Below are 144,179 nucleotides of genomic sequence, written 5' to 3'. Positions count from 1 at the left end.
GTCCAGATGAAGGAGTGAGTGATCTGACCATGACAAGGGTTTCATGTCTTTATCCCCTATAACAAGACCACTCAACCACTGGCCAGAGACAAAAATCAAGTCCAGTGTGTGTCCCCCCCTATGAGTGGGGCCATGAACTAACTGGGTCAGGTCCATGGCCATCATGGAAGCCATGAACTCCCAAGCCACCTCCAACGTTTCACCAACGGACGGCAAGTTGAAATCACCCATGACCATAAGCCTGGGTGTATCAACTGCCACCGTGGCTATCACATCGAGTAGCTCAGGCAGGGCCGTTGCCACGCGGCAGGGAGCCAGGTACGTTAGCAACAAGCCCATCTGAACCCCATGACCCCATCTCACAAAGAGGGACTCACCTATCATATCAAAGGGAGTGAGGCAAGGATGCCCTCTGTCCCCATTATTGTTTATAATATCCCTTGAAATCTTATTAAATGAAATTAGGAAAGACAAAGAAATAAAAGGTCTGAGAATAAAAAAAGAGGAGTATAAATTGCAAGCCTTCGCTGATGATGTGGTGTTTATCATGGAACAACCAGAAACAACAGGAACTAAACTGTTAGGGAAAATAGAGGAATATGGAAGAGTGGCAGGTCTCAAAATCAATAAACAAAAAACAAAAGCATTAACAAAGAACTTGACAAATGCACAGGAGAAAGTATTAGAGGATAAATTAGGAATACAAATAGTAAAGAAAGTAAAGTATTTGGGAATTTGGCTCACCAATAAAGCAACATCAATTAGAGAGGATAACTATACTAAATTAACAAAACAGATTAAAAAAGATTTAGAAACATGGAGCAAACTACAATTGTCATTCTTAGGGAAAATTGCATCCATTAAAATTAATATACTACCCAGACTGCTATACTTCTTCCAAGTAACTCTGATTTGGCCAGGAAAGGATTTTTTCAAAGACTTCGATAAAATGATAGCAAAGTATATTTGGCAGGGGAAGGCCAGAATTAAAATAAAATGATTGCAAGACACCTGGGAGAAAGGAGGATTAGGGTTACTGGACTGGGAACTGTACTATATGTACATCATTAAACTGGATAAGAGACTGGATAGATCTGAAAAATAAGAGAACTCTACTGCTAGAGGGATTTGACCTACAACGAGGCTGGCACACATTTTTGTGGGAGGGAAGAGATAAACATCACGGATATTTCCAACAACACATTATTAGAGGATCACTACATAGAACATGGTAAAAGATCAGAAAAATACATTATAATAAAATTCTGAGATGGTTATCGACTATGGAGGCGCTGATTTATCCTAACGCTATGGACACGGAGAAAATGAGAAACTACAAAGAACTATTGAACAATAGAGGAGAATTACAATTGAGACAAGAATTGAAAGAACAGGGTATAGACATTGACTGGTGGCCATATTTACAAATAGAATCAAGGTATAAAACAGATCGGGTACAATTTGGATTCCAAAATGAACCAAATGAATTGGATAAAATTTTACAAGGAATGGATGAGAAAATGATAACCAAAATATATAATTACTTATTAAAATATAAAGTAGAGGAAGAAGTGGTTAAAGAAAACATGATAACTTGGGCAAAAAAATTTGGGTATAGTAGCGAATTGGACAAATGGGAAAAATTATGGACTGTAAATTATAAACTGACAATCTCTATACCCTACAAGGAAAATCTGTTCAAAATGTTCTATCGATGGCACCTCCCACTGGCGCACCTAGCAAAAATGTTTCCAAACACCTCTCCAATTTGCTGGAAATGTAACGCACAAAAAGGAACATGCTATCATCTATGGTGGTCATGCAGAAAGGCGAAACAATATTGGCAGGAAATAAGAAAAATGATAGAAGAAATTACAAATCAGAAGTTGGAAATGAAGCTGGAAACCTTTCTACTCGGAATAATCACAACACAGTATGAGAAAGAGATAAAATACTTAATTATCCACATCCTAACTGCAGCCCACATACTCTTTGCCCAAAACTGGAAACGTGAATACATACCGACAGAAAACAAAATAATCACTAAAATCACAGATTGCGCAGAAATGGATAAACTTACAAAAGAGCTACAAGAGAAAGATGACACAGAGTACTACTTAGCATGGCAAAAATGGTATAACTGGTTGGAGAAAAAGTTAGAAATACATTCATAGGGACATTAAAGAATAAGGTCAATTTTTGAGACAAAATTTTGAGTACCAATTAAGGAGTGTAACAATTTAAAGATGGAACGTATATTAATGCTTCACATGTAAATATGTAAATATATAGATATATACAGTAGATAAATACGGGAAAAACAGTCTACCGATGTGACAACTTTAAGAGCAAGTCGTAAGACTTGATTGATGTTTGTTTGTTTTGTATGTTGTATCGTCGTATTTATGCTTGTTTGTACTTTTTAACTAATAAAATCTATTTAAAAAAAAGAGAAACAAAGTGAAAGGCAAACAACATCTGGAAGGCCGTCTTTTTGTTTTCCCTTTTCTATCTACTTGTTTTCTGGCAGCTTAGGAGCAATGAGTGAGCCTTTTGAAACCTCTCAAAGTAGTGTGGACTTGCCCTTGAAACAGGACACCTGATTCTGTAAATTAATGAGACATGGCGAAATTTGGTGGGTCATTCTGGAATACAAATACTATTTGATAGAATATTACAAATACTATTTGATAGAATATTTTACGAAGCAAAAGAAGAAAAATTAAACAAGACCTACAAATTTGAATAATTCAGAGGGAGCAAAATGGCAGACTTTGATGAATACAAACAGTGGATTTTGAAGAACAGTTCAGGGACTGAGCAAATTCTTCTAATATTGGCTTTTTGATGTTTTTGGACACTTGGGACATTGGGACTTGGATGGATTACTGAATAACTTGTAGCCCACTAAAATAAAATAAAATATTACAACAAGGAAAAACAAATATATCCCAAATACTATTAATGCTTCAAGGTATCCAGGAAACTATGACAAGAAACCATAGGGAGATGATGGAACTGATGCACGATACAGATGTGAGACCAGGAAATCTCCAGCAAATGATAATGGAAAATGAACAAAAAATTCAGACAATATCTCTATTCAGAAGTAGAGGAAAGAATAGAGGAGATAAATCAACAAATGACACAAGTAGATAAAGATACAGAAGAGATAGTAACAATTCTTGAAATAGAGCAGGTAGATTATTTCTCAGGAGTCCAAAATGTAGAAGAGAGCAAAGAGAAAGACCCCTTAGAAAGGACCAAAGAGTTACGGATGGGTATTTTAGAGAGTAGACAATGAGAGGCAGATGTGGAGGCAGAGGAGATATTTAGACTAATCATGAGTAATGTAGAGGGATACGAGATCCCAAGAGAGGAGCATGGGAGATTGATCAAAAATTCAATAAGAGTTGAAATACTAAAAACGGCAAGAGATGATGGGAAGATACAGAATACATCTTAATATGGGATTTGTTTTACTAAAGATTAGAAAATTCTAGAATGCTAGAGCTAGAAACTAGAAATTGGGAAAATGTTATTGTGCATACTGTTACATGATATAAGTTACCATAACTACTATGTATATGAAAATGTTAGAAGTTGAAAGACTACTACTATGTAGCTTAAATATTAAAGAGTAAGAGATGATGGATAGATATATAATATTTTTTAATATGGGAATGGTTGTATTAGGGGTTAGAAATAAGAGGTAGAAAATGGGAAAACGTTACTATGTACACTTACAAAATATAATACATTACAATTACAATGTATATGTTAATCTTGGAAGTTAAAAGATTATTATTATGTGTATCTAAACAGTATTATTATTGTTACTAGTATTCTGTATAAAGTAAATTGACCCAGACAATGTACTATTCACTAAATACTTATATATGTTAAAGAAAAAAACATAAATAAAATTATAAAAAACAAAACAAAAACATGTTGGATAATTTCTCTGGTGTCATATACCAATGGTACATCATTTTATAAAAGTTCTCTCTTAAATTATAACTCAATGTGAATTTCAGTCCATATTTTTTCCTATTGAGTCATCTGTATATTTTAACCAAAATTATTAGCTCATTTTATCATGCACGCTAATTCTTTTTCTTCCTTTTCAAATTTCAACAAATGCTAATATAAGTTGTCATGTGTACAAAATTCAGTTTCAAATTCCAATTACCTTATCATCTATAGTAAACTTCCTTTTAATTGTGCATACAATAACTATTATCAGCAAACATTTTATTGAATTATAAGATAAAATAAGATACAAAATGCAAAAGTAAATAGGAAAGCAGTGAGGGAAAGGGGAAGAGAAGTGAGGAAGGGTTTGGAAAAAGAAAAAGTAGCATTGACTTCCAACTCCCTCTATTGCAGTAAAATAAAGCATTAACATAAAACCACAACTTTTTGTTTTTTTCATAGTAATATAAACTAGCCATTTTTATAATCAATCTAATCAGTAAAACTCAATCTAATCAATCTAATCAGTAAAACTCAAAATCAAAGTTTCATTCTTTCCCACTTCAAGCACAAAGTTCAGAAGCAGTCTCAATGTGGAAACAAAAGCATTTATATACTTTTCTTTAATCAAAATAGTCAATTTTGCCATTTCAGGCAACTCCATCAGCTTCTTCAGCCATTCATCCACAGTGGGAATTGAAATGTCCTTCCACTTTTGTGCATATAATAATCTTGCTGCTGTCAACATTTATAGCATCAAAGTTCCTAATTTTTTCTCCAAATCTTTTTCCATTAGACCCAAAAGGAAAGTTTCTGGTTTCATCTTTATTTTCATTTTCAGAATTTTCTATATTAAAATATGAATCATCCTCCAGGATTTTTTTTGCTTTATCACATGTCCACCATAAATGATGGAAAGTCCCTTCTTTAATTTTACACTTCCAACATTCATTTGACTTACCTTTATACATCTTAGATAGCTTATCTGGTGTTAAATACCAGTGATACATCATCTTATAAAAAGTTATTGTAAATTATAATTTAGTGCAAATTTTAAACCCTTTGTTGACATATTTTCCATTATTCAAGCATCACATTATATCCAAAATTCCTTGCCCATTAAATCATACAATGTTTTACATGTTCATTTTCCAAATTCAGTTTCAATAGCATTTTATAAATCTTAGCAATAAAATGTTCATCACTTCCACACAATAAAATTTCCAATTCATTTTTAACAAAATCAAACCCATAACTCTTTTTATCCAACTTAAATCTTTCTTTCAGTTGTTGGTAAGTAGGCCAATGGCAAACATAACCTTCTGATTCAAGTTTTTCCCTCAGCTTTAGTATTGGTTCACCAGAGTTGAAAGATAAAATTTTGCCATACGTCAACCAGTCTGGCTTTGCCACCATTTCTTTTCTAAAAAACGCTTCCTGGGGTCACACCCAAAGAGGCAACTTTGTCAAAAGCCTTGTTTTATAGTTATTTCAAACTCTTAGTGTGGCATGTCTAACAAAGTGATTATTAAAATCAACATTAATTTTAATTTTATCATACCATAGATAGCTTTTTCCATCCAAATCTTAATTCATGGCCCTCTAATTCAAGTAACCTCTTGTTTTGGAGCTCCACCCATGCTTTTGACCAGGCCAGACAGCATGCATCAAAATACAGTTTCAGGTCTGATAGTCTCAACCCACTATTTCCTTAGTATCTTGCAGTGGCTTATATCTAATTCTTGATTTTTTCCCTTGCCATATAAATTTAGAAATATCCTTCTCCCATTGTTTAAATGGACTAACGGTTGCAAGTATTGGTAATGTCTGGAATAAATCTTTGCTAAATATATTCATCTTAATTACAGAGATTTTACCCAATAGAGATACAGTAGGTGCAATTTGTCCCAGCTTTGTAAGTCCTGCTTAATATCCCTCCAAAGAGGGAGGTAATTATTTTGAAACAGTTTTATATTTATATTTATTAACATAATCCCTAAATATTTTACCTTTTTCTTAACCCTAAAATCCGACTTTTTGATCAATATACCACTGTCCTGAGAAGACATATTCTTAATCAACATTGTTGTTTTCTGTTTGTTTATTTTGAAACCTGCCAAAGCCCCAATCTCATTTAATTTTCTCATCAAATATTCTATATTACTTTTGGGTCCTGTAAAAATATGACGAGATCATCAGCAAATGCCCTCAATTTATAAACTTCTTCCTTAATATTTATACCCTTTATTTTATCATATTGATACCTCTATTCAGAACTATTGGAAACTATGCTATTGAAATTCTTGGACAACCATCTGGAATGGTATAAGGCAATGATGGCAAACATCACTTGGGGGGGGCGAACCAATAAATAAATAAATAAATAATAAACAAACAAACAAACAAACAAACAAACCTTTTTGCTGTCATGTGTCAAATGCGAGGGGAGTGCGGGGAACCTCCAGGAAGGCAAAAAATAGCCTCCCCCAGCCGTCCGGAGGCCGGAAACGGCCCGTTTCTGGACATCCAGCAAGCCCATTTTTCGCCCTCCCAGAATCTCTGTGCGAGCCCTGTATTTACCTGGCATCCAAAACGGCCATGTGGAGACTCCTGGGAGGGGAGGGGTGGCATGGGTATGCGCGCATGTCTCCTGCATGTACAGCAGAGACCTGAAAATCAGCTGGCCGGCGAGAGGCTCGCACGCAGAAATGCCCATAGGTTCGCTATCACGGATATAAGGTGTCCTGCTTGAGCAAGGAATTGGATTAGAAGATGTCCAAGTTCCCTTCCAATTCTGTTGTTCTAGGTTTTAACTCCCACTCTTGTCAACAGAAGACCTTTAGCTACTGCTTTTCAAAAGCACTTGGAAGTTGTAACTGGTCTAGAATGTTATGAGTTATGCTAAATGTTATACCCAGCAGACAGTTATGGGTACACCTTTGTAACTCTGCTACTCTGCAAAGAGTTTATATAGATGCCCACCCATCTCACTAAAAGCAAATAATAAATAGAACAGTCAATTAAAAAACAAATAAAAACCTAAAGCATCACAGTAATAAATATCATAAAAAAATACTAACCATAGGTGAAGGGGGGATAAAAATAGCCCCTTTAGTATTATAACTCATAAAGTAGTAAGTTCTTCTACTTCTATTAATACTTTTGTTTTCCAATTTTAAGTATATTTATAATTAGTTTTATCAACTGTGACTTGTTAAGTTTTAAACTGTCAGAAACATAGTAACTTTTTTATTTACAAAGTTACAAGAAACTATCAGCTCCATGTTGACAGATGAGAAATCAATTGTATGAGTCTAGGGCTGCTGGCATTTTGCTGGCATCTGCTTGCACAAGGTGAGGGTTATTCAAGGCAGGTAGAAAGCTACCATGTCCAGTGTAGTAGCAGACAGAAGACTCTGAATAAGTGCTTGGTTTGGATTCAGTTGTTTGGAGAGGAGTCCAGTCTAGGTCATTCATATGTGACAATTATGATAAGTAAAATGGAAAAAGTTCACAAATTGTACTGCGAAGAAAATGTGGTTTGACTCAGCTAGTTCAGGGATGCAGATCTTTCTTTACTCTACTTTGTGAAATGTTCTTAAAATAGGGGAAAATTTTTTTTGAGAATAAAATAGTATGTTTTGAATTTCCACTTTAGGAGGTTGTATCTTTGAATTTTACAGCTTTTTAGAAAGAGCCTGGTTTGGAAGAAAGGTTTATTTTCTGCCTTAAAAATGATTATGTATGACAACTTAATATCTGAATTATTGCTCTGTTCTTGTTTTCTTATAGAAATGGCAGTGCCAAAATGGTATCAAGTGTTATTATAGATAAAGAAGAAGAAGAGGATGACCAGTTTATAGTGAAAGCAGAACAGCAGCTACCTGAAATAGCAGAACTGAAAATGGTTAGTTTATGTGCTTTCTTATTTAAATATGAAAATGTTAATGTGTTAACTGTTTTGCTCTCATTTTCTTTGTGGGATTTCAATAGGTTGCTTTCCACTTTATGCCTGGCTGTTGAAAGTTCAAAACTAGACTACAGGTGGAGACATTTTCCAATCTTAGTTAATCTAAGAAGATTTGCAATTATCTTTAGAATGATAAATATACAAAATCTTAAGCACTCAATGCAGAAAAATGTGGATGTTACATTATGTTATGTCCCCATGTACAACGGAACCCATTAACACCCTAATAGGTTTGAACCTGATCCATTTTGTATATTTGAAGAGTTCTAAATAGGACAAAACTGGTCATATACTTCCTCCTGTGATCAATATAAGTAAAATTTTTCACTTCTTTTTCTTGACAAATGTAAGAAAAATATTAGGCTGGTTTGTCCTCAGAATTTGATGGATATCTGAAGTCAGTGGAAGATCTTCCTGACACGTCTGTATTTATTTCTCTGTGAATATGATCTGTTCTCCCCATAAGTACTAAAACTAGATAAAGAGAAGCCAAAATGAGTCAAAACATTATACTTGTTCAATTATTTATTGAGGAAAATGATCCAAAGTTGTGATTTGTATGTGACAAAAGTATATGAATATCTAAGATTATCACTTTATTGGAAGGGGAAAATAAAGTCATCAATATTTCATCAATGAGATGATACTCAAGTGTGAGTATGACAATTTTTAAAAACCATTACCTGGAGAAATATCTTTTTCATACACTGTGTGTATAATTATTAGACAAGTATTTTGACCATATCATCATTTTTATGCCTATTTCCATCTCCAAGCTGCATAAACGTGAATGCTCATGTACTGTTTTCCTTCACCTTAAATCTCCTGTTTAAGAAGGGCCCACAAGTTCTCAATAGTTCTCAATACTTATTTTCTGCAATTATATAATTTTGAGTTTTACCTGTTGAATGAACTCATTGAACCTTTAACAATTTGGATGCCTCTTAAGAGGCTAAAACTTGAATAATTCCTTCAAATCTTGTTAGAATAAATGGATGTTTATTATGTTCTTAGGGTTCTTAGGGATATTTCCAAGTATTATTCCTTCTGAAGTATCAAGTATTAAAACACTGCAATCTGTTGATCACAATAATAGTAACCTTCTTTCTGTAATTCAGAAACATTTCTGTTTATTTAATTTAGGAGGCAACGGTAGAGCTTGAAGGAGATGAGAAACATGGTAAGTTTTATTCAATAATATTTTCCCCTGCTTTTATGTGTTCATTTTTATTAATCCATCATATAGCTAAATTTCAGAAAACAGAACTGACTTAGTTGAAAGTCATATTTTCTTTAGCTCTGCCTTTTCCTACTTTTGATAAAGATCCTTAGAGACTTAGTTTTTGTTCACCTCTTTCCATTATTTAACTACTTGATCCAAATTTTGCTTCTTTATTTGTTAACAATTTCCTTTCATTGCAGCCTAGTAAAAATAATTATTTTCATGGTTTCTATGGATAACATTTCATATTTGCATCTGTACAGAATATATTTTAGCTAAACTAAAAGGTAGTAACTCTCTTCCATCTTCCTACATAATTGTAATCCAGTTTCTTTTTCTCTCCCACTCTGGTAACCTTGCAAGAAGCTTTCTCCAGAATGTGCTTCTTTTATTGCTTTACTTGTTTTCTTTAAAAAAAAAAAGATTTCTGCTATTTTCCTTCCTTATCCCTTTTTAATATCACTATTGTGAGAATAAAGTATTTTATCTTGAAGATCCTACATCAGATCCTGTTATATAAATAATTTAGTATATGATATTAAATGGTATGGTAACATATGGTATTATTCCTATTTCACACGTAGATAATTACAAAAACGTCATACCACAGATGTGCAGAAACCACTGCTTTCTCTTGCTCTTTGGGAACAAGCTTGAAAAACCATTTGGGGTGCACCAACAATTAATGTTCGTAAGGCTCCATTCCCTGCCCATTTGCTCAATCTTTGCCAAAGAAAAGTTTAATATACATAAACATTAGAGGTAAATGATTTCCCACTTATGCCATTCCATCTAGCCCAATAATCAACCAGTAATGTCTAAAGGCTCATTTAACAAGGTGATGGTAGGAAAGAATACAAATAGACAGAAAACAGAGCTTTCCTTCCATTTTCTAGAATATAAGAGGATCCTATCTTTTTCTGCCTTTCTATGATAAGGCAAGAATAGGTGCATTGAGCTGAATATGTATAGGTAATCCTTGATTTAAAACCACAATTGAGTCCAAAATTTAAATTGCTAAGCAAGGCAGTTGTTAAGTGAGTTTTTTCCCACTTTACAACCTTTCATGCCACAGTTGTTAAGTGAATCACCATGATTATTTAGTAACACAGTTGTTAAGTGAATCTGGTTTCCCCATTGACTTTACTTGTCAAAAGGTTGTAAAAGGTGATCACACAACACCTACTGGGATACTGCAGCCATCATAAATACATGCCAGTTGCCAAGCATTCAAATTTTGATCACATGCAGATGCTGCAGCAGTCATAAGTAAAAAAAAATAGACATAGGTCACTTTTTTCAGTACTGTTGTAAACTTGAACAGTCACTAAACAACTGGTTGTAAATTGAGGACAACCTGTAATCTGTAGAAAAGCTCAGGATAGGTAGTTTCCTAATGTTACATAGAATGTTACTTCTACAGCCCCTAATTAGAGGTGAAGCAACGGTGTTCTTAGACTTATTTGTAATATTGCTGTATTGGTTCAAAGCAAATCAGACTAAATTTACACCTGGAGGAATCATCAAACTCTCATCAAGAAATCCAGGGCAATGGCTGACTCATGTGAAAGAGGATAGAAAAATTTATTTCAAGAAACCAATATATCAATAAAGGTGATAAAAGGACTTCCAGGAACTGTATAATGAAAGAACAATACATAATTAAGGGAGTCAAGCAAATGGTCAAAAGCTGCTTCAGTTCTAAAGAAAGATAGAGCCTATTTCAGACATAGAAGTTCTTGGGGTGATCTTTCTTGGTCAACCAGTCTGAGAAGGGGAATGATGGCGTTACATTTTCTTCATTTGTATATTATCTGATGAATATAGATCAGTACAAGAAAGAGTCATTGCAATACACTTTCCAGCTTTGCGAGCATTGACAGGTTCAAATAACTCTTTTTTGATTGAGGCAATCCTGTGTTGTATTATAGCAGACACTAGTTGTTTCAATCAACATGTACTGAAGGGAGAGCCCTTCAGTCACACCTTTTTGTCATCTCATTAATTAGAACATCTAACTCATTCCTTTAAGAGGCTGATTATCTTAGGGATTTTATGTACTTTTTCTAACAAAGACAGTAAAAGTTGGTTCACTGTGTTAAATGAAATTATGATAGAAGGTTTGCTCAAGGGGTCCCATCATGAAAGGTGAAAGAAATTGACCAGAAGGTAGCTCTTGACTGTAATTCACCCAACATTATAGAATGCACAGTCCCCAGGGATAAGATTGCCCCTTTGGCTATCTGAAAAGCCCCCCAAAAACATGCCTTAAATAGGTATTAGACTGAGTCGCCATTTTTCATTATTTTATACTGTTAATGATGTTTAATTTCTTTTATGGATTTTCAATTTTAATGTTTTATTGTTAACAACCTAGAGCTGATTGAGATGGTATAAAATTATATAAATGAATGAAAAAGACTCCAAATGAATATTCTACTTTAAGTGTGATTGAGAGAAATATGAGGGGTTCTGGGTGCTCTCTAAGCTTGGTTGTCTTCTTGCAGGTGTTTCATTACCCAAATTAGGTAACATCATTAGTGCTGATGATGTTACCTAGACTGGGTAATGAAAGGACCTCTCATTTCAATCATGAGCTACAAATATTCCATCACAGCTGGATGGAAAATGGAAGGAAAATGGACAAAAAAAAATGATACAGCTCATGATCACAGTTTAATCACCTTAGATTAAACTAATATCAACATACCATAACAAACCTCAAGGAACATTACATCAGGGCACATGGAGAAGCTGGACACCATCCTCATGAGTATTTCCTAGAGATATGCCAGAAAATGGAAAAATAAACTTCAAAAGAAACTGCTCAAACTAAACCCCAAAATCAAAGAGACACCAGAGCCCAAATGTGTAGTCAACATGTCCAGCCATCCACTATCCATGGCAGAACACAATATTCTACAGAAAGGCCTCAGCTATAACACAGATGATGCCAATCAATTGGAATTCTTTGCAGCCTTAGAAGGAACATTTGAAACTGGTAGACTACCCGTAAGAGATCTATCACAGAAACCATCATACCACAGACCAGAAAAAAGCAAGAACAAAGTCAACTTACAGCAAAGCACAGAGCAGCCCTTACAAGCCTAAAAAAAGACCAGACTATAATCTTGCCACCAGAAGACAAAAGCCACAGTTATTAAGGTCAGATCACAATATATACAAAAAGTGAAACTTACATCCCAGTGAAACTTACCAACCCAATAGACAATCAGATCAAGAGAATTCTCAGTGACTTACCAAGAAAGCCAAATTACCAAAGAGGAACAGTGGCGAATGAGAAGCAATGGACCTGTCTCTCATGCTTCTATGGATGCCCCAAAATACACAAGCCTGACATACCTCTCCCTCCAATTGCTACCATTACCAGAGACCCCTACCTACAAGATCACAAAAGAAGTAACAAAAACACTTGGGCACCTTACAAGGAGAAACATACACCATCACTCTCTACTACAATGGCTTAAAAAAAAATCAAAGATTGGGGCAATAGATGAGGTCAAAATCATGGTCTCATTTGATATCACAGCCATTTTCAAGTCCATAGACCTGGAATTAGCTGAGAATCTCTGGCAACATTACTCCACAGCACACTTGACTTAACCAAATGCACAAAGTGTCAGTTTTGGAAGCCATATTAGGCCGGAAGCTTCAATGCTGCCACGTCCTCATGTGTGGGAAAGTAGGAGGGGGGATTTAGGAGAGGGGGTTAGTAGACATACAGGTGAAACTCAAAAAATTAGAATATAGTGCAAAAGTTCCATTTATTTCAGTAATGCAACTTAAAAGGTGAAACTAATATATGAGATAGACTCATTACATGCAAAACGAGATAGTTCAAGCCTTGATTTGTCATACTTTTGATGATTATGGCTTACAGCTCATGAAAACCCCAAATTCACAATCTCAGAAAATTAGAATATTACATGAAATCAATAAGACAAGGATTGTACATAGAACAATATCGGACCTCTGAAAAGTATAAGCATGCATACTCAGTACTTGGTTTGGGCCCCTTTTGCATCAATTACTGCCTCAATGCGGCATGGCATGGATGCTATCAGCCTGTGGCACTGCTGAGGTGTTATGGAAGACCAGGATGCTTCAATAGTGGCCTTCAGCTCTTCTGCATTGTTCGGTCTCTTCTCTTAGCAATGCCCCATAGATTCCCTATGGCAGTGATGGCTAACCTTTTTGCCATCGCGTGCCAGGAGAGGGGGGGCAGGGGAGGGTCGCGCACACACGTGCCCATGTGCATGCGCACGCAACCCCACCCACCCCCGCTCCTGGCACGCGATGGCCTCGTAGGCCCGTTTTTCTTTCTTACCTGGTTCCAGATCCTCTCTATGCATCTGGGAAGGGAGAAAACAGCCTTTCCCACTCCCTTGGAGGCCCTACGGAGGCTGAAAGGGCCCATTTCTCAACTCTCGGTGGGACGGGAAGTGACATTTTTTGCTTTCCCCAACCTCCAGAACCTCTCTAGGAGTCTCTAGGAGCCTCTCTAGGAGTCTCTAGGATCCTCTCTAGGAGTCTCTCGAGACTGGGGACAGGAAAAAAGTCACTCCCTGTCCCACCGGAAGTCGGGAAATGGGCCCTTTCAGCCTCCATACGGCCTCCAAGGGAGTGGGAAAGGCTGTTTTCGCTCTTCCCAGATGCATAGAAAGGATCTGGAGCCAGGTAAGAAAGAAAAACGGGCCTTCCCCACCCACCCCCAGGCCCTCCAGAGGCAGGAAACAGCCTGTTTCCCTACTTCTGGTGGGCCCAGAAGGCCCGAAAATCAGCTGGCCGGCGCGCGCATGCGCCACAGAGCTGAGCTGGCGTGCCCACTAATATGGCTCTGCGTGCCACCTGTGGCACGCGTGCCATAGGTTCGCCATCACGGCTCTATGGGGTTCAGGTCAGGCGAGTTTGCTGGCCAATCAAGCACAGTAATCCCATGGTCATTGAACCAGGTTTTGGTACTTTTGGCAGTGTGGGCAGGTGCCAAGTCCTGCTGGAAAATGAAGTCAGCATCCCCATAAAGCTCATCTGCGGAAGGAAGCATGAAGTACTCCAAAATCTCCTGGTAGACGGCTGCATTGCCCCTGACTTAATGAAGCACAGTGGACCAACACCAGCAGATGACATGGCTCCCCAAATCAACACAGACTGTGGAAACTTCACAATGGACTTCAAGCATCTTGCAGTGTGTGCCTCTCCATTCTTCCTCCAGACTCTGGGTCCTTGGTTTCCAAATGAGATGCAAAAGTTGCTCTCATCAGAAAAGAGGACTTTGGACCACTGAGCAACAGACCAGGTTTTTTTGTCTTTAGCCCAGGTAAGACGCTTCTGATGTTGTTTGTTGTTCAGGAGCGGCTTAACAAGAGGAATACGACATTTGAAGCCCATGTCCAGGATCCGTCTGTGTGTGGTGGCTCTTGATGCACTGACTCCAGCCTCAGTCCACTCCTTGTGAAAGTCCCCAACACTTTTGAATGGCCTTTTCCTGACAATCCTCTCCAGGCCGCGGTCATCCCTGCTGCTTGTGCACCTTTTTCTTCCACACTTTTCCCTTCCACATAACTTTCTATTAATGTGCTTTGATACAGCACTTTGGGAACATCCAACATTGCAATTACCTTTTGAGGCTTTCTGCACAACTGTCAGGTCAGCAGTCTTTCCCATGATTGTGATTCCTACTGAACCAGACTGAGAGACCGTTTAAAGGCTCAGGAACCCTTTGCAGGTGTTATGGCTTATTTAGCTGATTAAAGTGGGAAACTTTGAGCCTAGAATATTGAACCTTTTCACAATATTCTAATTTTCTGAGATTGTGAATTTGGGGTTTTCATGAGCTGTAAGCCATAATCATCAAAAGTACGACAAATCAAGGCTTGAACTATCTCGCTTTGCATGTAATGAGTCTATCTCATATATTAGTTTCACCTTTTAAGTTGCATTACCAAAATAAATGAACTTCTGCACGATATTCTAATTTTTCGAGTTTCACCTGTAATAGCATTCTTCCTGTCGGTCAAGGTCAGGGCATCCAGCATCTGGAGAAGGAGTGGTCGGGGGGGGCTGGGTCGAGGTGGAATGGACGTTGATTGGAGCATGTGATCGATTGGGGAGAAAGGGGATTGTTTTGGGAGCTTTGACTTACTGAAGGAAAACCCTGGCTTTTCAGATTCGGGATTTCCCAGATGTGCCAGTTTGCCTATTCTAGTAAAGTGGACTTTGGAAAATGCTTGCTTCCATGTCTTTACTTGGAGTTGGGGTTTTTCTGGAACACTGACACAAAGATTGAAATACCCAGGATCATGGATATTATCAACTTCTGTCTAATCATATACCGGTTGTTAACTTTGTGTGCAGTTTGGCGAACTGGCTGAATCACCATGTCCGGCCCCGCCTCGCAGCTTGCCACTCCTCACCCGGCCTCTCCTGAGGCCATTTCGGCATCTCGGCACTCCTCTAACCGGCCCCCTGCCCCCTCCCAGCAAGCAACAGCGCAGGCAAAACCCCTAGGCAGCTCAAGACACCCAGAGGGAAGGTTTGGAGCTACTAAACAGGTGGCCAAGCTAAGTGCCTTAAGGACCCCATCTATCACTGGGAGTCCAGGCGCCTTAGTGGGCAGCGAGTGAGGCCTCAGCTGGGCTCCTTGGCAGACAAGGGCTTCACAGGGGGGCCAATCTAATGCCTGGAGCCAGCTCTGCCTTAAGGAGGCCAGGGGTTGTTGGGGCTCCTGTGAAGAGGGGCTCAGGCCCGGTCCCCGTGCGGCGCCATGATCCACAAGCTGCTACTGGTGCTGCACAGCTACCCAAGTGGCCTCTTTGTGGGCAGTGGCCTCTAAGTGGGTGCGGAGATGGGGTGAGGGGGATGGCCCACCCTCCCTCTGTGGGCCCAGCCCAGCACCCTCCCTTCTCTTCCTCCCCCGCAGGTGTCTCCAGAGCTGCCGTCGTTCCTGCACCTGAGTGAGGCTGCCATCCTGGCCTGCATCTGCCACCTGGGCGTGCTCTACATCTGCCTGCACAAGTTCATCAAGCAGTTCGCCGAGCATACCCAGCTGCTGCTTCCACCACAGATGCGCCCTTTCTGGCCTGCATGGTAGACTGTGGCACCGGGTGAGCCCAGAGACACAGAGAGGGGTGGGGGTGAATAGGTAACTGGGCGTGTGGCTGACAGTTGGCTTCCAGCACAGGAGAGGGTGGGAAAGGGAAGTGGCCGGGCTGCTGCTGGCTTTCTTTTCTTTCTTTTTTTGTATATGTTTTATTTGCAGTTTTTCTTTAACAACCAACAATTTTGTGGACAGTGTAATGACTGGGTTAAGGTATTTTTCACACAATGCTCACAATGCTCTGTAATTACATATACAGAACTTTTACCTTCCAACTTCAATATATTCTTCTATGTTTCAATCTATATTATACTTTATTTTTCCCATTTGTTGGGGTTCTTATCTCATTATCTTTAACAATACTATTCTCTCTTTATGATTTTTTATCATTTTTTCCAAAAGTATATGTAAACATCAATAACATTTCTTTATACAGTATACTTATTAACCCCTAATATTTTAATATTAGAAATATCACTCAGTGTTCCACAACATTTTCAATACCTCAATTTTCTATAAACACCAATAAAACCAGTTATCAATAAGATTTAATCAGTCCCAAGATTATATCTCTTAAATCCCCTGAATTTATAGTCCTTGAAATCAATATTTTCCAATATATTGTTACATCCTGTTAATCATAATAATACCTTTAGATAGACCGTATTTTTCAGAGTATAAGACGCACCTTCCCCCCCCCAAAAGAGGGTGAAAATTTAAGTGTGTCTTATACACCGAATGTAGCCCCACCCACCCACTGGCCCACTGGAATAAATTATGAGGTGCAATCCATCCCTTGCCAAGAGCATTTCATGTAGGTACTGCAAACCATGGTCTTGGAAACCAAAGATCTCTTGACAACACCAGTTTTTAAGCCAGTGGTTTGTTTCTTAAATCATTTGCTCCTCATTGGATGTTGACCTTTTGTTGGAAGTATAGATGAAAAAACTACTTATGCTCCTAATTCTTTAACTTTCTTCCCTAGCTGTTTGTCATCTCTTATTATGGTTTTCAGATTCATTATTGTATCATTAGTCCCCACAAGAAAAGCTGTATAAGAACTCTTATTCAGATGAACACAAACACACTGCAACAATCTTGAACAGTAGAAAAAGAAAACAGATCATCAGCATCTTCCAACAAAACAGATATGCATGCAACTTCATCAAAAAGTGCTTGAGCACTCAATCCAATATAGCACAATCAACACAAGCTGTATAAAAAATAACATTGTCATACATCAGAAATATTTCAGAAACCACTAACAGACTATTACAATTACATGGAATCAGCATAACCCCAAAACATCCTAAGCAAACCAAAAGACCCAGCAGCCCCAGAAAAAAAAAAGACATTTACCTACAATATACAATGTAAAGATTGCAACAACCACTATGTGGGACAAACAGGCAGAAGACTAGCTGAACATGAATACTGACTAGCAATCAGAAAACATGATGAAGATTCTTTAATTTGGGCAGACTTAACCATAGTTTCTTCTGCCAACCTAGCAGTTCGAAAGCACGTAAAAATGCAAGTAGAAAAATAGGGACCACCTTTGGTGGGAAGGTAACATGCAACTTTGATGTTTAGTCATGCAGGCCACATGATCACGAGATGTCTTTGGACAACACTGGCTCTTTGGCATTGAAATGGAGATGAGCACCACCCTCTAGAGTCGGGAGCGACTAACACATATGTGCGAGGGAAACCTTTACCTTTATCTTTTAACCATAGTTTCAAATGGGAAATTGTGACCATCCTAGACCAAGTGAAGTCCAAAAACACTAGAGAATTCCTGGAACCTGGCACTCTTGACAAATTGGCCATCAATAGACACATAGACATGATAATCAACTAGTTAAAAGGGAACAAAAAGTCCAAAATATGTCTCCCCCAGCAATTAACACCCAGCTAAACTTAGATTAATACCAAGAGTAATTTCTGACTAACAATTGAGAAATAAACAATGCCCCACTCAAGGAACTGCCAAACAAACTAACACTAAACAGCCCAACCAAAGAACCTGCAAGGTCACCTCCACCAACACTGTCCACCAAGTGTCCACCAAGTGTCAAGCCTGAAGCTGACCTAGCTGCGGCCATTTTCTTTTCTATGGGACTTTGTTTCTATTGCCATTTCTTTTCACATGGCTTCAGGTTGACACAGCCTGGAATTGAAGGGGGTAGAGTTAGATGGGTTTTTGTAGCCAAAACAAAATAACTCTCATGAGTCAGAGACATTCCAACGGCTGGCTGGCCAGTGGAGAGGAGTCACTAAGCAAACAGCCAGCATCCAGATTGGACAATGTGATTTATTGTTTTGAGAAAACAGGAAACTTCTACTTTTTTTTTTGAAAAATTTTATTTTTTATTTTTGAACAAACATACATAAAAACATAAAAACATCTTCAATTACACACAGCGTGTCAGTTGATTACAAGTCTTTTGTGCGTCTTCACCATATTCATAGCTTACAGTTTACCTAAATTCTTATATATCTATGTATTATTATCCTCATTAATCATTTATTTGACTATAGCTATTCTTCCCTCATTTTGTACAAAATATTCTAAGATTTGAGTTAATTTATATTATAACATTCATTTCATCATCCGAAATCGATCCAATAATAATACATCTGTTATATTTTATATAGTTCTATAATTCTTATATTATAAAAATCTCTATCATATTTCATTTCCATATTTTTTAATCTAACCATTAATAAAATAAATCCCATATCTTATAATATTGTTTATCTTCTTGTTCTCTAATTTCAAATGTCATTATTAAGTTAATAACTTAATTATAAAGTTATTAAGAAAATAATGGAATGTGCTGAAATGGTTTTTATTCTTGAAGATCCATTAGAAACAGCAATTAAATTGATAGACAAGATAGGAGAATATGGAAAAGTAGCAGGTTTGAAAATAAATAAAGACAAAACGAAGATTTTGACAAAAACATGTTAACAAAACAAAAAGAAGAACTGGCAGAAGTATTGAAGATACAGGTCACAAATAAGGTGAATGCTTGCAATTTGTATTCTTCCTTTTGAATTTTCATTCCTTTTATATCTTTTTCTTCTCTAATATTTCTGTTTAGCACTTCTAATGTTAACACAAACAACAGAGGTGACAGTGGACAACCTTGTCTCGTTTCTTTTTTTATTTCAATACACTCTGTCAATTCTCCATTTATCATTACCTTTGCTGTTTGTTTGTGATATATGGCTTCTATGGCTTGAATAAATTTTCTACCAAATCCCATCTGCTCCAGCTGTAATAACATAAATTGCCAATTCACATTATCGAAGGCTTTCTGTGCATCTAGAAATATCAAAGCCATTTGTTTTTCAGGATGTGCCTCATAATATTCCAAAGCAGTGGTGAAATCTAAAATTTGTTACTACTGGTTCTGTGGGCGTGGCTTCAGCGAAGAGGATGTAAAAAAATGCTTTCAAAAGGCTCTGACGATCCCAGCTGAGTTGCCTGATCGGCAGAGGCTTTTTTTCTTTTAAATGCCTCTGATGATCAGGCAACTCAGCTTGGATCGTCAGAGGCTTTTGAAAGTATTTTTTCTACAACTTCTGAAGAGATTGTAGAAAAAATGCTTTTAAAAGCCTTTGGCGATCCCAGCTGAGCCGCATGATAATCAGAGGCTTTTTTTAATACTTTTAAAAGCATTTTTTTCGGCCAAAGAGAAAAAATGTAGAAAAAATGCTTTTAAAAGTAAAAAAAAAAGCCTCTGATGATTGTGCGGCTCAGCTGGGTATGGGGAGGGAGGGCAGGAATTTTTGCTACCGATTCTCCGAACCACCTGCCTCCATCACTACCCGGATCAGGCGATCCGATCTGAACCGGGAGCATTTCACCCCTGTTCCAAAATGTCCAGAATTACCCTTATATTATCTTTAATCTGTCTTTTTGGCAGAAACCCATTTTGATCAGAATGTATGAAATTGTTTAGATATCTTTTAAGTCTTTCTGCCAGTATTGAAGTGAAGATTTTATAGTCTGAATTTAGCAGGGATATAGGCCTATAATTCTTGATTTGTTGTGGGTCGGTATCCTCCTTTGGAACAAGTATAATATATGCTTCTGACCATGACTTGGGTAGTTTCATCTTTGACATGGCTTCATTCATAACTTCTAACAACGGGAGACTCAACGATTCCTGTAGTGTCTTGTAATATTCCGCTGGCAATCCATCCGGGCCTGGTGCCTTCCCATTCTTTTGTTTTTTAAGTGCTTCAGTTAATTCCATCACCATTATATTTTCTTCTAACATCATTTCGGTATCTTTAGAAATCTAGGGTAGATTCGCTTTCTGCAGGTATTGTTTAACACTTTCCTCCACAATATTCTCTTGCTCATATAGTTTTCTATAATAATCTTACATAATTTTTTTCTTCTCTTTATACCCATATCTGATTTGCCCTTGATCATCTACTAGTTGTGTTATTTTTCTTGATTCTCTCTCTTTTTTCAGTTTATATGCTAACCATCTACTTGGTTTATTTGCATCTTCAAAATAGTTCTGTTTGACACTTCTAATTTTTTATGCTAAATCCTCTTTTTCTATTAATCCCATTTTATGTTTAATTGTGTCCATTTTTATTTTGGTGTCCTTTTTTTGTGGAAATTTCTGTAATTCTTTTTCAAGTTTCTTGTAGTCATCCTCTACTGTTTTATAAGCTTGTCTTTTCTTGGTGTTTCTTTTCCTTGTATAGTCTATTATCAAACCTCTAGCATAGGCCTTCATTGTATCCCAAAGATTTTGCATTGATGTGTCCTCCTTTCTATTTTCTTTAAAAAAGAAAACCAATTCTTTCTCAATTTTCTGTGCAAATTCCTTTTCTTTTAATACTGTATTATTTAAGGTCCATCTAGATCTTCTCCTTTGTCCTTTCCATTTCATTGTCATTGGGTTATGATCTGCCCAGGTGTTTACTTCTATGTCAATTTCTTCTATGTTAGAAGTCAATTCCATTGTTGTCCATATCATGTCTATTCTAGACCATGAGGAGTGTCTGTTTGAATAAAAAGTATGTTGTCTATTTTTTGCATTTCTTTCTCTCCATGCATCTTTTAAGTTTATTTCCTCTATCATTTTAAAGAATGATTTCGGAAGAATCTTTCTACTTTGCTTTGTTGTTTTCTGTGTATTGTAGTCTAATTTCTCATCTACTATACCATTGAAGTCTCCCATCATGCAAACATTATTATAGTCCAATTCAATTATTTTCGTATGTAATTTTCTATAAAATTCTTCTTGATTATCATTTGGAGCGTATATTGCTATTTTTAATAGCAATATACTATTTTTATATTATTGTCTATTATTATATTATTGTGTATTATTTCCACCATCAAAATTCTTCCATCATCATCTGAATAAATTTGCTCCACTGGAATTGTATCTCTAATATACAAAACAACTCCTCTTTTCTTACATTGTGGCAATGAAGTGAATGTTTTCCCTAATTTTGGCTGTATCAATATTTGTTCATGCTGCTTTTTAATGTGTACTTCTTGTAAACAAATTATATCAAACTTTAATTTCTTTAATTTATGAAATGTCTTTCTTCTTTTAATGGCTAAATTAAGTCCATTTATGTTTATTGTAATCAATTTTTTTCTCTTTCATATTTATATTTTATGAGAAGGATTTATTGCTCTAGTAGATCTCGGTTCACGTTGTTCTCTATATTCCACGTTGCCACCCACTGCACCTTCTTCTTATTCAGGCGTTGCAAGGTACTCCTCGTGTAGTTCAGTCAATGTATCTTCTCTTCTTGTCTCCTCTTCTTTCTATCTAAAGTATTCTGCATGGAATATTTCTGCTTTGTCGATTGAATCTATTCTATATTTTTGGTGGGGAGGCGGAGCTGGTATTGTGATGGTACGGTGGGCGATCTTGAAGTTCCAAGATGACCGTCGATATCTTTGCCGCTGGACAGTCCGTTTTGGACCTCACTGTCCCGTAGAGATGGTGATAGTGGAGGGCACATCCTGCTGATCACAGGGACACAGCAAAGTCCTTGGTTGATCCAGGAGAAGCCCTTTTTTCTATAGACAATATAAATATATTGTCTATAGACAATATAAATATATTATCCGAGAGAACACTCTGAGGTTAAAAGGAAATTAAAATTGAAGACAGAAGAGGTTAAGCGGCGGAATTAAGCCTGAGTCTAATGTAGCTTTTCCTATTTTTTAACATATTTTTACTTGTGGATGTTTATGGACGCTTTTACTTTGGACTGGACTGGATTGGATTGAAGTTTTCTGTTTTATCTACTTAACGACTAAATTCTTAGTGCCTTTTTGTGTAAATTTTCTATTGTTCTACTTTTTTTGTTTACCTTTTTTTTGTCTCTTTGTTTTATTGTGTATTGAATATAAGAAGGGAAGGGAAAGCGAAGGTAATAAGTAACACTGCCATCTAGTGGACTGGAAATATTGTTTCTTTTTTCTCTCTCTGGATTAAGAAAGTAACAACTGTGTTACTGTGTTACATTTCAAGGACTCTGAGCCTATTTATAGATAAGATAGTGGGAAGAGCATCAAAGACTGTTTACATGATTGTTTATTCAGGTGTTCTTCTGGCAAACTATCAGTGGCAGGCGTCTGAGATTGAAAAGAAGAAGATTGCAGTGACTCTGGAAAGAGAGCTGTAAATAATTATTTGAAATTTAACAAAAGAGTTTTTTCTGAAGATTTTCTATTTGTTTGAATTATTTCCAACCACTACATAGAAATGAGTAGAAAGGCAACAGCTATTGGTTCTTCTACATCGACCCCTTCCTCTTCACCATCTGGAGGACAACGATCAATACAGACGATGTTGCAACAGGAAAAGGAGAAGGATCGAGAGAAGGAAAAGGAAGTGACATTGCAGATGATTTGGCAAGGAATTCAAAAAATACAATCAAGAGTAGAGAATATTGAACAAAGAACAGAAAAAATTGAACAAAGAACAGAAAAAACAGATGAAAAAGTGGAGAACATACACCAAATGATGAAGAAGTATGAGGATAGGCTCCAAAAAATTGAAGAAAAGGAAGAACAAAGGGACAAAAAAAATCAGAGATATTGACAGTAGATTGGATGAGGTTGAATGAGATAAGAGTAGAATACTGGGATGGGAGATGGACAGATCAGAATTTCACCTCAGATTTCAAAATATAGAAGAAGAAAAGGGAGAAAACTTGGCAGAAAAAATGTTAGCAATTTTAGCGGAAGCACTAGAAATTACCAAAGAAAAGATGATGGATGGCATAGACAAAGTATTTCGAGTCTATACAAGATACGCAATGAGAAACAAGCTACCAAGAGAAGTCCACATAAGATTTACTAAGAAATCAATTAAAACGCAAATACTACAGATCACAAGAGAGAAAACATTGAAATATAAAGATAAGGATATTGTGGTTCTGAAACAAATACCAAGAAGAGTGAGGGAGATGAGAAGAGAATATCATTTTCTGACCAAAATATTACTTAAGAAAGGTGTGAATTACAGATGGCTGATACCAGAAGGCCTTGCGTTTACATGGCAACAACAAAAATATAGGTAACGTTTACTTTTAATGTGGTGGAAAGAGTGGGAACCTTCAGAGTTGGCTTTCCATAGTTTGTGCCAAGATGATATCTCCTAATAAAACTGTTCTTTGAGGAACCAACTTACCTCAGAGTCCTTTTTGCAATGAGTGTATTACTTGGAACCCTGACAGCAAGCTACTAGAATATAAATTGAGAGCAAACCTCACTCCCTTGAAGCACTGATGACTTTACCCTGGTTTGGGTAATGAAAAATCTGCAAGAAAACAGCCAAGCTCAAAGTGCCAAGGACCCTTCATACAAATATTTTCTTCATGAAACAAATATAGATGTTGATAGGCATACTGCTTTTCATTGAAATAAAATATCAGATTAAAAACTAAACAAAATAAATTTAGGGATCAAATCTAAATAAACTTCAAAAAAATAATTAAGTCTGTCTACTGTTTGTAAATCCTTTTTGGGAAATGTAAGGGAAACAGATATTCAGAGTTTGCATTCACAATGATGTGTCCAAATGAAAAATTGTTAATATAGCTAGTAAATGATGAGTAGTTTTGAATATTTACCCTTTTTATAAGATTTTACAAAACACTCTTTTACATTAATTTTTTAATCAAAGTATTTCCCTACATTTTAAATGCCCCTTGGAAACTGCATTTTAATGTATCAGTATTATCAGATTACAAACATAATTATTAACATGGGAATTGAATAAATTTTTATATTGCATCAATATAATTTCTATACAACAGGTATAAAATTTTATATATTTAAAATCAATAGCAGGAATAATTGAATGAGTGGTGGAAATCAACCAATAGTATCCTCAAAAACTTGACAAAAGAATTGACCGTGAATTGCCATCTTACCATCACAGCCGAGAAAAGATAAAAATTTATGTTGTGTCATTGTAGAGGAATAGTATACCATCTATAAATTATTTTCATGGTATTTCTACAGGACGTACTGAAATAATTTTAGGACAAAATATCTTAATTCAGTGAAAGAAAATTAAATTAAAGATCCAATTTGCTTTTTTTTTTATAGAATACCTTTGTAGTTACTATATTAATGGTGCTCATTTTCAATAGGTAGCCTTGTCCAAAGAATATTGGAAACAAAGAAGGATTATGAATTGTCACAGTTGCAAAAATCTGCTGAAAAGGTAACTCGCAAATAAACTTCAAAGAATTGATTATGGGAAATTTTTACCTTTTACTCTTCATTGGTATCTCCAATCTAATCATCTCTTAACCGATTTTAATATTAAAGCAGTGATTATTATAGAGATATAAACAAAGAAAATATTGTTTCAACAGCATTTATTTTAATACTTTGGTGTATGCTACCCAAAATCCCTCTCCAAGGGAACTAAGTGGTTCAAAAATGTGATAAACAAATGGAAGGAAGGAAGGTTTAATGGTTTAATAGTTTAATGGTTTAAATGTTGTCTGTAATTCTTCTCTAAAGAGAAAATCCATTGACTTGACCTGGCTAGAGTTTGAGGCCCTTTTGAATCTTGTGGAGTTGAATTAAGTTGAATCAAAGATGGAGGTTAGCAGGAGGTTATAGGCACTCTGACTGACGATATGTTTTTTCAGTATTTGATTGGTCAATTGTAAATGCCTTATAGTTTTTGTAAATAATTTTAATATCCATGGCACATCTGTGGCAAGATTTTCAAAAATATAGGAGTTGGTAATTTTTCTCTTTCCCTACCTTCCAGTCATGATTGATGCTGATTAAAGGGGACTGTCAGCCTCAGCTTTGCCTGCTTCAGCTGCCATAAGAAACGGGGGGAGAGACTTAGTAAAGGGGGCGAAGGGGGGGAAGGGAGCAGGAGGTGTTTTTCCATTGTAGGAGGTGTCTTCCCAAGAAACGAAAGTGAATCTCCAAAGGGGCTGGCTGACCAACTGCCATACATTCCTGATGAATGACGCTGCCAGACGTGATGCCACCTGACCTTTGGGAGACCTTTGGATTGGATGATGGTCAATGGACACGGGGGCGGCGGGAGAAGCTTAGTAGATGCTATTTCGCACGTTTTGCTCACTTCCAGCTTTACCTGGGTTGCGATCATTTCATATTCAGTAAAAGTACTAATCTCTTTAAAATGATTGAGTTTGGGTTTTCCTTTCCTGGATATTGAAGGAAGCATACCTGACAGGGACTCAATCAATAGCAATAGTTTACAGAGTCAGCATATTGCCGCCAACAATCTGGGTCCTCATTTTACCAACCTCAGAAGGATGGAAAGCTGAGTCAACCTTGAGCCAGTGAGAATCAAACTGCTGGCAGCCGACAGTCAACAGAATTAGCCCGCAGTACTGCATTCTAACCACTGTGCCACCATGGCTCAATTAACTTTAATATCTATAACTTCTTCATATTTGTTTTCTTATTTTGTAGCATTTTCATATTCTATCATTCTCTGGCTCCTCCTCAAAAGAGAGTTACTGTTCAGAACTTTCCACAATCTTCTATATGTTGATCAGCTGAAAATTTGAGAACTCTTTATTTTGTTTTTTAATTTTTTTATATAGAAAAGCATGGGAAGCCAATCAGGGTAAATTATTCAGCAAATGATACAATAGAAATGTTTGACTCCCCTATGCAGAGTGTTATTGCTCCTCTAATAGGAAGAATTATACAGTTTGTCTACCTTGACCCCAGGGAAGCTGGAGCTTCTGGAAACGAGAATGAAGATATATAGAAATCAAAGTAAATGGGGACATGTTGACTTCTTCATATCACCTATGTTTTCTATTATTAATTCAAGGGGCTGCTCTTGAAGACAATAGACGCTTCAACTGGACCACAATGCAGGGTGTGAGCAGTGATGGGCATGCTTCAGTATGCCCATTTAATACCTCTGCTTTATGAGCTGCACTGGCTCTGGTGGATTCAATCTGGTAGAGTTAGCATGCTACAGGTTTGTTCAAGTATGCAGTTTCCATAGAACCTCTTGGTTTACAGCAGGTATTCATGAAATGAAATGACATAAGAGTATTTAGAGCACAAGTGGAGGAAGATGAGGAATGAAGCAAATAAAACACAGGTACAAGTCTTTATTAAGACTTATTTTTGTTGTGGTAAGAGTGGCGAACCATACGTAAGTCTCCGTTCTTATTGCATTACCAGATGGCTGGCCAGCAGTTCTATTTTGGATGACCAGTTCCCCCTCCTGGGTAAGGGGTGTAGAATTAGTCCTTCCAGAATCACAGTGAGGATTATTCTAGGCATCTATTGGATAAAGTCACTTGACTTTGGAGTTGGGCTCTAGATGAGAAGATCTAGAGAATCCAGAGTCCAAGACCTACAGTATAATCTGGATCCATTTAAGTCAGGGGTTGGCAACTATGGCCCTTTTATGACTTGTGGACTTCAACTCCCAGAATTCCTGAGCCAGCCATCTTAGCTTAGGAATTCTGGGAATTGAAGTTCACAAGTCATAAAAGGGCCATAGTTGCCCACCTCTGATTTAAGTGATGGCATGTTGGATCCAAGTGATGGTATATGCCATCTTACAGGAGGGGATAGTTCCACTGGCCTTGAAAGAGGCAGTGGATCACTCCTACCCAGAAGGCCATCCTTGAACTGTACAGTCTTAGATAACTTTCACTGTTTAGGGAAGGTTGTTGAGAGTAGTGAGCTCCCAGCTACAGAGACCCTTGGATGAAGCGACAGTGGGGATGGAGACTTGCTTCATATTCCAGAATGGGAGGGAAGCGCCCTTGTACTTGCCTCTCATCTCACGGGCACTTCTTCCAGTGCTTCTTGGTGCTGTGCACACCTCTGTCGCTTGGGGAGATGTGCCACTTGATCTCTGCCCTGAGACACTGGTCCGGCCTGTCTGCAGCCAATGCTCCATATCGTAATGGGCTCCAGGAGGAGGAGGGGATGCCATCTCCCCCATTGTAAAGTGCGCTAAATTTAAGAGCAGCGATGTCAGCTGCAGCCGGGCCAAGCCAGTGTCTAGGGGCAGAGATCAAGTTGCACGTCTCTCTGAGCAACCGAGGTGCATGGAGCTGCTGTGGCCCCATCTACAGGTGGGTTTCCTTTCTCCTGTGCTCTCGTGGTCACTTGGGCCGCCAGCTGCTGCCATGGGAGCATCAGTTTGACTATTTCTACTTTACAGCTATTGTACTGAGGCATTCTTGACAAAGCATGAGCCAGGAAATTCTTCCCTCCGGGTAAATAGTGCAAAGTAAAGTTGTACCACCTAAAGTATTGGACCCTTTGTGCCTGTTTAGTTTTCTAGGAATTTTCAGGGCTTCCAGGTTTTTGTGATCAATCCAAAAAGGAATTCCAGAAAGGAATTTTGCTTTCTTGCAAGAAATACCTCCAGGAAAGGAATACCCATCTAACCGCATAGGCTTCCTTTTCCCATACAGCCCAGTGTTGTTCAGTCTCAGTTAATTTTTTAGATGTGGACAAGGCTGTAACTGCCTATGCCCATTCTCGCCATTAACATTTTTGTTGAGTTATTAGATTAAGATGCAAAATACAAAAGAAAATAGGAAAACAATGGGGAGATGAGGGGAAGAAAAGTGAGGAAGGATTAAGAGAAAGAAGAGCCGGTGAGACCCGAACTGCCAAACTGCTGGCCACATCTTTCCCCTCAATTCCCAAGCAGTTACAGCAAAGCAAAAGCATGCAAGCCATTCTACCCACAGTGTATCCCTCCCCTCTTCAGAATGGCAGCGTTCCGATAGGGACCTGACAGTGTTCTTAAAACCTTCACTAATGGAGCACCCACATCTTCTGAAAGAAACGGTTCCACTGGTTAATTGTTTTCACTGTCAGGAAATCTCTTCTTAGTCCTAGGTTGCTTCTCTCTTTGATTAGTTTCCATACATTGCTTCTTGTCCTGCCTTCTGGTGTTTTGGAAAATACGTTGACCCCCTCTTCTTTGTGGCAGCCCTTCAAATATTGGAACACCGCTATCATGTCACCTAATCCTTTTTTTCACTAGACTAGTTATACCTAATTCCTGCAACTATTCTTCATATGTTTTAGCCTCCAGCCCCTTAATTATCTTTGTTGCATTTCTCTGCACGCTTTCCACAGTCTCAACATCTTTTTTATATTGTGGTGACCAAAACTGGATGCAGGATTCCAAGTGTGGTCTTACCAAGGTATTATAAAGCATGTTCTTGACTTTATCTCTCTGTTAATGTGCAACCTAGGATTTTATTGTCTTTTTGGTGGCTGCATCACACTACTAGCTCATATTTAAGTGTTTGTCCACTAGGACTCCAAGATCCCTCTCACAGTTACTGCTATTGAGCCAGGTGCCACCTATTTTATACATTTAGTTTTTCTTATCTTAATGTAAAACTTTACTTTTCTCACCATTGGATTTCATTTTGTTAGGTAGGGTCCAATGTTCAAGTCTGTCAAGATCCTTCTGAATCTTGAGCCTATCTTCTGGAGTGATGGCTGTTCCTGCCAGCTTGGTTTTGTCTGCAGATTTGATGAGTTTCATTTAAATTGTTTATGAAGATATTGAACAGTACTGGGCCTAAGACAGAATCCTGGGCTACTCACTGCTTACTTCCCTCCATGTAGAAGTTCTTTAATTAAGACTACACATTGCGGTTTGTCAGCAAGTTACGAATCCATCTGGTGGTGATGTTGTTTATGCCACATTTTTTAACTTACTAAATAGTTGGTTGTGGTTTATTTTGTCAAATGCCTTACTGAAAACCAAGTATCCTATGTCCAGTGCTTTTTGCTGGTCACTAACTTACTGTATTTTTCAGACTATAAGACACACCAGACTATAAAACGCACCTTAATTTTTGGGGAGGAAAACAAGAAAAAAAATCTCTGCCTCTGCCCACCAGCATCAGCGTCTTCACTTCCACTCGGATTTTGATAATGAGCAGCACAGATCTTTTTATCCATTTAAAACAAACCCTATCACTCTACACGCATTTAACTGGGTGGGGTGGAGTATGATTTTCATGGGGGCAGAAGAGGGTCTTGGCACCGAAGGCTCCACTTTTAAGACCCCCCTGTCTTCCTACAGCCGTAGGCGTTGAAAGCCTGGCTTTCTCGCAGCAAGGCCCGATAGAGACGCAGCACTTCAGTCCTCCTGGACACTGCCATCTCGTAAACATGGTGCTGGGCTTCCCGGCAAGCCCCCTGCACCTTTGCTGCCTCGGTCGGAGCCTGATTCCAGAAGCAGCCCGGGGAAGCACGGAGGTCAGGACTCGGTTGGCGAAGCGGGCGCTGCACAGAGGGCATAAGGCAAGGCGTTGCCGCCCAAAAACACTGTTGCCGCCTGGAACAGCCCAAAAATGCAATACCCTCACACGCCCCACTTTTGGAATCAGGGAGGAAAAAGAGCATCACATTTTTGGGCGTTACGCAGGAGGTGTAAGGCAAGGCACTGCCACCTGAAAACACTGTTGCTGCGATCTCTGCTGCCTCGAACTGCCCAAAAACATGATGCTCTTTTTTTGCCTCTGCACGCCACGTTTTTGGAATTGGGGAAGAAAGTGTTTTGGGCTGCAGAGCCTGCCACACACCCCATTTTTGGAATCTGGGAGGAAAGTGTTTTCAGGTGGCAGCGCCTTGCCTTATGCTCCCTGCGCTGCCACCCGAAAACACTTTCCTCCCTGATTCCAAAAGCAGGGCGTGTAGCAGGCGCTGCCGCCCCAAAAGTCTTTCCTCCCCAATTCCAAAAACTGTGTGTGTGGCAGGTGTTGCCGCCCGAAAACACTTTCCTCCCAGCATCATGTTTACGAGATGGCAGCGTCCAGGAGGATTGAAGTGCTGCGTCTCTTATCGGGCCTTGCTGTGAGAAGGCCAGGCTTTCAGTGCCTATAGCTATAGGTAGGAAGACGGAGGCGTCTTGAGAGTGAAGCCTTTGGTGCCAAGTCCGTCTTCTGTCCCCATGAAAATCATACCCCACCCCACCCCACCCACTCCAGTTAAATGTGTGTTGGGTGATAGGGTTTGTTTTAAACAGATAAAAAGATCTGTGCTGCTCGTTATCAAAATCTGAGTGGAAGTGAGGATCCCCGCAGCCTGGAACCGCTGGAAAATGCGACGCATAGAGGCCAACAACCTCCAAAGGATGGGGGCTGGCAGATGGGTGGGGCTACATTTGGTGTATAAATGCACCCAAATTTTCACCCTCTTTTTTTTGGAGGGGGGGAGTGTGTCTTATACTCCGAAAAATATGGTAGTCACTTTGTCAACGATTGAAATAAGATTTGTTTGGCATGATATATTTTTGACAAACTCATGTTGGCTTCTGATGATAATTTTACTTGATTCTATGTGTTTGCAGATATGTTGCTTGATTCTCTTTTTCAGGATCTTCCCAGGTATTGATGTCACACTGATTGGTCTATAGTTTCCTGGATCTCTTTTTTCCCCTTTTTTGATGATGCGAACCATGTCAGTTCTTTTCCAGTCCTCTGATAGTTCCCCGGTACTCCAGGAACTTTGAAAAAAATAGTTCAATGGTTCCAAGATCACATCTGCCAGCTGCTTTAGAATTCTGGGATGTAAACCATCAGGTCCTGGGGATTTGAACTCATGTAGAGTGGACAGGTTTTTTCTTACCATTTTCTTGCCTATTTTAATTTGAATTCCTAGTTTGTCTTTTATGGCTTTTGATAGGTTGGGCTATTTTTTCTTTTTGTGTGAAGATGATCTGTCCCCGTACACACACACACACAAACACAGCCAGCCGAGGGTTAAGGAAACACTTTGGCACACACCCAGGTCTTTATCTCCAACTTGGCAGCGATTTACACACCGTCTGCCAAGTGCATTTATTTCCACAAAACAGAAAGATAAGATACTTAGCGTACAAAAGTCCAATCAGAATAATATTCCTCTCAGCAGTTTCCGGACGAGGCTTTAGTGACTATAGGCTTTAGGTTTACTTTTGTTCGTCACAGGGATCGCTGGCCACCACCCTCTATTATATAGTCTCTGGGGTGTGGTCCAGTGACTCAGTTCTAATCCCTAGCACGCCTCCTGAGCTGCTGCAATCGTTTATCATGCCTTCGGAGGCGTGCGTCCAGGAATGATGTCTCTCCCTCACTCTCATCCGAGCCACCTGTCTCCCTGCTAATCTCCTCTCCCTCGGCCGGCACCTGAGACAGTGCCAGAGGGGAGGGGTCTGGAGAGGGAGGCCTGGCTGACTCCTCTTCCTCATGCTCGGAGCTTTCTTCCTCCGATGGGACAGGCTCAGAGGGCGGGGCCACAACAGAAGATAAGATTCAAAGAAAGAATTACATAGCTTTTTTTTCTCCCAGCTGCCCATTCACTTCCTTGCCATTAGTGCACCAATTGTTTCTTTGGCTTTTTTCTTGTTTTTTACATGTTGAAGGAAACTTCTTTATTGTTTTTGTCATTTATTGCAAGTCTTTGTTCATTCTGAGCCATAGCTTTCCTGACTTCATCTTTGCAAGTTCGGGTACATGCTGCAAGTTCGGGTACATTTCATACCAATGAAAATATGTCACTCATAGAAGAAAACAACAACCAAGAGCATTGTCCCTGTTGACTAGTGATGCCCAGTTCAGTGCAGCCCCAATGGAACTGATTGATTCCTATCCTCCCTCTGGGAGAAAGCATTCAGACACCTGGAAAAGGGACAACATCAAGTGATCATCAAGTGACAGGAAGAAAAAGTAGCCCAGACTTTCCCAGATTCATTTCTTCTGATAGTTGTTTCTGTATTGTGTTCAGTTTGGATACAGTTTTCTTCCTTTGGTTGGAATTTCTTGTTTTGTAGGTTGAGCCTCAGAGTGGCTAGAGTTGCTTCTACATCTTTTACTTTTTCTTCAAGTAGTTCATTTAGTTTACATTAGATACTTGTGTAATTTGGGTCTTCTATGAGCATGAGTGCCTACATGGAACGTATTTTGCAAATGACAATAACATCAGTCTCTTTTTCCATGACTATATTTCTTTTTATGACTAATTCATTTAAAAATTAAAAATTTCCAAAGTTTTCAAAATGGACCTGGGGGTTCAGATACTGATCTTTTGCATACAATTGGCCATGAAAAAAGTCTGGAAAATTAAAGAAGATGAATTGTTGACTAAGGAAGTCATGTTGACATGAAATACTTGATTTGCTTTCCAAATAAATGATGGCTAATTGGGCTGTACCTCATAAGGACTGGGGGAATATATTTTTAAAAATTGATTATTGTATTATCCAATAACATAACTTTTGCTAAAGTAAGCATATCATTTTATTTCTCTGCATTTGATATTATTTACTTGATTTATATTCCTTGTCTCCTCGTGAAATGAGCACTATTTTATTGATGCTTCTAAAACACATTCTTTCAGTCCTGTTACTTTATTTTTCCCATTGATTGATATCTGAACTTTTTAAAAACTCTTAGGAGAAGCCACTTTTGTCAGAAGCAGCAAAGAGAAAAGAAAAAGATTTAGTAACTAAAGAAATAGAGAAATTTTGTGGCTCTATTCAGGCCCTTTGTCGGAGTGCTCTCCCTCTTGGTAAAATAATGGACTATATTCAAGAAGATGTAGATGCCATGAAAAATGAGCTTCAGACATGGCAGAATGAAAATAAAGAACTTGAAGAGACCCTGCAGAAGGAACAAGGGTAAGAATCTTTTAAAAACAATTGCAATAAAAGACTAGATTAATCCAAAGATTCATAGGGTTTTATCTACAAGACAAATCTGAATTGGATCTGTTTCTTTGACTGGATGTGCAAAACTGAGAAAGAGGGTAGACTAGAAGAGATCTAAGACTTTTGTAGAAAAAAAAATTGCATGGGTATGTGGGAAAGAATATTCTCTCAAGCTACCAGATCTATCTATAGAAGTAAACACAAGCATGTGGGTTCTTCTGTTTCTAGGAAGAAAGCACAGTGCCTTGTTGAACATAAGTAAACTGCTTGCCTCTCACAATTCAACTTTGCAGCAGGCAAAGATTAATAAATGCAGTACCTGCATTTAGAGTAAGTGCTCAACCATCCCAGGCCTACCTGCAGTTTGAGCCAGATAGCCTTATCTGCAATTTCCACTTAAAGTTGAAGACTCTACAATATTCCTGTTACTTTATTATTAATGAAAGATGTAGTTGTTTTCTTGTGGCAAAATGTTAGTGATTAATTCTGTAACTACTATAGGAAGGGATGATAAAATAAGTACTACATTTAAGTATTGATAGTCTATGATCCAACATACTGTTGAATTAACTTTAATCTAGCACTAACTACTTTTTTTTTAAAAAAAATGATTTATATGCCGCCCTTCTCCGGAGACTCAGGGCGGCTTACAATGCGTTAAGCAATAGCCTTCATACTTTTGTATATTTATACAAAGTCAGCTTATTGCCCCCACAATCTGGGTCCTCATTTTACCTACCTTAGAAAGGATGGAAGGCTGAGTCAACCTTGAGCCTGGTGAGAGCCAGTTTTCTGTAGTGGATAAAGGTACCAGGCCAGATACCAGGATATGTTGAGTTCTAGTCCTGCCTTAGGCATGATGCTAGCTGAATTATGCCAGTCACTCACTCTCAGCCAATGGTGCCAAGAAAACTAAGTGGATTTGTCCAGGCAGACTCCCGAAATCAAGCATACATATGTGCGTATGTCCATATGTGCATGCACACGCACACACACCTAATTATCATACAAACTATTTGATACTGAGAATTAACTGAAAAGAATTAAACATGTGAAGCATGAAGAATACCTGGGTTGTTCTTTATTATATTGTTACTTGTTGCTGACTTTTGTTATGACACAAATAGTATAAGACAAAACATTATTGATGCATTTGTCCATCAGCTTTGTAAGATGAATCTTCTTCATTTTACAGTCTAGTGGAAACTTAAGAATACTTGCTTAAACTCTTGTTTTAGTTCAGTCTGGATGGCTTTCTTTTCTCCTTTTCTTCCCAGCTCAATAAAATCTCAAGATAACTTTATTACAGTTAATTCTCATCTTACAATCACAATTGCGCCTAGAATTTTGGTTGTAAGTCATGGTCATTAAATGAGACACCCATGCTGCCTTACTCAATGATCACAATCATTGCAGTTGTTAAACAACTGTACATGGTGCTTTGGAGGTGGGAGAGAAGTCTTGGGAGCCCCAGTGTCCACTGGCATGCAGAAATCGGACATGGACAGAAGCACTTGGCCAGCTAGGCCCAGCACTGCCTTCTCCCTTCCCAACCACCCATTCTTGTTCCTAGCCAGCCTTTAAAAAGATTGCCTCTCTAGCCTTAAGAAAATTCCCTTCACTAGCTCTCTAACTCAGCCTTGCATCAGTCTTGTGAGCAGCTGCAAGGGAAGGAAAAGGTATGTGGACCTTGGATGTTTTGGGGCAAAGTAGGTGGGGTGGGAGGCCAGGCTTCTTGGGAGTGGTGAGGGGATGGCAGGAGAAGCTAGCTAGCTGAGGCCCTTTGGGAGGGGGAGAGATGAAGTCTTCTTGGAATTGGAGGGAGGCAGAAGGATTTCACTGATTGAGGCATTCCAGGAGTGGGAGGGGGCAGAACAAGTTTCCTAGGAGTAAGGGGAGGTACAGCCCATGCACTGCTGGGCAGAGCCAGCAAGGTGTCCTGGTGTGTGGAAGCTTTCCATGTGCCAGAGCCTAGTTGTTCAAAGCCTCATGGTCCACAGAGGGGGAGTTGCAGCACTCCTGCAGTCATAAGGATAGATGAACTGCCACGCACCTGAATTTTGATCACATGACCACAGGGGCATTGTTACAATCAGAACTTTGGGCAGAGGTCATCACTCCGCTTCTTCAATGCCTTTGTAATTTTGAACAGTCCTCAAACAGTTGTAAGTTGAGGACTACCTGTATATACTGTTGTGAGCTCATTTTCTTACCATTTTTTAGTTTTTAATGGTTATTAATTGTTTAGTTTTAATTTGTTAATGGGTTTTAATTCGCACTGTTTTAATTCGGGCCAAAGTATATAATTCTTTTAATTAATTTTAAATTTTGTATTGTTATGTATTTTAGTTTTGGCTGTGCACTGCCCTGAGTCCACTAGGAGAAGGGCGGTATATAAATTGAATAAATAAATAAATAAATAAATAAATAAATTTCCTTGAATTAAATGCAACAAATTTAATTTTATCCAGAACAGATTTACATTAGTTTTACAATGTATAGTTTGCTGTTTTTATCTTTTCAGAATCACAGATGGTGTTGTGGAACCCTTAAAAATAGAACTTACTGAGTTGGATCAATTGATCAAAGATGAAGAAGACAAGATTTATACTAAGAGAGCTAATGTTTTAAGAAACAATGAAAAAATTCAGAAGATGGTTCATATTATCAACTCAAGAAGGTGAACAGTGGAAGGCTGGAACCTATTACATTGTTTGCAAATAAAATTACAATACAATAGCTTATACAATTTCAAGTATTTGAACAATTGTGAATGGTTTTTTTTGGAAAATACTGGTTGTAGTTTTTAAAGTGCAAAATATTTACTGTATTTAATCTGTTGTGGTTGGTTTTTCTGCTACTATCAATACCCCTAATTTGTGGCTTTCTGTTCTGTAAGACATTATTTTTCTTTATACAGAGTATGGAATTTGAGAGGGTTGCAGTTGTGATTATCTTAGAATCCTTGGAAAATTTGTATTGGAATTCTTGCAAGTTCAGGAAAAACACTGTATACCTTTGTGGTATCGTAAGGAACAAAAAGTAAGACGTTGACCCCATAAGAAAATTTGTAATGAAATTCTTACAGCTCAAGATAAAAATGCAGTTTATCTTTGTTTATTTAAGACATCTTGTAACATAGAGAAAACAAGATATTGATCTGAACATATTGGTTACATTTGCAATGTACATTTACATCCTACTTCTCTCTCTTTCGCTCTCTCATTCTCTTTCTCTCATATTCTCATATTAAATCATTCCAAAAGAATTAGAATATGGAAATTGCATACATTTATGCTTGGGAGTGTGGATTTTGCTGTTCCTATATAGTTTTAAAATGTCTTTGCGGTATTTAATTTATGGGAGTCACAAATAATGGAAAACTTGCTGGCCAACCAAATTATATGGTTTCTAGGACACTAACTTCATTTAATGTCATCTTAGATTTTGGAAGGAATGTGTGTGCACAAATCTTTAAAAAAAATACAGCACTTCAATCTAGCATGGTAATGCTTGTTCTAAGAATACTTTCTAAGATCCTCAACCTTGTGAAGTCCTGTAAATTTATAATTACCATTTAAAAATAGCACAACCCAAAAGTAAGGATTTCCCTTTCCACAACTCAGTTTCACATTTGAAAGATACCCGAGACAACCTATCTTGAAGGGAGTTTGACATCTGTCTTCTGTCTCTCTGATGAATTGATGAATATAAATATAAACTGAATGTTTTTTGTTTTTTGAAACTATATTTGTTAATGAATTGATTTAAGAAAATTCATTTTTCCATTTGGAAATCTATCATTTCTTTGCTGGGTTAAGTATACTTTACTAGATGTGGAGCAGAAAGGTAATTTAATATGTGCATATTGAAGGGGAGGGGTTGATTAATAAATATAGAAGACAGTCCTAATGGTTAGGGAAAGTATTCTTGTTGCAATATTTAAATTTCTACCATACATTGTCCTACATTTTATCCATATGATTCTCTAAATTTTGATTGGAAATAAGTTTTAAATAACTGAAATAATCATTACTGCAAAATCAGTAAGCACTGTCTTGATTTAAACACTTGTTTTTTTGAGTGTAATGTTGTCTATTATTTTATGTTATATTAATTAAATTGTCCTTAATTAAGATGCATTCCAAATTTCCAACTATTTCCAACCATTTGTTTAAATATATATCTCAAATTAAATATTATCAAAGTAGAATACATGTTCACTTTCCTTAAACTATAAATCTGTAGTTTTAGAAAACGGATAGTTAAAAAAAATTGGATCAAATATATTATCATAGATGTTTTTATGCTAAAGTTGCCATTCTTTATAAACTACATATTATTACAAGACATTTGAAGCTTAATATATCTCAAATTTCCTTTTATTTTCGACATAGATCTCTGTAGGATTATATATCACATTGTTACAAGAGTCCAATTTTATCTGTCAGTAAAATGTACAGCATAAAATATCATTTGTATTTTATTTTTTTCTATAAATTTAATAAATTGTCTATTTTTGTATGAACATTGTTTGCATAGTTATTTGGGGGAAAATATTTTATATAAACAACTAATATTAAAACTTATTGCATCTTCATGAATCCTTCCATTATTGTGTATAAAGTAGTCTTGCTGCGTTCAACATGTAAAGCATCAAAGTTCCAATTTTTTTCCCCAGGTCTTTTTCCATTAAACCCAAAAGAAAAGTTTCTGGTTTTATCTTTATATTCATTTTAATAACTTTCTGTATTAGAATATGAATCCTATTCCAATATTCCAATATTTCTTTGTTTTAACACATGTCCACCATAAATGATAAAATGTCAAACATTCATTTGAAATACCTTTATACATTCTAGATAACTTGTCTGGTGTTAAATACCAACGATACATCATCTTATAGAAATTTTCTTTTAAATTGTAATTTAATGTAAATTTTAACCTTTCATCCATGTATTTTCCCATTGTTCAAGCATAACATTATATCCAAAATTCCTTGCCCACTGAATAATACAGTTCACTTTCCAAATTCCTTTTCTGAAAAAGGCTTCCTGGGGGGACACCCAAAGAGGCCTCTTTGCAGAAAACCTTGTTTTATATTTATTCCAAACTCTACATCTAACAAAATGGTTGTTAAAACCAACATTTACTTTAATTTTGTCATACCATAAATAACCTTAATGACCTTAATGACCTTCTAACTCAAGTAGTCTCTTAAGAATAAGAAGTTCACCAACTCTTTTAGCCAGACTAAACAACAAGCACCAAAATACTTTTACCAATCAAATCTGGTAAAATTAAACTCCCTCTTTCCTTAGCATCTTGCAATAGTTTATATCTAATTCTCGATTTTTTTCCCTTGCCATATAAACTTGGAAATATCCCTCTGCCATTGTTTAAATGGAATATCAGTTGCAAGTATTGGTAAAGTCTGAAACAGAAAAAGCATCTTTGGTAAGACATTTATCTTATGAGGGTGAAGGTTGAAGATCGCCTCTCCTTCCAATTTAAGAAAGTACGAATTCTTGAAACGTAGTTGTTCAAAAGGATTCTTTTATTAAGCAGAAGTGAAAACCATCCAGCTAAAGCACAATCTGAATGCCCTTAGGCAAAGCAGTAGGATTAAAGTGGTAGACCCTTTAGGTCAGAATGCAGATTTCAGCCAATACACAAGTGTGAAGATGTTTTCTTTACTATTTCCTTTGAGAACCCGAACAAACATGCATTCCCACCACTTCCCTTTAAAGTGAGACAACCCACATGGCTATCATATAAATTCCTGCAGGTAAAGGGAATCTCAGGCTTCCTTGGCGCCAGGATATAGGTTGTAAAATATCTGATGACACAGGCCATGCTAGTAAATCGAATCCAAGTCCCTCCTTCCTTCACTTGAATGGCGGTATCACTTTGCCTGCTACCCTCCTTAGAAAACAAAAGGGTCCACCTGTAAAAAAAAAAAAACAAATATACACAAGATTTCAAGATTTCATGATAGTAGATCAACAAGGTTTGTTAGGGTATTGGGAGTGAAATTTTCTCAGTAAGATTGGAGCCCTAACGTGGTGTTTAGCGACCCATTCATTGTGTGCTGATGGTAAATGTTTCCAAGCAACTAAGTATTGGACTTTCCCTCTGTGGATCCTAGAATCAAGGATTTCCTTGATTTCAAAATGTTGTTCACCTTCAATCATGATGGGAACAGGTGGTGTAGATGCAGGTGGTCTGAGGGATGAGATTACTTTTCGTTTGAGTAAACTGATATGGAGTGTCTTTGGAAGAAGTAGTTCAACTGCTACTGGATTGATGATTCTAGTGATGGGGAAAGGTCCAATGAACTTTGGCCCTAGTTTCTTTGATGGTTGTAATGATTTCAAGAATTTTGTAGATAAGTATACTCTGTCTCCAATATGAAAAGGTTTGGGTTCCATCCTTTTCTTGTCAGCTTGAATCTTAAAAGCTTCTCTAGCTTCCTGTAAGGCTAATCTAACCACTGGCCACGTGTTTTACAAATTATCCATCCACTCCTTAAGTGAGGGGATGGTGGGTTCTTCTGTGGGTAGTTCAGGCATGGGGCTGAAATCCTGGCCTGTTGCTACTCTAAAAGGGGTAAAACCAGTGCTTGAATGTACAGCATTATTAAACGCAACTTCAGCAAAAGGCAAAAGTTCGGTCCAGTTATCCTGTTGAAAATTAATGAAACATCTTAAATATTGTTCTAGTACCGAGTTCAAAATTTCAGAATTACCATTAGTACATGGATGAAAAGATGTGCTCAACCCCTGGCCAGTACCAAGTAAGCCCAAAAACGCCCTCCAAAAGTTGGAGGTGAATTGAGCCCCTCTGTCGGAGATGATCCTTTGTGGAGCACCATGAAGTCGATAAATGTGTATTAGGAATAGTTTGGCTAAACTTTTAGCAGTTGGGATCTTTTGGCAGGGTATAAAATGTGCCTGTTTTGAAAATAGGTCTGTCACAACCCAAATAACAGTATTTCCCTCACTGTTTGGCAATTCCATGATGAAATCCATAGCGATCTCTCTCCAAGGCGCTGCAGGTTCAGCTACCTTCTGCAATAGACCTGGGGATTTCCCCTGGCGTCTTTTAGCTGCTGCACAAATGGGGCAGCTAGCTACATAGCTTTCTATGTCCTTTTTTAGTGATGGCCACCAAAATTGTCTTTTAATCAGGTGTAAAGTTTTCACAAACCCAAAATGTCCAGCTAATTTGGAGTCATGGCACCATACCATTAAGCATAGTCTTTGGCTTGCAGGGACATACAACTTCCCCCCCACCCAAGCCAAGTCTTCTTTCATCAGACAGCTGGATTTGTTGTTCAAAAACCATTCATCAGTGGCCAATGCTTGTTTAAAATTTTGGGTGATGTCATTGTCTGTCACTGTTTCTTGTTTTTCCTGGGATCTGGTGACTACTTTAGCGGCTAGTTGACTGTTTTGTACTATAGGTTTGATTACGTCTGACCTTGCACGAATGTATTGTGGTTTTCTGGATAGCGCATCCGCCAGAAAGTTTTTCCCCCCCGGGAGGTATTTTAGAGTAAAATCAAACCGTTTAAAGTACTGAGCCCATCGTACTTGTTTTGGGGAGAGTTTCCTTGGGGTCTTTAGGGCTTCTAGATTTTTATGATCAGTCCAGACTTCAAAAGGGGTCTTACTGTCTTCTAGGAAGTGCCGCCAGGTTAACAATGCCCAACGAACTGCATACGCCTCTTTCTCCCAAATAGCCCACCTTTGCTCAGTCTCATTCAACTTTTTGGATGTGTAAGCACAGGGTTGTAGTTGGTCTTGCTCATTCTTCTGAAGCAGGACCGCTCCTATTGCCACATCGCTGGCATCTGCTTGTATGACAAATGGTTTCTCCGTGTCTGGGTGTTGTAGAATTGGTTCTGCTGAGAACAGCCGTTTAAGTTTTTCAAATGCTGCCTGGCATTCCATAGTCCAGTTCAATGGTTGCTTTGGTTTAGGGTTGTCCTCCCCCTTTGTTTTTAAGAGCTTGGTGAGGGGAGGGCACTCTGAGCAAACGCAGGGATAAACTGGCGGTAAAAGTTGGCAAACCCCAGGAAGCTCTGTAACTGTTTACGTGTGCGTGGAGGGTCCCAATCAAGTACAGCCTGCACTTTTAGAGGATCCATCTCAACCCCCTGGTGTGAAATGCGGTATGCCAAATAGTCAATCTTCTCTTGATGGAATTCACATTTGGAAAGTTTGGCATAAAGTTTGGCAGCACGGAGTTTGTTTAAAACTGCTCTGACTAGTTTTACATGTTCTGCTTTGGTCTCGGTATAGATTAAAATGTTGTCCAAATAGACCAGAACCCCCTTATATAAATGCTGATGCAGCACTTCATTTATTAACTGCATAAACACTGCAGGGGCTCCTTGTAACCCAAAGGGGAGCACCTTGAATTGGTAGCAGCCGAGGGGGGTGTTAAATGCCGTTTTCCACTCATCCCCTTCCTTAATTCTGACACGGTAGTAAGCCTCCCTTAAGTCCAGCTTTGAAAAATTTTTCCCTTTAGCGAGGTGTGCTAACATATCTTTCATAAAGGGGAGAGGATACACGTTCTGCACACTGATAGTATTAAGGTTTCGATAGTCAACACATAAGCGTTTTGAACCATCTTTTTTCTCTCTAAACAACACTGGGGCTGCAATTTTTGGTCGGGCTGGCTCGATGAAACCCCTTGCTAGGTTTTTCTCAATGAATGTTCTCAGCTGTTCCAACTCCCTCGGTGACATGCTGTACATCTTGGGTTTAGGGAGTTTCGCGCCGGGTAAGATTTCTATTGCACAGTCAGTGGCACGGTGGGGGGGGAGCTCATCTGAGGCTTTTTCGCTAAAAACCTCAGCTAAATCCTTGTATTCTATGGGTATGCCCTCAGTTGGTGTGGCATGACCAGGCATGGCTGTTTCTCGATTCTCTGCCCCCTCAAGTCCTTTATGTGGATACTCAGCAAAAGTCACCTTCCTCTGAAATTTTATGATGCCTTGTTTCCAATTGATTTGTGGGTTCCATCTTTTTAGCCACGCAAGGCCCAGAACCAACGGCCATTCCATGCCAGGTGCCACTATAAAGGTAAGCCTTTCCTCATGGCTTCCAATGCCATATGCTATATGTAGAGGCACGGTGGCCAGAGAAGCTGGCTCCCCTCCTGCTATTGACCCATCTAGTTGGCAGAAAGCAATGGGGGTTTTCAGCTTTCTTACGTTAATCCCTAACTTCCCTACTAAGGTTGGGCTGATCAAACAACGGGTGCACCCCGAATCCACTAGGGTAGGGATACTTATCTCCCTGTCCTGGTTTGGGATAAATAGTCTTAAGGGGAGGGTAAGCGGTTTAATTGGTTTGCTTACCAATGGCTCATCATCTGGATCGCTTCCGAACGAGTGTGATTCCTCCTGTTCAGATGCCAGGGTTTCTTCCCCAAAGAGGGGAGGGGATGGGACTTCTACGGTCTCCCTGATCCTCAGGGCAGTCTCCTTCCCACGCTGACCCGGTTTTCTAGGACCCTCCCCTGGTGGGTGGTTCCGGGTGGGTGTTTGCGAATGACACTCTGCAGCTCGGTGCCCTTCTTTTCCACACTTGAAACAGACTGAAGATCTCGGGGAGAATGCGGTTTGTGGTTTGTGGGGCTCTTGCTTCCATTGGGGTGAGGATTTCTTCCATGCTCACCCGCTCGATACTGGTTTCTGGCCATATCGATCTCAGCTTGTTCGGCAGTGACATACCATTCATGTAGGTCATTCGGTGCCCCTCGGGCCACGCAGGCATTGTATAGATCATCACTCAGTCCGTCCTTGAAACAGCTCACCAAAATATCTTCCGGCCAGTGCACACGACACGCGAGGTCCCGGAATTCTTCAGTATACTCTGCTACTGGCCGTCGCCCCTGCCTCACCACCTTAATGCGGTCACGTGCTTTGCGATCTGCCAGGGGGTCCTTGAACCGACGTCGCAGGGCCATCATGAAATGGTCGAAATTCCGCAGTTCTGGTGCGTTGGCATTATGTAGGGTCACCATCCATCTGGCTGCGGCACCCTCTAAGGGCTAGGGTCACAACTCGCACTCGGGAGCCTTGGGTTTGGAAATCACGCCCATACTCTTGCATGTAGGTGAGCACATGTGCCACAAAGAATCCTAATTGTTGCGGATTCCCATCAAACTTCACCCCAAGAGGGGGAGTTTCTCTTTCCAGCTGAGGAGCCCAGGGTTGGTTGGGAATGGGCGCCGGTGTGCGTGCTGCCTGGGGGGTAGGGTTTGCTGCAGCTGCTGCACCATCTGCTCGATAAGTGGCCTCCAGGAGGGGAGTGCCTCCCCTGGCATCATCCATGACTGCTGCCCTTTCAGTGCTCTTTGGTTGTTGTCCTGGCTCCCTTTGGATGTTAAGATTTTCCAAAGTCTCCATCACCAATTGGGTTATATGCCTCTTCAGATAGTCCTCCCTCAGGGGTGCTTCGATCAGCCCCCCTGGTCAGTAAGGGCTTCTAGTTCCAGTTTCCACCCCGGTTTTCGGTTGCCACGGTTGAGGGTGACTCCTCTGGTTCTCTCATCCCAGCCATCTTTCTTCCCAATGCCAATAGACCAGCGGGGCTTTTCAGGATTCTCCAGGGTTACCTCATCCTCTCCGATGGGTTGCACGAGACAGGCATCCGACTGGGTGGCGGTTGCTGTCTCTCCCCAGCAATTGGTTTCTCCCAGCTCTCTCCTTTGTTCAGACATGGTTTGTAAGGTCCCCTCAGTAGAGCAAAGATTGCTTCTCTGGGTTGACCGTTTTGCAGATTGTGCTTTCTGTAAGGATCGCCTCTCCTTCCAATTTAAGAAAGTACGAATTCTTGAAACGTAGTTGTTCAAAAGGATTCTTTTATTAAGCAGAAGTGAAAACCATCCAGCTAAAGCACAATCTGAATGCCCTTAGGCAAAGCAGTAGGATTAAAGTGGTAGAGACCCCTCCCTTTAGGTCAGAATGCAGATTTCAGCCAATACACAAGTGTGAAGATGTTTTCTTTACTATTTCCTTTGAGAACCCGAACAAACATGCATTCCCACCACTTCCCTTTAAAGTGAGACAACCCACATGGCTATCATATAAATTCCTGCAGGTAAAGGGAATCTCAGGCTTCCTTGGCGCCTTCCTTGTAAAATATCTGATGACACAGGCCATGCTAGTAAATCGAATCCAAGTCCCCCCTTCCTTCACTTGAATGGTAGTATCACTTTTAGGGATCTGACACTTTCATCCACACACAGCAGCAGCATCTTCTGTCTCCTGCTTTGCTGGGAGGGTGCAACAGACAGGGAAATGCCAACGATGTCTGGAATTGGGAGAATGTAGCCTTTGGCACGCTGTGCACACACGCACGGATACACACACACGCACATATACATATGTGCTTGCCAATCATGCCTGTGCTTGAGGAGAAGGCCCTCTCCTTCCTCTGTGGATAAAAGTCCCCAAATTTGGAATGCAGTGTGTATGTGTGTGTGCATGGATGCACTTGGCTGCCAGCAGTTTGGGCAGGCGAGGAGCTTGTGGGGCACCAAATTGTCCCCACATCAAGTTAGCCACTGCAACTTGTTCTGTCCCGACCCAGCCATCCCAGATCAGCCACATCCAGTGAGCAATGTAGAGCCAGCCACGCCCAACCAGCCAGCCATACCTAGCCAGCCACGCCCACCAAGTTGCAGCGACTCGGCTACTGGCCATTTGAGGGCAATCATAATGCTAATCTGGCCCTCAAACTGAGTTTGACACACCTGTCCGTGAAGTTGGACTTTCTCCTCAGAGAAAGACCAACCCGGAAAATTATTGCTTTTCCTGCTTCTCCAAGCCAGGGAAATCATGATTATGTGTTTCCTTTTCAAGTTTGAGGTCTGTCTCAAAAGTCACGTTTTGTGGCTGAATTGAGCCCTGATACCAATTCTGTTATATGCCTTGGGCTAATTCCTCAAGGAAACGTAGGATCTGAAATTGAAATGGTTTTTCTGCTTTCCAGAGCCATGGGAACAAGAATATGTCTTTCTTTTCCAAATTTGAGCTCTGAGTCAAAAGTGAAGTTTTTTAGCTGAATTGAGCCCTAACATCAATTCATTTTCAGATCCTCAGGGAAACCTAGGATCTGAAAATGAAAGACCAACCTGGAAAATTATTGCTTTTCCTGCTTCTCCGAGCCAGGGAGATCATGAATATGTGTTTCTTTCCCAAATTTTTGCTCTGTATCAAAAATCATGCTTTCTTGCTGAATTTTTACCACCAATTCTATGCCTTGACCTAACTCCTCAGAGAATCCTAGGATCTGAAAATGAAGTGATTTTTAAGCTTTCCAGAGCCAGGGGAACAAGCTTTTTCTGCTTCTCCGAGCCAGGGAGATCATGATTATGTGTTTCCTTTTCAAGTTTGAGGTCTGTCTCAAAATTTAAGTTTTCTGGCTGAATTCAGTTCTACCACCAATTCTGAGATATTCCTTATGCGAACTCAGGGAAACCTCGGATCTGAAATGAACCCAGGGAACATGAATATGTGTTTTGTTTTCAAATCTGAGCTCTGTTGCAAAAGTCAAGTTTTCTGGGTTGAGTTCTACCACCAATTCTTTGACATGTCTTGGACTAACTCCTCCTCAGATCTGAAAAAGAAGTGGCTTTTAAGCTTTCCCGAGCCAAGGGAACAATAATATGTGTTTCATTTCCAAATTTGAGCTCTGTCTCAAAAGTGAACTTTTTTGGCTGAATTGAGTTCTACCACCAATTCCTTATGCAAACTCCCCAGGGAAACCTCAGATCTGAAAATGGTCTTCCACAGCCAAAGGAATAGGAATACGTGTTTCGTTTCAAAATTGGAGCTCTGTCTCAAAACACAGGTTTTCTGGCTGAATTGAGTTCTACTGGTAATTCTGAGATGCAGCTTGGTCTAACACCTCAGGGAAAGCTCGCATTTGAAAATTGAATGTGTTTTGGGCTTTTTAGACACTGGGGAACATGAATATGTGTTTCTTCTCTAAATCTGAGCTCCTGTGTCAAAAGTTAAGTTTTCTGGCTGAATTGAGTCCAATTCTGAAATACAGTTTTGGTCTAACTCCTTAGGGAAAGCTCAGAGTTGAAAATTGAGTGTGTTTGGGCTTTTTAGACACTGGGGAACATGAATATGTGTTTCTTCTCTAAATCTGTGTCAACAGTTAAGCTTTCTGGCTGAATTGAGTCCTACTGCCAATTCTGAGATACAGCTTGGTGTAACTCCTCAGGGAAAGTTTCCATTTGAAAAATGAATGTGTTTTGGGGCTTTTCAGGCCCTGGGGAATATGAATATGTGCTTCTTCTGTAAATCTGAGCTCTGTGTCAAAAATTACGTTTTCTGGCTGAATTGAGTCCTACTGGTAATTCTGAGGTATAGCTTGGTCTAATTCCTCAGGGAAAGTTTCCATTTGAAAAATGAATGTGTTTTGGGCACTGGTGAAATCTAAAATTTGTTACTACCGGTTCTGTGGGTGTGGCTTGGTGGTGGTGGTGGTGGTAATGTGACTGGGTGTGTGTGGCCAATTTTTTTTTTACTTACATGTAAAACCATGTAAAAAATGCTTTCAAAAGGCTCTGACAATCCCAGCTGAGTTGCCTGATCGGCAGGCAACTCAGCTGGGATCATCAGAGTTTGGCTCGTCAGAGCCATTTAAAAGAAAAAAAAAGGCTCTGATGATCGCGTGGCTCAGCTGGGCATGAGGGGCGGGGGCAGTGATTTTTGCTACGGGTTCTCCGAACTGCCCACTGCCATCGCTACCTACTCACCCGATCCGGTACGAACCGGGAGCATTTCACCCCTGGTTTTGGGGCTTTTCAGCCCCTGGGGAATATGAATATGTGTTTCTTCTGTAAATCTGAGCTCTGTGTCAAAAGTTAAGTTTTCTGTCTGAATTGAGTCCTACTGCCAATTCTGAGATACAGGTTCATCTAATTCCTCAGGGAAAGCTCCCATTTGAAAATTGAATGTGTTTTGGGCTTTTCAGACCCTGGGGAACTTGAATATGTGTTTCTTTTGCAAATCTGAGCTCTGTATCAAAATTAAGTTTTCTGGCTGAATTGAGTCCAATTCTGAAATACAGTTTTGGTCTAACTCCTTAGGGAAAGCTAGGAGTTGAAAATTGAGTGTGTTTGGGCTTTTTAGACACTGGGGAACATGAATATGTGTGTCAGCGTTCCAAATTAGGCTCTCTTCCAACGCTGACATGAACAAGATGAAGCATAGAGCACAAGCTTGATTTATTGCTGAGATGAACTTTTACCTAGCTTTTTGAATGTTACAGATAGTGTTTCCTAGGTGACGAGGGTGGGGGCCACATTCCTGTGAAAAGAACGTGCCGGGGTATAGAGATGGATCTGCATGATGGCCAATGGGACATTGGGGTTGGAGAGCGGAAGAGGAGGGGGTTGGAAGGAGGGGCCAGTTTGGCTGCAATTTGAATCAGGAATGTCGGATTCTGCTATTCTTGAAATAAAAGTGATTCATTAGAGACTTTGCGCTTGAGAATGAAGTTTATTTAAGATAGCCCCGAAACCTGACAATGTGTTTCTTCTCTAAATCTGTGTCAACAGTTAAGCTTTCTGGCTGAATTGAGTCCTACTGCCAATTCTGAGATACAGCTTGGTGTAACTCCTCAGGGAAAGTTTCCATTTGAAAAATGAATGTGTTTTGGGGCTTTTCAGGCCCTGGGGAATATGAATATGTGCTTCTTCTGTAAATCTGAGCTCTGTGTCAAAAGTTACGTTTTCTGGCTGAATTGAGTCCTACTGGTAATTCTGAGGTATAGCTTGGTCTAATTCCTCAGGGAAACTCTCATTTGAACATTGAATGTGTTTTGGGCTTTTTGGACCCTGGGGAACATGAATATGTGTTTCTTTTGCAAATCTGAGCTCTGTGTCAAAAGTTAAGTTTTCTGACTGAATTTATTCCTACCGCCAATTCTGACATACAGCGTGGTCTAACTCCTCATGGAAAGTTTGGATCTGAAAATTGAGTGTGTTTTGGGCTTTCTAAACCCTGGGGAACATGTACTGTATTTTTGGAGTATAAGACGCACCTTTTTACCCCCAAAAAGGGGGTGAAAATCTGGGTGCATCTTATACTCAGAATGTAGCCCCGCCCACCCACCAGCCCCCACCCTTCGGACATTTTTGGGCAGTTCCAGGTGGCGGGAATCTGGGTTGGGGCACAGCCTGAGGAACAACCCTCTTCAGGACAGTCTGGGGGGGGGGAAATCTGCCCAGCAGCTTTGGGGAACAAGGCAGGCACCACGGTTTGTGGCTGGTCACCCCTCTGGCCACCCAGCAGGCAGCTTAGGGCAGACAATGGTTGCAATGACTTCACTCCCCAGCAATGTGAGGAGCCGCCGCCGCTGGTGCCTAAACCCTCTCCACACCCAGGACCCGAGCGAGCCAAATGGGAGCTCCTAAAGTGAAACGTCCCTCCTTTCCAACCACTGCTGCCCAGATTCCCCAATGCAATTCTCAGAGCCGCGTTTCAGGCAGCAGGTGGCCAGTTCCCCTGCAATGTGCAGCGGGGAACTGGGAACCATTTTGGATCCAGGGAGGGGATTGCAGCGCTGCCGCCTGAAAGTGCTTTTCTTCCCATTGCACATTGCAGAGCCGTGTGCCCTCATCCTCCTTCTCCTGGCCAGATCCGCCACCTGAAATGCGATGCACTTTTTTTGCCTCTGCACACCCCATGTTTGGAATCGGGAAGAGGATTACGGGTCTGCCACCCGAAAACGCTTTCCTTTGGAATCCTGATGCGTAAAGCAGCGCCACCTTAAATGCTGGTAGGTAGGGGTAGAATTCTTGTTTTCCTCCCCCAAAATTAAAGTGTGTCTTATACTCCAGTGCGTTTTATACTCCGAAAAATACGGTATATGTGTTTCTTTTGGAAATGTGAGGTCTATGTCAAAAGTGACATTTATTGGCTAAATTGAGTCGTACTGTCAATTCTGAGATCCAGCTTGGCCTAACACCTCATGGAAAGCTTGGATCTGAATATTGAGTTTGTCTTGGGCTTTTCTGACCTAGGGGAAAATGAATATTTGTTAATTATATTATGTGAGATTTTAAATTCAAGGGGTTTAATATAGATATTAAGGGAAAAACTGAATTTGGCTAATATTAGAGGTTAGGATGAAGGGTAATATTGGTTTCAAAAAATAGGGAGAATAAATATTATGGCAGAAAGGGAATATATGAATTGTAAATTTAGTTGAAATGACTAAAAATTTCTTAAATTTGTGAACTGGCCAATACTGTTCAGAAAAAATACATTGTATGTTTATGTGTTTGTGTAAAAAAAACAAAAACAAAAAACATATTCCTGGTGACCTGGGTATGGATAGCTGAAAAACCACTCCATTTTGAGATCTGAGCTTTCCCTGTGGTTAGCCCAAAGCATATCTCTGAATTGGCGGTAGGACTCAATTCAGCCAAAAAACTTCACTTTTGAGAGAGAGCTCAGATTTGGAAAAGAAACACATATTCCTGGTGTCGTGGGTCTGGAAAGTTGAAAAAACACCCCATTTTCAGTTCTTAGCTTTCCCTGAGGAGTTAGCCCAAAGCATATCTCCAAATTGATGGTAGGACTCAATTCGGCCAGAAAACTTCACTTTTGACAGAGCTCAGATTTGGAAAAGAAACACATATTCCTGGTGTCCTGGGTCTGGAAAGCTGAAAAACCACTCCATTTTCAGATCTGAGCTTTCCCTGAGGAGTTAGCCCAAAGCATATCTCCGAATTGGTGGTAGGACTCAATTCACCCAGAAAACTTCACTTTTTACAGAGAGCTTAGATTTTGAAAAGAAACACATATTTATGGTCCCCGGGATCTGGGAAGCCAAAAAACCACTCCATTTTGACATCGGATCTTTCCCTGAGTGAGTCCAAAGCACATCTCCTAATTGATCTCCTAATCAACTCCCTCTATCACTTCTTCTCTGTAAGTATTAAGCTCAATATGTATTAAGTCCCTCTAGTTCCCTCCTCTACCTTTTGGACAACAAAGTTGTCAGGTAGGTTGGTTGTTTGCTTTTTCACTTGGTGCAGAATTAGTTTTCCAATATGTACATGAATATGAATATGTTTTTTTTCCAAATCTGAGCTCTGTGTCAAAAGTGAAGTTTTCTGGCTGAATTGAGTCCTACCCCTAATTCTGAGATACCCCTTGGGCTAAGGGAAACCTCAGTTCTGATAATGAAGTGTTTTTTCTGCTTTCTACATTTTGGGGGATCATGAATATGTGTTTCTTTTTCTTTTATTTTCTTTCTTGAAAATGGATTTAAACTAATTAGGAAAATAGAAGAATATTGCAGGACTCAAAATAAAGAAATAGCCAAAAGAATAGTTAAAAATGTTACACATACAAAGAACTAATGAGGAAAATAGGTATACAGATAGTCAAGGAAGTTAAATATTTAGGAATTCAATTAATGGCAAGGTGTATAATGATTAAAGAAGATAATTAGTATAAATTGGCACAATAAATTAAAATGGATTTGGAGAAGTGGAAAAAATTAATTATCATTGATGGTATACATACTAGCATATGTGGTGGACATGTCAAAAAGTGAAAAAATATTGGGCAAAAATACATACATTACATGGCTGGAAAAAATGATAAAACAACATATAGATTTGAAAGCAGAGACATTTTTGTTAGGCATTTTACTAGACAAGTATAAAAAGGGAATGTATATCTGATTTTACATGTATTGACTACAGCGAGAATAGTATTTGCATAACAATGGAAAAGTTAAGAGATCCCAACAGATGATGATGTGATTAGAAAAATATTAGAATGTGCAGAAATGGATAAGCTAACACTTAAAATTAAGGAAAAGAAAGACACTGAATATTTTTTGACTTGGAACTTATTTTATCAATGGCTAGCTGACAAAAATGGGAGCTAGAAACAGGGAAATATATGGAAGGATCAGTGATATAAGGAAGATATGTTAACTTGGTTAAACAAATATTATTATTATTATCTCTTTTATTCATTAAACATGATAGTCAGTCAACTGAACATTGAAAAATGTCACAAATACCATTGACTGGTGCTAATGGTTGATACGGGTTGCTGTCAGTGTCCTAGGTACCAAATACCTTCTTAAAATATATGATGTTCCGAGTAGTTCTTAGACTGCAAAACTGTGTGAGGTATGTATAAGACATATTAAATTCAGTAATCAGACAGAACATGGTTCATGTTATTCTCAGCAAAAAATGAGATTCACTTAGATGCTATTGTTAAGGCAGAGTGTATTTGGCTTAGTAACTTTTAAGAAGTTTGGGAGGGAAGGAGAAGTTTTTTTGTGATAAACCTGCCATATGATAGCTGTTGGTTTAAAAATAGGAACTCTGATTTTGATTGTGTGCAAAATAATTGAAACTCATAATATGAAAGCTTGAAAAGACATACTTCTGTTCCTTATGAAATAATTTAAACTCATTTCCGTTAGATAGAGCTTGAATAGAACACTGGACTTTTAAAAATAAATAATATTCTCCTATTACATTTGAATTGAATTAAATTTGAATGAAAGTCTCTTTTCTAGCAAACTACTTTCTGATTTAATGAAACTTTGAACTTCTGCTTGGCCAATTGTTCTTCCAGTTATAAATAGGCCTAATACTTAGTACATCTATGTTTTAGCTTACACATACTTCAAAAACTGCAAGTAGCAGATTTCAGCAAAACTATTTCTTGTTTGATTGTTGAATGTGTAAGTCACCTCAATCCTCCAACCAACTCCAAGCTGTGTATTGCATATTAAAACAATAAACAATAAAACAAGTAATAAACAACAATTTAATACTACATTGGGGATATGGTGTACAATATAGTACTACATTTTTCTTTTAAAGGAGACCCCACATCTATCACAAAAACAGTTCAAATTTATAATTTTGTCTGGCCTGCTAATTTTTATGTTTATTTTTATACAGCAATGTTTAATGATGTGACATGTCTTCTGATTTTCAACTGATGCAGTCCGAAACAAGGAGTAACAGTCTTCCATATTTTAAATATAGCCCAATACTGTAAATTTCTGAAGATCTAATCTGCTATTAGGGATGACAAGCATACATTATTATTGCATAACCTGTGTGATAAAGGAGGGAGGCATGTCAGAATATTCATGAGTGGGAAGATATGGTAACAAGATCAGACAATGAATAGGCATAGCAACTAGGTCAGCCAATGAGGTCTGCTCTGCTGAATTGAAACTGAAACTGGAAAGAGCCTGGGTGTGGTTCTGTGTTAAGCTCTGAGCTCTGAAGCTGAAAACTTGTCTGTCTGCTGTACTCTGCTTGTGTTTTGCTTGCAACTGCTACTACGTTGAAGAAGAATCTATATTGGTATTGTACATTTATCTTCATGTATTATTATGTATATAAAGAAGTTAATGAATCCTGCTGAATAAGTTTACCTGTATGTGCTTTCTGGATTTGATTTTTGCAACAAACAAGGCAATACATGGCATCCATTAAGGTTTATTTATTTTTAATAAAAATTGTTTAGGGCTTTTGCTTAATTTTGCTTTTTTGCCCTTAGATCTAAAGCACACAAGAATGAAACACATCTTTTATATGAACACTAACTTGTAACGTTAAATTCTGGTGTAAGAAACATCAGCTAAGTTGAAAAAGTGTGCCCATATTTTCTTACAAAAATGGTTTACATAGAATGAAATAATACAGAATTGTTTCATTGATGACAAGATTACAGGAGATGTTGGAGTAAGAACTGAAAGGCAATTCTCACAAAAACACATTAAAATCCAAATCCTACAAGGAGACATATTTGTGCTTCTCTATATCAATTATTCAAAGTGATAATTTAAAAAGAAGGAAACTGTTTTCCTTGTAAAAATGACAATGTCTTTATCAAAATGATTTGAGCTTTCAGTCTGGTACTGCCAAATATTTTTAAAAAGTATGATTTTGAACATAATGAAAGTTTCCACTACAGAATATAGAAAAGACTTTGGAATCTTTTGCAAAGAGGAAAAGATTTTTTTTTTTAGCTCAGGAATCATGTTCTAAACTTTGGCAATTCAGAAGTGCTTTTTCTTGAACTGAGCTAATAAAAAAAAAAAACAGACTGCATGAGGCTAAACTTCCCATCAGAGGGCATAATCATCATATTCTTCTTGTGGGCTAAAAGCAGCTGCTCGTAATATTTCCAAGGAATTTACTAAAATTAGGGTGCCAGTTAGATGTTTCCAACGTTTTGTAATAGGATTCTTCATCTTATCAAGTCCAATGTGCAGCTCTTGGGTAACATCACGGTAACTGTCTCCCATCTGATTACTCCATGTTAGCATGAAATCATAAGCTGGTTTCCACATTGCCTGTCAGATAGAAACCAATGTTAACAAGGACTGTTTACCACTAATTCTTATATGGTGATAAAAAAATCAGAAAGAATCTGCTAGCAATTTTTCAAGTAACAAATGTTATTAAAAGGTGCTACCAGACTTGTTTGTTTTAACACCATTTACTAACACAGCTCTCTTTAACAATAATTTTATATAAAGATATTTTAAATATTTTATCTATTTTTATTGTGGAATATGAAAGTCTAAGTGCCATAGTCTAGTCTCAGACTTCCTTCAGTGAAAATTGGAAGAAAAATATTCTAGAAATAATATAATTTCTAAGGATCACTATAATGAGTTAGCTAAACTTGTACTAGGATGTTTCTCATATCTGCATTGGGAAAGGATAAGAATAATGAAAAATCTCAAGTTGCAGTGCACATACCAAATTAAGACTTAGCCAGCTTAATTTATATCTAGCAAATTAAATTTAAACTCAAGCATTCAGGATTGGACTGGATGCCTGTTGTTCTTGGCTAGTTAATGCAGCTGAAGTGATGACAGAAGATTATGTGCAAATGGTAAGGATTACATCTTTTGAGAGAGGCATCTTTTGCTCTAAAAATTAAGAAGCCTTAAGAAATCAACGTTCATCCTGATTTTTGGATAAGAACTTTCCAATGTCCAACCTTCCTTTTTCAGGAAAACATGTGGAGAGAATAAAAAGATCACAATTACAGAGACTTGTGGAGGAAATGGATTAACTAGATCCCTATCAAAATCCAGGCCTGACTATGGGAGTGAAAGTGCAGTTTGCCTTGTTTGATTTTTTGCAAGACTAGGGTGGGGGAGTGTAACCTTCCCAGTATTGTTGGATATGTCTCTACCTTCAATACCATCAATCTACTGGACCAGCTGCAAAAGATGAGAGGATGGGGTGCTGTTATACTGTGGTTCTTCTCAGCATTCTCAGATCAGTAGTAGTGAGTGAAAGCTTGGGCCTGGGTGCTATTATGGGATGCTGCAGGCTTAATCCTTTTCTCCTTACACTTAATATCTATAATGGGGTGTCAAACTCACATTGTCACAGTGGCATCACGTGATGTCTCAGGACTTTTTCCCCCTTCACTAAACATCAGGACACCCCTGATCTATATGAAGCTGCAACATGAGATCATTTGTCAACACAGAATAGGAGATCATCAATAGGCTGGCAAAATCCAGCTTTATATCTCTATCCTAGATTATATAGGAAATACAGTATAGGAGATCCTGACTCAGTGCCTGGAGAAGACATACAGGTACAGACATTTATGAAATGTAATTCCAATTTTCAAGAAGGGGAAAAAATGGATCCAGGAAACTACAAACCAGTTAACTTGACACCAATACTTGGGGAAAAAACCTGGAAAAGATAATCAAGCAGGTTTGTGAGCACCTAGAAATGAACAAAGCAATTGCTAGAAACTAACATGGATTTGTTAAAAACAGATTTTGCCAGAAAAAACTTATTGCCTCTTTTTGATAAACTCACTAAATTAGTGGATCAGGGAAATGCTCAGTATATAGTTTACTTAGACTTCAGTAAGGCACTTGATGAAGTAAATCACAACCTACTTCTTAAATAGTGGGTTGGATTAGAACTGTCAAACTGCAGGCTGGATGCATCACACGCTGGCCACGCTGTCATGTGCTGGCCACACCCTGTTTAGCAAAGGGGGGAAAAGTCACGATAAGTCACGTGATGCCACCATGATGACGCGAGTTTGACACCCCTGGATTAGAAAGTCTCCAAGATCTTTTCAAGGCCTATGATTCTAAGATTCAAGAAATCTACAGGCTGCCTCAATGTATTACAATTAGGTCTGAATGGGAAAGAACAGACTTAGGCTGAATTCTAAGACTAAGTAGTTATGGATAAGAGGTTTAATAGAGATGGTTGATGTATAATTCTGAATGATAGCCCCCCATATTGAGCTAGTTTACAGTCTGGGAGATATCCTGGATTTGTGGCTCCTGCCTGAGCAGAAGACAAGACATTGTGGTCAGGATAGCCTTTGCACATAATTTCCTGGAGTATCACGGGTTGTGCACACAAGTTCCTGTCATTATGCAACTGGATTATTATTACTTGTGCTAAATGGGACTGCTATTGAAGACTATCCAAAAACAGCAATCCAGTTTGCCCTGCGCACATGCACACTTTGCAGAAAATTGAACTTCCGCATTGCTGAGAACAAGGAAAACAGCTGAAGAGTGGCAATCCACGCTGCTGCCCTGATCAGCTGGGCTTCGGAAGCAGAAATATAGATAAGTATAACGCAGGGGCAAGTAGGCGGGCCCACTTCAAAGAAAGAGAGAACCAGTTCGCTCACGGCTGAAAGTTGAAGCAAACGGTTCGCCAGAACTGGTCCAAACCGGTAGAATTCCACCACTGCCTATGCGGTCTGGCTATCTTCAATATTTTCTGCTCTGAAATACATCTGATTAAGGGAGTGAAGACTTGAGGATTTTGTCACAAGGGAGTGCCACCTGCAATAGTCTGGCCTTCTCATTTATCTCCTCCTGTGGAATAGCTGGCTTTCAACTATATAGACCAGTACCTCCCCAATGCAGAGATGCAAAAAACAGCTCTGGGAAAGAGCAGTTGGGAGATATTAAATGTGGACCTATTCCTATAAGTTTGTTTTTTTGTTTATGTTATAGCATAAATGGAGCCACAGGAAAGAAGCATGTAAAAAATAAAGCCTTCCTAGTCTTGCAAATAAAGAGATTTTTCAGGTCACTGTTGTTGTTTTAGTACTATGTGTTGTAATCAGAGTCCAATGATGAATTATTTCTGCTAAATATGAATGTGTTAAATTGAAACATTCTGTGTGCATGACATGTATATGATCACAGAAGGATCTCACAATTTCTAGGTATAAAATTTCTGCTGATCTTGGAAGTATGACTGTATTTTTTTTTTTTTACTGCAGTGGCTGTACAACACAGATTCTTCCTTTTATTAGGTTGGCTGTCTTTAAGAGAGGAAAAGTATGTTGAACATAGTATGAAACTCATTTTCCAAGTTACTGAGTTAATTTGGTCTTCGAGGATGGCCTGAACACGATGTATTTTTTTTACCTCACTATCTACTGCACCATTCTTATCCTGATGGGGAGCTTCATAGGCATCCATTTGTTGCTTAGAAACTTTAGCCAATTTCTCAGCAAGTTCTCTCCAGCGCTGAGACACTTCTACAGCTGTAGTCAGAAGAACAAAATCCTGAATTAGCTTGACAACCAAGCCTTGACAGTCCATTTTCAATAATGCCTGAGAAAAAGAAAAAAAAAACGAGATTAGTCATTGAAGTTCTGAAGAATTTGCTGTAATTTAGTAATTGACAAGATACACCCATACATACCTGTTTTATTTATATACCTTCCTATACAAATGTACTTTAAAAAAAATTATATGAATAGCAAAAAATATGAAGATTCTAGGAATGGTAGTTATGTATTATTGAAAAATAAATACTTTACTTTAGAAAAGACAGCTGATTGATGCAAACTTTAGTAAACCAAGCCTGCATAATATAGTTTGAAAAAGCCAAAGTTTAGATAGAATTGTTTGGAGTTGTCCCAGATGAGAGGACAAGAAACAGTGGATTTAAATCACAAGCAAGGAGATTTTGGATAGACATCAGATGATGTTTTCTAATGATAGTAGCTGTTGAACTATCTCAGGAAGTGGTGCATTTTTACTGGAGGAATTGAAACAGCAGCTAGATGGTCAAGGGTTGGTCTAATAGTGGATAATACCCTGGTGAAAGTCACTTGCAATTCTTATAGCTTATCCTTAGAATCAGGTGAGGTCCACGCAACATGTGTAAAGTCTGGTACAATTCTTGTTGTCACTGATTTTGAATTTATATTTCTCCAACGGACCTGTATACTTTTATTTAAAATGTTTATTCCCATTAAACAAAACATGAAGCAGTTTACAATTAAATATAGCTCACTGCACAATCAAAATTTCACTTTACAACTTTCAAATAATTTTATTCCTTAGAATTATTTACATGTATGTAAATCAAAAACAACCTACATCTAGGATGGATCTAATGTTCTAAATCTGATAAAATGTAATTTGCTGTTTCTCAAGAAAAAAAAATATGTTTATGACCCAAATTTATTTTGAGAAGCTACTGTATAAAAACATTGTAAACAAGTAAATGTTTAATGGCAGAGTAAATCTCTGTTTTGATGACAGAAGTCTGGTACATTCATGTGCTGTCTGACTTTTGTTTCTAATTCCCCCCCCCCATAAAATGATTAATTTAAATTATATTTGGATGAATATTTGGAGAATTCTCTGCTTTTTAATTAGTGGTGGTGGAGCTCTCTGAGCAAAGGCTGGCAGGGAATTGGAGAAAACTGGAACATTTAAAATGGCCTTGTAAATGTTCTATTTTCCTCCTTCCAATTCTATCATTGGTCTATACATCAAGCAAACTTTTCAGCCGTACAACTGTACTATAAAAATGCAAATCCCCATTCCCTTTGAATTCCATTTTCAATGAGGTTTTCTTACTCATTGAGTTGTGGTGGCGCAGTGATTAGAATGCAATACTGCAGCACTAACTCACTGCTCACTCCAGGAGTTCGATTCTGAGCAGCTCAAGATTGACTCAGCCTTCTATCTTTCCGAGGTTAGTAAAATGAGCACCCAGGTTGTTGGGGGCAATATGCTGACTCTGTAAACCGTTTAGAGAGAGCTGTAAAGCACTGTGAAGTGGTATATAAGTGCTATTGCTATTGCTAATTCTACTAACTTTATTAAAATGTGTTTTTGTCCAAAATGTGTTTGATTAAAACTAATGCATTAGTTTCTGCATTACATCTTCATTTTCCTCAGCTATGTTTTTCTATTAGTTAGAATCAAGACAAGGATAGCCATTTCCCTTGTTGTTTCTTTCATATTCTGAGTAGGAAAGACAAGTCTGAAAAGACCATGCTTAACAGAGTTTTGTCTCTCAACAGATAGCAGGGTCATTTGAAGCCCCTTTACAATATTATGCCTTTTTGAAAAATTTACAAGCTGCTCTTACAAAGCATTATCTGCATTTTCTTAGTCAATTGGGCTATTATAGACACTAATATTGCTTTGCTTTGTTTAACCCAAATGCTCTCTACATGCTACCAAGTTCGTTCCTTTGTATGTTAACGAACAATGCAATTCTTTCAATTGTTTATGTTTCTTCTAAATAAAATATATTCTTCTATTGCTGAACTTCAATCATGACACTAATCCAATTCCTGTTAATCCTGTTTGCCTTTCTATACTAAGAATTTAAAGGCTGGATAATACTTTGGAGGTCACCTAATCCAACTTCACTCCCAGTCCAAGGATCATTTATTAAAGTATCTCTAGCAGAAGTCAATCTGGCTCTGGCTGAATACAACCAAGCAAAAGAAATTCCGCCATCTTCTGGTTTGGCATCGCGGCGAGACAGTCGGGGAATTAGTGGGCTCCAACGAGCCCTGCGAAAACCCCGGCTGATGAACTGCCGCCGATGAGTCTTCGGACCAGAACTGTCCTGCAGGGATGGGGAAGAAAGAGAGGCACCTCGGACGACCAAGAGGAACAGGCAAGTTCCTCGGAGGTCAGAGGGAACTCTCTGTGACTCAGCGGTGGGGGGCGGCAGCCATGGCGGCTGCCACGAAGCTGGGACAACCGGATCAAGTATTGAGCAGGAGGAAAGTGGAACGGAACGGAGTTTTTCGAAGCTGGGTGAGTGACAGCCAACCCAGGCTTATAATAACATCAAGGGAAATATCTTTTAACTGCAAGACCCCTAGCAATAAAATAGCGGCTAAGGAGCACGGGGGCAAAAAGATTTTGAAATGTAACTTTAAAGAGACAAAAAACCTGATAGAAAATTGACTTTTGAATAAAACTAATTGGAAATGTTAAATATTGAGACATGCTCAAAGGATTAGAAGAGTTTAAATTTGGACTGGACTTTAAAAAAAGTGATACTTTTAAAACTAAAAAAAAGAGAAGCCAAGTAAGATTGTTATGTAACTGAAACAAGATGGATACTTGTTAAACAATTGGAAATTGTGGATTGCAGAGAGACACCTTCTGGAGTAAAAAGGAACATTCCAACTTGGTTTTTGTTTTGGAAAATCGTGAACTTTACAAATAACAACCGTGAGAATTTGTGGAGGATGATTTCTTTGTCTGCAGGTGGCTTGACTTTGGGGGAAAAAAAAGAAAAGAGGAACCACAACGGAACTCTTATAATTGGGATAACATCAACTTAAAAAGAATAAAATGGCACAGGAATTAGAGAAGGAACAAATTGATGTATTTGATTTGGAATGGAAATAAGAAAAATAATTAAAATGCCACATGGAGGACAAAATTAGAGGACATTGAAGCTGAAATGAAATATACGCAAGCAGGCAAGAAAATAAAGAAATAAGACATAACGGCTGGAAATAAAGAAGACAAAGACAACGTGATTAAATATGAATAAGTAATGGACAGGTGGATAGTAATAATAAAAAGGAGGTTTTTAGAAACTATATTGTGAAAAACAATAGTTATAAAGATGATTACACTGGGATTAACAGTGAAAGAATTGGGGAATATGGGGTAAGATAGAAAAGTCCAGGATTTTGATTTATAAAATAACTATATTGAGATTAATAATGGTTAACAGAGATATGAAAAGAATATGTTACAGATACAGTGGGGCAAAAAAGTATTTAGTCAGCCACCAATTGTGCAAGTTCTCCCACTTAAAAAGATGAGAGAGGCCTGTAATTGTCATCATAGGTAGACCTCAACTATGAGAGACAAAATGAGAAAACAAATCCAGACAATCACATTGTCTGATTTGGAAAGAATTTATTTGCAAATTATGGTGGAAAATAAGTATTTGGTCACCTACAAACAAGCAAGATTTCTGGCTCTCACAGACCTGTAACTTCTTCTTTAAGAGGCTCCTCTGTCCTCCACTTATTACCTGTATTAATGGCACCTGTTTGAACTTGTTATCAGTATAAAAGACACCTGTCCACAACCTCAAACAGTCACACTCCAAACTCCACTATGGTGAAGACCAAAGAGCTTTTGAAGGACACCAGAAACAAAATTGTAGACTTGCACCAGGCTGGGAAGACTGAGTCTGCAATAGGCAAGCAACTTGGTGTGAAGAAATCAACTGTGGGAGCAATAATTAGAAAATGGAAGACATACAAAACCAGTGATAATCTCCCTCGATCTGGGGCTCCATTCAAGATCTCACCCCGTGGGGTCAAAATGATCAAAAGAACAGTGAGCAAAAATCCAAGAACCACACGGGGGGACCAACGTAACAAAGACTACCATCAGTAACACACTACGGCGCCAGGGACTCAGATCCTGCAGTGCCAGACGTGTCCCCCTGCTTAAGCCAGTACATGTCCGGGACTGTCTGAAGTTTGCTAGAGAGCATTTGGATGATCCAGAAGAGGATTGGGAGAATGTCATATGGTCAGATGAAACCAAAGTAGAAACACAACTCGTCGTGTTTGGAGGAGAGAGAATGCCGAGTTGCATCCAAAGAACATCATACCTACTGTGAAGCATGGGGGTGGCAACAACATGCTTTGGGGCTGTTTCTCTGCAAAGGGACCAGGACGACTGATTTGTGTACAGGAAAGAATGAATGGGGCCATGTATCATGAGATTTTGAGTGCAAACCTCGTTCCATCAGCAAGGGCATTGAAGATGAAATGTGGCTGGGTCTTTCAGCATGACAATGATCCCAAACACACCTGGGCAACGAAGGAGTGGCTTTGTAAGAAGCATTTCAAGGTCCTGGAGTGGCCTAGCCAGTTTCCAGATCTCAACCCCATAGAAAACCTTTGGAGGGAGTTGAAAGTCCGTGTTGCCCAGCGACAGCCCCAAAACATCACTACTCTAGAGGAGATCTGCATGGAGGAATGGGACAACATACCAGCAACAGTGTGCCCCAACCTTGTGAAGACTCACAGAAAATGTTTGACCTCTGTCATTGCCAACAAAGGATATATAACAAAGTATTGAGATGAACTTTTGATATTGACCAAATACTTATTTTCCACCATAATTTGCAAATAAATTCTTTCCAAATCAGACAATGTGATTGTCTGGATTTGTTTTCTCATTTTGTCTCTCATAGTTGAGGTCTACCTATGATGACAATTACAGGCCTCTCTCATCTTTTTAAGTGGGAGAACTTGCACAATTGGTGGCTGACTAAATACTTTTTTGCCCCACTGTACTTAAAATTGAAATATGGATGGAAGCTATAATATATGAGAAATAGACTATGTTAAAAGAAAATATATCAATGGACATAATGAATCAATTTTTATTAAGATGTTATATGGTATTACTTGAGAATAATTGATGACTATAAAAACTGGGATATTGTTTAAATACCTATAACAATTGTAATAATTTGAATATTTTCAATAACTTTAATATTTTCAATATTTTCAATATTTTTGATAATATATCTATCTAAGCAAAAAAGAAAAGAAGATTGAAATAATATAGAACTATGAATTACAAATAAGAATTACTCAAACTGGTTTTTATACAAATGGTATGGTTAAAGAGATAGAATTGTGGGAAAAAATTGGAAAATTGTATTGTAGTTTTATTTGAATTAAGAACTATGTTTCAATGTTAAATTGCTATATTTTTGGGATTAGAGATAGGATCTAAATTTGGTGAAGTAATAAGGAAATAAAAATTTATTGAGCATTATACGAAGTAAAAAATGTGGGGAAGTTTTAGAAAGGGAAATAAGACTTTGAAACATAAACATGTTTGACCTGTATTCTTAATAGTGAGGATTTAGGCTAAGAATTGTGAAATGTATTATAAAGTATTAACTGAATTAAGATTTAAGGGGGGTTAATAGAAGGGTAATTGTTTTGATTAAGTAAATTTGACTTAATTTTTTAAAAATGGTATTAGTGGAGATAGGTGAGTTAAGATTAAGAAATAAGTGTTATGGCAAAATAGAATATACAAAATTTTGTAAAAGATGGGAAAAAAAAAACCTGTATAAATTGATGACCGGATCAGGGCTCTGTTCCGAAAAGATGTAATTTGTGTGTTGGAAAAAAAAAAACTTTTTGCAAAAAAAAAAAAAAAAAAAAAAAAAGAAATTCCACCATCTCTTGATACAGACTGTTCCATCACTGAATTCCTTGACAGCCATCAAAAATCTACTTTCTTGTAATTTAATCTCATTTCTTACTATTATGTCTTCTAAGCACTCTGAATAATTCTGCTGTCTTTGCTTTCTAAAATTACAATATATTTTGTTGACTCTTTTTCCTATGTGAGAGTTAACATTATTATTCATTTTCAATAGTGCACGACTGCCATTCTTGATATTAGGGCTATGTCCTAATATAGTGATGGGGAACCTTTTTGGCACCGAGTGTCAGGGACGGGGTCTGGAAAAGCTGAACTTCCAGATTCTAGGGTGCATATGTGCCTGACGATTAGGTAGCCGGTGTGCATGTGCAGGCTGGTTTTCAGCACTGGCACTTGCACGAAGAGATTGCACTCCGGAAAAGCCGAACTTCCGGTTCTGGCACACATGCGCACCTGATGATGAGCTGGCCGGCACGCATGCGCAGGCCGGTTATCGGCACTGCTGCATGCACAAAGAACAGCTGATCGTCGCTTGCACATGTGCACCAGAAACCCAGAAGACAAACAGGCAAGGCCACGCATGCCGGACAACATGGCTTCACATGCCACTTTGGGCATAGGTGCCATAGGTTCACCATCACAGTCCTAATTCCTTCAGGGCACTTCCAATTGTCAAAGCATCACCTAAAAATAGGCCTTATATGTGGTAAACACAATTCTGTCATGTCACAAACTATTTTCTATATTCTTCAGAAGTGACATTGTTATCCAGCTGTAGGGCAAGTAGTCCTCTTTTAGCAATTACTTCATTTTGTTCACAGTTACTCATCCAAGTAAGTTGCCAGGAATCAACCTTGACTAGAAGACACAAAAAAGTGACATACAGTACTTTTTGATTTGACTAGTCAGTCAAATTCTTGTTGATGATACTGTTCAAAGGGCTACTGGTATATTTTAGGAAAAGTATCAGGTAAAGGTAAAGGTTCCCCTCGCCCATATGTGCTAGTTGTTCCTGACTCTAGGAGGCGGTGCTCATCGTTTCAAAGCTGAAGAGCTAGCGCTGTCCAAAGATGTCTTTGTGGTCATGTGTCCGGCATGACTAAATGCCAAAGGTGCATGGAATGCTGTTACCTTCCCACCAAAGATGGTCCCTATTTTTCTACTTGCATTTTTTACATGCTTTCGAACTGCTAGGTTGGCAGAACGAACTGCTAGGTTGGCAGAAAAGTGTAATCAAATGCTTAATATGTTCTTTTAAAAAAACTGTTCTTTTTAGCTGAATTGTTTTAGAAGCAAGCAATAGGTACTGCCTTGGTTGCTAGACCTTATATTCATAGTTAAACACTACATAGACACTGCTAAAACCCAGTTATTATTTCCTCATTCTTTAACTGTACCAACAAGTTAACTAACAAGAAGCTAAAACAATGAGCAGTGAAAATACTTACCAACATCAGTTCTTTCTGGAAAGATTTCTTATCTTTACTTTCTGAATTATTACAGTCCTCTTTCAATTTCTCCAACACAGAAGCAACACATTCTGGCTCACTGTCCAATTCTGCTCGACAGAAAAAAGCAAGTGGCAAGTTCTCATATCCCAGAGCATCTGCAAAGGCACGCCAGCTGCTAATATTTTCCATGAGTAAAGTCCTTACTGAAGCATAGATATAGGTAAGAAATTTGCAAGGTCTTAGAATTTGCTCCAGCAACATACTTGTAGTAAGCTCAGGTCCAAAGAAATAATTTGGTTTGACTTTTCCAACAATTAAAACATTTTTAGTATGGACTAGGCCAATTTTACCATGATAGTATCCAATGTACCATTCCTTGGTCCAGAGCTGACCTTTCAATCTGATTTTCTCCTCACTTAGCAAAGCTATAGCATTTCCTTTCTTATATTCCAAGAGATAATGGTTCTTATTTTGCCTCACTACTGTTTTCAGCATTTTGCCATATTTTAAACCAGTGACAGTCCGATCTTGAAAAACAGGATATTTGCTGGTGGTCGCAAGAGGAGATAAAATTATTTTCCCAATTTCATTTTTTTTCAGAAACCTTCGCTGTCCAGTGCACCTAGCAGCATTTTTAAGAGGTGGCTGAGGTGTCTGTACACAGAACTGAGCAAGCATAATATCTTTGTTATCTTTGACTTGTAGTCTTAAAGTAAAATCAGACAGCTCATTAGGATCATGTGATATGATGGGGAAAATGAGGCGACTGACTTTGCCAAGTTTCATTTGGAATCCTCTCACCATTTTTGCCTGATCACTGGCTTTCACCTCATAATTAGGCATATTTGAAAACATACAAAGTTTTAAGTCTTGTGGCCTTAATAAGAACTGGTGTTTTCCCCACAAATGCAGCATTACAGGTGCTGCACTATGTACTTGACGTGTAACTTCATTCACTAGAAGACTCTTTGGGGCACAATCATGTCCAAATACAGCAACTACAGTTTTAAATGAAGGATGTATGTGTTTTGGACCATAGACCCCAATTGTAATTTTTTTACTGATATAATCCCAAACCGTGTAAGGATATGAAATGTTCTGTCCTTGGGCTACAATAGCTATATACATGCAGGGCTCCAGGTTCTCCAACTGAACCTGGATCGTGCCTCCATAACAGTAAGTTAGCGCCATTGGAGTATATGGGCCTTCCTTCACATCACTCCGCAGGCACCTTAAAGCTACTAAATTCTTGCTCACAATGTCATTGTTAACTTCTGCTGAAATTTTCATTTCCAATATAATGGGTGTTCTGATTTCCATGTTGCTCAGCTTAATTTCTAGCACAGGACTTATGGTACTACATTTGTCATTGTTGAGTTCCAGTGGTGGATCCAATAGAACTTTCACAGAGATCTGTTGTGCATCTCCATCAGCCACATGTCCTTCAGGTACATGAATATTAATATTTGTATCTGGAAGCTGAACTACACCACCTGAACTATCCAGTTTGCAAACTATGTTGGTCTCCATAGGTTGTGTCTGACCCCAACCAGGGTTCTGACCCAGCAAATCCAAATCATGGCATGATCTTGCTAGTTTCCGATGACTTAGCCATGCAACCCTAAAATCTTCTCTACTTTGGAATTGCTCTGGGGTAGGAGATTTCAATCCAGTAAAGAAACCTGATGAAGATGGACTTTCTGATTTTGCCTGAAGTATAGAGAGCTCTGATAAACTGTATGAGCGTTTGCTTCTAAAAAAAGGATTGTCTCGTCTGTTTGCTTGCTCAAAATCAAATCCATTCACTGATGGCACTTTGTCAAGATTATTATCCGCACTGCTATTTGCTGCAGAACTTGGCCCTGTAAATGTAGGCACTGTATCAAAGAGTAACAAATCCATTGTGATTTGGGGAGAACCCTCTTTGTTTTTTTCTGACATTTCTTTCATATTTCCATTCAGAAAATGGTTAGTAGTTTCAATGCTGTTCAAAAAAGGATTGTTTTTAGCTAGGTTCCACTTTGCATCTGACCAGTCTCCAAGCAGATCCAACTCTTTTGCTCCTTCATCAGAACTTTCAAGGAGATAGTCTATCATTCCACTGTCAGTTAATGAAGAGTTCCAATAGTTTATGGGCTGCACGAAGGAGGATGGAATATAGCCCATTTCTGTGGTATTGTGTGCATACCACCACTCACCTCCTGAGGTATCTAAGATATAGAGATGGTCCCCCTTGGAAAACTTCAATGTAGTAAAGTTGTTTGGACAATAGTCTTTAATAGCTACAACTTCCTTTGCCGTTCCCAATGATGTAAGACTATCTGTCATCAGGGCACCAGGAGAAGGCACTACAAAGAAAATAGTGCACTAAAAATAAGGAATGGCAAATGACATAATCAATAATACTACACAAGTTACATCAAACAATGAAGTACTATTAAAGTAGGATGCAAAACTGAAGACTCAAGGTTCATGTGAACCTTGAAAAACTTGGATGTACTGTACCTCCCAAAATCCCTCTCAAGACTATCATTAAATTGTATTATATTATATTATATTACAAAAGATATATACAAGGATAATCACATTTTACCTAATTTAAATTAATTAACAATACCTTTTTCACTATTCTGTCTAGTTTTCCCCCTTTTCCCCAAATATATCCCCCCGCAAAATAAAATGCACATTAGCCCCCAAACCTTGGGATTTTATAACCATATGATTATTATCTACACAATTCTTCACTGGGGTTTAGAAGCAAGCATGCAGCTTCCTGAAGATACTTTATACTAGAGAATCATTTTTGTTAATATGTGAAGAAATTCTTACTGTACAAAAAATTGTAGATGATTATCTAGTCCCGTGATGGTGAACTTATGGCACTTTCTGGGCACTTATATTTCGGAGGACCTCTCATGGACTATGAATACTAACATGCTTGTGAAGAAGGCACAGAAGAGGCTGTACTTCCTGAGAATATTCAGGAAGATAAATCTATCTCAGCATCTACTTCTGTCCTACTATTGCAGCACCATTGAGAGTGTCCTGACATACGGCATTCTTGCATGGTATGGGAGCAGCTCTGTAGTGGACAAAAAAGCTCTACAGAGTATCATTAAAACTGCCCAGAATATTATCGGACTCCAGCTACTAGCCCTGGACAACATCTTCGAATCTCGCTGTTTGAGGAAGTTGCATAACATTCTCAGAGACTCTTCTCATCCTGCTTACAATCTTTTGGATTGTTGCCTTCTGGCAGAAGATACAGAACAATTAAAACTCGGACCACACGTTTTTTGAATAGTTTTTATCCCAGAGCTATAATTGCACTCAACAATGAACTAAAGTATGGTGACCAGACATCCCGCTTTTGGCGGGACAGTCCCGATTTTTAGCAATTTGTCCCGCGTCCCGCGGCATTTTAAAAAAGTCCCGATTTTTGGAAAGAATGCAGGACAAGCTAGGGAATGGCGGGAGAACAGGAAGGGAATATACGGTTTTCACTCACCCTCACCTTCTGCCTCTGTTGGATCGCTGGTCCCCGTTCGCTTACCCCGCCCACTCCCAATCTATTGCTGAGTTCCAGCTGATGGCTAGAGGGAAAAAAACTGTTTAAATTCTTGCCGCGGGGCTTCAAAGGGCCGCCCTACAGCTGATCAGTGTTAAAAGAAAACAAATGAGTAGACTGGTGCCTGCAAAAGTAGAAAAAACAGCCCCTTTCAGCTTCAGCATAGGTTAATTACCATAAATTGATTTGATCAGCCTCCCGGCTCTCAGCTGATTTGCTCTCAGCTGTTTTGCGGAGGGCTAGCTAGCTGCAAAGAGGTAAATTGCTGGAGCAGATGTTTTTCTCCCCTAGCTATGCTAAAAAAGTGAAACTGAAAGTAAAGTAGGGTCTTTGCTGCAATGTGACAAAATGAGGCAGAGAGAGATTTCTTTTTCTTTTTCCTCACCAAAAAAGGTAGGTGCAAAACTGCAAACAATGGGAAATTTAGGGCAAAAGAGGAGGTTCAAGATTTTAAAACACAAAAGAAAAAAAGCTCTATTTAACTAGGGAATTGTAATAATTGAGATACTATTAATTGTATATTGTGTTGAAAGCAGAAATGGTTAAGTTGTGGTTTGGAGGAATATATGGGGGAAATTATTTGGTTTATTATTATTGGTAAATATAATTAATGGATTTGTAAGAAATTGGATTGCATGGAAATAATTGGAATATTCATGTTCATATTGATTAATATACAAAAAAGATAGTTATATAACTAATTGATTTATATTAAAATGTTGAATTTGTATTAAACAACTGTATTACATAATTACATAATTAACCAATGTGAGGATGGATATAAAAATAGATGACAATGGGAAGGGGTATAATATAGAAGGGAAAAATTGAATTTGATTAAGATTAGAGATGAGGATGAAGGGTAATATTGGTTTTTTTAAAAAATAGATGAATAAATATGGCAAAAAGGAAATATAGAAATTGTAAATTTAATTGAAATGACTAAACACTGTTTAAATTTGTGAACCGGCCAAATACTCGGTTCAAAGAAAATACATTGTATGTTTGTACGTGTGTTTCTAATTATTGTTATTTATTCATATTTGTTCTCTTTTATTCTTTAAAGTTTAACAATTCATTCTTTATCTTAATATCTTTATATTTGTTTGGGGTTGGCTTTCTTCCCTTTCATCTTTTTTATTGTACAGCTATCTTTCTCCTCAAACCTACCTCTTTTCTTTCCTTCTTACTTTCTCTTCCCTCCCTCTTCTTCTCCTCCCTACTTCCTCTTCCTTTCTCCTTCTCCTCCTCTCTTCCTCCCTCTCTTACCCTCACTCCTACTCTTAATTTCCCTTCCCTTCCTTCATCCCTCTCTATTGCTGTATCCTTTTATGCATATGGACTACTCCGAGGGCTGAAAAAGTTATTTTTGACTGATCCTCACACTTTTGACCAGTCCTCGAACTTACGACTGTCCTCACATTTTACGTTTTTGCCCTATCTTGTCACCATGGTGAAGAGAAGCAGTTGTGAAATGAGTGACATGGTTGTTAAGAATGCTACAATGGGCATAAATGATGACCAGTCATAAGTGCGAAGACCGGTCAAAAGTGCGAGGACCTGTCAGAAATCACTTTTTTCAGCCCTCTGGGTAGTCCTTTTGTGCACATGGACTACTCAGAGGGCTGAAAAAGTTATTTTTGACTGATCCTCACACTTTTTTTTTAATTGAAAAGTTTTATAAATACAAATATTTTCTCCCCCCGCCCTTCCCCCCTCAGCCCTTCCCTCCCCCCTTGCCCTCTCACCAGGGCCGGATTTAGATGAAAAAGGCCCTAGGCTATTCCACTTATGAGGCCCGTTCACCAGTGGTGGGATTCAATTTTTTTAACAACAGGTTCTGTGGGCGTGGCTTAGTTGGGGGTGTGGCTTGGCAATCATGTGACGGTGGGCGTGGCTAGCTGGTCACGTGACTGTGTAGGCGTGGGTAGCTCGTCATGTGACCGGGTGGGTGTGGCTATGTGCATAGACTTTTTTCAGAGGGCTGAAAAAACTCATTTCTGACTGGGCCTCACACTTTTGACTGGTCCTCACACTTATGACCATCCTCACATTTATGCCCGTGCAGCTTTCTTAACAACCATGTCACTCATTTCACAACTGCTTTTCTTCACCATGGTGACAAGATAGGGCAAAAACGTAAAATGTGAGGACAGTCGTAAGTTCGAGGACTGGTCAAAAGTGCGAGGACCAGTTAGAAATAACTTTTTCAGCCCTCTGAGTAGTCCATATGCATAAAAGGATACAGCAATAGAGAGGGATGAAGGAAGGGAAGGGAAATTAGAGTAGGAGTGAGGGTAAGAGAGGGAGGAAGAGAGGAGGAGAAGGAGAAAGGAAGAGGAAGTAGGGAGGAGAAGAAAAGGGGGAGGAAGAGAAAGTAAGAAGGAAAGAAAAGAGAGAGGTGGTAGGTTTGAGGAGAAAGATTGCTGTACAATAAAAAAGATGAAAGGGAAGAAAGCCAACCCCAAACAAATATAAAGATATTAAGATAAAGAATGAATTGTTAAACTTTAAAGAATAAAAGAGAACAAATATGAATAAATAACAATAATTAGAAACACACATACAAACATACAATGTATTTTCTTTGAACAGAGTATTTGGCCGGTTCACAAATTTAAACAGTGTTTAGTCATTTCAATTAAATTTACAATTTCTATATTTCCTTTTTGCCATATTTATTCCTCATCTATTTTTGTAAAAAACCAATATTACCCTTCATCCTCATCTCTAATCTTAATCAAATTCAATTTTTCCCTTCTATATTATACCCCTTCCCATTGTCATCTATTTTTATATCCATCCTCACATTGGTTAATTATGTAATATTAGTTGTTTAATATAAATTCAACATTTTAATATAAATCAATTAGTTATATAACTACCTTTTTTGTATATTAATCAATATGAACATGAATATTCCAATTATTTCCATGCAATCCAATTTCTTACAAATCCATTAATTATATTTACCAATAATAATAAACCAAATAATTTCCCCCATATATTCCTCCAAACCACAACTTAACCATTTCTGCTTTCAGAAATATACAATTAATAGTATCTCAATTATTACAATTCCATAGTTAAATAGAGCTTTTTTTCTTTTGTGTTTTAAAATCTCCTCTTTTTCCCTAAATTTCCCGTTGTTTGCACCTACCTTTTTTGGTGAGGAAAAAGAAAAGAAGTCTGCCTGCCTAATTTTCCAACGTGCAAAGCCAACAGCCTGCTTTACTTTCTCTTTCGTTTTTCAGTATAGCTAGGGGAAAAAAAATCTGCACTCTTTCCAAGCAAGCAAAAGAGCACTGAGCAAAACAGCTGAGAGCAAATCAGCTGGCGGTCGGGAGCCGATCTAAGCAAGGGCTAATTAGCCTCTGCTGAAGCTCCAGGGGCCAATAAAATTACAAAGAAAATACCAAACCCTTTGTTAAATTGCTGGCTCCCCCGCCCCTCGCCCACCACTATTTATTGGCAATCAATAGTGGTGCGGAGGGGTGGGGCAAGCCAGCAATTTAACAAAGGGTTCGGCTGCACCACTGGCTCCTTTGAAGCCCCGTGGCAAGAATTTGCAGTTTTTTTTCCCTCTAGCCATCGGAGGCAGCAATAGATGGGGAGTGGGCGGGGTAAGCGAACGGCCGGCGATCCAACAGAGCAGAGAGTGAGGGTGAGTGAAGGCTGGAAGCTGCTTTCTCCATCCAGAGCCGGTGGGGAACCACGTGGCAGCCCACGTGGATCCCAGGCAGCGGAACTCGGGCTAGGGAAGGGGTGGGCAATTGTGGCTCTTTTACAACCTGTGGCCTTCAACTCCCAGAATTCCTGAGACAGCCAAGCTGTCTCAGGAATTCTGGAAGTTGAAGTCCACAGGTTGTAAAAGAGCCACAATTGCCCACCCCTGGCTACGGTAGGCTGGCGCCGCGCGAGTGGGAGGCGAGGGGCGGGTGAGCCAGCAATTTAACAAAGGGCTCGGCTGAACCCCCTAGAACCCCCAGAATCCCACCACTGTGTAGGCCCCTCTTGATCTTGAGGCCCTAGGCTGAAGCCTAGTTAGCCTATAGGAAAATTCGGCCCTGCCTCTCACCCATCCCCCCTCAGCCTTCCCCCCACCCCCCTCCCTTGACTTCCCAGAACAAGCACAGGGTATAGCATCCACAAACATAAAACTAAAATATGCTAACAAATTGTTGACTTCAAATTCTTTCTAGGTCTTTAACTCCTTATAACTCAAAACACTATAAACATAAGCTAAAAGTTAAAAATGTTTCACTCATAAGCTATATGAATCTTCTTAGTCTGATACTTGTTTTGAATATAGTCAATCCATCTTCTCCATTCCGTTATGTATCTTTCGTTTGAATGGTCTTTTAAGATATGCTGAAATTTTTGCCATCTCTGCCAAATGCACGATTGGTAGTAACCCCCCCCCCCCGGTCAATGGTGTCCCTCTTTACCAATGTTAAAATCTGGTCACCTTAAACTAAAGGGCCACCATCAGTGAGCTGCTGGACAGTATTACTTGGTCTGTTGTGTGGATGTTTGGGTGGTTTAGGGGTGGGGAATTGTGGTGGGTGGGAGTGTGTTTGGGGATTATGTGTGTGGGACCTGGTCTTTGGGTGTCAAGTAAATTTCGTTGTATGTGTATACTGTGTATACACATACAATGACAATAAAGTTTATTTATTTATTTATTTATGCATGCCACAGGTGGCATGCGTAGCCATATCAGTGGGCACGCGAGCTCAGTTCTGGCGCGTGTCAGTTGATTTTCAGGTCTTCTGGGTCCACCAGAAGTAGGGAAACAGGCTGTTTCCTGCTTCCGGAGGGTCTGGGGGGGGGGTTTCTCACCTAGCTCCAGGGCCTCTCTAGGAGTCTGGGGAAGGCGAAAACGTCCTTCCCCACCCTCCCAGAGGCCAAAAACAGCCAGTTTAACAACTTCTGGCACCGGACGTTGTCAAATGGGTCGTTTTTTGCCTCTGGAGGACCTCTGGAGTGGAGGTGGGGAAGGCTGTTTTCGCCCTCCCCAGTCTCCTAGAGAGGCCCTGGAGCCAGGTGAGAAAGTAAAATGGCCCTACTGGGCCATTGCATGCCAGGAGCGGGGGGAGGGGGGTCCCACACGCATGCACGGGGGTGGGGCGTAAAAACTTATGGGTAAGGGCACGGGCGCACGTGCCCTGCCCTGCCTCCTGGCACGCGATGGCAAAAAGGTTAGCCATCACTAATCTAGTCATTAGATTATAACTATTACTCAACTATTCAATGAGTGTCTCTGACTTCTGAATAGGAGTGTATAACATTTTTCACTTGGAAAATTTGTGATGAATCAGATGAAATTTTGATAAGAAACAAAGACATCAAAGGAAAAATAAGACTGCCTTAGCCAGAAAATGATTCTAAGCTATACTAGTAATATATGTATTTGTAAATACCAAGTAACAGTGATTTTGATGTATGCATTGGATTAGACTGAGAAACTGTCATAGAAATGAAGTCATGTGGGTCACTTTGGGCCAGTCACACTCTTATATCCCTAGGAATGGCAAACTACATTCTCCTGACAGTCATCAGGAGTCAAGCATGATTAAGGCATACACATACAAAAAAGCATCAAATTGTCCTTATGTAATTATTTTTATACAGTATTTGTCTAATTAGTTTGGGAATATGAATGTAGACTAACAAGAGCTAAATCTGAACATAGAGAAACTATAGAAATACAGGAAATAATTGATTCAAACTGAAAAATATTAACAATTTATATTAACAAAAATATTAACAAAATAAAAACATGCAATTTATTCAATAAAGAAGCCTATATGTATTATTTTTCATATTTCAAAATTTAAACTGTTTTACCACAAAAGTAAAAAGGGAGCAACAGATTCAAGGAAAAAAAATCATAAGACAAATATTTCTAAATGTGAAATACAATTAAGAATGTACTTTACAATTATTGAAAATGCACAAAATGCTATGCATAACAGAAATTACTACATGACAATGCTTCAATATAATTTAGATAAGAGAAAATCTACCATGGAATTCTTTGTATCCATTACTATCAAGGAAAATAACACTGAGCATTACAAGTCAAAGCAAAATAAAAAAGATATTTAGATAGTAATACGGGAATTGAAAACTTTACAGAGCTCTTAATGTACTCAAAGCTGAAGTACTGAAAAGTTATCATATACAGATATTTCGCAACTGGAACCGATTCCTATCACTAAGGGGTTTGTGTGTAAAAGTTGACAACACATGATCACATCACTCAGTGATGGCAATGCAGGCAGTCATGGAGACACATTGTTTTTTAAATGGGAAGTGGAGGGAGTCCAAGGTGGGAGTACTGAAAGGGAGTGGGGAGTCTCTAGAATAGTGATGGAGAACCTTTTCAGCACTGTCGTGTGGAAATGTCATGCATACAAGTGTGTGCTCGTCGGGACCATGCTCTGGAAAAGCAGAAACTTCCGGGTTCCAGCGCGCATGTGCACCCAATGATCTGGTGTGCTGGTGTGCATGCGCAAGCAGGTTTTCGGCACTGCTGTGTGCGCGAAGGGATTGCACTCCAGAAAGCTGAATTTCTGGGTTCTGGCACACATGCACACTCAACAACCAGCTGGCTGGCGAGCATGCACACACCAGTTTTCGTCACTGCCGCGTGGGCGAAGGATAGCTGATTATCGCTTATGCATGTGCGCCATGGACCTGGAATACAAACAGGCAAGGCCGTGCATGCCAGGTGACATGGCTTCGCATGCCACTTTGGGCACGTTCGCCATAGGTTCGCCATGGCTCTAGGAGTTTTGATGCAGGCCGTGGGTGACTTGGGAGGGTGGTGCAGTGTTGTGTAAGTTTAGGGAGGCTGGAGAAATAGCAATAGCATGTGTGTGTGTGTGTGTGTATATATATATATATATATATATATATATATATATATATATATATATATATATATATATGTGTGTGTGTGTGTGTGTGTGTGTGTGTGTGTGTATCAAATTTATATTTATATTGCAAAATTTATATTTTGCTGATAAAGAAATAAAGGGAGACTAGTATAGATGTATTTCAAGCTATTTAGCTCTCATCAGCTAGCCATTACTTCATACCCTCATAGTGCTTTACAGCCCTCTCTAAGCGATTACAGTCAGCACACTGCCTCCAACAATCTGGGTCCTCATTTTACTGTTCTCAGAAAGACAGAAGGCTGAGTTAACCTTGAGCCAGTCAGGATTGAATTCCTGGTAGTGGGCAGAGTTAGCTGCAATACTGCATTCTAACAACTGCACCACCACATTCTAGGAAAGGGGACACAGGATATATGTGTGTGGGTATATGAGCACAGAGAGGCCAGGGCCAAATAAGCATAGGGAGGCTGAGGAAAAAGGGCACTGGTGTGTGTGTGTGTAAACTTAGGGAGGTCAGGGAAGAAGGATGTTGGTGGGTGCCTGCAAGCATAGGAAGGCCCAGGGAAGTAGGATGCTGGTGGCCGCATATCTGTGTGCGAGCACAGGGAAGCTGTGAAAGACGAATGTGGGGTGTGTGCATGTGAGCACAGGAAGGTAAAGGAAAGGATGGCAATGGTAATAGAAATAGAGAGCTGGAAGGGACCCTAAGCCCTGCTCAAGCAGGAGACCCATATCATTTCAGACAAGTGGCTGCCCAGTCTCTTCTTAAAAACCTCCAATGATGAAGCACCCATGATTTCTGAAGGCAAGCTGTTCCACTGGTTAATTGTCCTCACTGTTAGGAAGTTTCTCTCCTTAATTCCAGGTTGCTTCTCTCCTTGATTAGTTTCCCACCATTGTTTCTTGTCCTCCCCTCTGGTCCTTTGGAGAATAATTTGACCTCCCTCTATTTTGTGGCAACCTCTCAAATATTGGAATATTGCTATCATGCACTCCTAGTTCTTCTCTTCTCTAGACTAGCCAAACCTAAATCCTGCAACCATTCTTCATATATTTTAGTCTCCAGGCCTTTGGTAATCTTAGTTGTTCTTCTCTGAACTTTTTCCAAAGTTTCAACATCTTTTTTGTTCTGTGTATTCCAGATGTGGTCTTATTAAAGATTTATAAAGCGGTACTAATTCTTCACATGATTTTGATTCTCTGCCTCTAATCAGTGGTGAAAACACTCCATGGGTTGCCACTGGTTTGCTGCCCGCGCATACGTGGTGCACACCAAACACATGCTGTGCGTGTGCACAGTGCACACAAAACACGCACTTTGCATGGAAAAAGGAGCCTTTTGAAGGTAAGTAGAACAGCGGGGAGGGGGGAACAGCTGTGCCTCACGATTTAGATTCACTAGAAAGCAGGAGTTCCTGCTTTCTAGTGAATGTAAATCGTGCGGCACAGCTGATCGTTGGAAATACCGGTTCGAATGAACTGATAGCTTTTTTAAAACTATCTGTTCGCCTGAACTGATGCGAACCGATAGCATTTCACCCCTGCCTCTATTTATACAACCCAGGATTGTATTAGCTTTTTTGGTTGCTGCCACACAGTGCTGGTTTATATTCAAGTGATCATCCACTAGGACTCCAAGGTCCTTCTCAGAGTTACTGTTTTTGAGCCAGGTGTCACCTGATCTGTACTTGTACCTTTAGTTTTTCCTGCCTAAATGTAAAACTTTGCTTTTCTCCACATTAAAATTCATTTTGTTGAATAAGATCCATTGGTCAAGCCTGTCAAGATGTTTTCGAATCCTCAGCTTATCTTCTGGAGTGTTGACTATTCCTGCCAGCTTAATATCTTCTGAAAATTTGATTAGTTCCTCTTCTATTCCCTTGTGTAAGTCTTTTATGAAAATATTGAAGAGTACTGCACCTAAGACGGAACCTTCTGGTACCTCACTGCTTACTTCCCTCCATGTAAATGTAGTACCATTAGGGACTATTCATTAAATAGAGTTTGTCAGCCAGCTACAAATCCATCTGGTGGTAATATTGTCTATTCCATATTTTTCTAGTTTACCAAGAAGTAGTTTGTGGTCTACTTTGTCAAATGCCTTACTGTAATCTAAGTATACTATGTCCACTACATTTTTTCTGGTCTACTAATTTGGTCACTTTATCAAAGAATGAAATAAGATTGGTTTGGCATGATTTATTTTTAACAAACCTGTGCTGGCTATTAGTTATAACTTTGTTTCTAGATGTTTACAAATCTGTTTTTTGATTATCTTTTCCAGTACCTTCCCAGATATTGATGTCAGGCTGATTGGTCTGTAGTTTCCTGGGTCTGTTTATCCCCCCTTTCTTGAAGAGTCCAATTCTCAGGTACTTCCCTGGTGCTCCAAGATTTTTGAAAGATATGGTACAATGGTTCTGAGATAACATCTGCCAGCTCCTTCAGAATTCTAGGGTGTAATGTCAGGTTCTGGTGATTTGTATTAGTCATGATCAGATAAATATTCTCTTACCATTTTCTTGCTTATTTTAATTTTTATTTCTAGTCTGTCTTTTACGGTACGTTTTTTTTTGGTAGGTTGGCTATAGTTTCTTTTTGTATGGAGACTGATGCAAATAATGAATTAAGCTACTCTGCTTTCTCCCTAATGCCTGTTACTTCCTTGTCATCTTCTCTCGTTAGTAAATTGACTGTTTCCTTGATTTTTTTCTTTATTAATATGTTTAAAAAAACTTTTTAAAAATTATCTTTGACTTTTGTTGCAAGTCTTTGTTCATTCTGAGCCTTTGCTTTCCTGACTTCATCTTTGCAGGTTCTGGCTATCTACTGATATTCTGCCTTACTTATGTGTCCTTCTTTCCATTTTTTGTAATGTGAGCTGGTTGCCAAGCACTTCAGATTTGTTCAAATATCCATAGGGGCTCTGCAATGGCTCCTTGCAACAATAAATGCACTGCTTGCACTAAGAGTGGGAAGAAATGCTGCTCTTTCATTTTAGCCAATGGGGATTTGAGAAGATGTAGCAAGAGAAGCCGCTAAAACTTGGGCTGTCTCTACCCTCACCCTGCACCAATAAAGGGTGCAGACAAAGCCTAACTGTCAATGTTTCGACTGACGAACCCAACCATCCTGGACAATCCCACATAATTGAAGTATAGAATTCTCCCCCCCCCCATTAGTGAAGGTCACATTGTACAACTGAGTGCCATTGCATTGTTACGACAAAGTGTCCTTGGGGTTTTCAACCACCTGCTGAAGTGTCCTTTGCTTTCATGGTTTGTCTTCCTGATGTCTGGAACCTACCATATTTTTTGGACTATAAGACACACTGGAGTACAAAAGATTTGTACTCCGCACAAAGATTTTGAAGAGGTAAACAAGAAAAAAAATTTTTTTGCCCTCCCCGGCCCCCAGAAGCACTCTGAAGGCTTCCCAAAGTTTGGGAGGCCTGCAGAGTGCTCCTGGAGGCCGGGGAGGGCAAAACCATGATGCATGGAGGGTTTGGGAGGCCAAAAATGGGCCCTGTAGAGGGTTTGGGAGCCTGCAGAGTGCTCCTGGGGGCTGGGGAGGGTTAGGGCTAGGGAAAAACACCATTTTTGGCCTCCCAAACCCCCCATGAATCGTGTTTTTGCCCTCCCCAGCCCCCAAGAGCACTCTGCAAGCCTCCCAAACCCTCTGCAGGCCCTTTTTTGCAAAAAACAGGCCCATTTTCACAAAAAATGGGCCCATTTTTGGCAAAAACGGGACTCGCGGGGTGGGGTTTTGGGAGTATTTGATATATAAGTTGCACTAACATGTCCATTCTCTTTTAGCGGGGGGAAAAGTGTGTCTTATACTCCAAAAAGTATAAGACCATTTCCATTTCACCAGGGGTGAAATGTAAAATTTGTTACTACCGGTTCTGTGGGCGTGGCTTGGTGGGGGGGTGTAATGTGACTGGGTGGGCGTGGCCAACTTTTTTTTTTAAAAAACTTTTCAAAGCATTTTTTCTAATGCTTTGAAAAGCTTCTGCTGATCAGGAAACTCAGCTGGGATCGTCAGAGACTTTTCAAAGCATTTTTTTACCACGTCTTTGACCAAGAGGTTGCAGAAAAAAATGCTTTGAAAAGCCTCTGGCTATCCCAGTTGAGCCGCGCGATCATCAGAAGCTTTTTTTTTTTACTTTTAAAAGCATTTTTTTGTCGGAAGAGGTTGTAGAAAAAATGCTTTTAAAAGTAAAAAAAAGAGCAGCCTCTGAAGATCCTCTGATCCATGCTCAGCTGGGCATGGTGGGGGGGGGGCAGGGATGTTTTCTACCAGTTCTCCAAACCACCTGCCGCCATCACTACCGGATCTGGTCCGAACCGAGAGCATTTCACCCATGCATTTCACCCTTCCCTCCCCCCCTAGTTCATTGGCAAGTCGAGAAGTGATAATAATTGCATCAGCGTAAGTGCGCTTCAAACTTGACACTACCGTGCATAGCTTCCCTATTCCACAACTATTTAGAAGCAACAAAGCAAAGGTGACTTCATGTTACAAATGTATTCTAATGCCTTGGAAGGAAGGCAAACTTGCTTCTCTCCCCCAAGCTTTAGCTGTGTACCATTATGCCTTGGGAAGAGAGGCAACAATTTCAGCCTACAAGAGAGAGCTCTCCCCTAAGCTTTAGCTGAGTAGGCTAATGCTTTGGAAAGAAAGCAGGCCTTTATCTGAATCTCAGAAAAAGTCAGCACTTTATCTCATACTTCTAGACATCCATAGATTAACCATGTCTTCCAATTGGCTGGTTTGGTCACATCTTGACCTTTCCACAGTAACTGTTTGGATTAGTTCCCACCTAACCCTACATAAGCCCTTTATATAAAAGGAAGGACAAAGAAGAGACAGGATGAGAGAAAAAGGCAGTCATGATGGATATGGAAGTGGCAACAGGTAGCAGTGCAGTAGCAGCAAAGACTTGTCCCAGTTGGGGACAAGAGAGTAAGCAACCTGATCTGGGAGAAGAAAAGGAACTGAGAAGAAAGGGAAGAGTTTTCTCTCTTTCCCTGTCCCCCGTCCACATCTTAAATGTTTGTTTTTAGCAGCAAAACTGCCCAAACTTGCTTGGAGCTCAGGCTTAAAACTGAGCAGCAATCCTACCTGGAAACTCTGCCTAAGTGCTTAGCAGCAATATTGTTCCATGAATCAATAGCTGTAAACAGCTTCAAGGAAGCAGAAGGTTCAGTGCTAATCAAGACCAATAGCAAAAACTGCACAAACCAGGAAAAAACCTTAACTGGGTCCAAATCAATTCAAGCACAAGAACTAACACAGTCCTTCTACCTTAAATTTACCTTGTTGCTAGAAGAGAAAAGGAGTTCATGGGAAAAGGCTAGGGAGGTCAAATAAACCAAAGGGAAGACAGAATCCATTACAAGGAAACAATGCAGGGCATATGAGTAAAACATGATGAAGCTGCCAAATAAAGGGACCTTTCTTAATCATCTGGCAAGCCTCTCTCCAAAGTAATTAATGATTCAGAACGAAATAACTCTTGTTCTAATTTATTGAATACGGGGAGCAGATAAACTTTTTTTTTTTGATAGACAGATAGTCTTTATTTAGTTGAGACAGCTCCAGAACCTTGGTTGGGGTAGCATCTAAACACCTTTTTAATTATTAAAAGGTACATATTTTTCCTTCTTATTCACAATTAACATGCCCTGAGGACTCGTCTTCTAAAGGCAGGAATAATCACTTGAGCACAAGCCCGAAAGTGGGCAAATTATAGTGCCAAAGCTGTAATTTGGTTTTTAAGTGATAGTAAACAATTTATAGTACAATCTATAGAATCTGTAATATGTATGCAATAATCTATTTTCCTCCCAGCATTTTCATCCTGATCGAATGTCATAGGATCTATTTTTATTAAAAAACAACAACACCTCACCTTTGACAGAACTGAAACTGGTTTCTGAGAATTCTTCATTCAGGTCTATTAGCATCCCCTCAGATTTGCATCGTGAGAGGCAACTGGCATTAGCAGCACGAATCCTCTGGGCTGCCATTTTAAGATGGCAGTTGTGTTGTTTCTTAAGAAATCAGAAAATCTAATGGGTCATCTTCTCTAGAAGAGATGTGGCAAATTCTGTGCCATTTATTTTCAATGGTTGCAATTACCAATGTCATTCAATAGTTTCTTCTACAATATATACCTGAAGAGAAAAACAAACACGATAAGCATTTTTGAATAATTAAATTACAGAAATCTTATTTTATTTATTTGATTTATATGCCCGCCTATCTTAAAAGATATAACTCTGGGAGGTTACAGCAATAAATGCAAGAATAATAAAACCAAAAATGTAGCACCTCTCCAATGCAACCAATACAACCAATTTCAGGTTCTCATCCTATCCCAGTGCTTGGGGAAAAAGAGTCAGCTCTTTATGGCTAAATGGAAGGCTAAATGGGTGGCAACTTGCCAGGTGTCTTGGGGAAGGACACATGGGCTACTACAGAAAAAGTCCACTTCCTTTGTGGACTTGCAAATGTAAAGTTTAATTTAAGGAAAGGGACCTAGAGTGTGTCCTCTTTATCTGATCTGGTGGAACAGGGGAGGGAATCTTCAGGGAAAGGCAATCCCACAAATAATCTGGCCCAGTATCACATATGGATTTTAAAAATAATAAGCAGTACTTTAAATTATACCTGACAAAAAAAACCTGGGAGCCAATGCAGATCACATATTAGAGGTATAATATAGGCAGAATGATGGATGCCCAATATTGCAGGTGCTGCTGAGTTCTGGACCAGCTGTAACTTCTGGGTGATCTTCTAGGGCAGCTCCATGTAAAGCTCATGGCAATAAACTAACCAGGAAGTGGGCCAATGTGTAAGTCACTGTGAGCAAGCCCTTCTGATAAAAAACTGGGTGCAATTGGCATAAAAGTTAAATCTGTGTATAGCCCCACCCCCTTAGCCCCGCCTACCACTTGTTCCTGAAGGATGAGCCATTAATCCAGGAGGACCAGGGGTGAAATGCAGCAGGTTCTGACAGGTTCCGGAGAACCGGTAGCGGAAATTTTGAGTGGTTCAGAGAACCGGCAAATACCACCTCTGGCTGGCCCCAGAGTGGGGTGAGAATGGAGATTTTGCATCATCCTTCCCCTGGAATGGGGAGGGAATGGGGATTTTGCAGAATCCTTCCCCTGGAGTGGGGTGGGAATGGAAATTTTGCAGTATCCTTCCCCTGGAGTGGGGTGGGAATGGAGATTTTTCAGTATCCTTCCCATGCCATACCTACCAAGCCACGCCTACCAAGTCACACCATGCTCAAGCCACGCCCACAGAACTGGTAGTAAAAAAATTTGAATTCCACCACTGAGGACCCATCCAATTAATTACCCACCCAATCACACTTGCTCTGACTGGTGAGTAGCACACTTCCTTCTCCAATCAAAGATAACACATCAGTAGACCCAGCTGTGATATGTGGGGCTGAGGGCATACATTCAAGGCCATTCAATCTTCTAGGATTGAATTGGTTCTTCCCCATTCACACCCTCACAGCTTTCAGGGTCAGCACTGCAACAGATGCTGGTCAGGGATGGAAATATATAGCTGAGTATGACCAACAAACAATTCATCAGCAAATTGATAAACCACATCCTTTGCCATAAAATGATCTCATCCAGTTATTTCATGCAGATGAAATACAATCCATGTTTTATTGATTTCATGTAATATTCTAATTTTCTGAGATTGTGAATTTGGGGTTTTCATGAGCTATAAGCCATAATCATCAAAATTATGACAAATCAAGGCTTGAACTATCTCACTTTGCATGTAATGAGTCTATCTCATATATTAGTTTCACCTTTTAAGTTGCATTACTGAAATAAATGAACTTCTGCACGATATTCTAATTTTTCAAGTTTCATCTGTAGATTCAAGTTGCTATCCAATTCTTAAGTGAATTTGTCAGGTTGGTAGTTTATGGACCTTTGTTGGACCTTTTTTCATGAAGGTCCCACCTTCATGAAAAAAGGAAAGATCCAAACTTGATATAAGCCACATTAACAAAAATATCATAATCAAAAATATCATAATGTAGACTAAGCAACTATGTCATAGGTCTAAAACTAGCTTTATTAGAATAGCTACAATAACAGTAATTAGGGAGGGGCCCATTTGAGATGTTTTCTCTAGTTAGTTTCTTAGAATGAACTTAAGCTAATCATTGGCTGAACTTGCCTGGTACTTGGCGATTTGGTATATGTAGGTAATCCTCGAGTTAGTTATGAATGTAATGTAGCTTGCCAATTACATTTGTAACCTGAGGATTTCTTAACTGGATCATGTTGAATGAATGAGCCCCCATACCTTCCCCCCTCATGCATTCATAAAATGAATGTGCTGGTCATTAAGCTCATGGGTGCTTCAGGAGTTGTTGCCTCTGCCTCCAGCCTCTGAAGGCTTCACCCCACCCCAATGACCGATGGATCACTTACTTTCCAAGCTCTCCAGGGAAGGCCGCTCCATTGCTGAGCCACATGGCAGAGTTCCAGAAGAGGCTGGCTTTTTCTGAGACGCCTGCGAAATATTCCTAAAACAATGCAGTCATATTTTCAAGGCTTTCATGGCTAAACTTTGGTAAAAAAAGCAGTCTTTTTTGTAAATTGAAGTCTTACTAAGACAAACAAAGCAAGTCTGCCTTATTTCCAAGGCTTTTGCAGCTAAAAATTGGCAAAAAAGCAGTTTTTAAGGGGCTGGGGAGCCTGCAGTTTCCTCTTGTAAACTGAAGCTCTTCCCCCCCCCCCTTCCCAGTATTAACATAACAGTAACAACTAAGTTTGAGGGAGAGAGCCAGCAAGTTTACTTTGCAAACTTTACTTTGCAAAGTATTAGCATACCTTGTAACATGAAACCTTTTTTGGTTCACTGCAGGAGAAGCTGTTAGACTTTGTGCCCTTTATTGTCGGGATGGAGAAGGGGAAAGAGATTTTTATGTTAATGCTGGGTGGGAGGGGGGGAGAAGAAGTTTAGTTTACAAGAGGGAACTGCCGGCTTAGCAGCGCTTGTGGGGCCTTGGAAATAAGGCAGACTTGCTACGTTTGCCTTAGGAAGACTTCAGTTTACAAGCAGGACTGCTTTTTTGTCAAAGTTTAGCTACAAAAGCCATGGAAATAAGGCAAACATGCTGCATTGCCTCAGGAAGATTTTGCCGACCGGTGTCTCAGAAAAAGCTGACCTCTTCTGAAACTGCCATGTGGCTCAGCAATGAGGGGCCTTCTCCTTTTGTAATCCAGCCTACGGAAAGATAAGTGAGCCATCAGTGATCAGGGTGGGATGGGAAGGAGCAGAGGGGAGCATGTGGAATCCAGTGGGTTGGCAAAGCAGGCCCAATATCTTTGAGGAACTGGCAGGAACCAGCAGGATAGGGGGGAAATGATGGGGGGTTGGGGGAAATACGGGGGTATGCTGCAGCGTCTCTGCAATTGGTTGTAAAGACAAATCACCACAAGAGTGCTGCAGCAGTCATAACTTTGGGACTAGGTCGTAAGTACTTTTGGCAGTGTCATGGTAACCTTGAATAGTCGTCAAGTGAACTGCTGTAATTCAAGGACTACCTGTATTCATTCACATGCCTTCTAGGCCATTTCCTATGTCTTCCACAGTTATATTGTCATATGGCCAAAATATGAACTAACTTAATATTTATTTAAAATACATTCAAGACATTGAAGTACAGATAGTCCTTGTCTTAGAGTCACAATTGACCCCAACATTCCATTGCTAAGCAAGACAGTTGTTAAGTGAATATTGCCCCATTTGTGGTCTTTCTTTCCACAGTTAAATGAATCACTGTAGTTGATAAATTAGTAACATGGTTGTTAAATTAATCTGGTTCCCCATTTGATTGTCAGGAGGTTGCAAAAACATGACCCCAGGACACTGCAACTATCATAAACACATGCCAGTTGCCAACAGTTTGAATTTTGATCAAGCCCCAGTGACAACCTAAGGGAAAGTCAAGGAGGACTTAAGGAGAACTTTGGACTCCGCCCAACATATAAGATACCAGAGGGGTATCTAGATACCAGAGGGGTATCAATGGGCAATAAGTGTTCGAAGAGGAGAGATGCCTCCCCAGTCAGTATGCCAGCCAATAAGAAAAAGAGAAAGGTATTCCCATTCTGGAATGGACTCCTTAGGGAGAACGCTGAAGTATTGGAAGTCAATGCCTCAAACAAAAAGCATTTGACAGAGGAAGAATGATATATTACAGTATATATATATATTTGGCTTAAGTATAAATTCAGAGACTATATATGGCCTCCCTTCGGTACCATGATTTGGCTACAATACAAAATGGGCATTGGTCTTACCGTAATACGCCTTTTCTCTGCGTCATCCCAGGAGTGGCCAAGAATGGGTTGAATCGTTTGTTTCCTGTTGAGACCGAGCTGTCTGTTTCTTTTAGCCACGCCTCCTGCCTCCACCTTCCTGCCCCAGTTTCGGCAAGGATGTAGCTGTAAAGACAACTCAAACCATGTATGCATTAGTTCTCGGATCACAGGCCAAGCGAAGCAGGGTGGGGCTTGGCCACTCCTGGGATGACGCAGAGAAAGGGTGTATTATGGTAAGACCAACGCCCATTCTCCCAGCAGTGGCCAAGAATGGGATTTACCAAAGCCTCCCCCTATTTACGGGTGGGAAGCCGCTTGGCCAGAGCCTGAAGCCTCCCCATGTACATGTTGTAACACCCTTTGTCCAAACAATGCCTCAGTTGAGGCATATACATCAATCTTATAATGACGAATAAAGGGTGAAGGGGAAGCCCATGTGGCAGCTCTGCAGATGTCCTCAATAGAGGCCTGCGTAGCCCATGCTGCAGAAGTGGAGCACTGCAGATGGAATGGGCTGTAACCCCCCTAGGGGATGATAAGGCTTGAACCTGGTAGGCCATTGCAATGCAAGCCCGCAGCCAACAGCCTATGGTAGATGGGGTCTCTTTGGCACTTGTAGATGAGGGATGGAAGGACACAAAAAGAGCTTCTCTCCTGCGAGCCTGGGATGTTCTCTTAATATAAATCTTAAGAGCCCTCCTAACATCTAAAGTGTGCCATCGTTGCTCCAAGACATGGGAAGGTCCTGGGCAGAAATCAGGCAAGATAACCTCCTGAGCCCTATGGAACTTAAGAGTTCACTTTAGGTATGAATGATGGATCCATCCAGAGCACAACCCTATTAGGATGGAAAATACACAAATCCTGACGCACTGAAAGAGCAGCCAGTTCGGAAATGCGCCTGGCGGAGGTGATAGCCACCACAAACGGCACCTTAAATGTTAAGAGGCGCAAGCTCACGGTACATAGAGGTTCAAACGAGGCCGATGTCAGGGCCTGAAGAACTCACGATAAATCCCATGGGGGGTATCGATGGACAACCGGAGGCACCTTGGCTGAGTGATATCTGCTCCTGAGGAATCCTCCAGGGCCGGGAGATTGAGAGGCCCACTAGGTTCGCAAACCATGGGCGCCTGGGCCAATGAGGGGCAACTAGGAGGAGTTCCGCCCTCTCCTGAATTACCTTCCGGATGACACCTGGGATCAGTGGAAGAGGTGGAAAGGCATAAAGTAGGCCGCTTGGCCAAAGACTGCGTAAGGCGTTGGTCCCCTCTGCCCCTTGTGACAGGAACCTGGTGAAATACCTGGGAAGCTGAGCAAACAGGTCCACTACTGGCTGACTGAATCTGGTTGTCAGTTCCAGGAAGAGCGTGGGATGTAACTGCCATTCTGTGTTGTCTATTGTGGACCGGCTGAGGCAATCCACCTGAGTGTTTGCCGCCCCCGCAATATGCTCCGCTTTGAGGGAAAGCAAATGCTTTCCGCCCACCTCCCCAGGAGCTCTGCTTCCGTCATGAGGCTCCTGGAATGAGTGCCTCCTTGATGGTTTATGTGTGCCTTGGCTGTGACATTGTCTGTAAGGATGAGAACGTGTTGGCTAAAGTCTTGAAGTGGTGGAGGGCAAGGTGTGCCGCCCAAAGCTCCAGCCAATTGATGTTGTGGGTCAGGTCCGCTGGGGTCCAGCGGCCCTGAGCCATGTGGCTCTGAAGATGAGCCCCCCAGCCAAAGAGGCTGGCATCTGATGTTATTGTGATGCGACTGAGTTCCCAGAAGACAGCCCTTGTCCAGTGCTGGAGACATCCACCACTGGAGGGAGAGCAACACCCCTGGCGGAACACATACTTTGGTCCAAGAGCTGCTGTTGCCTGACCATTGGTATGGGAGCCGGAACCAGTGAAGGGTTCTTGCATGCAGCTGATCCCAAGGCACTATCGAGATGCATGACAAAAACATCCCCAACAGTCGTGCTAATAGGGCAATTGGGGCCCAACGCTCTGCTCTTACTTGTCTGAGCAGGGATGTCAGATTGCCCTTGCGGTCCTGGGAAAGGAAGACCCATCCCAGCCTGGTGTCGATTTCCATCCCCAAGTGTAAGAGTCTCATGGCCGGAACCAGCTGACTCTTTGGAAAGTTCACGGAGAATCCATGCTGTCATAAAACGGTGATTGTTGTCTGCAACGCCTCCCTGGTCTCCTCGAAGGAGAATGCTTACACAAAAATGTCGTCCAAATAGCATTATAGACGAATAGGAATTGATCGTAGATAAGCTGCTAATGCCACCAGAACCTTGGTGAAGGCCTGGAGCGCCGATGCTAGTACGAAGGGCAAGGCCCTGTATTGGTAGTGAGACTGTTTGAAGCAGAAGCGGAGATACTGACAATGTGCCGGGAGAATTGGCACATGGAGGTAAGCCTCCGTAAGGTTGATAGATGCCAGGAAGTCGCCCTCCCGAATTCCCTCTAGGATGGTGGTTAGGGAATTCATTTTGAACTTTTTGTAGACCAGATACAAATTTATTTTTTTTAGATTTAGAATTGCTCTCCATCCCCCGAAGACTTTGGAACCATAAACAGGGTGGAGTAAAACCCCCGACCCCTCTGGCCCTCCAGAACCACCTCGATTGCTTGGATTTCCAGCAAATGCTGGATGGCGGCTTCCAGGAGACTTTCTGTTTTGCTGCTTTGGGATACCGGGCAGTTGACAAAGTGATTCAGAGGAAGGGAGAGGAAGAAGAAACTGGGCGAGAAGTACCCTGTTCAGCCCTAGAATGAGCATGTTGGGATTGATCTTTCTCTGCTCTGTGAAATTGTTTTTCCAGAGCCTTATGTCTTCTGCTGGCATCTTTTTCAGAAGCTTTGGAATGCTTTTGCTTCCCGTGGGCCCCCTTTTGGGGAGTGGCCTCTGGAAGCATTGTAACATTAGTTGCCAGTTTCGAATTACTGGAACCTTGCTTCTTGGCTCTATGCCCAGCAGCTCTTCCTGCCATTTTGCAATTTGAAAAATGCAGCCGTTACAAACTGTTTGCAGACTCCTGTAGCCCAAAACCTCCTGCAATCAGTATACCTAGCTGAGACCAGGCAGGGACTTAAAGTCAATCAGGCTAGCAGGGAAATCTGAGTGTGCCTAACCGAGACTAAGCAGGGACTCCGATGGCCTCCACTAAGGCTGTGGCTCTTAGGTATGCCCAGCAGCTGCTGGCTAGGGACTCCACGCCTCTCCTGAGGTCACTGCCACTGAGTATGCCTAGCCAAAACTAGGCAGGGACTCCCTCTCGCTCCAGCGAGGAAAATGGGCCCGCAAGGACTCACCCAGCTCCGCTGTGGAAATGGAGAGTCTGAAGCTCTTCCCTGGGTCCAAAGCGAGCAATCTGCTCAAATGCCGGGCTTCCGAGGCCTGGGAAACTTTGTTCTCCCCTCTGCCTCAATTCAGGCCGATAATGGCCCCCAGGAAGGAAAACCGACAATCCCACCGGTTTCCTGCTCTTAGCGATTGGCTACTGGCAACTGCGAGCCCGCAGTTGTCCAGCGCTCATGCCTGGTGGCAAGCCACAGCTTTAAAAGCCAGCCACCTCTTTTAATTTTTAAAATCAACAGAAAAGGAGAAAAAATTATAAAGTTCATGATCCTGAAGATCAGAAGTGACCAGGAATACTTTGAAACATCTCGTTCAGATTAAGACTGGGGCAGAAAGGTGGAGGCAGGAGGCATGGCTAAAAGAAACAGACAGCTCGGTCTCAACAGGAAACAGATGATTCAACCCATTCTTGGCCACTCTTGGGACCTTGCAGGAGAACTTGAACATTTATATAAAAGAGACTAAGGAATAGAGGAATCACATTATGCAGCTGCTTGGGTGGGATCAAAAGGTAATCTGATGCAGATATCCAAATGGGAACCCTTGGACAATCTTCCTCCATATCCTGACCCAAAACAGGAGGAAGATGACACTGTACTAAAAGGGTCCCAAATTGAGCCATCTGCACCACAAAACCTACCAAGGGAAACCAAAGGATTAGTTAAAAATAACCAGGATTTAGAGGAGATGAAAAAGAGCATGGCAGAAGGCTTTTCTTCTATTGCCACAAGACAACAGAAAAGAGGACAATTTGGGATATGTTGAAGCCCCCCTTTGAAATCAGGCAATTTAAGAAAGAATTGTCTAAACTAATGGAAGATCTTATTGAAATGGGAAAACAACTGGAGAAGTTTTTAGGACCAATGGAATATTCATGGAGAGAAAAGCAATCTATTTTTAACATGTTGTCTACACCAGAGGATAATGGTATGATTAGGCAGGCTGCCAGAACACAGTGTAAGAAGAGGTTTCCCCAAAGGGATGAAACTGTAGAAGTCCCAGATGTAGACCTTAGGTGGGATGGTAACTGGACTAGACAGGAAGGCTATGGCAGACTATAGAGGTTACTTGATAGAGTGTATTAAAATGGCAATGCCCCAAAGTCTGAATATTCAGGAGGCTTTGGCTTTAGAACAAGGGAAGGAAGAAATGCCAACTGAATGGTTAGACAGATTAAAGAGTCAACTACAAAAATATGAACAAATGGATCCTGACAATCCATGGAGCCAGATGATTTTTTTTTATTGAAAAGTTTTACAAAAAGTTTACATATTCCCCCCCACCTTCCCTGCCCCAGCCTCCCCCCTCCTCTTCCCAGAACAAATTACTGGGTATAACCTTCAACAATCATGATCAATCCTAGTCTAAATAATTATAACATTCCACATCTCTTGTTCCTTCAATTCCCTAATTACCCCAACTTGATTACTTAAAGACACACCAAATATCTATATAGTCATTCATAACCTATTCATAACCTATCTGCAATTTCTTATTCCGGTATTTATTTTGAATATAATCTATCCATCTTCTCCAGCCTCTTAAATATCTTTCATTTGAATGATCCTTCAAGTACGCCAAGATTTTTGCCATTTCCGCTAGGTTTATAACTTTCATTGTCCATTCTTGGATTGTAGGTAAATCTTGCTTCTTCCAATATTGTGCCACCAACAGTCTTGCTGCAGTTATTAAATTCAAAATCAATTTAGTCTCTATAACTGTACAATCCGTAACTATATCCAGCAGAAACAGCTGTGGTGTAAATTTCAACCTCTTTTTAAGAATATTTTGTAAAATCCACCAAATTTTTATCCAAAACGCTTTAACCTTTTTACATGTCCACCAAATATGAAAATAAGTGGCATCCTCACAATTACATCTTCAACATTTTGGTTGTACATTCGGATACATACGAGATAACTTTTTTGGATCTAGATGCCATCTATAAAACATTTTATAAAAGTTCTCCCTTAAATTTTGCGCTTTAGTAAATTTCACATTTGTCACCCATATTTTTTCCCAAGTTTCCATCATTATTGGCTGTTCAAAATTCTGTGCCCATTTTATCATACAGTCCTTAACTAACTGTTTCCGAGTCCATCTCTATCAATATATTATACAATCTTTTTATGTGCATTGGACTTTGGTCTCTAATTTGTTTAATTAAATTTTCATCACTTTGTATAACACCAATTTTCTGGTCTTTTTTCCATCTGGCTTGTAATTGTACATATTGAAACCAAGTTTGAATTATTTTCTCCTCTTTCAACACATTCACAGGTTTTAATTTTAATATACCTCCCTCCATAATGAGAATATCTATATATGTAATTACATCCTGTCTACTTTCTATGCTCGTGTTCTCTATTGCATGCCTGGGTGCTGTCCATATAGGTATCTTTTCATTTAACTTATATTGATATTTCTTCCAGACACGCAATAAAGCATTTCTCAGTATATGACTCTTAAATGCTCTATCCACCCTTTTTTCATACACTAAATAAGCATGCCAACCATAAACCAGATCGTGCCCTTAAATATTCAATATCCTTCCATTTGTTAAATTAATCCAATCACTAATTGCTGATAAAACAGCTGCTTCATAATACAATTTTAAATTTGGCATTTTCAATCCTCCTCTTTCTCGTGTATCCTGCATTATTTTCAATTTTATCCTTGGTTTCTTAGGAGCCAGATGATTTTGAAGTATCAATTTGTGGGAAAGCATGGGAGGACATTAGACATAAACTGCAGAAATTGATTGGGTGGGAGACCATAACTATAGAGCAGCGGTTCTCAACCTGGGGGTCACGACCCCTTTGGGGGTCGAACGGCCATTTCACAGGGGTCGCCAAAGCCCGCTCTCGCCCCCCCCACGCCTTCACTCACCCTCACCCTCTGCCTCTGTTGGATCGCCATTCGCCGTTCGCTTACCCCGCCCACTCCCAATCTATTGCTGCCTCCTGAGTCCCAGCTGATGGCTAGAGGGAAACAAACCAGTGGTGGGATTCTGCTGGTTCTAGGTGGTTTGGCCGAACCGTTTGTTAAATTGCTGGCTCGCCCCGCCCCTTGCCAATAAATAGTGGGGGTGGGGCGGGGTGAGCGAGCCAGTAATTTAACAAACGGTTTGGTGTTTTTTTGCAATTTATTGGCCTCGCAGCACACCGAACCGTTTGTTAAATTGCTGGCTCATCTGCCCCTTGCCTTGCCCCGCCTCCCACCCGTGTGGCGTCAGCCTACCCTAGCCCAGGGCTGGGCAATTGTGGCTCTTTTACAACCTGTGGACTTCAACTCCCGCCTAGTCCATTCTGGGGAATTGTGGAGAATTCTGGGAGTTGAAGTCCACAAGTCTTAAAGCTGCCAAGATGGGAGACATCTGCTGTTACACTGTAGAATCCTTTCAAGCATGAAGATGGCCAAGTAAGTATCCTCCTTGAGAGACAACAGTTGAACATCAGGAGGGCTGTTAGAGGGCAGGGCTACATTTGGAAATTTTTGCAGGTGGTGCAATACAATCTGGTGTCTGCAATGGAGAGCAAAATCTGGCTTCTTCTCTCCGCTGTAAGTTCGGCATCAGGATTCCACCTTGGTATATTTGCAGCACAAGGCAGCCCTCCTCTCTTGCCGCTTGGGACTCAGAGCGGTAAACAGCATCTGGTTTGGGGATCAGCCGGATTTTGCTCTCCATTGCTCTCTCAGCCCCCTGCAAGCTCTCGTCTCTCGAGGAGCGCTCCCTGAAGTGGTACGGGAAACTTTGGTTGGGCTTTTCGAGAGATGAGAGCTTGCAGGGGGCCGAGAGAGCAATGGAGAGCAAAATCCAGCTGCTCCCCAAACCAGACGCTATTTACCACTCCGAGTCGACAGGAAACGAGTGCTGCCTTGCGCCGCAAATATACCAAGGCAGAATCCTGATGCTGCACTTACAGCAGAGAGAAGAAGCTGGATTTTGCTCTCCATTGCAGACACCAGATCATCCCCCTGCAAGAGAATGAAAGAGAGAAAGTGGGGGAGAGTGGGGGAGAGAGAGGGAAAGAGAAAGGGGGGGAAGAGAGAAAGAGAATGAGAGAAAGAAGGGGGGAGAGAGAAAGAGAATGAGAGAAAGGGGGGAGAGAGAAAGAGAGAGAAAGAGTGGGGAAGAGATAGAAGGGGGAGAGAAAGAAAGAGAGTGGGGGGAGAGAGAGAAGGGGGAGAGAAAGAATGAGAGAGAGAGAGTGGAGGAGAGAAGGGGAGAGAGAGAATGAGAGAGAGAGTGGGGGAGAGAGGGAGAAAGAGGGGGGAGAGAAAGAGAGAATGAGAGAGAGGGGGGAGAGAGAGAGAAAGACGGGGGGAGAGTGCCTGAAGGACCCTATCCCGTCACTGGGAGTCCAGGTGCTTCAGCAAATGACGCACTGGATTCGTATTAGTGGTCTGCGAAATTTAAAATTATGAACTTGGTGGTCCCTGAGGTCCAAAAGGTTGGGGACCCCTGCTCTGGAGGATATAAGTAGCTTAACTGTGCTTGCTTGTCAATACCAGAATTACAGAGTTGGAAGGGACCTTTGGAGGTTTCTAGTCCAGAGATCTCCAACCTTGGCAACTTTCTTTGCCTGGGCCTGATGCTTCCTGAGAGTTAGGGGGTCTCTCCGAATGGGACCCCCTCCCCAAAAGGCTGGCCCCAAAGCCCTAGCTCAGAGGTCTTCAAACTTGGCAGCTTTAAGACTTGTGGACTTCAACTCCCAGAATTCTCTAGCCAGCATAGCTGGCTGGGGAATTCTGGGAGTTGAAGTCTGCCAGGCTTAAAGTTGCCAAGGTTGGAGATCTCTGTACTAGAAGATAAATGATGGCATAAATGATGACCGGTCAAAAGTGCGAGGACCTGTCAGAGGACTTTTTTCAGCCCTCTGGGTAGTCCTTTTGTGCACATGGACTACTCAGAGGGCTGAAAAAGTTATTTTTGACTGGTCCTCGCACTTTTGACCACTCCTCAAATTTATGACTGTCCTCACATTTTACGTTTTTTGCCCTATCTTATCACCATGGTGAAGAGTAGCAGTTGTGAAATGAGTGACATGTTTGTTAAGAATGCTGCACGGGCATAAATGTGAGGAGGGTCATAAGTGTGAGGACCAGTCAAAAGTGTGAGGATCTGTCAGAAATGACTTTTTTCAGCCCTCTGAGTAGTCCCTATACACATAGCCATGGCCACCCGGTCACATGACCAGCCAGCCACGCCCACCCAGTCACATGACCTCCAAGCCATGCCCACAAAATAAGCCACGCCCACAGAACCGATAGTAAAAAATTTTAGAACCCACCCCTGGTTGGGGGTCACCACAACATGAGGAACTGTATTAATGGGTCGCGGCATTAGGAAGGTTGAGAACCACTGCTATAGAGGATCTCCTCAGAGAGGCCCAAAAAGTATACTCCAAGCATAAGACAAGAGAAAAGTCAAAATGATAGCTCAATTGGTTAAGTTTAGCCAATGAGGGACAGGCAACACAGTGCAAAAGTCTCAGGAACCAAGACAATGCAGGATAGACCAAAGAAGGGCTTGGCCATTTGAAACCCAGGGATACTGGCCCCTACGGAAGGAGCCTGTCACTCCATGGTTAGGATGGGATCAATGTGCCATCTGTAAAGAAAAATTAGCACTGGAAAAATGAGTGCCTAAGAGGAAGGAGGAGGAAGAACTAGCTAATTTGATCAATTTTGAGGAATAGGGGTATCAGGGGATGTGCTTGCCCTGATAAACCTTAAAGCTGGACCCTTAAAAGGAAGAAATGGTATGCCTGGTGAATTCTAGAGCCACCAGATCTACCCTGAACTATATACCTCCAATAATGCAAATTGGGAAAGGGAAGATTAAGGCTCAGGAAATTGGAAGACATGTAGTAGAAGCACCAATATTTAAACCCACTATGGTCCAGTCTGTAGCAAAAGGATATGGATTTCAGTGCAATTTCATGTTAGTCAAGAGCTATAATTTGGCAGGGAGGGATTTGATTGCTGCGCTGGGGTTAATGATCGCTAGGGCGGAAGGAGGATTCATTGTAAATATTGAGTCAAGAAGCTGAGGCGAAAGTGAACTCTCTTATATGGGCTGAAGAAGGCAATAGAGGAAGAGTACACATGAATTTCTTAAACAAGAAATCCAAGAAGAAATAAACGGTTTGAAGATAAAAAAAGAACACTATAAAATACCAGCATTTGCAGGCGATCTAGTTTTATTCTGGAGGAAACCCTAGAAACGGGACCCAAATTAATAAAAAAAAATAGAGAGTTTGGTGCAGTGGCAGGACTTAAAATAAGGAAAAGACAAAGAATCTTACAAATAAACAGAAAAATAAACTGACAGAAAAGATGGACATGCAGATAACCAAAAAAGTTAAAAATCTGGGAATTTGGCTAACAGCAAGATGTACATCATTAAAGAATACAACTATACCAAATTAATACAGCAAATAAAGACAGATTTGGACAAATGAAAAAATTTACAGCTGTTGTTGGTCGGAAAGATAGCCACAACAAAAATGAATATTTTACTGAATTGCTACTTTTATTTCTAGTAATCTTGATAAAATTAGGAAAAAGTTTTTTGAGGACTTAAATAAATTGATGTCAAAGTTTGTCTGGCAAGACAAAAAACCAAGAATCAAATTGAAAATGCTACAAGATACTAAAAACAAGGGAGGGTTTGGGCTACCGGACTGGAAGCTGTATTACCAGGCTTCAGTGCTCACATGGATGAAAGAGTGGATAAATTTGAAGAACAAAAGAATATTGACGTTAGAAGGGCATGATTTACAATACATTTGTATGGTACGGGAAAAGTAAACTACATAGATACTTTCAAAGGCATTATGTCAGGAATGCCCTGTTGTCAGTATGGGAAAACATCAAACAGAATCACTATATGAAAATACTGGTCTGACTATCCATGATGGAAGCACTAATATACCCTAATGTTTTAGATCTGGATAAAATTGTAAGGTACAAAGATATACTAAACGAACAAGGGGACTTAAAATCAAAACAGGAATGTAAAAAATCAGAGAACTGACTTGGACTGCTGGCCATATATCCAAATACAAATGAGACATAAGAAAGATGCAGAAATATATGGATTTTATAAGGAACCCCAAGAATTGGACCCGATATTATTAGGGACAGATGATAAATTAATGAAGAAAATTTATAAGCATAGCATATAGCATAGTTAAGGTATAACTTTAAAATGGTAGAAGAATATGTAAAAGAAACCATGATAGTATGGACAAAAAAGGTTGGGTATGCCATAGAATTAGACAATTGGCAAAAATTGTGGAAAAGAAATTGCAAATTAACAATGTCAACCGCATACAAAGAAAACCTGTACAAGATGTTCTATAGATGGCACTTGTCACCAGCAAGAATGGCAAAAATATTCCAAAATATGTCGCCAGAGTGTTGGAAATATAAACAGGTACTGGGATCCTATTACCACATGTAGTGGACCTGTCCAACGGCAAAAAAATACTGGTTAAAGATAAAAAGATGGTTAGAAGAGATGACAGCGTTTTGGAGCATTTTTTATAAGATAAAACGCTCCAAACAATACTACTTCGGAAATGCAAACAAACCGGGCAGATGGCTATCGTACAAATTGAAAAAGGAGAATGAAAAAGGGATTATCTACCTATTAGAAGAGCGGGAATATACGAAATAAAGAGGAAGATAAACTCGAAATAGCAAGGGAATACTACGCAACATTGTATAAGGAGGAGAAAATCCCGAAGGAAAAAATTGAACAATATCTGATAGAGGAAAAACTCCCATGGATAGGAGAGGAGGAAAAAGAAATGCTGAACAGGGAAGTCACAATAGGAGAGCTAAAGACAGCAATATCTAAACTCAAAAACAATAAATCACCAGGCCCAGACAGGTTCCCAGGAGAATTGTACAAAAATTTAGATTTGGAGGAAATACTTTTACCAAAATTACTAGATATATGCAATGAGGCTTTGATGGGATACAGAATTCCGGACTCGTGGAGGGAGGCATATATCACCCTTTTGCCAAAAGAAGGCACTGATGTAAAATCAATAAAAAACTATAGGCCAATTTCCCTCCTAAACACAGACTATAAAATTTTTATGAGTGTGATAGCGGAAAGATTAAAAAAAAATTTAAATAACATAATATACACAGATCAAAATGGATTCCTTCCCGGAAGGCATATAAGGAACAATTTGAGAACAGTGACCAATGCCTTAGAATACTATGAAACACATTCAGAGAAGCAAATGGCGCTGATATTTTTGGACGCCCAGAAAGCGTTCGATAATTTGAATTGGGAATTTATGATTCAGCAAATCAAAATGATGAAATTTGGAGAAAACTTTGAGAAGATGATAACTACAATCTATGATAAGCAAAGAGCAAATATCTTATTAAATGGAGATATGACAGAAACTTTTCAAATTAGGAAGGGGGTGAAGCAAGGATGCCCGTTGTCACCGTTATTGTTCATAATGGCTTTAGAAAGCCTATTAAGAAGAATTAGGAACAATAATGAAATAAAAGGATTAAAAATTAGGAAAGAGATTTACAAAATACAGGCATTTGCCAATGACGTCGCCTTAATTGTGGAAGAACCATTAGAGACAGGGAAAAATTTTTTGGAAATATTGGATAGTTATGGAGAAGTATCTGGATTTAAATTGAACAAAACAAAAACTAAAATGTTAACCAAAAATTTGTCAGAGGACCAAAAGAAAACATTAGGCTTGCAAATAGTTAAAAAAATAAAATACCTTGGCATCTGGATAACAGCAAGATGCTCAACCCTAAAAAAAGACAATTACAAACCCTTAATTAATAAAATTAAACAAGATCTGGAAAGGTGGGGGAAATTACAACTATCACTCTTAGGCAGGATAGCCTCAATAAAGATGAGCGTCCTGCCTAAACTATTATATCTCTTCCAAACCACCCCAGTTCATCTAGATAAAAATTTTTTCTTAGAATTGAACAGCATCACCAGGAAATTTATCTGGGGAGGGAAAAAACCGAGGATTGCCTTACAAACATTACAAGATAAAAGGAATAGGGGCGGTTTTGGACTCCCAGCATGGGAAGTTTATCACAAAGCAGCAAACTTGTTATGGCTAAGGGAATAGGCCACCTTAGAAAATAAAAGAATCCTGACATTAGAAGGACACGATTTGCAGAGAGGCTGGCATGCCCATTTGTGGGATAAAAGCCAAAAGATAAGGACATACTTCCACAGGCATAAAACAAGGGACGCATTAATGCAGACCTGGAAAGAAATTAGACATGCACATTATACAAAGGTTCCGAAATGGATATCTACAATGGAGGCCATGATATATCCTAATATGTTAGGAATGGAAAAAATGTTCAGGTATGAAGATATTCTTGATAGTATTATTAATCTTAATTAAGGATAAAGAGGAAACAGAATATTACTTAACATGGGATTTATTGTACAAATGGTTAGATAACAGGTGCAGAGATTAGTAATTTAATAGATAGATATAGATATATACTGTATAAACATATATACTAAATAATATTACCATTGGGACTGTACTTGATTATAGATTAAAAGCGTATAGAGTGAAGGTATAACTATGAGGATAACGGTTATAACGAAGATGTATAAAATTATGTATATTTAAAGAGACTACATTGTATAATTATGAAAAAAATGGTTATAATCAGGGTGTATAATACTATGTACTGTATACTTAAAAGAGACTTGATACAGACAGTACACTGTCATTGCAAAAATGGAAACGTGATGTATAATAAAGGAAAATGTATAATAAAAACAATATTAAAAAACTGCATATTTGCAGGCTAGTCTTTCTGCTTCTTCCTTTCCCTTATTTAGGGTGCTCTGCTGCCCTATGCATGCCCAGTTAGCTTATCTACTTCTTCCACAGTACTGATTTGTCCATATTTTCCTTTCCCTTCCTCTCTTTAATTGCATTGCTACCCTTTCCCCATCTTCTTCACCGTAAAATATCTCTGTCCAGAATAATATGTGCAGGGTCCAAATAGCATTTTATCTAATAATTTATCTTTATTTGCCGTTAATATAATATTGCACATATCTATCCTAGTATTTTGAAAAATTTTTTTAAATAAATATGCCATAAAAATACTAGAGGTGTGATCTTAATAAATTCCTTCAATCACTGATACTTAATAGTGCCGGGAAGGCGAACCTATGGCACACGTGCCAGAGGTGGCATGTAGCGCCTTCTCTGTGGGTACATGTGCCATTGCCAGCTGCTCTTCTGGTTTCCGGCGCAGGCATGTGCGCTGGCCAGCTGATCTTCACACGTGCATGTGCACCTGGTCTTCAGGTTTCCGTCACTGGTATGTGTGAAGACCAGCTGGCCAGCGCATGCGCGTGCTGGAGACAAAAAACCCAGCTGGTCTTAGAGTTTCCAGGGCTCCAGCGCCTGCGCGCCTGCACACACACACATTCTGGTTTGGGCACTTGGTGCTGAAAAGGTTCGCCATCACTGTACTAGTGCATATTATGGCTAAGCATATTGGCTGTACCCAGTTGATGCAAAAAAGCAAAGGAGGAGTGTAATTTATTTTCTTCAGCTGTCAAAACTGTGAAGATCACCTCCTGGCATTAAGATCTATAACTGTCTTCTTTAAGAGAAATGAGAGTCTCCAACAAAGGCAATAACAGCACCAAGGTAATGTTATGATTTTTGTTACTGCAGAAGTCAATAGATGATCTTGGCAGCCATAAAGCTGCTTAAAGTTAAATCAGTTTCAAAGATGCTTTCCAATTCACAGGTATGCTTCTGTAACATCCCTAAGCCCCTAAAATTCATTCCTTTTTGCATGCTATCTTCCAGGTTTTTTGCTGTGCCTCAAGTGCATTAATTTGTGCTGAATGAGGAATGGTTCTCCTTGAGAAAAGTCTTGGCTTCATTGGCTTTCTTATGGGCTAAAACTGTACTTCAACAGTTTGCTAGCTCTATTAATTCTTCACATTACAAGACAGAGATTTTGACCAACTGCAGGTCTTGTATAGTTCTTCTGTGTAATTTTGCCACCTCTTCTTAATCTCTTCTGCTCTGTTAGGTCCCTGCCATTTTGGTCCTTTATCATGCCCATCTTTGCATGAAACATTCCCTTCATATCTCCAATTTTCTTGAAGAGATCTCTGGTCCTCCCTATTCTATCTTTTTCTTCTATTTCTTTGCACTGTTCATTTAAGAAGGCATTCTTATCTTTTCTAGCTATTCTTTGGAATTCTGCATTCAACAGGGTGTAGATTTCTCTTTCTCCCTTGCCTTTCATTTCCCTTCTTTTCTCAGCTATTTGCAAAGCTTCCTCAGACAACCATTTTGCTTTCTTGTCTTTCTTTTTCTTTCTTTTTCTTTTTTTTATGGTATTTTTATTGTTAAAGAATAACAAAGAAAAAAAAACAATACAAAAATCAATAGTAAAGAAAGAAAAAATTTCCCCCCCAACGTGCTATACAAATGGAAAGGAAGTTTTAGGAAATTATAGTCTTCAATTCTTCCAAAAATCTCTTTGATAGGGTACTGGCGCCGATTCATTCAATCTCCCAAGTGCAAAGTCCACAAATGGTTGCCAAGTGTTCCAAAAAACATTCTCTTTGTATATACCACTTCTAATTTTAATATCACAAGTCAGTTTATCATTTAATGCAAATTTCCATGTTTCATTATACCATTCTTCTAATTTTAAGTCAGCATTTAATTTCCAATATCTAGCAATTATAATTCTCCCCATTATAACCAAAATCCTCACTAATTCTCTTTCTCCAGTTGTTAATGTTGTTTCATTCAATATTAATAATAATATGGTTTCCGATTTCAATTTGACCCTCTTCTTAATCATTTCAAATATTTTATTTTCTATCCTAGACCAAAAAAGTTCAACCCCATTACATTTACACCACATATGAACATATGTCCCAAGTTCCACTTTACATCTCCAACACATTTTATCCACTTTATTATCCATTTGAAAAAGTCTTATTGGGGTCAGATACCACTTCCAAATAACTTTATAATTATGTTCTTTAATCCTTATTGATAATGTCCTCATTATTCTGCTAACCCAGTTCATATTCCAATGTTGATTAGAAATTTCAATACCCAGTTCTTTTACCCAATTCTCTTTCATTACCATTTGTGAATTATTATCAAAGTTAATAATTTTATAAATTTTGCTAACTAATCCCTTTGACCCAATTTCATCTTTTATTATTCGAGATGTCAAGTTTTCAAATTCCGTTTCCTTCCTACTCTCATCATTCCTTTCTTTACATTTCCTATTCCATTTATTCATTTGAATTCTTTCGAACCAATTAATGTTTAATTTTCCATAAATTTCCTCTTTCCTCATTTCATTTTCTGTAAATTTCAACCATTCACTAATTGTTTCCACTTTCTCTTCTATTATAATCCTCTCTCTGTTACTATTTAATTTCATTGGGCAATTCTCTTTCAGTTTACCTAAATACAATACGTCTGGTATTAATTTTTTTGCTACTCTGTCCCAATTTTTAGTCAAACTATTTAACCAATAATTACAAATTTTAACCTTACCTTTAAAATTTTCCAAAAACCATTTGTAACCAAACTTCTTTATTTCCTTCATTTCCAAACTACCCCAAAGTTCAACATCTCCTTTTAAAATTTTTACTACTGTTCTTATATTAAATGCTCTATAATAGTTTAATAATTTTGGAATTCCTAAACCACCTTGTTTTTGGTTCTGATACCACATTTTCTTAATCAATCTTGATTTTTTATCCCCATTACAAAATTTATCTAATTTTTTTTGATATACTTCAATGTCCTTCTCAGCTAAAAAAATCGGAAGCATCTCGAATTAAAAAGTTAAATTTAGGAAGTAACATCATTTTACATATAGCTACTCTACCAAACCAAGATAACTTTAGTTTTTTATATTTCCCAATTTTCTCTTCAATTTCTTTTATTACTATGTCATAATTTAGTTTCTTTAAATTTTTAATTTTAAGTGAAAGTATACCTAAATATCTTAAATTATCCTTTATCCTAATTCCAAATTGATTTTGTAATTTTTCTAGTTTGTTTTCCCTATCAATTTCCATTAATAATTCTGATTTTGCTCAATTTACTTTCAAACCAGTCATATCTTCAAATTCTTCCAAATGCATTTGAACTCTTTTTATATCATTTGTAATATTATTTAAAATGACAAGAGTGTCATCTGCATATAAATTAACTTTGATGCCTTTATAACCTATTAATTCTGAATCCTCTTCAATCAAAGTTGTTAAAATTTCCATTGCTAATAAGAATAGGGTCAGAGACAGGGGTCAACCCTGTCTCGTCCCTGCTTCCAAATTTATATCTTTATATCGGGTCCAAGCGTAGGACAACGCGGTCCGAGTGAAATACACAAACGTCAGAACGGGTTGACAAAGCTGCAATCTCTGAGATGCGGTGGGCAGAAGTTATGGCCACCAAGAAGGCGACCTTGCAGGAGAGAAGCCGGAGACTAGTGGTTCGTAACGGCTCGTATGGAGGGCCCATCAGCAACTTCAACACCAGCAGAAGATCCCAGGTAGGGTTATCTATGCAGCACAGGAGATCAGAGGTTTGTGGCGCCCCGGAGAAAACGGCGGATCAGAGGATGCTGGGCCAAGGACGACAAGGAACCACAGGCAAGGACAGAGGACAAAGCGGCCACCTGCCGCCATAAGGTGTTAGGCGAGAGACCGCGGGACAGGCCCTCCTGCAAAAAAAACAGAATGTTCACAATGGATGGTTGGAGAGAGCGTATACCGTTCTGGCCACACCAGGAGCAGAAGGCCCACCAGGTTGCAGAATAAATACAATCCGTAGAGGAACGGCGGGAGGCCTGCAATGTTCGAATAACGTCCGCTGGAATGTTAGCCGCCCTCAACATGCTCCGCTCAACCGCCAAGCGATCAGATTGAGCCAGGACAGGTCCGGGTGATTCAGAGCACCCTGAGGGTGTCGTCCTCGAGAGGAATGTGCCACGATGGGGCCACCGAGAGGGACACGAGGTCGGCAAACCAGGGTCTCCGGGGCCAATGAGGAGCCACAAGGATCACTTCTGCCCGCTCGAATAAGATCTTGCGGATGACCCTGGGAAGGAGGGACGTCGGGGGAAAAGCATAGGGAAGGCCTGTTGGCCACGGGGTCCGTAGAGCGTCGACGCCGGCAGCATGAGGATCCAGATACCGGGTGAAGAACCTCAGAAGTTGCGCATTCTCGTGCGTTGCAAAGAGGTCAACAATCGGAGTGCCGAACCGGAGAGACAGGTCCCAGAAAATGCGTGGGTGGAGACGCCACTCCGCATTGTCCACTCGACGGTGGCTCAGTCAATCCGCCTGGGAGTTCATCACACCGGGGATGTGCTCCGCCCGAAGGGAGCATAGGTGGAGCTCTGCCCATAGCCCCAATTTCATTGCCACCGTCAGGAGTGATCTCGACCTGGTGCCTCCCAACCTGTTCAGGTGCGATTTGGCGGCAACGTTGTCTGTCAGGACGAGAACGTGAGCCCTGGACACAAGGTGACGAAACGCCTTCAGGGCAAGGAAGACAGCTTGCAGCTCCAGCTAGTTGATTGGATGTCGAGACTCCGTGGAAGTCCATGTCCCTTGCGCCAGATGGCCCTGGCAATGAACTCCCCAGCCGAGGAGACTGGCGTCCGTCGTCACCATCACCCTCAGAGGCTCAAGGAAGAAGCAATCCGCTGCGAGAGCGGGGGAACGCCACCATCAAAGGGACCGGCGAACGGCCTGAGGAACTGGAACCGGCCTGGACGAAATGCCTCTGCCCGCCTTCTGCAATGGTAAGAGAAACCATTGAAGCTCCCGGGCATGTAGCTGTGCCCAGGGAACTATGGATATTGCAGAGATCATCTTTCCCAAGAGTTGTGATAGAATATAGGGGGAGACGACCCGACACCCTTCAACCTTGGAGACCAACTGTCGCAGACTGTTCTGTCTCTCGGGGGAAAGAAAAACCTTGCTCTGAAGAGAGTCAATCAGAGCCCCTAAATGAACCAAACTAGTGGAGGGAGAAAGGTGGCTCTTCTCTAAATTAATTGAGAAGCCATGAGCCGCCAGAGTCTCAACAGTAAGGTGCACATCCAGAGCGGCTTGCTGGGCAGAGGGAGACAATACCAAAGTATCATCAAGGTAACACAAAAGTCTAACTGAACGGAGTCTAAGGAAGGCCGCCAAGGCGGCTAACACCTTCGTAAAGGTACGGGGGGCGGAGGACAACCCAAAGGGGAGAGCCCTATATTGGTAATGCACCCCCCCGTAACAAAATCTCAAAAACTGTCTATGGGAAGGGAGGATAGGGATGTGTAAATAGGCCTCTGTGAGGTCAATGGAAGAGAGGAGATCACCCCTCCGTACACCGTCTAGGATCATTTTCAAAGATTGTATCTTAAATTTACAGTACACAACATACCTGTTCAATCGTTTTAGGTCCAGAATGGGTCGCCACCTCCTCGAAGATTTAGGAACCAGAAAAACCCGGGAATAGAAGCCCGTGCGTTCCTGACCAGGAGGCACCAGTTGAATCGCCCTGACGGTCAGGAGGTGCTGAACCGCTGAGCCCATAAGGGACTTTCGTTCGGGGTTATGAGAAATCGGACAGGAGACAAAGGAGTTTGGAAGGGTGGAAACAAATTCAATGGCCAGCCCTGATCGTAAGGTGGCCTGGACCCACTTGTCCGAAGTGGACCGCTCCCAAATGGCGGCGAAGAGGGCCAATCTGCCACCTTTGGGAAGGCCGGAGATGCAATTAACGACGGCGCCGGCGGGAACAACACCCTCCCCCTCAAAAGGGCTGTTTGGAAATAAATGGTTTGCCCTGGAAGGACCTATCTTAGGAACCCCGCTGTCTGTTGAATTGATTAAACGACTTAGGGGAAGAAAAGGGAGCAGAACCCCTGGTGTCAGGACCTCGGAATTGTGAGCAAGGAGGGTAAGGAGAGAAGCGTGACTCCCCCCTACGATAAACCGCAGCCAACACTTTCTTCTTGTCCCTGGTCTCGGTAAGGAAGGGATCTAAGGCGTCACCAAAGATACGGGACCCCCCGAAAGGGACAGATGCGAGACGCCACTTATGTCGGGCGTCTGCCTGCCAGTGGCGGAGCCAGACCAAGCAGCGAGCCACAATGGAAGAGGCCAGAGCCTTGGAGGCAAAACGAGCGGCATTCAGGGTAGAGTCCGCCGAAAACTGCAATGCTGCCACAATCTTGTTCAGGTCCTGTCTGGCACGCGAGTCCCCTGATGCAACCACAAGTGGGTAGTGCGATCGAAGAACGACGCTGTGGTCGCCGCTCTAATCGCCCAAGCTGAACTTTGATGAACCCTCTGAAGGACCAAGTCCGACTGGCGCTCCTCAGGTCGTAAGCCTTCGTCCGGATCCCCGGGAACACCGGCATTAGGCAACAAGGCGGCCACAGGAGGGTCCACAGAAGGAATTCATAGAAGGGAGTCCAAATCCTCGGCCACCTGGAAGTTCTTGCGGTCATTCGAGGACGGGAGTGGCGCAGACCCCGGAGAAGACCACTGACGTCGTACCACATCCAAAAAGAGGGGAGGGATAGGAATCAAAGTCACCGGTCTCGAAGGCTCCGCAAACATGGGATCCAAGGCCGCAGAAGAAGAAGAAGAGGCAGGAACAGGATCATCATTTGGAGACGACAAACAGGCAGTATTAATGGCCTTGAAAAGCAAGGACTTAAACAACGCCTGTGGGAAGAGTCCAGTGAAGACCGGTTGGTCCGGTGGAAGGTTATCATCATCCGAGAGACCAGAGTCACTGTAATCTGCTTCTTTCAGAACCGATGGATGGCTTGAATGAAAACAAGAAGGAGAATTGGGTGTGCGCTCTCCTGGACTGCCCGCTCTGGAGAATCAGAAATGACTGAGTGCATAGAACCCAGCCCCCCAGAAGGGTGGAACCCTGCAGCCAGGGACCTTTGCACCGCTGCCTCAATAAGTTGTTGCAGTTGCTCCGGGAGGAGTTGGCAAGTTAAGGCTGTGGCAGGAGGAACGCCAGCGGGTGACAAGGATGTGGAATCCTGGGCAACAGCTGGGCTCGAAGGATCAGGCTGAGTTTGAGGTTCAACAGGCTCATTGGCAGAATGCTCCGCAGGTTCCAGGTGAGGAGGGGAAGGAGGATGACCTGAGCCCCATAAGTCAGTTGTCAAAATGACCACTGGACAATCCTGGAGTGACAGCTGGTCAGGAGTAACCAGTCGTGAAACACCCACAGGAACCACGGTATCCCCGGTGGTAGGGGCAGGAGCGGTTGCTTGAACAAGATTAGCGCTAGCCTTGGCCCACAATTTTGTTAGGACCTTGTCCCGTCATTTTTCGGCCTTGGAAGAGGAAACATGATGGACGTGAGACTTATGGCGGGAGCGCGCTGTATGTAAGGCCGGGGATGGCTCCTTGGAGGCCTCCCGGGCGAGCGGAGGGATAACAGACGAGGTGTCTGATTTACCCTGATCATTGGCAAAGGTCCCACGGCCGTGCTTAGATTTAGCCACGGCTTTAGGCATCAAGGTGGTTAGTAGACCTCTGAATAATAAAGTCCAGCAAGGAAGAGGTCAGGCAGTAATAAAGGGAGCGCAGAAAAAACTCCACAAGATCCAAAGGGGAGCGCTAGACTCCACAAAATGGCCGCTGATGCTCAGGTGCCAGATCACAAAATGGCATCCGTTAAGCTGTCACAGTCCAATGTGCAGCAAATGCAACAGGGAAACAAGCTGCACTAACAGGCAGGGGCTGTTGAAAATCTGAGGCAAGTCAATGTCCAAAAGGCCCCGACGGCCGCCACAGGCACTAACGGGAGCACAAAGCTCCGCTCACAAGCGATCAGCTGATAGCGCTCACAGCAACGCTGGCTCTGTTCACAAACAAGTATAAAAGTGCGGTTCCAGCAGCGCTGGCTAGTCCTGGCTGAAGTGGCAGGAGCGCAGAGTCAGACAGTCATAATAAGGCAAATTGCTGACAGTAGAATCTCCAAGCAGGCTTGACAGTCAATAAAGGAAACTGGGAATATCGGAGGGGCACGAAAAGCGCTCCAAAATGGCCACCGCCGACTCCATGGCGCGAAACTCCTCACCAACGATCCTTTCGGGAGCTTGGGAAGGTGCTGAAGGCACTAACTAGTAAAGTGCTAAACGAACCCACCGCCTAGGGGGAAAAACGGTCCTGAAGCCACCCTCCACAAAGGAAGAAGACAGGGAAAAGGCAGCCCCGATCACCAGAAGCTGCCAGTCAAGCCGAAAATACCAAAATTGAAATGCAACACTCACAACGAAGTGAAACAGTCCAAAGTCAAACAGTCCAAAGTCAAACAGTCCAAAATCAGTCAAAGGGGTAAAGTAGAAATCGTAGTTAGGAAATCCGAGTCAAAAAGCCACAAATTCCAAATCGTAATGAGAAATATAAGTAGAAAGAAGCACAGAGCTAAGACCCACACACCCGTCCAACTGAAGGACTGAGTCAAAAGCTGGTCTACCCGGCAACAGGGGCTGGACTAAAAATTATTGGCAGACTCAGTCCTTCAATCTGATTGGGCGAGTACTACCCCCACTGGCTGCTGTCTCCACTCTCAATGGAGAATGCACACACAGCAGAATACTTACAAGAAGTGGCAGTAAAAGCTATAATAACGCGAACAAAAATTCAAATGTCTAGTACGCAGTTTGGTCACAGACAATGCTGCAAATGTATCCAAGATGAGAAGAAATTTAGAAGAGCAGGAAGGGAATACAAAGCTAATAACATATGGTTGCAGTGCTCATTTGCTGCACCTCTTAGCCAAAGATTTAAGTGTTCCAGAAATAAAGACTAATGTTGAAATTGCTAAATACTTCCGTAACAATCATTTTGCTGCAGCAGCTCTGAAAAGGATGGGTGGAACCAAGCTAACGCTCCCACAAGATGTTAGATGGAACTCTGTGGTGGACTATTTTGAGCAGTATATCAAGAACTGGCCTATTCTGATGACAGTTTGTGAAGAAAATCGAGATAAAATAGATGGCACTGTCACGGCCAAAATCCTCAACATTGGGTTTAAGAGAAATGTTGAACATATGCTGAGCATCCTGAAACCCATCTCTGAAGCTTTAAACAAAATACAGAAAAATAGCTGTTTTATTGCTGATGCTGTTGAAATTTGGAAGGAACTGAGTGAACACTTAAAAACAGAACCACACATGGACAGAATTAAATTACAAACATTAAAAAAATGAATGGGACAAATACTGTCTCCAGCTCATTTTTTGGCAAATATTGTCAATATCCAGTATCAGGATCAAAACTTAAGTGCTGAGGAAGAGGAGTTAGCTATGACATGGGTATCCAGCAATCATCCATCTGTAATGCCAACTATAATAAACTTCAAAGCTAAGGGGGAACCATTCAAGAAATATATGTTTGCTGAAGATATTTTAAAGAAAGTCACACCAGTGAACTGGTGGAAGTCACTTAAGCACTTGGATTTAGAGTAATGATTTCACTTTTAACAGCAGTAGCTTCTTCTGCAGGTGTTGAAAGAATATTCTCTTCCTTTGACTGGATATAGATTTTAGAAACTGAGCAACTGGAACTGGGAAATGAAAGAGAGAGAAAGAGACAGAATATGAGAGAGAATGAGAGAGCGAGAGAAGGAGACAGAGAATCAAAGAGAATCAGAATGAGAGAGAATCAGTTTGAAAGAGAATGAGAGAGAGAATGAAAGAGAGAATCAGAGAGAATGAGTGGGAGAGAGAGAAAGAGAGAGAGAGAAAGGAGGAGAGATGAGAGAAAGAGAAAGAGACAGAATGAAAGAGAGAAAGAAAGACAGAGAGAGAATCAGAGAGAGAATGAGAATCAGAATGAGAGAATCAGAATGAGGAGACCGGAAGCTGACGTCGCAGCGAGACAAGCAAGAATTCTGAGGCTCCAGAAATTCCGCTGATAGCCTCGCTGCTGGACAGTCCATCCTGGACCCCATAGTCTTGTTTTGACTGTGGCAGCGGAGGGCACAAAGTCCCTGGTTGACCCAGGAAAGCCCTTTTTCCAGCGGCGGAGTAGCAGCCATTAAGCTGCCGAGGCTGTGACAGTTTCGGGAGGAAGAAGGAACAACAGGGAACAGATTGGTGAGATTTTTACTTTTTTTTTTAATAATACAAAGAACACTCTAAGTATGAATGAAATGGAGATTGAGAGCAAATGAAGAGAAGCGGAGAATTTATCTGAGATTAGTTTTTTTTTACCCAAGTATATAATTAGAAAGACGTAGAAGTTGTCTTAATTTTATTATTGATTTGAACTGGACTGGATTGGACTGGAGAAGAAAAGAGCAGTACTGGAAATTTTTAAAATTTGTCTCTTTAGATTGATATTGATTGGGCTATTTGGACTGAAGCCTTTCCTTTTTTAGGTAATTTTTGATTAATTTTAAATGAAAAGAATTTTTAAAGAATAGGAAAGAGTGTGTAATGCTGCCATCTGCTGGGAAAGAAACTTTGTTTCTATATTTACTTGAGTAGAAGAAGAAAGAGACACTGTAGCCATAACAGAGGCTCTTGTATTGAGAGATGAGTGGAGAGCAACTGAATGTTTATACAGGTGCTGTTGTTGGATTTAATTGAAGAAAGAGCCTGGAAGTACTCTGGAAGGCTTTTGATCTCTTTTGAGCAGATATTCTTTCTCCTGGTTATTTGTGGTCTGGATAAAGGAAGGGGAAAAAAAACCACTCTCTGTATGCTCTCTGGATATAAAAGTGTTTGAAGGACTATTTATTCTTTCTTTTTTTCTCTCTTTTTCCTTTTCTTCTTTATTTTTTATTTTTTGGATTGGGATTTTTATATAACTTCATTGGATTAAGGCACCCTTAAGAGCCTGAAGATTTATTGATTTAATATTGAATTGGTTTTTTTAATTTTCCTTTTCTCTTTTTTTCTTCTTTTTGGGAGAAGACTTTTATTTTTTTTACCTTTTTCTTTTTTACCTATTTTTCTTCTTTTTTCTATTTTTTCTTTTTTTTTTCTTTAACATCTAATGGATTAGGGTTTTGGAAGAACCTGAAGAACTACTTTTTTTTTTTATTTTTTTTTTTTATTTTTTCCTTCCTTGGATTTTTTCCTCTTTTACTTGGCCTTTTTAAACTTGTTTTTTGAAATTGGTTTTGGCTGAACATCCAACAAAATGAGCAGAAAAGTAGCGACAGTGGGAGTTACAGCGACTACACCATCTTCGTCACCATCAGGAGGTCAACCTACTATCCAGGCAATGTTGCAACAAGAGAAAGAGAAAGAATCATTGACACAAACGATTATACAAACACTTCAAAGGATGGAACAACAACAAAGGATGGAACAACAGTTATTGAAAACAGATGAAAAAGTTCAGAGGATGGAACAATAGCTGCTTAAAACAGATGAAAAGGTGGTTAATATTCAACAAACAATGTTAAAATATGAAGAAAGATTGGCAAAAGTAGAAGAAAAGATGATCAAAAAGAAGAAAAAATGAAGGAAATAGAGAATAGATTGGGAGAAGTCGAACAAGAAACAACTGGTCTAATTGGATGGGAAATGGATAAAGCAGAATTTTTCTTAAGATTTCAAAATGTGGAAGAAGAAAAAGGGGAAAATTTGGCAGATATTATGAATGGGATGCTGGCAGAGGCTTTAGAAGTCACTAAAGAGAAGATGATGGAAGGGGTCAACGACATTTATCGAGTTTACACTAGATATGCAATGCGTAATAAACTGCCAAGAGAAGTACATATAAGATTTACAAAGAAATCGATTAAAGCACAAATTCTCCAGGCAGCTAGAGAAAAGACTCTGAAATATAAGGGGAAAGAAGTGATAGTTCTGAAACAAATACCAAGAAAAGTGAGAGAGGTGAGAAAGGGATATCAATTTTTGACTAAAATTCTGATGCAAAAAGGAATTAACTATAGATGGTTAGTTCCAGAAGGATTAGGTTTAACCTGGCAACTTCAAAGATATAGATTGAACACAACTGATAAAGCGAGAGTTTTCTATGATGAATTCCTCAAAGAGAAAGAAGCAGAAACGGAAGTCGAAACTCAATCTACAGTAGTTCCAATAAAATTTATAGAAGAAGAATTGGCAATGTTTGAATCAACAGAAGGTGCTGTGGCAGGGTTGTGGAACAAAAGGAACAGCGTGAAGTTAGATCGACTAGAGCAACAAAACCTACATATAAAGTATGAATATGGAAGAAAGAAAATTAATTTCAATAAACCTTAATGGATTTAATTCGGCCAATAAAAGAAGAAAATATTTCATAAATTAGAGAAATTAAAATTTGATATAATTTGTTTACAGGAAGTACATATTAAAAAACAGCATGAACAATTATTGATTCAACCAGAACTTGGAAAACTTTTTTATCTTTGTCACAAAGCAAAAAGAGAGGAGTTGCTCTATATATTAGAAATGTAATAGAGGCAGAGCAGAAATATGCAGATCCAGAAGGTAGAATTTTGATGGTGGAAATAATCGATAATAATAAGAAATTACTTTTGGTAGCAATTTACGCTCCAAATAACAACCAAAGTGACTTTTACAGAAAATTACACAACAAAATAATTGAAATGGACTATGATAATATATGTATTATGGGAGATTTCAATGGAATCGTGGATGAAAAATTGGACTATAAAGCACGTAAAATAATGAGACATAATAGAAAGATATTACCGAGATCCTTCTTTAAAATGGTAGAGGAAATAAACTTGAAAGATATATGGAGGGAGAAATGAGAAAAGTAGACAATTTATTTTATTTTATTTTATTTTATCATATTTGTATACCGCCCTATTCCCGGAGGACTCAGGGCGGTGAACAGCCAAGATAAAAATAAAAAAAACATACAAAAGTTAAAAGCTATTAAAAATAGATTAAATAATTTGGGCTCAAGAAACAAATTTAAAACATCCAATTTATATAAAACATTTAAAACCCAATTTAAAAGGGAGAATTAGGCCAGACCAGCCTGTTGGAATAAAAACGTTTTTAGGGCGCAGCGGAAGGTGCGTAAGTCTTGGATCCTCCATATCTCCGGGGGGAGCTCGTTCCAGATGGCAGGTGCCCCCACAGAGAAGGCTCTCCCCCTGGGGGCCGCCAATCGACATTGTTTGGCCGACGGCACCCTGAGGAGCCCCTCTCTGTGGGAGCGAACTGGTCGGTGAGAGGCTACTGGTGGCAGAAGGCGGTCTCGTAAGTACCCTGGTCCTGAGCCATGGAGCGCTCTAAAGGTGGTAACCAAAAACCTTGAAGCGCACCCGGAAGACCACTGGGAGCCAGTGCAGCTCACGCAGGAGGAGAGTCATATGGGAGCGCCACGTCGCTCCCATCACCACCCGCGCAGCCGCATTCTTGACCAGTTGGAGCCTCCGGGTGCTCCTCAAGGGGAGCCCCATGTAGAGAGCATTGCAGTAGTCCAGGCGTGAGGTGACAAGGGCGTGAGTGACCGTGCGTAATGAGTCCCGATCCAGAAAGGGATGCAACTGGCGAATCAGGCGAACCTGATAAAAAGTCCTCCTGGCCACGGCCGTCATATGCTCTTCTAAAGACAGCCGTGAGTCCAGGAGGACGCCCAAGTTGCGAACCCCATCCGTTGGGGCCAACGACTTGCCCCCAATAGTCAGTGATGGCACCAACTGACTATATCGGGACGTCGGAAACCACAGCCACTCCGTCTTGGATGGGTTGAGCCTGAGTCTGTTCCTCCCCATCCAGATCCGTACAGCCTCCAGGCACCGGGACATCACTTCGAGGGCATAATTGGGGTGGTCTGGGGTGGAGATGTACAGCTGGGTGTCATCAGCATACTGATGGTACTTCACCCCAAAACCACGGATGATCTCACCCAGCGGCTTCACATAAATATTGAACAGAAGGGGCGAGAGGACTGATCCTTGCGGCACCCCACATACAAGGGGCCTCGGGGTCGACCTCTGCCCCCCTGTCAACACAGACTGCGACCAGTCGGAGAGAAAGGAGGAGAACCACTGTAAAACGGTGCCCCCCACCCCCAACCCTTCCAACCGGTGCAGCATGATACCATGGTTGATGGTATCAAAAGCCGCTGAGAGGTCTAATAGGACCAGGACAGAGGAGCAACCCCTGTCCCGAGTCCTCCAGAGATCATCAACCAATGCGACCAATGCCGTCTCCGTGCTGTACCCGGGCCTAAAGCCCGACTGGAATGGGTCTAGATAGGTCGATTCATCCAGGTACTGAGGCAGCTGTCGCGCAACCACACTCTCAACAACCTTTGCAACAAAGCGAAGGTTGGAGACAGGACGGTAATTTGCTAACACAGCCCGGTCCAGGGAGGGCAGAATAAAATATACTTTTTATTCTGATAGACACTTATCTTGGTCCAGATTAGATATGATATGGACAACAATGGACTTGACTTTGAATATTGAACAAGTGAAAATAGAAACAAATTTATGGGCGGACCACAATCCTGTGATTGCTATTTGGAAAGGGCGGAAAGGAAGATCTAGATGGACTTTAAATAATACAATATTAAAAGAGAAAGATTTGTACAGGAAATGGAAAGAGAGTTGGATTTTTTCTTTCAGGAAAATAAGAAAGAAGAAACATCGATACAAAATCGTTGGGATACAATGAAGGCCTATGCCAGAGGACTAATTATAGACTATACAAGGAAAAGAAATCGGAAGAAAAGACAAACTTTCAAAATATTGACTGATGACTATAAAAGATGTGAAAAGGAACTCCAGAAAGATCCACATAAGAAAGATGTTAAAATTAAAATGGATATAATAAAGCATAAAATGGACCTACTGGAAAAGGAAGAACTAGCCCAAAAAATAAGAAATGTCAAACAGAATTATTTTGAAAATGCAAATAAACCTGGAAGATGGTTAGCATATAAACTGAAAAAGGAAAGAGAATCAAGAAAAATAACACAATTAATTGATGATCAAGGACAAAGTAAATTTGGAAACAAAGAGATGAGGAAAATAATACAAGAATACTATAGACAACTTTACAAAAGAGAGACAATAGAGGAGGAAAAAATGGCAAGGTATTTACAAAAAGCAAAATTACCACAGATTTCTAAAGATGTTGAGGAGATGCTGGAAGGGAGTATAACGATGATGGAATTAACAGAGGCAATCAAGAAGCAGAAAAATGGAAAGGCACCAGGTCCAGATGGTCTGCCGGTTGAATATTATAGGACATTACAAGAACCTTTAAGTCTCCCGCTATTGGAAGTTATGAATGAAATAATGACAAAAAAGGAAATACCCAAATCATGGACTGATTTGTCCATATGATTTATGGACTTATGAATCATATTACACTGATTCATAAAGAAGATGCAGACCCACAACAAAATTATAGGCCGATATCCTTGCTAAATTCAGACTATAAAATTTTTGCTTCAATATTGGCAGAAAGGCTTAAGAGATACTTGAATAATTTCATACTCAGACCAAAATGGATTTCTTCCAAAAAGACAAATTAGAAATAATATAAGAATAATTCTGGATACTTTAGAAAATTATGAAGCGCATCCAGAAAAGCAGATGGCTTTGATATTTTTAAATGCACAAAAAGCTTTTGACAATGTGAACTGGTGATTTATGACACTCCAAATGGAAGAGATGAGCTTTGGTAGGAAATTTATCCAGGCAATTGAAGCCATATATTCTAAAAAGACAGCAAAGGTAATGATAAGTGGAGAATTGACTGATTTTATTGAGATAGAAAAAGGTACTGGACAAGAATGCCCATTGTCCCCATTGTTGTTTATATTGATGCTGGAAGTTTTAAATAGAAATAATAGAGAAGAAAAAGAGATAAAAGGTATGAAAATTCGAAAAGAAGAATACAAATTGCAAGCTTTTGCAGATGACCTGGTCTTTATTATTGAAGAACCATTAACATCAATAAATAAATTGATAGAAAATATTGGAGAGTTTGGGAAAGTAGCTGGTTTGAAAATTAATAAAGATAAGACAAAGATAATGACTAAAAATACGTTGAAAAAGCAAAATGAAGAATTGATGGAGATTTCAAAGATGCAGGTCACAAGCAAGGTAAAATATTTGGGGATACAATTGATGGCAAGGTGTAGTTCACTTAAAGAAAATAACTATAATAAGCTTAAGCAACAGATAGGACAAGATGTGGTCAAATGGGGAAACTTGCAGCTATCTTTGATTGGTAGAATTGCAACTATTAAGATGAATATTTTACCTAGAATTTTGTATCTTTTTCAGACAATTCCAATAAAGTTGGACAAGGGATTCTTTGCAGATTTGAATGAAATGGTCTTGAAATATATTTGGCAGGGAAAGAAAGCAAGAATAAAACTTAAGTTGTTACAAGATGTTAAAATGAGGGGTGGTTGTGCCTTACCTAATTTTGAACTATATTATCAAGCAGCCAATTTAATGTGGATTAAAGAATGGATAACTTTTAAAAATACTAGATTATTAAATTTGGAGGGACATGATTTGTTGATGGGGTGGCATGCCTTCTTATGGTACAAAGGAACTAAAATACAGGGGTATTTTAGAAGTCATCAGATACGTGAAGCTTTATTTTTGAACTGGGAGAAGATAAAAAAAATATCATTATATGAAGATTCCAGTCTGGGTACCTACAATTGAAGCTTTTTCATATCCAGTGACATTTAAACGGGAACAAATAGATATAGTGAGTTATTGGATGAAAAGGGTGAACTTAAGTTAAAGCAAGATCTAGAGGATCAGGGATGTAAGATGGATTGGTTTTCGTACATGCAAATTTTTTCTAGGTATCGAGAAGATCTCAAACAAGGTTTTTATAAAGTTTTGACTAATTTAGATACGATATTAATGGGTTCTGATGACTATGTAATTAAAAAGTTATATGGATATTTGTTAGAGGTAAAACTGGAAGAAGAACAAGTTAAAGAATCAATGATAGCATGGGGGGAAAATTTTGGTTATGGTATTGATTTAGAGAAATGGCAAAAATTGTGGTCACATAATTATAAAATGACAATGTCTATAGCATATAAGGAGAATTTGTATAAGATGTTTTACAGGTGGCATTTACCCCCGACGAGGATAGCCAGAATGTTCAAGAATAAATTGGAGAAGTGTTCGAAGTGCCATCAGATCCCAGGATCATATTACCATATGTGGTGGACATACTTAGAAGGAAGGAGATATTGGACTAAGATACACACGTGGTTGGAAAAAGTGATAAAGAGACATATTGATTTTAAACCAGAGACAGAATGAAAGAGAGAATCAGAGAGAGAGAAAGAATCAGAATGAGAGAAAGAGACAGGGAGAGAAAGAGAGAAAAAGTGGGAGAGAGAAAGAGAGAGAAAGGGGGAGAGAGATGAGAGAGAGAAAGAGACAGAAAGAGACAGAATGAAAGAGAGAAAGAGATAGACAGAATGAGAAAGAGACAGAGAGAATCAGAGAATGAGAGAGAGAGAGAGAGAATGAGAGAAAATCAGAATGAGAGACAGAGAATGAAAGAGAGAGAATCAGAGAGAGAATGAGTGGGAGAAAGAGAAAGAAAGAGAGAGGTGAGAGAGAGAGAAAGAGAATGAGAGAGAAAGAGACAATGAAAGAGAGAATCAGAGAGAGAGAGAGAGAATCAGAATGAGGGAGAAAGAGACAGAGAATGAAAAAGAGAATCAGAGAGAGAGACAAAATGAAAGAATCAGAATGAGGGAGGGAGAGAGAGAGAATGAAAAAGAATCAGAATGAGAGAAAGGGGGAAGAGAGAAACAGTGGGAGAGAGAGATGAGAGAGAGAAAGGGGGAGGGAAATGAGAGAGAGAATGACAGAGAATCAGAATGAGACACAGAGAGACAGAGAATGAAAGAGAGAGAGAGAGAAAGAGACCGAATGAGAGAGAGAATGAGAGAGAGAGAGAGAGAGACACAGGGAGAGGCACAGGGAGGCACAGGGAGAATCAGAATAAGAGAGAGAGAGAGGGAGAGAGAGACACAGAATGAAAGAGAATCAGAGAGAATCCGAATGAGAGAGAGAAAGAGACAGAATGAGAGAGAGAATGAGGCAGGGGAGAATCAGAGAATAAGAGAGAGAGAGAGAATCAGAATGAGAGAGAATGAGAGAGAGAAAGAGACAGAGAATGAAAGAGAGAGAATCAGAGAGAGAAAGAATCAGAATGAGAGAGGGGGAGAGAGAAAGAGTGGGAGAGAGAGAATGAAAGAATGGGAGAATGGGAGAGAATCAGAATGAGACAGAGGGAAAGAGAGAATGAAAGAGAATGAGTGGGAGAGAAAGAAAGAGACAGAATGAGAGAGGGTGAGAGACAGAATGAGTGTGGGAGAGAGAAAGAGAGAGAAAGAAAGAAAGAGAGAGAATGAAAGAGACAGAGAGAAAGAGACCAGAGATAGAATGAAAGAGAGAAAAAGACAGAGAATCAGAAAGAGAATCAGAATCAGAATGAGAGAGAATCAGAATGAGACAGAGAATGAAAGAGAATCAGAGAGAGAGAGAGAGAGACAGACAGAATGAAAGAGAATCTCAGAGAGAGAGAATCAGAATGAAAGAAAGAGGGGGAGAGAGAGAGAGAGAAATGGAGAGATGAAAGAGAGAGAGAATGAGAATCACAGAGAATAAGAATGAGACAGAAAGAGAAAGACAGAATGAAAGAGAAAGAGAAAGAGAGAAAGAGACAGAGAGAGAATGAGAGAGAATCAGAATGAGAATCGGAATGAGAGAGAGACAAAGAATGAAAGAGAATCAGAGAGAAAGAATCAGAGTGAGAGAAAGAGAGAGAGAGTGGGAGACAGAAAGAGAGAGATGAGACAGAAATGGGGAGAAAGAGAGAATGACAGAATCAGAATGAGACACACAGAAAGAGACAGAGAATGAACGAGAGAAAGAAAAAGAGACAGAATGAAAGAGACAGACAGAGAATCAGAATGAGAATCAGAATGAGAGAGAGATAGATAGAATGAAAGAGAATCAGAGAGACAAAGAATCAGAATGAGAGGAGAGAAAGAGAAAGAGTGGGAGAGACAGAATGAGAGAAAAAGAGAAAGAAAGAGAGAGAGAATCAGAGAATGACAGAGAGAGAGAATGAGAGGGAAAGAGACAGAATCAGAGAGAATCAGAGAGAGAATGAGTGGGAGAGAGAGAGAGAGAGAGAGAAAGAGAAAGGTGAGAGAGAAAGAGAATGAAAGAGAAAGAGACAGAAACAGAGAATGAAAGAGAAAGAAACAGAATGAAAGAGAGAAAGAGACAGAATCAGAGAGAGAGAGAATCAGAATTTATTATTTATTTATTATTTATTAATCAAATTTCTATACCGCCCTACTCCCGAAGGACTCAGGGCGGTGAACAGCCAAGATAAAATACAGATAATACAAATATTAAAAATCCCTTAAAATTATTAAATATTTTGGCCGAAACACAGATTAAAACACCCAATTTACAGAAGAAGGGGGAGAGAGGCAGAGAATGAAAAAGAGAATCAGAGAGAGAGAGACAGAATGAAAGAGAATCGAAGAGAGAATCAGAATGAGAGAAAGAAAGGGGGGGGAGAGAAAGAATGGGAGAGAGAAAGAGAAAGGGGGAGGGAAATGAGAGAGAGAGAATGACAGAATGAGAGAGAATCAGAATGAGACACAGAGAAAGAGACAAAGAATGAAGAGAAAGAATAAGAGAGAGAGAATCAGAGAATAAGAGAGAGAGAATCAGAATGAGAATGAGAGAAAGAGACAATGAAAGAGAGAATCAGAGAGAATGAGTAGGAGAGACAGAAAGAGAGAATCAGAGAGAATAAGAATGAGAGAGAGAAAGAGACAGAGAATGAACGAGAGAGAAAGAATGAAAGAGAAAGACAGAATCAGAGAATCAGAATCAGAATGAGAGAGAGAGAATGAGAGAGAGAGAGAATCAGAATCAGAATGAGAGAAAGGGGGGAGAGAGAAAGAGATGAGAGAGAAGGGGAGAGAGATGAGAGAGAGAGAGAAAGAAAGAATGGGAGAGAATCAGAATGAGACAAATGGAGAGTGAGAGAATGAAAGAGAAAGAGAAAGAATGAAAGAGAATGAGTGGGAGAGAAAGAAAGAGACAGAGAGAATGAGAGTGAGACAGAATGAGTGGGGGAGAGAGAGAGAGAGAAAGAGAATGAAAGAGAAAGAGACAGACAGAATGAAAGAGAGAAAAAGACAGAGAATCAGAAAGAGAATGAGAATCAGAATGAGAGAGACAGAATGAAAGAGAGGAAATCAGAGAGAGACAGAATGAAAGAGAATCAGAGAGAGAGAATCAATGATAGAAAGAGGGGGAACGAGCGAAAGAGTGGGAGAGAGAGATGAGAGAGAAAGGGGGAGAGAGATGAGAGAAAGAGAGAGAAAGAAAGAAAGAATTAAAGAATGGGAGAGAATCAGAATGAGACAGAGGGAGAGTGAAAGAGAAAAAAGAGAGAAAGAGACAGAATGAAAGAGAGGGAAAGAGACAGGGAGAGAATCAGAGGGAGAATGAGAGAATGAGAATGAGAGAGACAGAGAAAGAATGAAAGAGAGAATCAGAGAGAGAATCAGAATGAGAATCAGAATGAGATGAGAGAAATGGGAAGAGAGAAAGAGAGAGAATGACAGAATCAGAATGACACAGAGAGAAAGAGACAGAGAATGAGAGAAAGACAGAATGAGAGAGAAAGAATCAGAAAATGAGAGAGAGTGAGAGAGAATGAGAGAATCAGAATGAGAGAATGAGAGAGAATGAAAGAGAATGAGTGGGAGAGAGAGAGATGAGAGAAAGGGGGAGAGAGATGAGAGAGAAAGAGAGAGGGTGAGAGAGAGACAGAATGAAAGAGAATGAGAATCAGAATGAGACAAAGAGAGAGTAAGAGACAGAAAATGAAAGAGAAAGAGAGAATGAAAGAGAGAGAGCGACAGAGAGAGAATGAGAGTGAATCAGAATGAGAGAGAGAGACAGAATGAAAGAGAGGGAATCAGAGAGAGAGAGAGAATGAAAGAGAATCAGAGAGAAAGAGAATCAGAATGAGAGAAAGAGGGGAGAGAGAGAGAGGAGGGGGAGTGCCTGAAGGACCCCATCCCATCACTGGGAGTCCAGGCGCTTCAGCAAGCGGTGCGCTGGATTCGTATTAGTGGTCAGCGGGATTTAAAATTATGAACTTGTTGGTCCCTGAGGTCCAAAAGGTTGGGGAACCCTGCTATTGACACCATGTTGCAGAATGAAAAATTAAATGCTTTTCAGTCAGAGATGAAAAAAATGATTCAATCATTACAGGAATCACTACAAGGAGCCATGGCCAAGAATCATGACGATATGGCAGATAGGATGCAAAAGATGGAACAAAAAATGGATGATAAAATAGACAACATCCAGCAAATAATTATTAAAAATGAACAATGGATTCAGAAAGTGGAAGAAAAGACACAGCAAATAGATAAGAATGTAGGAGATGGAGAATAGATTAACTAAAGTAGATAATGATCTTGAACGATCCATAATTATGTTGGACATGGACAAGGCAGAATATTTCCTAAAATTCCAAAATGTTGAGGCGAAGGGGAATGATCTTGCAGAGAAAATGGCAGAATTACTGACAGAGGCACTGGAAATAGACAAACGGGAAGCTCTTTATGGGATGGAAAAAATATTTAGAGTATATACAAGCTATGGGAGAAGAAATAAGGTTCCCAGAGAGGTACACGTGAGATTTTCAAAGAAGGTAACAAGAGCGGAAATACTCCAAAGAGAAAGAGATGCACGACTGAAATACAAAGGAAGAGAAATAGTAGTTTTGAAGCAGATACCCAGAAGGGAAAGCAAATATGAGGTAAATTTTAGATGGCTAATACCTGAGGGAATATTGGTGACTTGGAGGGAAAAAAGACACAGATTAGACTACGGTGGAGAGTGCACAACAATTTTACGATCAGTAAAGGGAAAAGGGAGCAAGCAGAGATGTTGGAAGTGACAGCAGAAGGAAACACACAACAAGAAGAAACCGAAACAGAGGAAAAAGAGAGAAGGGAAAGAGAAGGAACAAAACAGAAAGAACAAAGAGAAATAAGATCAACTAGGACAACAAAACCAAAATAATAAGTAATATAAATAAGTAAACAATGGAAGAAGAAACAAAATTACTATCAATTAATATAAATGGACTAAACTTACCAATGAAAAGAAAAGGACTCTTCAATAAATTAGAGAAATTAAAATTAAATTTAATTTGCCTTCAAGAAGTCTATATTAAAAAACAAGATAGTAAGCTATTAGAGTACCCCAAAATTGGGAAACTATATTTTTCATTAGCACAGCAAAAGAAAAGGGGGGTCACTCTATACATTAAAGAAACAATAAAGGCTAGACAAATTTTTGCAGATGAAGAGGGGAGAATATTGATGGTGGAGGTAACAATAAACTAAAAACAGATATTGTTGATAAGGATATATACACCTAATAATAAACAAGATGAGTTTTATGGAAAACTACACAAGAAAATCATAGAATTGGAATATGAAAGTATTTGTGTGGTAGGAGACTTTAATGCAATTGTAGATACAGAATTTGACTGTAGGAGCAGTAAAATAGGTAAAAAAGCCAGGAAAACACTCCCAAAAACTTTTTTTTAAATGATGGAAGTAATAGGAATGAAAGTTGTATGGAGAGAAACCCATCCTAAGAAAAATCAATATTCGTTCTATTCAAATAGGCATAAATCCTGGTCCAGAATGGTATGGTATGGATGACATCCAGGGGTGAAAAGTAAAATTTGTTACTACCGGTTCTGTGGGCGTGGCTTGGTGGTGGGGAGTAATGTGACTGGGTAAGTGTGGCCAACTTTTTTTAAAAAAACTTTTCAAAGCATTTTTTCTGCAAATGCAAAAAATGCTTTGAAAAGCCTCTGCCGATCAGGCAACACAGCTGGGATGGTCAGAGCCTTTTCAAAGCATTTTTTTAACCACTTCTTCCGCTGAAGAGGTTGCAGGAAAAAATGCTTTAAAAGTCTCTCTGATGATCCCAACTGAGTTGCCTGATCATCAGAGAAATTTTTCAAAGCATTTTTTTAAAAGCCTCTCTGACGATCCCAGCTGAGTTGTCTGATTGTCAGATATTTTTTAAAAAGCCTATCTGACGATCAGGCAACTCAGCTGGTGGAAGTTTACAATGAAGTATTACTAGAAGCAAAAATATTAAACTCATGGATGAAAGCAAATATTACCCTCATACCGAAAGATGACTCAGATTTAACACAGATAAAGAACTATAGGCCAATATTCTTATTGAATGCGGACTATAAAATATATGCTTTAATACGAAGTAGAGAAAATACTTGACTCAAAACTGTATCACGGGACACTTAGATACCTGGTGTGGTGGAAAGGATACCCCGATACAGATGCAACATGGGTACGACCAAATGATCTAAATACCCCTCGATTGCTGAAGCGATTCCATAGAGCACACCCACACAAACCTGGGAGCTATCCCTAAGGGAAAAGACCTGCTAATCCTAATCTTTTGACTCAACAGGACAAGACCTGGTAAGGGGGGGGGTGCATGTTGAGTGTCAAAAATCCCTCGACAACACATCACTTGATGGATGGTATTGAAGACAATGAAGGGGATCCGGAGAATACTGAAGGATTCCAGCAACAAAACACGGTGGAGGGGGGTGTTGCGTTAGGACACCATGTACACTAATAGTGGGTGATGGACGGAAGGCAAGAAGAGGGAGGTTGGAATGGGAACGTAAATCAGCTGCTGAAGAGATAATAGTGCGGAGGGGAATGACGTCCTATGTCTGCGACGAGCATGAACGGAACAAGCAGCAGCTTTGATTGTGACAGCTGGGAGAAATCATTGCCTGCTTAATGATAGTTAACTGTATCCATGCCCTATAAAACAGTACGGGCGGAGAGCTAGGGCGTCTCTGACTTTGTTTTGCTTAGCAGCTCAATCTCTACTGTACGCTGCTGTGTTGCCTCCATTAAACCGGGTTTTGGAACGAATCCTCCTTTTCGTGTGTGCATGTTCGTTTGTGCCCGGTGAAGCACTGGTGGCTCCAGAGGGGCTGAGATTGGAAGTGTTAACCAGGAACATTCGGCAAGATGAAGAAATAAAAGGAATGGAAATAAAAAAAGAGAAATACAAACTAACCACTGAGCCGAGGTGGCACAGTGGTTAGAGTGCAGTACTGCAGCTACTTCAGCTGACTGCTAGTTCAGCAGATCAGCGGATCAAATCTCACTGGCTCAAGGTTGACTCAGCCTTCCATCCTTCCGAGGTGGGTAAAATGAGGACCCAGATTGTTGGGGGCAATATGCTATTTAGTATACCGTCTTTGGTGTAAGCCGCCCAGAGTCCTCGGAGAGTGGGCGGCATAGAAATATGACTAATATAATAAAAAATAAATTAAAAAACTGCAGGCATTCTTAGATGACTTGGTCTTCATACTAGAAGACCCCCTAGGAACTGGAGCAAAGTTAATTAGAAAAATATAAGAATATGGGGAAGTAGCAGGACTGAAAATAAACAAGGATAAGACGAAGTTTTTAGTCAAGAATCTCACAGATACACAAAAAAGAGTGTTGATGAAAAGAATATACTGATAGTTATGTTCCTAAATACTTCACTTTTTAAACTAACAGCAAAATGTGCAACAATTAAAGAGGATAATTACATGAAACTGATGAGACAAATTAAATTAGACCTGGAGAAATGGAAAGATTTACAACTGTCACTTATCAGGAAGAATAGCTACTATAAAAATGAACATTTTGCCAAGACTACTATACCTATTTCAAACAATACCAATAAAACTGGAGAAAAAATATTTTGAACAACTAAATAAAATAATATTAAGATACGTTTGTTTGGAAAGAAAGCAAGAATAGACTTGAAAATGTTGCAGGAAACCAAAAAAAGAGGGGGCTTTGGTCTACTAGATTGGGAATTGTACTACCAGGCCTCGGTACTCACATGGGTGAAAGAATGAATCGGTTTGAGATACACAAGATTACTAACATTAGAAGGACATGACCTCCAACTAGGCTAGCACGCTTTCTTATGGTATGGGAAGAATAAGATACACAGTTATTTTCAGAGACATTATGTTAGAATTGCATTGCTATCAGTCTGGTTCAAAATAAAAGAACACTATTTGAAAATAGTACCAATCTGGCTTTCCACCATGGAGGCATTGGTACATCCTAATATTATTAATATGGAAAAAATAGTAAGATATAAAGATATTTTGAATGACAAAGGAGAACTGAAAACTAAACATTTATTATATAGTTTATTGTTTAATAACGTTTCCCTCCATTTTCTCAAGAAAGCATTAGTTAAACAGTTAAAATTAGAAAAACAAATATTTAAATCTTATTTTAAAATAAGATGAACAAGGTTGATTTTTTTTCAGAGACTAACAGCTTAATGGTTGGTCCCATTTGGATTTAATTTGAAGAATGGTTGCTGCCTCAGTGAACTTAAAAAGCTATAGACTAATTTAAAATTCATACCTATGACAAATGTGTACATTCCTCAAGGATTTCCTATTTCTAAATAATTTAAAGATAACATCCTTTTCACGTAGCAATATCAGACATTTTGAGTTGCAATCAGGCTTTCCACAATGCTGATTTTTCTTGTTTAACAAGACAGAAAAATACTAGGTTTACACCAAATACTAGGTTTCCTTTGGGAAGAACTGACCACAGTAGAAAGCAAAGCACTAAAAGCACTCATTGCTCTCGTTTCTTCCTTGAGAAGAAATAAAATGCAACATTACAACAGCTAACCACCGGAAATGCATAAAAAGAGGGAAAAAATCCAAGGCAAGCAATTGGAGCTCTCTTGAAGGCAGTTTCACCTTTAAATCTGTCTTCTCTTTTTATAACTAAATTATTCCCTTCTCCGAAGTCTACGGATTATTGGGAGCAATTACAGTAAACAGATAATAGGGATTCTAAACGTGCCCCATATCCACAATCCAATCACACTGGTAGATGCTTCACATTAAATGGATGCTTCTACTTCAAATAACAAAAAAGGAGTCTTTTTCTTAATCCTCAAACAGCTTCATTTTCCTCCTTGTCCTTGCAGGCTTCTTAATCCACATTCATGAGAATTAGGCGTAGCTCCTGAAGTGGCCCGAATCGGTAAATCGAAGCCGCAAGGTACAATAGCATTTATACACATTTCCTCCGTCACGCTTGAAACGTTGCGTGAAACGTTGCGTCTGCCTTCAACCTGGCTCGCTCCGAACTGGTCTTTTTTCCATTCCAGGGAGTTTTACGTTATCCTTATGTTGTGAGACCAACACAGAAGGCGTGTATTATTAAAGCACAGAATTCCAAAGCTTTCTTACCTTTCTCCCTACAGTTATTTTCCCTCTGTCGCTTTGTCCACGCCGGGACAACTTTATTAAGGTGTAGCAGCCCCAACTACCTCCGTAACAGCAAATAGCGGGCTTCGCGGGCCTCTCCCTCTCGTCCGTTACAGTGGAAGCAGATCCGGCTACATTAGAAGGCAAGGCCCTCCTGGGAACTAGCGAGAGGTCGACGTCCGCCCAGCGACCTCACTGATGTCATTGGGGGAAACGCAGGACGGAGGGCCGTCAAAGTGGTTACAGCGAAGGAAGGGGCGGAGGCGGACTACTGTCAAGGGAAGCCGAGAAGGGGCTGTGAGGGTTCATTTGTATGGGTACAGATCACAAACAAACCTTTGCCTATCAGGCATGTTTTACGGTACTTTCCAGAATGTGGGAAGGGGAAATTATTTCCTATTTTTATCCTGATCTACTTTACATCATCCTATCTCTATATTTCTTATCTCTATGCTTCAGACCGCGGATGGGATCTGAGGAAACATCGTTACTTGCGAAGTTTGCATTGTCTGAACCAAATGCCCCTACGTAGCCTCTTTCTTCCTTTTCTTTCTGTTTCGTGGAGCTACGGCGCACGTTAGAAGGTTTCCTTCGTATTTACCTCTGCTTGAACAAATAGGTCTACAAAGAAGTACGATTTTTGCTTTCTCTGAGAAATATGTTTCTCAAAAGTAAGCAGTCTTTAGCAGTTCCTCTGCCACTCTTAAGAGAACAGATTTGGCTCAATTGAATTTTACAATCCTGGACTGACTGAGGGGATCCAGTTGATTTCTCCCCTCTCAGCCTAGTGTTTACAGCCAGCTTTTGTAGGATTCAAAGCCAGTATTGGCTACTTTCTCCTGGTTGAGCTCCTATTGTCAGTTTTAGGAAGGAGGCTTGTTGTGTAGTATTCCTTTCCCTCTGACCAAACCATACTCCATGTCCCTGGCTGCTGGTTTTTGCCTGCTGTTGGGCAAAGCTCTTTTTCCTTTTATTGCTTATCCTTACTAACTTCTGCCTCCTGTTTTGGTGGAGGTGTTTTTTTTGTTTGTTTGTTTGTTTTGCCTTTGTGTTACCCAACCTAGTATGAAAAATTCTGGATCCCATGCCACTCCTCACTTTTGAAGTAGTTCTACGTCCTTTCTGCCACATCTCTGACCCATCCCTTGCCCATACTATTTCAGCTTCCACACACAACCTTGTACTACGTATGGTTTTAAAAAAAAATTGTTGAATCACTTTTCTCTCATTGTATGACAACATATCAGGGAGATGTGGTGGGAGAAGTAGAAGATAAACATACTGAGCTATCCTGTTTGGTAACAGTAATGTGACAGAAATTAGATGCATTTTCTCTTGGGGAAAGGTGTGAACAGAAGTCAAAGTGTTTAATTCATAAAATCAGAGTCATACAGTTGGGACCTCGCAGGTCTTCTAGTTAATCCCCCTACCAAGACAGGAGTCTTCATACATCTTGGACAAATTGTCCAATATTTTCTTGAAAACCTCCAGTGATGAAGCACTCACAATTCTGGGACGCAAGCTGTTTCACTGCTTAATATTTCTCACTGGCAGGAAATTTCTCATTTCCAGGTTGGATTATTTTCTGACAAGCTTCCACCCATTGCTTCTTGTCCTAGTCTCAGGTACTAGGGAGAAAAAAATCAACAGCCACTTCTCTGTGGCAGTCCATGGGAAGACTGCTACCATGTCTCCCCTTTTCTTTGTTAAATTAAACATACTTAGTTCTGTTGGAAGAAATGTTCATCTGGGTTCAGTTCCAAGTGGGGAGAAAGACACTGGAAACATGGAGACTGCTTGAAAAGGTGGTTTAATGGTGGACAGGACCACATGGTTTTGAGGTCCTGGGCAAAAAGGCACATGGGTGAGAGAGATATATAGATTTATACCCTCTGTTGGGCTTTGAATTTGAGCTTGTATTCTGAATGGTTGTCAGACTCCCATGGGGCCATGCAGGGCTAACTTTGTGGGTCGTCTTTTGAGTGCCTGTCTTGGTTGAGCCTTGCTGGGTGATGCAAGGCTCTGTTGCTAGATGGGTAGAGGGCTAATCTATCATGTCCTGAGGACCATGTCTTAATCCCATCACCCTGGAGCTGAAGTGGGGGGCAGGGAGCTATTTTGTCTTTAAAACACGTTTCTCATTTTCTCATCCAGGGAAATATAATATTCTGCCTTTTTAATATTTCCTAAAATATTTCATTCTTCTAGGAGAGAGGTGGGTGCTAACTTCCTACAATCCCCCCTTTTTGCCAAAATATGTGGGTGGAACACACGTTATTGGCAAAAGATTAAAAATTGATCAGGTCAGGGAGACTTGAATGGGTGCTTTTAAATTTTTCTGATGCAAAAGGGAAGGCATTGATAGAGGTAGCAGAAAAGGATTCCTTTAGTGGCTCCCAAAAGGAGAGCTTTCAACCATGAAGGTCTAGCAGCCAGGGCAAAATTTCTGGAAAAAAATTTACAGTATCCAATTTTCCATGCCAATTATTTTTAGAGGTTTGATATCACTTTCTGTGAGCTTCCAGTCAGGTTTCAAGCAAGCACAAGTCCCAAAATTCTTCACAGCCATGGTTTCCTTTAAATTACAGGCTACCTATTTCCAAGGGATGGTTACTAAACCTGCCCTAACTCTTAGTTTCCAGGGTTGTGAGGCCAAATTGAGTTTAGCTAGTGTGCAATCCAGGCTATTTAGTATTTTTAAAATTATACACAATGAGCCCTGGGACTCCTACTCATGAGACCACCAGTGCAACATAGCCTGCTTTACTGGGCAACTGGGCAGCATCATTTGTGAATCACAGTCGGGGCTTGTGTTTTGGAAATCTTTTTTCTGCTATCTCTTCAAGTGAGGAAATTGCCTGAGGGGGATGCCCCTCCCCCATGGAATTAGCAGGGAGATATGGCTGCTTGGGCCCTTAGTGCCACAGAGCAAAAAGGAGAAACTTTGTGTGGAGGTAGGTGAAGGGGATAGTTTCAGTCTAATTCTTAATGGTGTGTCTCTCTGTGTGTGCTTGTGTATGCAATTACTCCTAAAATACAGGCAATACAGATATTCTAGACAAATTTCCCTCCCACCAAACAGAAGTCCAAGGTGTCTAGAACTTGCTGTGGCAACCACTCCCAAATACAATCCCTACATGAATCCATTTAACCGATCAGTTACAATTGTGAATGAAGCAAAGAAAGAAAACCTTGCAATGAATTTCCACCCTCCCCTATAGTCTTTCCAGCTGTCTTCTGGGGATTGAAAAGAGTCTTTTAGTCTTTACTTACCCATCTCAGGGTCCTTTCTTTCATGTCTGCTGGGTGGCATTAGGCTTGGCTTGGTGGTAAGCATGGTCAGTCAGGCTTGGGAAGGTCTGCTCCATTCTGGTTGCTGTGATGGCTTTCAGGTGGATGACTGGACCCAAACCCAATTTCCTGGCTCAGTGAATTGGAGGTCTTCTCTGGAGACAGCATCTGGATCAGTGTGATCTGCTTCTATAGGTTGCAGAGTCATTTATGCAGGGCTGAAAGACATGAGAACAAGGCCCCCTCCCCCATTTGTGGGTAATCTTCCCAGGAAAGGGATTGTAAAAGGATTAGAGATGGGGGACGAAGTGGGGGTGAGTAGATAGCTTGCAGGCAGAGTTTGAGGGGGAAAAAACCCATCAGTACTACAGTTATTAGACAGATAAAGCAATTATAACAAAATTGAGACATCACAGATAAGTAAGGAAGAAAAACTGGATTCACATGCTTCAGAAAAAAAGATGGATAGATATTTCCATCTCAGCAGAAAATTGGCATCCATTAAACATCACAAAGAGCAATATTTAAAAAACTGTTTGCATTTACATACAGTAAATGTAAGAATGATTTTTTTCTGTAAATTAACTTAAAACATTAACTTAAAATTAACCTCAACCTCGGGCTGTTCTTAAAAGTACAGAGAGGGAAGGAAAAAAAGTTCTCTTTACTTTTTTCTTATTGGCCAGACAAACACAGGGCAAAGGTTCTTCTCCCCCTCGCCTCTCATTGCTTCAACTTTTTTTTTGTTCCTAACAATTTAAATTCTTGTCTCTATGGATCAGATTCATTTAACAGTTACATTTACCTCGAGGACACACAAAGACTTAGACGTACACCCACACAAAAATAAGGAGGAAAAAAGAGGAAAACAGAACTCTCAAGTTTATATACACACTGGTCATTCCCACCATAAATCTCAGTTAAATCAGGGACGGCATAAACATACCACATGGTTGCATGGACGACAGAGAAGAGAGAGAAACAAACAAAGAGCCTTGGTAGTACAGTGGTTTAATGCACCCTGTAATTAACACAGCTGCCTGCAATTTCTGCAGGTTCGAATCTTACCAGGCTCAAGGTTGACTCAGCCTTCCATCCTTTCTAAGGTAGGTTAAATGAGGACCCAGTTTGTGGGGGCAATAAGCTGACTTTGTATAAATATACAAAAGTATGAAGGCTATTGCTTAACGCATTGTAAGCCGCCCTGAGTCTCCGGAGAAGGGCGGCATATAAATCAAATTTTTTTTTTAAAAAAAAAAACCAACATTCCTATATATATATTTCCCTTTTCTTTTAAAGTACCTTTATTTAGCCAAATTGGTTTTCCAGCTTCATCTCATCCCTGAGCAGAGCCCACTCTTTACACAATTTGCTCACATCTTCTTCTTACCAGCCAGGACAGGCATCTGCCATTCATCCTAAGCCTCAAGCAAATCTCCAAGGGGGATTCCTATCAAGATCCAACGGTTTTTGAACTGACAAAAAAAAAAAAAAACATCCAGTCTGGGAGGACCTGCTGCCCCCCTCTCCCGGCAGACGAGTACTGGCACCTCCTACAAGTTTCCTAAAGTTCCGGGCTTTGCTTAGTGACTTCCCAGCTGGTTGCCCAAAGTTCAACACTCTCATTCACTTTTCCACTCCATTTTCACACACTCTTTCTTTTCCCTAAAAGAAGGTCCTGTGCTCTGGCCTGACCTCCTATACTTTCCAGGCTCTCTTGGTAGAACACACAGAGGAAGCAAGATCCAGCTGTGATTGGGAGAAGGATCCCTTCACTCTCTCTCACATACAGACATACACACATGTCCCATGCTTTTCTGGACTATAAAATTAAAATTTAGAGGTACTCACCTTCCCAACATTCAAAACCCCTTTAAAACCTTTGTTCCAAATAGCCAAGGAAAAGTCACCCACAGACTCAATGGATCTGCTGCTGGCAAGGGAGGCTTACCTGGCCAAGTCCATTGGTCAGGTTAGCTTGGAGTCCCATCTCTGGGTGCCAAATTGTTGGAAGAAATGTCCATCTGGGTTCAGTTCCAAGTGGGGAGAAAGACACTGGAAACATGAAGACTGCTTGAAAAAATGGTTTAATGGTGGACAGGACCACATGGTTTTGAGGTCCTGGGCAAAAAGGTACATGGGTGAGAGAGAGATATATACCCTCTGTTGGGCTTTGAATTTGAGCTTGTATTCTGAATGGTTGTCAGACTCCCATGGGGCCATGCAGGGCTAACTTTGTAGGTCGTCTTTTGAGTGCCTGTCTTGGTTGAGCCTTGCTGGGTGATGCAAGGCTCTGTTGCTAGATGGGTAGAGGGCTAATCTATCATGTCCTGAGGACCATGTCTTAATCCCATCACCCTGGAGCTGAAGTGGGGGGCAGGGAGCTATTTTGTCTTTAAAACACATTTCTCCTTTTCTCATCCAGGGAAATATAATATTCTGCCTTTTTAATATTTCCTAAAATATTTCATTCTTCTAGGAGAGAGCTGGGTGCTAACTTCCTACAGTTCCTTCAGCCACTCTTCATAGGGTAGGAAGTTAGCACCCACTCCTTTCCTGGAAGAATGAAATATTTTAGGAAATATTAAAAAGGCAGAATATTATGTTCCCCTTCTTGCTGTCAGAACCCTGGAGGACCTTTTACATAGATCTCCTCATCCAGGTCAGCATGTAGATAAGCTTCTAAACCAAAAATAGTGGCGGTGGCTAAAGCAATTTTTACACTTTCAGTCTGGACTGTTGGTGAGTAGGTATTTGTGTAGTCCTCAGGATAACGCTGATAAACCCTGAGCTATAAGTCTGGCTTTGTACAGTGACTCACCATTTGGCTTCTTCTTGATTCTGTACACCCATCGAGTGCCAATGATTTTTTTGTTTGCTGGAGGTTTTGCAGGCGTAAACACCTTAAGTTTCTTTAGACTGTCCATTTCAGCCTGCATTGCCTCATACCACTTCTCTTGCTCTGAGTCAGGAAGATGCTTGATTTGTGTGAACCTATCAGGAGGAAGTGTAACAGAACAAATCAAAGGCAAGGGTGCTTTTGTCAGTTGCCATGAATATCGCTGTGGAAGGATCCCCTTTGTGGCCCTCTTGGAACACCTCGGAACAACCGTCCATTCTTCTTCCGTTTCGTTCTTGTCTTCACCATCGTCGCTAGCATCAGCATTGGTGGCTTGTCTTCATCTCTAGGAAAATAAACTCCAGGATCATTGGAATGAATCCTGGAACAGTCATCATCTTCCTCAAAATTAGCGGATTGGGAAATCACTACTACATGTTTGGAGTCAATAAATTTGCTCCATTTTGAGTTATCATCAATACCCATAAATCTCATCCTCTTTGCTGCTGGCCCCCCTTTCCTTCTTTGAGCTAAGGGAATGTTCACCATAGCATATGAATCAAAAGTATGGAGATTTTTGAGATCGGGCTTGTACCCATACAACATGAAGAAAGGAGTCTGATTTATTACACTACTCCAAGTACGGTTGACAATGTAATTTGCATATTTAATAGCTTCACCTCAGTATGGGATACTGAGGTTGGTGTCTTCTAGGAGACAACACATCATGGTTTGCAGGACCCCTTGCCGTCTTTCTACCACTCCATTATGCGCCCGTGTATAAGGGGCCGAGGTCTGATGAATTCCGTTCTTACGCATCCAGTCCTGGAACCGCTGAGACATGAATTCAGCACCACGATCACTTTGAATTCTGGTGATGCTAACTCCTTGTTGGGTATAAACAAGAGTGGCAAAGTCTTTAAAGATCTGAAAGGTCTCAGATTTTTCTTTCATGGGATATCCATATCCATATCTAGAGTAATTATCAACAATTGTTAGAAAATATTTTTTACCACCAAGTGTTGGCGTAAAAGGACCTACTATGTCAGTGTGTACCAAATCAAAAAAGCATGTTGACAGGCGTGTAGCGCATTTTGGAATGGCTGTTGCTTTGGATTTGGCTTTCTTGCAGACAGCACAATCCAAAAACATCTTACACCCCTTTAGATCCAAACCTCTCGCAAACTCCAGCATCTTCCTAAAAACACGGAAACTGTCATGCCCCAGTCTTCTATGCCACTTATGGATACACCTCTAATGCAAAGGTTTACCAGTTAGTGAATTTTCAACATTAACAGTTTTGTCAGGAACCTCAGGCTTGCTCTGAGCAACCTGTTTCCTAATTTTCTTTCTGTTGGCTTTAGGAGCCTTTGGAATAGCAACAGGATCTCTCTCTGGAACATCTCTCTCTGGGCCTGTGCTCTCCTCATTTTAGAGTCTGTATACTTGCCTGTGCTTGCGGTTTAGACTTTGGCTTTATGTAATAAACACCACCAATTAACATGGTTTCAGCAACAATATCTCCATTTTTAACTATATAACTTGCTTTTTTGAGGTGGTGGACCTGGAACTTTAATACTCTAGACAAGTGACTCTGACTAAGGAAATTACTATTTGCTGTTGGTATATAATAGACATCAGGAATGAATGCATCGAGCTCTTCAACATAAACAGTTCTTTTTCCTACGACCTGACAAGGATTTTGCTCAATTTACTTTCAAACCAGTCATATCTTCAAATTCTTCCAAATGCATTTGAACTCTTTTTATATCATTTGTAATATTATTTAAAATGACAAGAGTGTCATCTGCATATAAATTAACTTTGATGCCTTTATAACCTATTAATTCTGAATCCTCTTCAATCAAAGTTGTTAAAATTTCCATCCAGGGCATGGGAGGTCGAATTCAAACTTTTGGCTAGGGTACATGCCAGGCTATTTAGGTTTTTAGAGCCCTGGCGCTCCCACTAGTGATACTGCCAATGACACATACTCAGCTTTTGTGAATAGAGAAACTTTAGAGTTGCAATCTGGGATCAAGGTGTGGAAAGCTCTCTTGTATCATCTCTGTAACGAGGGCATCAGTATGGTTAATCACCCCAGAGTGCATGCCCCAACCCCATGGAATTCGCTGGTAGTAAGATCTTAATCCACAAAATATAAACCAGCCAGAGGGGGGGGGGCTTCATATAGCTGGAAGAGAAAGGAATTATTTCTGTGCTGTTGCATCTAAGGTCTGTGTTATTTAAGATGATACATTCTTGAACTTTTGGTGCATGGCATCCTCTAAGGCTAAAGCATGGTGCTGAATTGGTAATGGCAGAAATGTGAAGTATGTACATGTCCTGATCTTTTATATCCGAAGGAGGTCCCCAGTTGAAGATGCTGGAGTATGAATCTGTGAAAGTCCCTAAGTCTGGTGTGGTTAAGAATGGTGTGAGGTGTTGATGCTACACCCATTAGGCATGTGATGAGAATGTCCTTTACTGATTTCCCCCCAGCTAGGCAGAAATCAGTAGTATTGAGTACTTCCTTAGCTAAGTACTCCCAAATGTATCCTTTCTCTGGAAAAAGATTGGGCTCCAGGAATGCTGTTACATAAATTACAAGCATAAAGGTATAAACAATTTTACAAAATATATTCCCCATTAATTTCTCCCCCCCCCCCTCTTGTGGAATATTAAAGAATGCTTCTAGAGTCCACTGCTCTGTTTCTGGGTTTTTCTTGAGTCTCATGGCACCTTTGGCACTTGCTCTGGAGCTGAGCTATGGTCCACTACAGCAGGTTTAGCGTGAGACCGATGTCAGCGTTCCAAATTAGGCTCTCTTCCAGCGCTGACATAACAAGATGAACTTTTACCTAGTTTTGTATGTACAGATAGTGTTTCCTGGGAGACGAGGATGGGGGCTACATTCCTGTGAAAAGAACGTGCCGGGAGGTAGAGATGGATCTGCATGATGGCCAATGGGACATTGGGGTTGGAGAGCAGAAGAGGAGGGGGTTGGAAGGAGGGGCCAGTTTGGCTGCAAAATGAAATCAGGAATGTCGGACTCGGCTATTCTTAAAATAAAAGTGATTCATTAGAGTTTGCGTTTGAGAATGAAGTTTATTCAAGATAGCACCGAAACCTGACAGACAGCCAAACTCTCCTCCAAATCCAGGCTGGCTGAGTTTAAATCATCCCGTTCCCTCCCAGACATCTGGTCAGACGGACTATGGCTGAAGCCAAGCTATCGGAGGAAAGCCTGCTTCAAGAAATGGGAGGAGCAGAAGCGGTCGTGATTCCAGCCAACTTGGAAAATACAAAGGTTCAACTTTCTCCACCTTCCCTCCCCGCAGAACTTCAAGCAAAGAAACGTGAAGCAGATAAGTACCCGGGGACTGTGCCAAAAGCCTTAGAGGCGGAATCCCCTTTTGCAAAGGTAAAAGATAAAGAAAAACCCCTAAGTGAATTGGGAAGGGCGAGCTGGGGATGGGAATGGCAGCGAAGCCCAGACAAGGCAGCACCTCCCCACCCCAGGATGAGAGACGAGGCAGAGGACTATCAACACCAGGGCTGGCCCTCCAGAGCTCAGCACAGAGAGGAGAGGGCAGAGAGGGAGGAGCCACCCCAGTTCAGAGGGAAGTTCGATGGTGACCCAGACAACCTTGCCCAATTCCTCGATTCAGCTGAGATATACATAGAGCGGTTTGGACACCTCTACCCTTTCCCCAGAGCCCTAGTGAATGCTATCTCGGAAGGGCTGGAGGGAGAAGCAAAGAGGTGGTCAGCATCACTCTACAAATACAGGGCCCCCCAGCTACAAAATGCGGATGGGTTCTTGCAACTATTGAGAGCCCGTTATGAGGAGGAGGAGGAGGAGGACCCCTATGTGGAAGACGAGCTCAGAAACCTAATGCAGAGGGGGAAGCCTATCAGAGAGCATATCCGTGAATTCAGGAGAGTCATTGGGACACTGCCTCCCCTACCAGAGCGATTGCTGGTGTATTTTTTTAGAACAAGCCTAGATAAAAGAATTTCCCAAGTGACTGCCTATCGTGACATCCCAAACCGACTCGCTGAATGGTTCCGGGTAGCGATAAAAGTCGACAGAGGGCTGCGGGCGAGTGACACGTCAAAACCACCAGAGGGAAAGGAGAGAGGCCGACCAGACCAGGGGCCACTCAACAGACGAGAAACCCCAACATCACAGCCCTCCTACAGACCAACTGCCCCACGGAGCCCACTGAAATGCTACAGATGTGGGGGAAGCGGCCACATAGCAGCAAGATGTGGAACGCCTAGACCGGGACCAGCTCCACTGCCCAAAGCACGACCGGAACGAGGGCCCAAGCGTGTCACCCACATACTGCAGGAAGCTCCCCAAATCCCTGAGTTTTTCGCTCATCTGACCGAAACCAGAGGAATCCCAGATGAGGGAGATCAGTTCCCCGAACCCTATGACACGGAAGACGAAGGCGAGGATGACCCGATGGTGAGTGGACCCGTCCATCCTTTTCTTTTCCCCATACGCCTAACAGCCCCCAAAACAGGGGCCCAAGAGACTTTCCAAGCCCTAATAGACTCGGGTAGCACACGGTGCCTAATCAACCTACCCACAGTTCTAAAATTGGGAATCCGAGCTAAACAGCTCAAACAACCAATTCGCTTCGAGCAAGTTGATGGGTCCCTAGTGGGAGGAACATACGCCACACACTTGACTGAACCCGTGAGACTAGAACTCGCAGATCACTGGGAGACAATCCGCTTCATAATAGCCCCCAAGATGACAGAACCAGTCATATTGGGACTCTCATGGCTCGACAAATGGGGCCCAATCATTTGGTGGCAAGAGGGAACCCGCAGGCTGAGAATAGCAAAGGGGCCCCAACCCCTGCCGCCCCGACCAGAAGAATTCCCTCCCACGCTGAAACCCCAAAGCAGCCCTCCACTACAGAAGAAAACACCACCAACACAAGGGTCCCTCCCAGAAGGTGCAGCAAAGCAATTGGCAGCCTCACCCACCACCGCTTGTAATGCAAACCAGATCCCAAGGGAGTACCAAGACCTTGCAGGGGTATTCAGCGAGGCCGAGTGTGACATTCTGCCCCCCCACCGCGAGACTGATTGTGCCATCGAGATTATCCCAGGAGCGAAACTACCCAAACCTAAAATGTATGCCATGACGCCCCGAGAAATGCAGGAAATGCGGGACTACATAGACAAAAACTTACAAAGGGGATTTATTGAGCCAGTGAAACCAAGGGTAGCGGCGCCGGTCATGTTTAAAGAGAAAAAGGACGGCTCCATGAGACTGGTGGTTGACTTTCGAAGTATCAACGCTGTTTGCGTACACAACTTGTACCCCCTCCCCCTCATGAAAGACATGTTAGCCCACCTAGCTAAAGGGAAGGTTTTCACCAAACTAGACCTTCGAGAAGCTTATTACCGAGTACGCATAAGGGCAGGAGATGAATGGAAAACAGCATTCAACTGCCCCCTGGGTAGTTTCCAGTTTAAAGTAATGCCTTTTGGATTGCAAGGAGCCCCGGCAGTGTTCATGCAGTTAATAAACGAAGTCTTACATGAACACCTTTACAAAGGGGTCCTCGTCTACCTGGACGATATTCTTATCTACACAGAGACCATAGACGAACATATACCCCTCGTCCGCCAAGTACTGAAAAAACTGCTACGGGCAAACCTATATGTCAAACTGCCAAAATGCGATTTCCACCAATCACGACTAGACTACCTGGGTTACCGAGTATCAAATGAGGGGATAGAGATGGACCCAGCCAAGGTCCAATCAGTTCTACAATGGCAGCCCCCTCGCACCCGCAGACAACTGCAAAGTTTTCTAGGCTTTGCGAATTTCTACAGACAATTCATCCCCTCGTTCGCGAAGATTGCCAAACCTTTGACAGACCTCCTAAAGACAGGAAGCCCAGCGATGAAACCTCGCCCGGGACAACCCCTACAGTGGGACCTGACCTGCCAACAGGCATTTGAGACGCTAAAAGGACTGTTCGCGAAAGAACCTGTCTTAAAACACCCGGATCCAGAACAGCCTTTTGTCATCCAAGCAGACGCAAGTGATGTGGCAGTAGGAGCCGTGTTACTCCAAAAGAACAACCAAGGTGATCTACAACCCTGCGCCTACACCTCCCGCAAACTCACCGATACGGAGAGGCGATGGGCGGCGTGGGAGAAGGAAGCGTTTGCAGTAAGGTGGGCCTTGTTGACCTGGCGGCACCTTCTAGAGGGAGGCCAGAAACCATTTGAAGTCTGGACTGATCATAAAAACCTAGAGGCCCTAAAAACCCCACGAAAACTGTCGCCCAGGCAAGTGCGGTGGGCACAATACTTCAATCGTTTCAATTTCGAGCTTAAGCACATCCCAGGTGGGAGAAATTTCCTGGCTGATGCCCTCTCCCGGATGCCCCAATACAACAGTGAGCGGGAGCAGGTAGTGAATGCCATCATCCCCTCCACCCAAGCTGCGGCCCAAGTGGTCACCAGACGGCAACGACGTGACCAGCAAGGCCAACTTGCAAGTGACTTAACTGCGAAATTAAAAAATGAAACGCTGACAGACCCCTGGTATCGGGACAATCAACATCTCCTGACAAAAAGAGATGAACTAGCATGGAGGGGGACAAAGCTCTATGTCCCACAGAGTTTACGCATCCTGATTCTCAAGAGGAGCCACGATGTTAAACCAGCAGGACACTTCGGGTTCCTAAAGACTCTGCACCTAGTACGAAGGCAGTTCTGGTGGCCACATATGAGAAAGGACGTAGACAGTTATGTAAAAAGCTGCACCATTTGTGCCACGATGAAGACAAGGCCTGGGTGCCCGCCTGGATTGTTGCAACCAGTAGCTGAGCCAACAAGACCATGGGAGGAGATTGCAATGGACTTTATAGTAGACTTACCGAGGAGCAGTGGAAATACAGTGATCTGGACTGTAATAGACTTATTCTCCAAACAGGCACACTTCATTCCTTGTAGTGGACTGCCTTCAGCCCGTCAGTTATCCAAACTGTTCCTGAAACACATTTACCGCCTACATGGAGTCCCCAGGAGAATCATTTCCGACAGAGGGGTCCAGTTCACAGCAAAGTTCTGGAGGGAGTTTCTACGATCCATAGGTTCATCCCAAGGGCTCAGCTCAGCATTTCACCCGAGCACCAATGGGGGGGCAGAAAGACTGAACGCTATGATAGAACAGTATTTAAGATGCTACGTCGACTACCAGCAGTCCAATTGGGCAGACCTCCTATCTTTTGCGGAGGTTGCATATAATAATGCTGTCCACAGCAGCACGGGGCTAACCCCGTTCAAAATAGTGAGTGGCATGGATTTTGTTCCCATGCCAGAATACCCGAGGGAGCCCCCTTCCTCAGTCAGTTTGACCGACTGGATGGCAATGTTGAGACAAACTTGGGAAAATGTTAAGAGGGCGCTGGCAAAGGCGGCTCAATCTTATAAGGACCAAGCAGACAAGCACCGAACTCCCCAAAGACCATTTCAGCTGGGAGAGAAAGTTTACCTCTCCACCAAGTACTTGAGACTTAGACTCCCAAGCAGGAAATTGGGCCCAAAATTTATAGGACCATTTCCTATAATAAAAATAACCAACCCCGTTACAGTGCAATTGCAGTTGCCACGGCTTTTGGGGAAAATTCACCCCGTTTTTCACAGTAGCCTTCTAAAACCTGTAGTGGGGTCTACTTTAAGGCCAACGCCACGTGAACCCCCTGGGCCCCTGGTTGTTGGGGGCCAAACACACTACGAAGTGCAGCGGATTCTTGATTCAAGATGGCACAGGGGGCGCCTTCAGTACTTAATTAAATGGAAGGGTTACCCATTGTCAGAGGCTTCCTGGGTGAAGAGCGCAAACATCCAAGCTGATCGCCGTATAGCAAAATTCCATGCAGACCACCCGAGAAAGCCGGGAGGGGGGGGTGCACAGCCAGGGAGGGGCTGATGAGACTAATCTTGTTGTGTTTTCCCTATGGGATAGGTGATGTCGCAGAAGTGAAGAGAGAGGGGCCGGATGTCAGCGTTCCAAATTAGGCTCTCTTCCAGCGCTGACATAACAAGATGAACTTTTACCTAGTTTTGTATGTACAGATAGTGTTTCCTGGGAGACGAGGATGGGGGCTACATTCCTGTGAAAAGAACGTGCCGGGAGGTAGAGATGGATATGCATGATGGCCAATGGGACATTGGGGTTGGAGAGCGGAAGAGGAGGGGGTTGGAAGGAGGGGCCAGTTTGGCTGCAAAATGAAATCAGGAATGTCGGACTCGGCTATTCTTAAAATAAAAGTGATTCATTAGAGTTTGCGTTTGAGAATGAAGTTTATTCAAGATAGCACCGAAACCTGACAACCAGTGGATCCAAGAATCTCTCTCCGCAACCTTGATAGCTGTCTGTGTGGTTAGCAAGATTTGAAAGGGTCCTTTCCACTGTGGTTGTAGTGTTGAGGTCCTGGTGAAAAACATGATCCACACCCAATCCCCTGCTTCAAAGGGCTTCTTCCAAGGGCAGGGTCTGTGTCAAGGCGCTTTGCTTCCACAGGGTCTGGAGTCATCTGTGTAAGACTGAAAGGTAAGCAGAAAGAACCATATCCCCCCTTTGAGGGACTGTGGATCCAAGCCTTGCAGTGTGTCTGGGGGGTGGCCCAAAAGGATTTCAAAAGGGGAAATTCCTATATCTCATTGAGACTGATTCTGATATAGAACAGGGCAATGGGTAACACCTGCGGCCACATGAGGTGTGTCTCTTAGCAGAGTTTGCCTAGTAGGGTCTTGACCTCTTTGTTCGTCCTCTCTATGCTGCCAGAAGATGTTGGCGAATAAAGCATATGAAGATTCTGTGTGATACCAAGGGCTTGGAATATGTGGGTAAGGATCTGAAATATGAAATGCCTGCCCCTGTCCATCTCCCGAACACTTGGTACTCCAAACTGGGACACAATGTCTTTAAGGAGGTGTCTGGCTGTTTCGAGGGCTGTGGCATGATGGCATGGGAAGGCCTCCATCCAATGTGTTAGTTGGTCTCTGCATACTAGCACATATTGGTAGCCATTTGATTTTGGTAGCTGTATGTAGTCCATTTGCATCTTTTCAAAAGGCCTTTGTGCTCAGGGTCTACCCCCTTCATGGATGGCTTTTCTAGAAGTGGTGTTGTTTGCTTGGCAGATTTGGCAGGTGCATGCTACTCTTGTTGCTTCACTCTATGCCCCTTTCCTCATGGCATCCACCATTGCCTGTGTCCCACAATGGCCTTTGGAATGTAGTCTTTGACAAATTAATCGTAGGAGGTGGGGTGGGGCTATAGGCCTTCCACCAGGGACTCTCCAAAATCCTTCCTTAAAAACAGCCCCTAATTTCTTTTCCCACAGCTGTTTCCCCTTTCCCTAGGAAGTCTCTGTATGGGATTGCAGGGTCAGTGCTAATTGCTGGAGCTATGATGTCATGAGGGGAGGGCTCTTTGGCTGCCCATTTTGTTGTGGTGTCGGCATATAGGTTTCCTTTAGTGATCATAGAGTCATCCTTTTGGTGGGCTCTACAGTGGATTACTGCTATGGGTTTAGGCAGTTGGATGGCTTCTAGTAGCTTAGAGACTTGCACTGTTGGCCAGCCAAAGTTAGAAACCCCCATTATTTCCATAGGGCCCCTGTTGCGTGGTGTATTCCAAACGTGTATCTGGAATCGGTATATATGTTAGTAGACCGGTTCCTCGTGGCTTTACAGGCTTTCGTTAAAGCTATAAACTCTGCCGCTTATGCGCTGTGTGAGGGAGGGAGGGGGATGACCATATGATCTCATGGAGGGAAACTACTGCTGCTTCTGAAATCCTTTTCCCTTCATATCTATAATAGGAGCCGTCAGTGAAGAGCACTAAGTCTGGGTTTTCCAAAGGGGTGTCAGTTATTTCTGGATGGGGTATTTCTGGACTAGATGGAGGCAGTCATGAAGACTGTCTGGACTGTTCTGTGGGCAGCAGGTGGTTTAATGTATTGCATCTCTCGAATGCAATGTGATCTATGGTGAATAATTCAGCCTCGTATTGTGCTAAACATTGTTGAGTAAAAGCCTGGGTTTGAGATTTAAGTAGGATTGCAAAAACCTGATGGGGGACTTTCAAGGTTAGGGAATGTCCAATGATAAGATCTTTCAACCATTTTACTATTTCCACAGTGGCAGCTACTGCTCTTAAGCAGAGGACTGCTCCTTGTGCCACTGGAACTAGTTGAACAGAGTAATATTCTACTAGTCGATGTGCGGGACCAGCTAGCACCCACGAAACAACGCTTTGTTTTTCATGAATAAAAAGGGTAAAAGATTTATTGCAATCAGAGAGCCCAAATGCAGGAGCTGATGCTAGGGTCTGTTTTATTTTTTTAAGTGTTTGATCTAATGGTTGTGACTATGATATAGGATCTGGCATGCTTTTAGCTGTCAGTTGGATTAGTGGTTTAGCTAATTCCCCAAATGAAGGTATCCACGGTTGACAAAACCCAAGTACGCCCAGTAGGGCTTGTACTTGTCTTTTGGGGTGGGGAGGTTTCAGCGTCAGTATAGTTTCTACTCTGCTTGGGGCTAATTTTCTAATGCCTGGGGCAATATATAGCCCAGGTATGTCACTTCCCATTTAAGATATTGTAGCTTAGACAGGAAAGCTTTGTGTCCTTTCTCTGCTAATGATCTAAGTGGATGCAGGGTGTCCATTCTGCAGGCTTGCTCATTGTCAGATGCCAGTAAAAGATCATCAACGTATTGGATTAGAGATGACTTTTTCAGTAGTGAAATAGTGGAGAGGTCAGCCTTTAATATTTGGGGAAATAGGGTAGGAGCCAGGGCTGGGGAGGCCATTGGAGGAGCCCTGCATGGCCCCACCTGCTTCCACTTCATCTTTGCCAGAGTAGCAGGCATTAGAAGGGCGCTGTCCCAAAGCCTCCCCACTGGTTGGTTTGGGCGGAGGGTGTCTGGCAGGCTCAGGTGCAGTGGGCAGGCAGGTGGGTGGAGAGGTTGCATGGCTCGCTCAAGTTGCAAAGAATCCAAGGATTTGGTGGCATTTAAGTGGCCAGGATGCCTGCAGTATCCCTGGCTTCTGAGGCAGGCGAGGCCTAGAGAGGAGGTGCTGCAAGGGAGCCCATTTCTCACATTGGCCATGCGGGGTTCACCCATGCAGAGGCCGTACCTCAGGGTGCCACCCTGAGCAGGCGCAGAGCTGGCAGCAGGGGAGGGTCAGGCCCCTTATCCGGTTACCCTGCTGTTTCTCATCAAGTGTGTGTGTGTGTGTGTGTGTGTGTGTGTGTGTGTGTGTGTGTGTGAGAGAGAGAGAGAGAGAGAGAGAGAGAGAGAAATGGCAGAGAGGAAATGGTTTCAAACAGCATTGCCTGTAATTCTTGTTACTTTCCTCTGCTGTTTCTCTTTCTCTCTCTCCCTCTCTCTCTCTCTCTCTCTCTCTCTCTCTCACACACACACACACACACACACACACACTTGATCACTTGAAAGGGACAGGCTGGGCTTTGCTTCTATCATAAGCACACACTTCCCATAATCTTCCACAATTTCCTGTCCTTTTCTCAAGCAGCAGCAGCCGGGTAGAGGTGGGGGGGGGAGCCAATTCTGATGGGCTGCATGGCTTTCTGCCTCATCGTAGCAGCAGCCTAAGCAACACCTGAATCCAAGCCTGGAGGAGCGCAAACTGTGGTTGCTGCCTGCCCCATAGCCACAAGTGAGCTGCGGAACAGAGGGGCTGTCAGCTGCAAGGTTGCCTGGCACCATGGGCAGGGCTGGAAACATCTCCAGGCACCTGGAGAAACAGAACTCCTGGCCTTTGCTGGATCAGCTGATCTGCAGGCCGTAATTAAGGGGCCATGCCCACTCCCTTCACTAGGGCTTATTTTGGAGTAGGGCATATATTAGGCCCACCCCAAAAAAATCAGGCTAGGACTTATTTTTGGGGTAGGTAGTATTTTCAGGGAAACAGGGTATAGTTTCCCAATTTTAGGATATTCCAATAATTTGTTGTGTTGTTTTTTGATATGGACCTCTTGAAGACAAATAAAATTAATTTTAACTTTCCTAATTTGTTAAAAGTCCTTTTGCTTTTCATAGGAGAATTCAGTCCATTTATATTGATCGGCAGTAGTTTTATTTCATCTTCCATAGTTTTACTTGTAGATAGGTCTTATTGTTCTGGTCGCTCTTATTTCTCTCTGTTCTTTTTTCTTTGCACCTTCTCGTTCTGCTCTCTCCTTTAGTTCTGTTTCATCTTCTTTTTGTTTCCTCCTCCTGATGATGCTTCTTGTTTCTTGTCATCTATCTCCTCACTCTTTTTTCCTCATATGATCCAAATTGCTCATCATAAAATTGCTCTGCTTTCTCTATAGTATCCAATCTATGCCTTTGATCCATCCATGTCACCAGCATGTCAGGTATCAATCATCTGAAATTTACTTGATACTTAATTAATTGACTTGTCAGAAATTGGTATTGTTTTCTCGTGTCTCTTACTCTTCTAGGGACTTGTTTCAGAACTATTATTTCTCTTCCTTTGATATTATATATCCTATTATATCTCTTGCTCTTTGATGTATCTTAGTGCCTTCTTGTTAAATCTCACATATACCTCTCTAGGTAGTTTATTTCTTGACACATATCTTGTGTATACTCTAAATATTTCATCCATCCCAGCAAGCATCTCTTGCTTGTCCTCCTCCATGGCTTCTGCCAACAATTCTGCCAACAATTCAACAATTCATCACTAAACTATTCATCAAACACATCTACCGTCTGCATGGAATATCTACCGGGTTATCTCAGACCAAGGAGTCCAGTTTATCGCCAAATTCTGGAGGGAATTCTTGAGGTCCATCAGGTCC

General features: G+C 40.7%; 2 protein-coding genes across 12 annotated transcripts in view; one reads left to right on the top strand and one right to left on the bottom strand.

The window, feature by feature from the left end:
• The window catches only part of IFT54 (intraflagellar transport 54), a 277,257-nt gene extending 239,235 nt beyond the window's left edge, over positions 1-38,022 (top strand). For all 4 annotated transcript variants that reach the window (XM_060682392.2, XM_034426210.3, XM_060682393.2 and 1 more), the window contains 5 exons: positions 7,768-7,882; positions 9,089-9,125; positions 24,946-25,019; positions 33,241-33,464; positions 36,019-38,022. In XM_060682392.2, the coding sequence (XP_060538375.1) occupies positions 7,768-7,882; positions 9,089-9,125; positions 24,946-25,019; positions 33,241-33,464; positions 36,019-36,178 (610 nt within the window). In that variant the 3' untranslated portion in view covers positions 36,179-38,022. The remainder of the gene's footprint in view (positions 1-7,767; positions 7,883-9,088; positions 9,126-24,945; positions 25,020-33,240; positions 33,465-36,018) is intronic.
• Positions 38,023-53,014: 14,992 nt separating this feature from the next.
• SH3BP4 (SH3 domain binding protein 4) lies at positions 53,015-125,529 on the bottom strand. Of its 8 annotated transcripts, none has more exons than XM_034426217.3 (6): positions 125,142-125,365; positions 97,478-97,510; positions 80,888-81,152; positions 64,498-66,848; positions 56,984-57,172; positions 53,015-53,890 (listed from the first exon to the last, which is right to left on the bottom strand). In XM_034426217.3, the coding sequence occupies exons 3-6, from the start codon at positions 81,003-81,005 to the stop codon at positions 53,663-53,665; spliced, it is 2,886 nt and encodes a 961-aa protein (XP_034282108.2). In that variant the 5' UTR covers positions 81,006-81,152; positions 97,478-97,510; positions 125,142-125,365; the 3' UTR covers positions 53,015-53,662. The 8 variants fall into 8 exon arrangements, with proteins under 8 accessions (XP_034282108.2, XP_087741439.1, XP_034282107.2 ...); XM_087885313.1 differs by lacking the exon at positions 97,478-97,510 and adding an exon at positions 77,261-77,425; XM_034426216.3 differs by lacking the exon at positions 97,478-97,510 and adding an exon at positions 83,451-83,545 and having other exon boundaries at positions 125,142-125,354.
• Between the last annotated feature and the right edge of the window lie 18,650 nt (positions 125,530-144,179).

This window comes from Pantherophis guttatus, chromosome 1, assembly GCF_059756535.1.
Source record: "Pantherophis guttatus breed Tessera chromosome 1, ASM5975653v1, whole genome shotgun sequence".
Lineage (NCBI taxonomy): Eukaryota > Metazoa > Chordata > Lepidosauria > Squamata > Colubridae > Pantherophis > Pantherophis guttatus.
The sequence above is the reverse complement of the archived record's forward strand: the minus strand, read 5'-3'. Positions and strand labels throughout refer to the sequence as shown.

Coding starts and splice junctions, on each gene's coding strand:
- SH3BP4 (XM_087885313.1), bottom strand. CDS start 77,405: ATGTTATCTCAGAACCATTGTACCATATCTTTCAAAAATCTTGGAGCA. Junction 66,849..77,260: donor TGACATCAATATCTGGGAAG/GTACTGGAAAAG, acceptor TTTTCTTTGTAG/TGCCTTCTCCTGGTGCCCTG. Junction 53,891..56,983: donor ATGGTGCAGTAGATAGTGAG/GTAAAAAAAATA, acceptor TCTATCTGACAG/GCAATGTGGAAACCAGCTTA.